This window comes from Oncorhynchus mykiss, chromosome 8 (genome assembly GCF_057628025.1).
Source record: "Oncorhynchus mykiss isolate SJ-2025 chromosome 8, ASM5762802v1, whole genome shotgun sequence".
Classification (NCBI taxonomy): domain Eukaryota; kingdom Metazoa; phylum Chordata; class Actinopteri; order Salmoniformes; family Salmonidae; genus Oncorhynchus; species Oncorhynchus mykiss.
The window spans coordinates 77,808,768-77,952,946 of NC_143029.1; the positions used below are offsets into that span (position 1 = coordinate 77,808,768).

The 144,179-nt window shown below is 42.4% G+C and overlaps 5 protein-coding genes and 1 pseudogene across 14 annotated transcripts in view; 4 read left to right on the forward strand and 2 right to left on the reverse strand.

Annotated features, from left to right (window-relative positions):
* Positions 1–12,428: 12,428 nt before the first annotated feature.
* LOC110530642 (kidney mitochondrial carrier protein 1) lies at positions 12,429–28,675 on the reverse strand. Its single transcript, XM_036986278.2, has 9 exons — positions 28,402–28,675; positions 28,142–28,289; positions 24,114–24,208; positions 20,838–20,923; positions 18,636–18,731; positions 18,435–18,559; positions 18,199–18,325; positions 15,959–16,039; positions 12,429–14,094 (listed from the first exon to the last, which is right to left on the reverse strand). The coding sequence occupies exons 1-9, from the start codon at positions 28,463–28,465 to the stop codon at positions 14,053–14,055; spliced, it is 864 nt and encodes a 287-aa protein (XP_036842173.1). The 5' UTR covers positions 28,466–28,675; the 3' UTR covers positions 12,429–14,052.
* On the forward strand, positions 13,371–51,839 carry LOC110530640 (rho GTPase-activating protein 45). 5 transcript variants are annotated; one of them, XM_090182681.1, is made up of 22 exons: positions 13,371–13,536; positions 37,631–38,033; positions 41,167–41,334; positions 41,455–41,539; positions 41,657–41,729; positions 41,847–41,925; positions 42,031–42,165; positions 42,418–42,479; positions 42,583–42,687; positions 42,956–43,036; positions 44,861–45,025; positions 45,155–45,292; positions 45,536–45,777; positions 45,975–46,162; positions 46,321–46,413; positions 46,561–46,620; positions 46,788–46,942; positions 48,616–48,801; positions 48,908–49,045; positions 49,824–50,071; positions 50,232–50,457; positions 50,865–51,839. In XM_090182681.1, the coding sequence occupies exons 2-22, from the start codon at positions 38,018–38,020 to the stop codon at positions 51,036–51,038; spliced, it is 2,817 nt and encodes a 938-aa protein (XP_090038807.1). In that variant the 5' UTR covers positions 13,371–13,536; positions 37,631–38,017; the 3' UTR covers positions 51,039–51,839. The 5 variants fall into 5 exon arrangements, 4 of the variants coding, with proteins under 4 accessions (XP_090038807.1, XP_090038804.1, XP_090038805.1 ...); XM_090182678.1 differs by lacking the exon at positions 13,371–13,536 and adding an exon at positions 35,166–36,946; XM_090182679.1 differs by lacking the exon at positions 13,371–13,536 and adding an exon at positions 35,166–36,946 and having other exon boundaries at positions 46,321–46,392.
* On the reverse strand, positions 50,614–61,679 carry LOC110530641 (DNA-directed RNA polymerases I, II, and III subunit RPABC1). Of its 2 annotated transcripts, none has more exons than XM_021613858.3 (7): positions 61,486–61,679; positions 60,157–60,331; positions 59,880–59,995; positions 58,346–58,426; positions 55,664–55,722; positions 52,232–52,310; positions 50,614–52,133 (listed from the first exon to the last, which is right to left on the reverse strand). In XM_021613858.3, exons 1-7 carry the CDS (start codon positions 61,540–61,542, stop codon positions 52,068–52,070), a joined length of 633 nt encoding a protein of 210 aa, XP_021469533.1. In that variant the 5' UTR covers positions 61,543–61,679; the 3' UTR covers positions 50,614–52,067. The 2 variants fall into 2 exon arrangements, 1 of the variants encoding a protein (XP_021469533.1); XR_016482647.1 differs by having other exon boundaries at positions 51,774–52,133; positions 55,664–56,920; positions 61,486–61,658.
* On the forward strand, positions 61,657–104,059 carry LOC110530643 (uncharacterized). 2 transcript variants are annotated; one of them, XM_021613860.3, is made up of 12 exons: positions 61,657–62,003; positions 68,271–68,473; positions 75,915–76,019; positions 76,255–76,350; positions 88,688–88,798; positions 89,375–89,498; positions 89,679–90,618; positions 90,927–91,015; positions 91,377–93,901; positions 95,318–95,460; positions 95,712–95,782; positions 96,430–104,059. In XM_021613860.3, exons 1-12 carry the CDS (start codon positions 61,979–61,981, stop codon positions 100,113–100,115), a joined length of 8,118 nt encoding a protein of 2,705 aa, XP_021469535.3. In that variant the 5' UTR covers positions 61,657–61,978; the 3' UTR covers positions 100,116–104,059. The 2 variants fall into 2 exon arrangements, with proteins under 2 accessions (XP_021469535.3, XP_090038803.1); XM_090182677.1 differs by lacking the exons at positions 88,688–88,798; positions 89,375–89,498; positions 89,679–90,618; ... (3 more) ...; positions 95,712–95,782; positions 96,430–104,059 and adding exons at positions 78,662–78,758; positions 81,734–81,869 and having other exon boundaries at positions 61,842–62,003.
* An 11,995-nt stretch (positions 104,060–116,054) lies between these two features.
* On the forward strand, positions 116,055–126,377 carry LOC110530645 (phospholipid hydroperoxide glutathione peroxidase-like; annotated as a pseudogene). The gene is made up of 7 exons (XR_002474565.3): positions 116,055–116,461; positions 121,490–121,584; positions 121,677–121,821; positions 122,001–122,152; positions 122,291–122,315; positions 122,423–122,482; positions 125,938–126,377. The product of XR_002474565.3 is annotated as a phospholipid hydroperoxide glutathione peroxidase-like (transcript).
* Positions 126,378–128,238: 1,861 nt separating this feature from the next.
* Positions 128,239–144,179, forward strand: part of LOC110530646 (phosphatidylinositol 4-phosphate 5-kinase type-1 gamma) — a 29,609-nt gene continuing 13,668 nt past the window's right edge. For 2 of the 3 annotated variants that reach the window (XM_036986280.2, XM_036986279.2), the window contains exons 1-6: positions 128,239–128,730; positions 138,271–138,305; positions 138,489–138,584; positions 138,958–139,088; positions 139,335–139,452; positions 141,135–141,287. In XM_036986280.2, the coding sequence (XP_036842175.2) occupies positions 128,613–128,730; positions 138,271–138,305; positions 138,489–138,584; positions 138,958–139,088; positions 139,335–139,452; positions 141,135–141,287 (651 nt within the window). In that variant the 5' untranslated portion in view covers positions 128,239–128,612. Of the gene's footprint in view, positions 128,731–134,110; positions 134,287–138,270; positions 138,306–138,488; positions 138,585–138,957; positions 139,089–139,334; positions 139,453–141,134; positions 141,288–144,179 lie in introns of those variants that run through there. The other variant, XM_036986281.2, reaches the window with a different exon arrangement.

Here is a 144,179-nt window from a genome sequence, read left to right on the forward strand (position 1 = left end):
TCTACTGAGTTGAGTATTTAGTTGATGTGGGTACATTACATTCACACACACTCATTCGTGCATGCACACACACACACACACACACACACTATTCACTGAACTCTTCGGTTAATACTTAATAGTCATCGTAAAGTGAATGCATTGAAGATCAATGAGAAGAAAATGACCAGTTAGTGTTTGTTGGAATAGGAACTATCTAGAACAACAAATGGATGTGGATGGATAATTCATGAAGTTGTTCACTGGCTACTGTGGGACATACACACATGCACATACACAACGTAGGCCAGGGGGGTTTAAGGCCCTGAAAGAACGTTCTAGTGAGTGTGGTTTATCTGTAAATTCAGAGAGACGTCTGCTAGTGTTCAGCTGTCATTCAGCCGTCGCCGTGGTCACCTCTTCTTTCTGTAGTTGAGGTGGACATTAGGACATGTGTTGTCATTTGTATGTGTTCTCAAAGTACACTTCACCACAACAGCATGTGCCGATCTGTTCCCTGGATATGGTTGATAACAGTGGAACAGATTCACGCGGCAAACACTCAATCATAGACTGTATTAAACCAAACCACTCCAAAAGTAATTATTACACATCATCCTTCCATGTGCAATACTTAATGCATGACAAGGTCCACATGGTAAACTACTAGTGTGTGTGTGTGTGTGTGTATCCTGCAGTAATTATTGTGTGTGTTTGAGTGTGACGGTTACAGTGCAAGGTAACTCTGCTATTCAAGGTCTATGATCATCTGAGACAGGGGCCTGTCTAGCAGACACACACACAGTGTCAGACTACATAACTGAACCAGGCCGGCTTTATACATACATACATACATACATACATACATACATACATACATACATACATGTACAGTGGAAACAGTTGAGAAAACAAATACACTTCTATGGTGGGACGGCTAACTTAAATTTTCCCATGAAAATTGACGAGGAACTGACGTGGTAAGTTGCATGTTAATTGATATTGAACTTTCACCCTCACTAGAAAACGAGTAGATCTTCAAATCAGATAACAGTAACATGACCCTGACCCCACACACTGACCCTTCTATGGCTGCATCTTAACACTCTGGACTACTATCCCTGTCCCCTCTTTCATCAGATCTTATCTGAGAAGATGGGACGAGTGAAGGCAATAGGACAGAGGCCTATCAGGGGGCTTTGCTTTTCATCTGCTCTTCCTGCTATTTTACATCTGTGCAGAAGAGGGAACAGGGAGCCATCATGGCTAACATTTGCATTGTAACACATAGATGAGCCACATTTTCTCCCCGCTAAAAAACACTGAAGTTTCACAGGAGAAGGACTGTGTTTGTCATAATATTTTGGGGTTGAACACTTTAAATTAGCATAAATTCAGTTAACACACAACATTAAGATGAACCAACCAGCTGCAACACCAAATAATTAACATTACCACACACATACAATGAGTAGACAAAACATTAGGAACACTTTCCATGACATAGACTGAGCAGGTGAATCCAGGTGAAAGATATGATCCCTTATTGATGTCATGTGTTAAATCCACTTCAATGGGTGAGGATGAAGGGGATGAGACAGGTTAAAGAATGATTTTTAAGCCTTGAGATAATTGAAACATGGATTGTGTGCATGTGCCATTCAGAGGGTGAATGGGTAAGACAAAATATAAAAGTGTCTTTGAACGGGGTATGGTAGTAGGTGCCAGGCGCACCAGTGAGCATGTCAAGAACTGCAACTATACGGGGTTTTTCATGCTCAACAGTTTCCTGTGTGTATCAAGAATGGTTCACCACCCAAAGGACATCCAGCCAACTTGACACAACTGTGGGAAGCATTGGAGTCAACATGGGCCAGCATCCCTATGGAACGCTGTCGACACCTTGAAGAGTCCATGCCCGACAACGAGGCTGTTCTGAGGGCAAAACGGGGTGCAACTAAATATTAGGAAAGTGTTCACACACTCACACAGTGCGTTTCTGGTGAGTCCAGATGTGTAAGTAATGACGTTAGGAAGCAGCAGTGCAGCGGTCTGACTCTTCTTCTCCAACTTCACACACTCTCTCTTCCACTATCTCCTCTTGGCCCCTCCCCCCCGTGCATTGAATCTTCATTCCTGCCCTAACCTACAAAATAAAACTACAGACTTATGCCTCTTCCCTCCTCTCTGCTCTCTTTTATTTTGGCAGTAGAGACACAGCTGAATGTGTTGTTTTGACAGTACTGTATACAGCCTGTGTCTGGGTGACAGGCGGCCATCTTGGGGAAGTTATGGAACCTAATATGGAGGACAGCGAAAGGCCACAGTGTCTGCTGCCCACTCAACCTCATTCTTACACATTGATACACGGATAACAGAGATAAACCGAGGGGGATAGGGGAGGGTAGGGAAATAAGAGAAAGGAGAGAAAAAGAAGGGAGCGCACGAGAGATGGATGGACACGCTGAATTTGGTTATTGAATTTGATACACTTTTTATAAAATGTTCTATAAGAAACAGAGGGCAAAGAGTTAACAGCCGGCCCACTAATAATGAATTTGCCCTCTGGCTGTCTGTCTATTCTAACTCAATAAAGCCTTGCATCCCCTTGTCTCTTTCTCCAAGAGTTTATTTTTCACTGTAGTCGTTTCACAGTATCCCTGGGGTCGTGTGTAGTGGACCTTTGTCCTGTCAAACACTGAGCCATGCTATTACTGGAAGGCTAAATACAGAAACTCACATATTGAATATTTTATTAGGGTTCACAGTGGAGCAATACAATACTAAGGACCCAAATGATCAAAGGTCATACAGATGCCTGGACATATGAACACACACACACATTACTGTACACTGAATGCCTGAGGCAGAGGTTTCTGGGTTTTAATCGAAGCAGCGTGGCGGCCTTCCAAATATGGGTGTCTTACACACATTCACACATACATGCTGTGTTTAGTATGTTGTCTGCAGAATGTCTGCATTTTGCACCATGAAAGAACACACACACACACAGCAGATCGCCTGTTCTAATTGAGGTTTAACGACTCGTTAATGGCTGTATGGTAGGGGGGTCAGCTGGGTAAACTGAGGTCACATTGTATGAGACTGGGTCCCCATAACACAGTTAACACTGCTATTTACAGAACTAGGCTATTAGTTATCTAATGTGTGGGTGGATATGTACTGAGCAGTGTGTGTGAGCGTGTGTGTGAGCGTGTGTGTGTTGAATGAATGACCACAGTGTTAAAAGCACTGTAACCAGCAGCTGCATTGAGAGCCCCAGTGACACTACAATGAGAGTCCCATCTTTTGTTTAAAGGTATTTAAAGGGTCATTATGTTATGTCTAAAAAAAGGTTGCTAATGATTTCTTCCCAGTAAATGAACTGCAGGCCAATAGTTGTTCCCACATGTGGGCCACTTGTACAAAGGGAAACACACACAAACCCACGCTGTGAGAGTATGTATGTGCGTGTAACCAGGTAGAGAGAGAGATCATGTAGGTTGTTAGAAAATGTGTCTCCTGCTCTTTCCCTCCTCTTGTACAACTCTAACAGTATTGTGTAGCTGTGGAGAAGATGAAGTGACACGGAGTCTCATGCCTTCATGTGACACTAATCTTGTGACAAAGGTGAAAGTGGATTACTAAGACTTTCTTCTTCACTTTCCATTTGTGATGGATTAGTTTAGCATTCCACATGCGGTACTGGTGGGAGACAGCGGGTCAGCTAACCCAGGTCCTCTGTGTGTGTGTGTGTGTGTGTGTGTTTATTTTTGCTGCATGGAGACCAATTATCCACTTTTTAAAAAAAAATTTGTGAGGATGTATTGAATTAAATTGAGTAAATGTAATATATGTGAGGTGAGGAGTTGAGGCTGCATCTTCCATCAGATTGAGGCACAAACAGTCCCAGTAACCACAAACACCAATATCCCTAGAGAAATGACATCTCCATTAAACTTAGTGAGTAGGTCAGTGTACCCAGACCACATTAGCTCACTGACCTAGGTGACTCTGTGTGGCGTCTGTCTGTCTGGCTGTGCATGTCTGCATGCTCAGCCCCCCCCCCCCCCCCCCCCCCCCCCCCCTCCCCTCTCTGCCCACATCACCAGTCTACTCTGATCTCCTCTGACAACACATTTACAACCATGTTTGAGAGCACTGCTGAAATGACTGTACTGTGCGACTCCCTCTCCTCTCTCGTTCTCTCCATCGCTACAGTGAGGTTTCCCAGCGGCCTGTGCTCCTGAAGCAAAGCTGATGGGATCACAGCTGGACACCAAAACCCCTGCACTTTTCTAATGTGTGTGTTTTATATGTCCCAGGGCAGGGAATTTTAAAATCAGGCATCAGAGGGAAACTGATATCGCTATATTTTCTAAATATTTATTCCTTATCTGGAGCAGCAATACAGGATGTAAGCTGTGACAGAGGTTTAGAGAGAAAGCAAGAAGGAAAGAGGTTTTAGGGACTTATTCAGTGAGGACCAACCCCACACATAGGACACAGCTACAAAGCCAGAGCTTCATCTAGTGTTCCTTCTAGGTAACTACACTCACCTCAATCATCGACCAGACAAAAGACATCAACTGTGTGATCTGAGCCATGGCACCAATGCAACCGACCCGTGTTTCGTGTTTGTTTGGCTCATGGGTGGCGGAATGTAAGGTTTAGATCCTCTCTGGTGAAACCGTCAGATAAATTATCTAGCAGGCTGTTGGCGCACTTACGGATGGAACCCTCAAACATATCATGAAAGCATTGTGTGTGTGTGTGTGTGTGTGTATCAGCTCTCTCTCAAAAACATCTAAATCAAATAACATTGAGGAATGAATCCCAAAAGCCCAGGATCTGTAAATATGCTAATTGACCGATTAGATTATAGGCTACAGGCCATGATTAAGCATTCCTAAATTAAGTTAGCCTAAATGAGTCAATCTTTTGGCAACTGTTCTAGAGAACCGTATTTTTGTTGAATGTACTCATGTTAATGTACTCATTGAATGATTCACAAAATGCAAGTATATCAGAGGTCATATGGCATAGTAAGGTATATTAAGAGATTAAGGGGAGGGGCGATTTAGAGTCACAAAACAGGGGCAGTAGTTTGGACTGACACCTGTGCTCAGCGCCAGAGGCCAATAGGGCCTGGTTCCATTTCTGGGGAGAGTTCCTCACATCTCCTCCTGTTCTTCTCCCAAAGGGCTACATTCCAAACCAAACAGTTTCTGCCTATCCTCTTCCCTCGACACCCCTGGTAGATCTGAATTCTGACAGATGCACTACAGAAGGTAACAATAGGCGATGATTCCATAATAGTGAATGGAGCTTCTACCATGTCTTTGTCCTTTCAGCATTTTTTTTTTTTTACATTTTCTTGTCATTTAAATGTATTTTATTTTTTTAAAGGGGTGGATCAGCTTAATATTGCAGAAAGAATGTTGCTTCCATCAATGTAATTGTCTGCATCATTTCCAATCCCCAATCTTTTTTGGTAAAATAAAAATAAAAAATATATATATATTGCTCAAAAAAATAAAGGGAACACTTAAACACCACATTGTAACTCCAAGTCAATCACACTTCTGTGAAATCAAACTGTCCACTTAGGAAGCAACACTGATTGACAATAAATTTCACATGCTGTTGTGCAAATGGAATAGACAACAGGTGGAAATTATATGCAATTAGCAAGACACCCCCAATAAAGGAGTGGTTCTGCAGGTGGGGACCACAGACCACTTCTCAGTTCCTATGCTTCCTGGCTGATGTTTTGGTCACTTTTGAATGCTGGCGGTGCTTTCACTCTAGTGGTAGCATGAGACGGAGTCTACAACCCACACAAGTGGCTCAGGTAGTGCAGCTCATCCAGGATGGCACATCAATGCGAGATGTGGTAAGAAGGTTTGCTGTGTCTGTCAGCATAGTGTCCAGAGCATGGAGGCGCTACCAGGAGACAGGCCAGTACACCAGGAGACGTGGAGGAGGCCGTAGGAGGGCAACAACCCAGCAGCAGGACCACTACCTCCGCCTTTGTGCAAGGAGGAGCAGGAGGAGCACTGCCAGAGCCCTGCAAAATGACCTCCAGCAGGCCACAAATGTGCGTGTGTCTGCTCAAACGGTCAGAAACAGACTCCATGAGGGTGGTATGAGGGCCCGACGTCCACAGGTGGGGGTTGTGCTTACAGCCCAACACCGTGCAGGACGTTTGGCATTTGCCAGAGAACACTAAGATTGGCAAATTCGCCACTGGCGCCCTGTGCACTTCACAGATGAAAGCAGGTTCACACTGAGCACATGTGACAGACGTGACAGAGTCTGGAGACGCCGTGGAGAATGTTCTGCTGCCTGCAACATCTTCCAGCATGACCGGTTTGGTGGTGGGTCAGTCATGGTGTGTGGTGGCATTTCTTTGGGGGGCCGCACAGCCCTCCATGTGCTCGCCAGAGGTAGCCTGACTGCCATTAGGTACCGAGATGAGATCCTCAGACCCCTTGTGAGACCATATGCTGGTGCGGTTGGCCCTGGGTTCCTCCTAATGCAAGACAATGCTAGACCTCATGTGACTGGAGTGTGTCAGCAGTTCCTGCAAGAGGAAGGCATTGATGCTATGGACTGGCCCGCCTGTTCCCCAGACCTGAATCCAATTGGGCACATCTGGGACATCATGCCTCACTCCATCCACGTTGCATCACAGACTGTCCAGGAGTTGGCGGATGCTTTAGTCCAGGTCTGGGAGGAGATCCCTCAGGAGACCATCCGCCACCTCATCAAGAGCATGCCCAGGCGTTGTAGGGAGATCATAAAGGCACGGAGGCCAAACACACTACTGAGCCTCATTTAGACTTGTTTTAAGGACATTACATCAAAGTTGGATCAGCCTGTACTGTGGGTTGACCTCCGTGGGTTGATAAATTAGATTTTTTTTTATTTTGAGCAGTTATATATATATATATATATATATATATATATATATATACACACACACTGCTAACATTCTATTGGTTGCAATAATTTTGTATTGTAATGTAAATGTAAAATTTGAAGTTTTGCGTATCAATTCATAAACCATGTGCCATGGAATGGGTACATCAAAAATCTCTTCCCAACTATTTTGTCATTTATGACACAGCTGTCAGTTTTTTGGTCCATAAATGAAATTGGTATGTTTTTATTCATCACACTTTTCTTGAACCATTTATGGTCTTTAATGCAGGGCTGACAATAAAAGTAAGTAACTTGTTTCCCCTTCTACTTGCCTCTTCCATTTTTGTGGTAATGCTGCAATTAGTTGGTTGTAATTTTGGGTAGAACAGACATTTCCATATGTCTGTATTAGCTGCATGTATGACATAACTCCACCAGTCATAGTTATGATATCATTCACTAAAATTATACCACAGTTCTTTGAAAATGTATTTTTTAAATCAATTAGTATATTTGAGTTTAACCACAATATTTGTTGTATTATTTGTTCTGTCTTTTCAGGTGGATTAAACTGAAATTGCAACCAACTTTCTAAGGCTTGTTAAAAAATAAAAATATGAGATTATTTCCTTTTCAAACAACCGAAAGTGAGCAGGTGTAATCTGAATAAAGGGGAAAAGGCCATTCTTGAACATAGGATGAGACATTCCTACCAATATACTAGAGAACCAGTTTGGATTCAAGTATAACTTTTGTATGACTGATGCCTTTAGTGAGAGGTCTAATGCTTTAATATTTAAATAATTTCTGCCCTCCGAATTCATATTCATTATATAAATAGGCCCTTATAATTTGTCTGGCTTGCCATTCCAAATAAAATTTAATATTTTTTGTTCATATCATTTAAAAAGCAGGTCACTAAGTGTAGGCAAAACCATAAGGAAATAGGTCAACTGTGATATGACTAGAGAGTTAATCAGGGTGATTTTTCTATAAATAGATAAGATCTTGCTATCATGGAAAGGAAAATATCTATTTTTGCTAACTTTCTATAAAAATGTATTTGAGTGAGAATTTCATTCTTTTGGGATTTGTATACCGAGTAAGTCCACACCTCCGTCACACCATTTAATTGGTAAACTACACAGTAATGTAAAATGAGTGATCCAATAATATAGTACACTTCTCATAATTTGGTTTTAATTGAGAGAAGATAGAAAAAGTATCTAGATTCTCATGAGGCCGTGGAGAGATAGTAGTTTTAAAAGAAAACATGACTCATCAGCGTACAATGACACCTTAGCTTCTAATCCCTTAATATTATTGTTGATCTAATTTTACCAGCTAACATTTTGATGGCAATAATAAATAGATGTGCCGATAGTGGACGACCTTGTGTTTTACTCCTCTAGATAGTTTTAAACTTTCTGAGATGTAGCCATTATTTCATATTTTACACCTAGGGTTACTATACATAACTTTAACCCATGCATTTATACAGTTGAAGTCAGAAGTTTACATAAACAAGTTTTAATGACTCCAACCTAAGTGTTTCAACCACTCCACACATTTCTTGTTAACTACAGTTTTGGCAAGTCGGTTAGGATATCTACTTTGTGCATGACACAAGTAGATTTTTCCAACAAATTTTTAGACAGATTATTTCACTATCACAATTTCAGTCGGTCAGAAGTTTACCTTCACTAAGTTGACTGTGCATTTAAACAGCTTGGAAAATTCCCGAAAATGTTATGACTTTAGAAGCTTCTGATAGGCTAATTGACATAATTTAAGTCAAATAGAGGTGTGGCTGTGGATGTATTTCAGGACCTACCTTCAAACTCAGTGCCTCGTTGCTTGACATCATGGGAAAAATCCAAAGAAATCAGCCAAGACCTCAGAAAAAAAAAGTTGTAGACCTCCACAAGTCTAGTTCATCCGTAGGAGCAATTTCCAAAATCCTGAAGGTACCACATTCATCTGTACAAACAATAGTATGCTAAGTATAAACACCATAGAACCACACAGTCGTCATACTGCCCAGGAAGGAGACGCGTTCTGTCTCCTAGAGATGAACGTACTTGTGTGAAAAGTGCAAATCAATCCCAGAACAGCAGCAAAGGACCTTGTGAAGATGCTGGAGGAAACAGATACTTTTGTATCTATTTCCACAGTAAAACGAGTCCTATATCGACATAACCTGAAAGGCCGCTCAGCAAGTAAGAAGCCACTACTCCAAAACACCATAAAAAAAGCCAGACTACAGTTTGCAACTACACATGGGGACAGAGATCATACTTCTTGGAGAAATGTCCTCTGGTCTGATGAAATAAACATAACTGTTTGGCCATAATGATCATCGTTATGTTTGGAGGAAAAAGGGGGAGGATTGCAAGCTGAAGAACATCATCCCAACCGTGAAGCACGGGGGTGGAGCAGCATCATGTTGTGGGGGTGCATTGCTGCAGGAAGGACTGGTGCACTTCACAAAATAGATGGCATCATGAGGCAGGACAATTATGTGGATATACAGTGGGGCAAACAAGTTTTTAGTCAGGAACCAATTGTGCAAGTTCTCCCAATTAAAAAAAATGAGAGGCCTGTAATTTTCATCATAGGTACACTTCAACTATGACTATGAGAAAAAAAATCCAGAAAACATTGTAGGATTTTTAATGAATTTATTTGCAAATTATGGTGGAAAATAAGTATTTGGTCACCTACAAACAAGCAAGATTTGTCTCTCACAGACCTGTAACAACTTCTTTAAGAGGCTCCTCTGTCCTCCACTCGTTACCTGTATCCACTCGTTACCTGCACCTGTAAGAACTTGTTATCAGTAAAAGACCTGTCCACAACCTCAAACAGTCACACTCCAAACTCCACTATGGCCAAGACCAAAGAGCTGTCAAAAGGACACCAGAAACAAAATTGTAGACCTGCACCAGGCTGGGAAGACGGAATCTGCAATAGCTAAGCAGCTTGGTTTGAAGAAATCAACTGTGGGAGCAATTATTAGGAAATGGAAGACATACAAGACCACTGATAATCTCCCTCGATCTGGGGCTCCACGCAAGATCTCACCCCGTGGGGTCAAAATGATCACAAGAACGGTGAGCAAAAATCCCAGAACCACACCGGGACCGAAGTAACAAAGCCTACCACCACACTACACCGCCAGGGACACAAATCCTGCAGTGCCAGACGTGTCCCCCTGCTTAAGCCAGTACATGTCCAGGCCCGTCTGAAGTTTGCTAGAGAGCATTTGGATGATCCAGAAGAAGATTGGGAGAATGTCATATGGTCAGATGAAACAAAAATATAACTTTTTGGTAAAAACTCAACTCGTCGTGTTTGGAGGACAAAGAATGCTGAGTTGCATCCAAAGAACACCATACCTACTGTGAAGCATGGGGGTGGAAACATCATGCTTTGGGGCTGTTTTTCTGCAAAGGGACCAGGACGACTGATCCTTGTATAGGAAAGAATGAATGGGGCCATGTATCGTGAGATTTTGAGTGAAAACCTCCTTCCATCAGCAAGGGCATTGAAGATGAAACGTGGCTGGGTCTTTCAGCATGACAATGATCCCAAACACACCGCCCGGGCAACGAAGGAGTGGCTTCGTAAGAAGCATTTCAAGGTCCTGGAGTGGCCTAGCCAGTCTCCAGATCTCAAACCCATAGAAAATCTTTGGAGGGAGTTGAAAGTCTGTGTTGCCCAGCAACAGCCCCAAAACATCATGGCTCTAGAGGAGATCTGCATGGAGGAATGGGCCAAAATACCAGCAACAGTGTGTGAAAATCTTGTGAAGACTTACAGAAAACGTTTGATCTCTGTTATATACCCTTTGTTGGTAATGACAAAGTATTAAGATAAACTTTTGTTATTGACCAAATACTTATTTTACACCATAATTTGCAAATAAATTCATTAAAAATCCTACAATGTGATTTTCTTGATTTTTTAAAATAATTTTGTCTGTCATAGTTGAAGTGTACCTATGATGAAAATTACAGGCCTCTCATCTTTTTAAGTGGGAGAACTTGCACAATTGTTGGCTGACTAAATACTTTTTTGCCCCACTGTATATATTAAAAATCATGTTTCTTATTTTCCATAATTAGCTATTAATATTTGTAATGTAGGCAATTTATGCCATGGATTTTTACCTCTCACCATTACCAAAATTACATGATTGCAAAAAAGTACATTATTGCAAGCAATTATATTATTGTCCTTTCATTATTGAGCAAATCAAGGAGAATTTGGAATGGAGCCCCCAACCCAATTCCTCTAACACATACAGATCCCTCCAACACAATAAGCCAACCCCTGTACCCCAGGAGCAAAAAAGGAATGAATACTACCCACAACGCACCATGGTGATTGGAATCCCCCATGGCCATTGGCTCTTGGAGAAGCCCTGTGTGTGTGTGTGTGTGTGTGTGTGTGTGTGTGTAGTTTAAGCTTTGAGTTACACATTTGGACTGTTCTTGGTTCTATTGCCTTCATATGTTAGATAGTTTGCTCCACTGTGAAAACACCAGCATTTTTCTTTTTTAAGAAGTGAAGCTTTGCAGTAAAAATACACCATCATGGCTCAGATTCAGAAGTTAGAATAACAGCCATCTATATACGTCTTAATGAGTCCATCCCATGGTGTCTCTGTCAATAAAATAACTAAAGCATTCATACACACAGTCAGGGTTCATGGCAATCTCTCCCCAGCAGTCCCATCTCTTCAAAAACTGGTGAGGAAAACTAGGATATTTATCCACTGAAATAAAGAACAATTAGATCAGAGTCTTTGAATTATTCATGAATCAGTGTCTGTGTATTTTAAAACAAGGCGGTGCTATATTTTGGGTCCTGAGTGTAAAAATGTGTCTGCAATAGAGAGCTTATGCATAGACATGGTACACAGCTGCACCCTGTGGACGAATGTGTAACTGTCTAGTGGGACTCCCATGCAGGAAATTACAGGTATGACAAATCCATAGCTGATATGAAAGAATTGGACAGCAAGCAATATTGCCTTGGTAGTCCAAGGACTCGATTCTATACTGATCATGGACGTTCAGCGTGATTGAAATGTAAAGGCCATCTTCCCCTGGTCATGGAGAGTGCATTCAGTGAATGCTTCATATGTCGGTTCAAATCGTAAATTAGTCACATTTCAATCCCGTTATAGCACTGAACTTCTGCAAAACGGATTGAATCAAGCCATAAACTGAATTTTCACCATATGATTTTGCATGTTCCTAGAGACTAGGTATCAATACAGGATTGGTCAATAGACTGGGACGGAGTCTATATGCTCATTACATTCCTGGTCAGATCACAAGTTCACGGTCGTTTTCATTAGCGCACTCTGAAGCCAACATTTTTGGAATGGAAAAACAAGCGTTTCTTAACGTCAGGTAGTCCATCCCCATTTTGCCCCGTTTGCTTTCGTTTCATCCTAGTGAATAGACTGGGCTTTACTCCCAGTTGAAAAAAAACAAGAGACCAGTCAGAAGTTTATGTATGCCTTGCTTTAAATCAGGATAACAGAAGTATTTATGGGGCTATGACAGTGACACATTGGAATTAAGGCTTTGGGGGCTATAAACAAACCATATACAATAACCATATTGTCACATGAACACACTCCGAGGTTCAACCTTAACTCAAGAAAAAAGAACTAGCAAGCTCACCTCCAAACGATCTAACTGATAATGGTGAAGAACAAAGTAGAAGAAATTAAGGGTAATAGAGGATTAACAGTTAGTTGACATGTACATTTGTCCTGTGTCTTGGGATCATAAAATGGCAAAACAACAACACCAGCACACAGAATGGCATTGGTAGTCAGGTGCAATGGCTAAATATACAACAGCCATCTCTGACATTCACTTCCCTGTTACTGCATAGGCCAGGTCAGACTACAGGCAGGTCTCTCTGGAAGGATAAAGGTTAAAGGATAAAGGTTAAATAGGTTGGATTGGACACCTCGACCTGAACAGGGATATAATATGGAGTCTCTGCTGCTGTGACAGAGTAAGAACTGGGGCTCCGCGTGTGTGTCAGAGATAGGGGTCCTGAAATGACGTAAGGGGCGGCGTGCCAATCAGGCTGTCCAGAGTGTATTAATAATATGAACCCAGAATAGTTCGTACACACCGTCCCCATTAACTGTGTGTAGGTCATTCATACACTGTGCCAGGTCACCCTGAAATGAAGAAAGTTTGTTCTAAGGGTGCCCACATGACTGAGTCAATACACTGAGCCAATTCACCCTGGCATGAATAACCTATGTGCCATGGTGTGTGTGATTAAGTGTGTGTGGGAGAGAGTTAGTGGTCACCTGACCTCTGATCTTAAGCTGGTTATACAACTAGCCCCATTAAAAGTCCTACCAACCCAGTTCTATAATTAGAAAATACTCTGACATATAAAATCCAAACCCACAGCCAACCATCATAACAAATATAAGCTCTCCAGTGGCTGCACAGACATCTAGGGTTTCAGAAAGTGGCCAGTCCTTGAGTAAATGGCAAAGTTAAGTCTTTTCCACAGCTTCTTTTGGCAGTTCCTCTTGCAACCAGAGAACGCACACCAAGGCATCTGAAATCCATACAATCTGAGGTAAGTAGTGACTGCTTTTAACATTATTTGAGATCCTGTACATCAGGGGTACTCCAGTACTATTTTAGAAGGTCCGGTCATATAAATTTCCTCGGTTGCAAAGGTCCGGATAAATAGGAATATATCATCGTAGTAACAAAACCCCAACTCACAACCCACATTTGTCCTTGTCTTGTGTGTTTATATGATACCAGCGGTTGAGGCTCGACAGATTCAAAACATAATAATAAATACATCATTTAGGGCCATAGTTTCAAAATTATGGTCTTTGCGTCACCTTGCTTTCTGATGGTGCAATTGACCGCAACTTTCACTTCCTCTTTCCCAACCAACCAGAGCGCCAATACGTAATCAGCCAATCAGAAAGGAGAAATGTGTCTGAGGGGGCGTGGTCAACTCCACCCAGACAAGAAGTGGGAGGCTAGACAGGATACGTCCACCCCTCTTTTGGTCCATTCTTTCCCCTCTGGCCGAGTTCTTTCCTCTTTTCCACAGCGCTACATTTCATTCTCTCCATCAGACCTCCATCTTCTTCAGCTGTTCGTAGGTAACAAAGAACTAAAGAGGAGTTAAGGACAAGGCACAGAAAGAGAGAAATAAAAAATAAAAACATCCTTCTCCGTGCAGGAGCTTTGCTAGGAACATAACACATCCCAAACAAACCACGTCCACTCCACCCTGTAGACTTCCATTCCCGTTCCTAGCTCACCTCGGTAACCCCTGGTTACCCGTTCCTAGCTCACCTCGGTGACCCCTGGTTACCCGTTCCTAGCTCCCTTCTGTGATCCCCTGGTTACCCGTTCCTAGCTCCCTTCTGTGATCCCCTGGTTACCCGTTCCTAGCTCCCTTCTGTGATCCCCTGGTTACCCGTTCCTAGCTCCCTTCTGTGATCCCCTGGTTACAGGTTCCTAGCTCCCCTGGTTACAGGTTCCTAGCTCCCCTGGTTACAGGTTCCTAGCTCCCTTCTGTGATCCCCTGGTTACCCGTTACTAGATCCCTTGGTTACAGGTTCCTAGCTCCCTTCTGTGATCCCCTGGTTACCCGTTCCTAGGTCCCCTGGTTACAGGTTCCTAGCTCCCCTGGTTACAGGTTCCTAGCTCCCCTGGTTACAGGTTCCTAGCTCCCCTGGTTACAGTTTCCTAGCTCCCTTCTGTGATCCCCTGGTTACCCGTTCATAGTTCCCCTGGTTACAGGTTCTTAGCTCCCTTCTGTGATCCCCTGGTTACCCGTTCCTAGCTTCCCTGGTTACAGGTTCTTAGCTCCCTTCTCTGATCCCCTGGTTACATGTTCCTAGCTCCCCTGGTTACAGGTTCCTAGCTCCCTTCTGTGATCCCCTGGTTACCCGTTCCTAGCTCCCCTGGTTACAGGTTCCTAGCCCCCTTCTGTGATCCCCTGGTTACCTCAATGTAATAATCACATGGCTGAGGTTTAGTTATAGCTGCTACCTCTGCCCAATCTATAGGCCCACTCTTCTAAAGGGCGGTTTATACTTGTTCTAATGCCATATCTGTAGATAATTAATTAGAATGTAACAAGTGTCGCTGTTCAAAACATTTAATTTATACTCCGATGGAATGTCTGTAGACCGTCGGTTTCCTTGTTGCATAGACATGAAAAAAGTTCATGTCTGTGCGACTGTCGCAACATCCGTTGTGGTTACTGGGCTGCTACAGCAACAAGACCAAATCCACCTGTGACAAGACGGTGCATGAGTTGTAAAATTCTCAGATGACAATTTACTTTTATTCCGTGACTTTTTGTAAATTGTAAATAATGTTGGTGGATAATGAATAAAATAATAAAAGTAGGCTATTTGGAGGTCATGCAGAGGCTATCATTTTGGGTTTATACTCGTAGATGATATCACTGAGACATCTGTCTACAGACCAACTGTAAACCAGCCTCATCATGCCACAGGGAACAGATTTCTCTCCCCCTATGGTTCTCCCTCAAATCTTATTTCCCTTTCCCTCTCTTAATGCACCAAAGGGACCCGGCCACTCTCCAAACTTAAACCCTTCCCGTTTAATTCTCTCCCCCACCCCCTTCTTCCTCCCCCTCTTCCTTACCCTCCATCTTCCTCACCACCATTCTGGCTCCTAGATCTCTCTGTTACCCTAGGTGAAACTGGATTGCTATTACAGCAGCTGTAATGTGTGTGCAACTGCATTACATAATTGCGTTAGCTGGCATTAGATTCCACCCTCTGGCGCCATTGGAATGTCCAAACTAAGGTTGGGATCAATTCCATCAAAATTCCAGTCAATTTAGGAATTGCATTCCTATAAAGAAACTCCATGACCAACTTTACAGATTGATATTAAACTGGAATGGACCTCGACTCTGGTGCAAACCGTCAGCAGTAGATAAACATACACAAATGAAAACATAAACACACTTCTGAGAGTAGGTGAAAGGATACGATGATGTTCCATGGTCCGAGACGGAGCCAGTTGGGGAAAAAGCCTTTGTAGAGTGCCATGAAGCCCTCAGACCGCGACGTCTAAAGAGACAAAACGTTACACACACACAGAGCCCTGTACCAATCATTGCCCCGCATCTATGGGCTGTATTCATAATGCCAATTCTGTTGCAAAACGCTTCTTAAAACAGAACGGGGAGGGACCTACCTGAATTTGTGCAATACATTCTGTTTTGCAGGTGTTTAGACTAATGATTACACCCCTGGTTCATATGGTGTGTCCTCATCAGGGTTTCCGTTAGGAAAATTGACTTTCAGCATTTTTATTTACCGGACATTTGAGAAATACCAATATTAGCGGAGTAACGAACAGCAAAATCACTAGTCTATGTCAATCTACTATCCCCCATAGTAGAAAAGTTCCCCTATTCTATTGGTCAGCATGTTGTTCTGTGTGAGAAATAAATAGCCTATTCCAAAACAGACTCTGGGACAGTTATGGGACAATAGATCCCAAACTTTACAACCAGTAAGGTTAGGTTAGGCTAGGTTACACCAAAAAATAAATCAATTCAAAAGCAATGAGACTGATGCAACAGATCTATTAGCTTAACATTTTGATATAATGTGAAGAAATAATCGTTTAAGCACAGCAATGCGCACAAGGCAGTAAGCTACGCGCAAATGCTGGTTCCATAATGCAATTAGCAGAGAAACCCAGGTGCCAAAAGCACACCACACATGCGAGTGGTTTCATGTGAAAGAGATAATAATAATAATAATCTTTAGAAATATGGGAGATCTAAAGATGCAACTAGCATGGGTTGCTAATATGACTAGGAATGAAGTTCGGCTATTTGACAATAAAATAAAAGTTGATTTGAAAACCAGTAGAACATGAGAGAAATAGGCTGGTTTTAATGGCATATGGAAGTCTCTATAAAATAATTTTGGCTAGGCAAGACAGGCCTCATAATAAATAAGATACAAACTAATGAAAATAGACATGAACCCAGAGCTCTATGTAACAAAATATGTTGCTGTTCATCCAGGAATTTTGGGAGCACGGTGCGAATAGGAAAATAAATCTCCCAGATAATAACTGTTGTAATAAGGATTCGCTTTGTTTCTGAGTGCCCTAGAGAAAAAGTGAGTGCAGAGTCAATAGCTTAAAGGCTGCACCACTACTACAGCAAAAATGGCTTGCTTCTAGCCCACCAGGTCAAATGTTCTGATCCATATTACCGGAGCAACATTTTTATCTTCCTATAGCAGATCACATTTCCCATTCATAAACCATGTTTTGGGCCTTTATAAAACTATTTGCGGGCCGTTAACATGACTTTAAAAAGTGTAAACAAATGGTTCCATCATTGGCTAGCTAGCTAACAACCGAGTAACTTTACCAGTATATCCAAACATATGGGGATACAGAAAGGAAAAGGGATAGCTTCTTCAGGAGATCAATCATAGCATTGAATGAACGCACATCGTCATCACAAACCTGACGTTTTTAAAGAGACAGAGTATAATTATCTATGTAATGCATCTCATTAGGGAAATAGGTTTTTATATTGTGTAAAAACACTAATATTCCACAAATAACTTTCTAATTTCAATGACATGGAGTCATAACAACTTAGCTTTAACAATAAATTCATGTCTTTACAGTGTTACATATTAGTTTCTAGTGCACAACATATGCCTCAAAAGTAGACAGTCAGAATGCATATATATGCCCAACACAATCAAAATATTTTCTGGTGCTCTGAACTTTAAGTTGCACTGAAAAATGTACATTTAGGGCCCTATACGCACCAATTTAATTCCACTAAAATAGGCAGATTAACGTATAGACCGCTTTTTTAAATTTAACTAGGCAAATCAGTTAATAACAAATTCTTATTTACAATGACGGCCTAACCTGGACGACACTGGGCCAATTGTGCGCCGCCCTATTGGGACTCCTGTTCACGGCCGGTTGTGAGACAGCCCGGGATTGAACCAGGGTCTGTAGTGATACCTCTAGCACTGAGATGCAGTGCCTTAGACCGCTGCGATAAGCATAACCATTCAAATGTATTTCCATCGACTGATATTTCCAGACTAAAAGCATTATTTTATAATGGGATTCCACCCCCCCCCTTCTCCTGGACAATTAGTCAATGCTAATTTATTTGATCTTTGGGCCAAAAAGCCAGCCATAACCGGCTAACAGAAACCCTGGTGTGCCTACCTACCTGAAGTAAGCAGTCCAGTGTTCCCTGGTAGGTGACAGCTCCGTATGTCTGGTTCATCATGCGTGTGCGGACCACGTCTATGGGGTTAGAGGCCAGAGCCCCCGCCAGACCACACGCAAAACTGGACCTGGGAACCAGAGGGAAAGGGTCAGAAGTTCCCTAGTCTTACGCAGCCATTTGTTGCTCTCTTGTGGAGAGTTAACGGAGTGGTGGTGAGCATTGATGATGTCACTCACAAGAAGTGTGTGTAAATGTTGTCACCCATGTGACAATCCAGAATCAGGTGTTTCTTTGCGAGGTCATAGGCAGGAAGCTCCACCCCCACTACGATGGCTGCTCTCTGCGCTGTCAGAGAGACACCCTGAGAGAGCGAGAGAGAGTGAGGGGGGTTAAAAGTGTGTGTGTGTGTGAGAAACTGTGTGTGTCCATACATCTACCTTCCACAGCCCCCTGGTTCCTTCCTGTTGGTAGATGTTGATGAAGTTTCCCATCATGCTTCCCTGGATCACATTGCCCTGAGCCTGCATACGGATCTGGGAAAACCAAGAAGGAAAAACTGTTAGGATAAAGGTCATCTCAAATTAACAGAAAACCAGTATGCAGATGACAGGAGAGACTAGTGAAAGTTATCAGCAGTGGATGACAATTTAACATGGCCTTAGGCGATCTGCCACAAAGAGCTTAGGGGGAAACACTGCTGAGGTGTGTGTAGCGCCACAATGTTAAGGTGCCAAGGGTTCACCAGCTGTCCTCATTCGCATTCTGACCCACTGTGTTCTGCATTCTGGCCTACTTAAAGCCTTGCCAATGCTCTTAAGACCAAACAAATGATAACAATAACAATGTTAATGTGTTGAATGCAGATCAGTCTCATCCAACTTAAAGGGAAATATAAACCTGCCTGCATAGCTGGTTGAGTGGCTTGTGTATGTCCAGAGGGTTATTTAAGTGTGTGAATAGAGCTAAGCACTTGACCAACGACCCCCCCCCCACACACACACACAGCGCAAAAGGGAACACACTACCTTTGAAAACACACTGTTCTAACTTTCAGCCAACCCAATTAAATCCTAAAAACACACATACGCCCACATGATATGGCTATTTCTGGTGGGCAAGAGTCTAGAAATATCTCAGTGACCCCCCCCCCCCCCCCCCCCATACACACTTCAACCCCCACCTCCCCCCCAGACACAACCCTGTACCCATAGAATTAATGTAGGAACCTTATTTAGAAACTACAAGTACTTTCACCCCCTCAAATCCATTAAAACCTCTTAAGGATCTGACCCTTTTTTCATTTTCCGCTTAAAATTACATTTAAATGATATCGTTTGAAAGAAAACACTTTGAAGTCTGAAAATGTTAAATGAATGTAGGAGAAAATAACACATTAGATCTGTTAAAAGATCAAGTAAAAAAACATGAGTTTTTTTTTGTACCATCTTTGAAATGCAAGAGAAAGTATTTGTACAAGCACTTGGGAGTATGGCTAGACGGTACACTGTCCTTCTCTTGGTACATATCAAAGCTGCAGGCTAAAGTTAAATCGTAATCACTCCTCATTCACCCCAGCTGCCAAACTAACCCTGATTCAGATGACCATCCTACCCATGCTAGAATACAAAGACATTTATAGATCGGCAGATAAGGGTGCTATCGAGCAGCTAGATGTTCTTTACCAGTCGGCCATCAGATTTGCCACCAATGCTCCTTAATGGACACATCACCACACTCTATACTCCTCTGTAAAACTGGTCATCTCTGTATACCTGTCGCAAGACTCACTGGTTGATGCTTATTTATAAAACCCTCTTAGGCCTCACTCCCCCCTATCTGAGATATCTACTGCAGCTGCTACCGTGTTGTGTCGCTAACATGCTGTGTTGTCGTCTTCGGTCTCTATGTAATGTTGTCTCTTGTCGTGGTTTTTTTTGTTCTATAATTTATATTTAAAAATATATATTTTTAATCCCAGCCCCCATCCCCTTTTGTAAATAAGAGTTTGTTCTTAACTGACTTTCCTAGTTAAATAAAAAGTTAAATAAATAAAATAAATGTATTATTCCAGCCCAGGCACAATTTAGATTTTGGCCACTAGATGTCAGTGTGTGTGCGCAAAATTTTAGACTGATCCAATGAACCAATGGATAACTGTTCAAAATGTTGTATCAAGACTGCCCAAATGTGCCTAATTGGTTAATTAATACATTTTCAAGTTCATAACTGTGCACCCTGCTCAAACAATAGAATGGCATCATTTCCCTGTAATACCTACTGTAAATTGGACATTGCCGTTAGATTAACACGAATTGAAGCTTTCTACCCATATCAGATATGTCTATGTCCCGAGATGTTTTTTTGTTACTTACAACCTCATGCTAATCACATTAGCCTATGTTAGCTCAACCATCCCACGGGAGGGGGAACACCGATCCCGTATTAATGTATAAAACCCCTAGCATTCAGGCTGAGCTGGATTAGGCAGGCCCAGAGAGGATCACTGCTTATGCTCCGAGACAAAGAAACATAGCCAAAACGCTGTATTTTGTTGAGATCAAGCCTGCCGGTCTCTGTTGGCTTCTAATACCCAGGAAACTACTGACAACGTTTACAAATGTGTGTGTGTGTCTCATTACCTTCAGTACGTCCGTTGGGTTGGCGATGGACGAGGAGATGACTCCAGACAGAACACCACACAGGACGTTGGTCAACAACGTCTCATCTGAGAAAGAGAGGAGAAATTCAATTCAGGCTAGTCTTTGTATATTGAATTATAGTTCCTCTAAGTCTCACCCGCGCACACACTACCTCTATGATGTGTGTGTCCGTGTTACAATAGCGTATAATGGAGATATTATTCTCAGCAGAAACTGGGTCACACACATTAACTTGACCTACAACCTTCACACAGCTTGGGGTAGGTACGCTCGTAGCATGTTCTGGGTCTAGCACATAAGGAGCTTTGCTGTCCTGTGGAATATATGCCCCAGAAGGCATCTCATAGCTCCTACCTAGTCTTCTTTTCTCATACCTAGTCTTAGGGCTGGGAAATACATTTTAATAAATCAAATTCATTTGATATATGCTTTTTCAAACAGAACATTGTGTTCATAACAAATCAACTGTTCAACCTTGTTAGTTAGCAAATAGATTGAAGTTTGCTAAACCTGAAATACAGTATAAAGATTAGATGGCTAATCACTAGCACGTGGCCTTGAGAGATTAATGAGACGTGTTCATTTTCTATAGCCTAATACAAGAAGTTAGTTATTATTAGTGGATATCCATTATGCCTGGGTAGGGCATTTTCATAGACTTGAAAGCCAGATCAGCGATTAGTGTGTGTGTCCCCAAAAAATGGAGGTTAAACTGTTTTCATAAAATAATTATAAGGTCTTATGGCTATGTAAGGCTTATATTTATCGTAGGTATAACTTCACATGCCCGGAATTCATTAGATTATTGCTGTTTGAAATGCAGTTTGACCTTTAAATTGTACAACTCTTATTTACATCGATATATCTACAGTGGGGCAAAAAAGTATTTAGTCAGCCACCAATTGTGCATGTTCTCCCACTTAAAAAGATGAGAGGCCTGTAATTTTCATTATAGGTACACTTCAACTATGACAGACAAAATTAGAATAAAAAAATCCAGAAAAATCACATTGTAGGATTTTTTATTAATTTATTTGCAAATTATGGTGGAAAATAAGTATTTGGTCACCTACAAACAAGCAAGATTTCTGTTTCTCACAGATCTGTAACAACTTCTTTAAGAGGCTCCTCTGTCCTCCACTCGTTACCTGTATTAATGGCACCTGTTATCAGTAAAAGACAACTGTCCACAACCTCAAATACTCACACTCCAAACTCCACTATGGCCAAGACCAAAGAGCTGTCAAAGGACACCAGAAACAAAATTGTAGACCTGCACCAGGCTGCGAAGACTGAATCTGCAATAGGTAAGCAGCTTGGTTTGAAGAAATCAACTGTGGGAGCAATTATTAGGAAATGGAAGACATACAAGACAACTGATAATCTCCCTCGATCTGGGGTTCCACGCAAGATCTCACCCCGTGGGGTCAAAATGATCACAAGAACGGTGAGCAAAAATCCCAGAACCACACGGGGGGACCTAGTGAATGACCTGCAGAGAGCTGAGACCAAAGTAACAAAGTCTACCATCAGTAACACACTACGCCGCAAGGGACTCAAATCCTGCAGTGCCAGACGTGTCCCCCTGCTTAAGCCAGTACATGTCCAGGCCCGTCTGAAGTTTGCTAGAGAGCATTTGGATGATCCAGAAGATTGGGAGAATGTCATATGGTCAGATGAAACCAAAATATAACTTTTTGGTAAAAACTCAACTCGTCATGTTTGGAGGACAAAGAATGCTGAGTTGCATCCAAAGAACACCATACCTACTGTGAAGCATGGGGGTGGAAATATCATGCTTTGGGGTTGTTTTTCTGCAAAGGGACCAGGACGACTGATCCGTGTAAAGGAAAGAATGAATGGGGCCATGTATCGTGAGATTTTGAGTGAAAACCTCCTTCCATCAGCAAGGGCATTGAAGATGAAACGTGGCTGGGTCTTTCAGCATGACAATGATCCCTAACACACCGCCCGGGCAATGAAGGAGTGGTTTCGTAAGAAGCATTTCAAGGTCCTGGAGTGGCCTAGCCAGTCTCCAGATCTCAACCCCATAGAAAATCTTTGGAGGGAGTTGAAAGTCCGTGTTGCCCAGCAACAGCCCCGAAACACCACTGCTCTAGAGGATATCTGCATGGAGGAATGGGCCAAAATACCAGCAACAGTGTGTGAAAACCTTGTGAAGACTTCTGTTTGACCTCTGTCATTGCCAACAAAGGGTATATAACAAAGTATTGAGATAAACCAAATACTTATTTTCCACCATAATTTGCAAATAAATTCATTAAAAATCATACAATGTGATTTTCTGGATTTTATTTCCTCATTTTGTCTGTCATAGTTGAAGTGTACCTATGAGGAAAATTACAGGCCTCTCATCTTTTTAAGTGGGAGAACTTGCACAATTGTTGGCTGACTAAATACTTTTTTGCCCCACTGTATACACACTTTATAGCTATAGCATGTGCACATCGCAATGAACAGTGACTGGGAGATATATACATACATACACACTGTACCAGCCAAAAGTTTGGAAACACCTACCCATTCATTTTTACTATTTTTACATTGTAGAATAATCGTGAAGACATCAAAACGATGAAATAACACATATGGAATCATGTAGTTACCAGAAAAGTTACATCAAATAGAATTTTATATTCTTCAAATATGTAACTTCTCAGCACGTGGGAACTCCTTAAAGACGGTTGGAAAAGCATTCCACGTGAAGCTGGTTGAGAGAAGGCCAAGAGTGTGCAAAGCTGTCATCAAGGCAATGGGTGGCTACATTGAAGAATCTAAAATATATTTTGATTTGTTGAACCCTTTTTTGGCTACTGCATGATTCCATGTGTTATTTCATAGTTTTGATGTTTCCACTATTATTCTACAATGTAGAAAATAGTAAAAATAAAGAAAACACATTGAATGAGCAGGTGTGTCCAACCTTTTGACTGGTACTGTATGTTAAGTTTCCCTAGATTTCTGTTGTTAGTGAGTCTGCGCAAGAATCTCACTTTGATGGACCTGGCCTGAGTGTAATGGCAGCGATGTACTGTGTTAGGTAACGTTGTTAAACTGGAACCTAGTCGTTGTGTCATTTTGAGTTAACACTGTGTGTGAGATATAGATGTAGATATATCCAAGTCAGTGTTCATTGCAATGCACACAAACCCTACAGACAGATTTAGGACACATGTAACAAGGTGAATAAATAGCTATGAGATCTAAAACCCTGATGTGTGTGCGTTCTCTTACCTTCTGGCCTGTCCACCAGTAGTCTTTTGAAGCTCTGGTATGTGCCAATCTTTATGGTCCCATAGGATGCCTGGCGCAACATTGCAGGGGCGAGACTGCAACACAGAAACACACAACGCGTGAGTATGACGTAAATAAAACAGGCTTAACAGTTACAATCAAAGGAGGACTTCCACTTATTGCTGCAGTTTTCAAACTAGGGGTCGTGACCCCATGTGGGGTCTCCTAATATGAAAATGTGTATGTACCAGTCAAAAGTTGACACACCCACTCATTCCAGGATTTTTCTTTATTTTGAATAATAGTGAAAACATCAAAACTATGAAATAACACATATGGAATCATGTAGTAACCAAACAAGTGTTAAATAAATCAAAATATATTTTATATTTGAGATTCTTCAAAGTAGCCTCCCTTTGCCTTGACAGCTTTGCACACTCTTGGCCTTCTCTCAACTAGCTTCACCTGGAATGCTTTTCCAACAGACTTGAAGAAGGAGTTCCCACATATGCTGAGCAGTTATTTTTGAAGAATATACAATTATTTTTGATTGAACTTTTCTGGTAAATACATGATTCCATACATGCTTTTCCTTTACTCTGCGGTCTGACTCATCCCAAACCATCTCAATTGGGTTTATGTCCAGTGATTGTGGAGGCCAGGTCATCTTGATGTAACGGCACAGGGGATGTTCAGTTTGCTGCGTGGCTATATTGACTTAAAACCAATTCCATTGGATCGAATGGTGGAGGCTTTTTGCACAGATGGGGCTCCATCTATGGCGGGATGGCCTCTGCACTCTAGTTATGAATGCGTCTCTCTCTGCCATATGGACACATTGTATGTTACAATTTGCCGGCAACTGCCGGCAAAGGAGCGGAGCACAGAACTCCGAGCTATACTGCAGCAGGTAACTAAGACTAAACTACATCAAACCACATTCCCTGCACACACACCTGTTCACAAAACTAAGTGGAGATATAGAATCAGAGCAGGACAATGTTCCATTTCACTCTGAGGCGATGTATTTGAAATATTTTCTCATGTTCAGAGAGGAACTGTTCACAATAAATGTAAAAAAATAAATGTTCAAAAGTTGACTTTCTGTGTAATGAAAATACATTTGTCTCCTTGCATATGTAACATACATGTTTGGGAAACTGAACGTAAGCACACAGGGGAAATACTAAAACATTCTACAGATGAGTGACCGAATCAATGGATTCAGAGGAAAGAATTCTTATTGGAGAGTCTTTCAAAAGCGAACCATGCCCCCTTCCCTCAACTGTGCATGTTTCAAACAGAAAACAGCATCAGTAAGTGTCATACAAACACACACATAATGACTGCTCACCTCCAACGCTTAGAAGAGCATATTGGGACCTACTTCCCAATCCGTTTTATTTTGATCCTGATCTGTTGATTGAGCTGTCATGTGACCAAATGCATTCACAGGTCACTAAGGAGGACTTTTGGTTCTGACTCAAAGGGAATACCAAAGATCTTTATAACTAAACCAAGATAAACCACAGCCCGTCATTTCGAATGGGAACAAATTAGTCAGTGAACAGAACAAGCAAGGAGGTGGGCAGTGCCAGCACGAGCTAGCGCAATCCTATTGGCACACCCATTTGCATATTTCCTTTTAGGGAACGCCTACTCTGAAGTGCACGTGTGCAATAACTCAATATACATTTGCACTCCTAAACACAATTTAAAAAAAACCTTTGGCAGAAAGTAAAGTCTACAAAAATTGCCACTATGTTCGTAAAATATTATAGGTTTGGAACAGAAAATTGTACTGAGACCAAATGTTTCACCAATGAGAAATATAGCAGAATGTTGGCTAAAATCCATGTCGTTCATATTTGGAAGTGAGTGGAAACACCAAGCAGCTGCTTCACATTTATACAACCAGTGAAATATCTGCCTCATATATTTCCACAGGTGAAACAGTTGCCATCTCCCTCTGAGCATTATAACTGCATTTAAGACAACTGGGAACCTGTAAAAAATTAGCTCCAACTGGGAAACATCTTTTAACCGGTCAGGCAACTTGGAATTCCAACGCAGGAACCTTTCTAGAGCTCTGACTTTCCGACCTGAAAGGTCACGGAACCCGGTAGCGGGCTGAAATTCCACAACATACGGTGATTGCTACATAATTAGTCATATTTAACAGTCATGAAAATACAAGTGTCTCACATGTATCGAAAGCCTAGAATCTTGCTAATACAACTGCGTTGTCAGATTTAAAAAGTATTTACTGGGAAAGAATATGATGCGATTATCTGAGTATAGAGCCCCATAAACAACAATTTCAACCAGCACAGGCGTAACAAAATCACGTTGCATTAAAATAAATAGTTTACCTTTGACGATCTTCCTGTTTGCAATCCCAATGCTCATTATTACACAACGAAAGGTATTTTGTTTGATCAAATCCGTTTTTATAGCCTAACACTAAACATTTTGTGAACCGCTTGTGTAGTGAATTCCGTCTCATTCCATTTTCTACGACACATTCCAGGTAAATAACCCACACAGAACGTGACTTTTACAGTCATGTTTGGTTTCATTGCAATCAACTAGTTTGTAACACAACCAAACCTGATGGGCCATTTCGCGGGACGTATTGACTGGCAGATACCGATTTGAAGACAAGTAATGAAATCACTGTGCACCAATGATATGACCACTGTTTCGTTGATTGACTGTATTTTAACCCAATGACCACTGATCGTCTTGAAATCTAGCTGGGTAGATAGCCAATGAGCTGAGGTAAATGGCAGTATGCAATGGTTGGGTGTTGGAAGACCAACCCATGTCGTAAACTCCGGCGTAAAGAGAGTCATTCGCTATTGAAGTTTTATTGCGGAAGGAGCTACGCATTTTAGGCACAGCGTTGTTTTGGTAAACGCGCAGATTCAGCTGTTTATATATATCAATCAGTGTGGCGACTAAGTCAGGGAAAGCTAAATCTAAGTCTAGATATACAGATGTACACACAATTTTAGAAGAAATTGATCGGAAAAGTGAGACAGTGTTGTAGGACGATTCATTTAGCGATTCCCAAGTGGAGGAATATTTTTTGAACGGAGAGGACACCGTTGTAGCCACTGTGTATAATCTGTAACGTGCCTGCAGAAGAGGAACAATGTCACCGTTTTGCCCTAGGACCATGCGTCAGGACTACCTGGCATGATGACTCCTTGCTGTCCCCAGTCCACCTGGCCTTGCTGCTGTTCCAGTTTCAACTGTTCTGCCTGCGGCTATGGAACCCTAAACTGTTCATATTTACTCTTGAGGTGCTGTCCTGTTGCATCCTCTACAACTACTGTGATTATTATTATTTGACCCTGCTGGTCATCTATGAACGTTTGAAAATCTCAGCCATGTTCTGTTATAATCGCCACCCGGCACAGCCAGAAGAGGACTGGCCACCCCTCATAGCCTGGTTCCTCTCTAGGTTTCTTCCTAGGTTTTGGCCTTTCTAGGGAGTTTTTCCTAGCCACTGTGCTTCTACACCTGCATTGCTTGCGGTTTGGGGTTTTAGGCTGTGTTTCTGTACAGCACTTTGAGATATTAGCTGATGTACGAAGGGCTATATAAATAAATTTGATTTGATAGAGGACTGAGGGTCTTCCAAATATTGAAAGTGTGTAAATAGTTACCCATGTTATTTTGTAAATGTATATATTTTTTTCTCCATTTTTTGGGGGGGGGGGGCACAAAATGAGGGCACAAGTACTGTTGCCCTCATTTTTCACTGAAATTGTCCCCATCATCCTATCTGAATGTTTGTTTTATCTTGTTCATTTTAAAGATACAACAATAAAAAATTGATTTTTTTCATTGTATTATCTAAACCAGATATAGTGTGTTATATTCTCCTACCTATTTCAATGGTGAATCTGAATTGAACATGCATTTTATTCTAGAACTAGGCTTAATCTGTGCTAATTGTGCAAAACGCAGAAAAGGACTAAAATAAAAATGGAATCATCATAAGACTGGTCAACACTCACCCTGAATAAAGTGCACTTATTCCCTCCTCTCTGCATATTCTGCCGATGGCGTGCAACATTCCCCGGTATCGAATCTCTCTGTACTTGCTGTCGCCCACTTGGCCTTGAACTTGCAGCCGCGTCTTGGTCAAATCTATAGGAAATGTACCTACACAACGGATAGAAAGACATCAATTGAGAAACAATGACAGTAAATTAATGTTAGTCCACCTCACACACCTATGTGTAGTAAAATGTAAAAAAAAAAAAAAAAAAATCACCGCATTCTGCAGTGACGGATGCCAGACCGCCGAAAACGAAAGGTTTCCAGTTGAAGTTGGACATTTGGATACACGCTGTAGTTATTCCGGTAGACAGAAAGTATACCGGTGTGTGGTGGTTGCAATATCTGTGGCAAGCACACTATTAGTGACAGCCGGAGAGACTAACGAATAAACCGGTAAAAAGGTTGCTGTCGCACACTTATTCAGTTCCCTCTCTCATTTCAGTAGTGTAGCACATTGCGTCGCCACTCCCACCTGCTCTTTCTATAACTCCTCCCACAGCTGTTGCCATAGCAGCAGTGGATCAGGGTTGCGCGCGCCGCCACGATCACAGTTTGCTCACTGATCCAGATACAGTTTTAGTTTTTGTTGTTGCTGCTTTAAGAATAATATCCTGCAATTATACACATTTTGCCACGAGGCAGAGAGAAAACGTGTAAGAGCTGTTTGTAATGACTGCCTGAAATGTCAGCCTGTTTGGGTATGAGTTTTAGCCTGCCTAGTGACGTCACCAGGTGGTAAATGAGTAAATAGACCAATAAGAAAGTTCAACTAGGTCCTACACTTACCAAATAAACAGTTGATAAGGCTGTGATAAACACTCATCTGAAATTAAAGTAGCTAAAAGCAACACAAGAAAAATATAATAATAAAAGGCATATAGTGTTTGTTTGATCCTCTCTTTTTTAGGACAGAGTGACTGGCTCCCCCTACTGCTAGCAACAGGATTTAAGGTGCTGCCTAAAAAAGTTGTGCAGGCACAGCCCTCACTCCATTAGAGTAGAGTTTCACTAAACTCGGTCCAGGTACCCCTCCCCTTGATTCAAATCCCCCAAGTGGTGAGGGTAGGTAACAACATCTCCACCCCGCTGATCCTCAACACTGTGGCCCAACAAGGGTGCGTTCTGAGCCCTCTCCTGTACTCCCTGTTCACCCATGACTGCGTGGCCATGCACGCCTCCAACTCAATCATCAAGTGGTAGGCTTGATTACCAACAACGACGAGACGACCTACAGGGAGGAGGTGAGGGCCCTCAGAGTGTTGTGTCAGGAAAATAACCTCACACTCAACTCCAACAAAACAAAGGAGATGATCGTGGACTTCAGGAAACAGCAGAGGGAGCACCCCCCTATCCACATCGACGGGACAGTAGTGGAGAGGGTAGTAAGTTTTAAGTTCCTCGATGTACACATCACGGACAAACTGAATTGGTCCACCCAGACAGCACCCCACAGACAGCGGGGTGAAGAAGGCGCAGCCACGCCTCTTGAACCTCAGGAGGCTGAAGAAATGTTGCTTGTCACCAAAAGCACTCAAACTTTTACAGATGCACAATTGAGAGCATCCTGTCGGGCTGTATCACCGCCTGGTACGGCAACTGCTCCGCCCACAACCGTAAGGCTCTCCAGAGGGTAGTGAGGTCTGCACAACACATCACCGGGGGCAAACTACCTGCCCTCCAGGACACCTACACCACCCGATGTCACAGGAAGGCCATAAAGATCATCAAGGACAACAACCACCCGAGCCACTGCCTGTTCACCCCGCTATCATCCAGAAGGCGAGGTCAGTACAGGTGCATCAAAGCAGGAACCAAGAGACTGAAAAACAGCTTCTATCTCAAGGCCATCAGACTGTTAAACAGCCACCACTAACATTGAGTGGCTGATGCCAACATACTGACTCAACTCCAGCCACTTTAATAATGGAAAAATGTATGTAAAAAATGTATCACTAGCCACTTTAAACAATGCCACTTAATATAATGTTTACATACCCTACATTACTCATCCCATATGTATATACTGTACTCTATACCATCTACTGCATCTTGCCATCTTTATGTAATACATGTATCACTAGCCACTTTAAACAATGCCACTTTTATATGCTTACATACCCTACTTTACTCATCTCATATGTATATACTGTACTCGATACCATCTACTGCATCTTGCCTATGCCGTTCTGTACCATCACTCATTCATATATTTTTATGTACATATTCTTCATCCCATTACACTTGTGTGTATAAGGTAGTTGTTGTGAAATTGTTGGGTTAGATTACTCGTTGGTTATTACTGCATTGTCGGAACTAGAAGCACAAGCATTTCGCTACACTCGCATTAACATCTGCTAACCATGTGTATGTGACAAATAAAATTTGATTTGACATAATCAAAGCTTGATGATGAGTTGGTTATACCTACACGTCACAAGACGCAGGCCTCCAACTGTCCCTTGAATTTCTAAGCAAATAGCTGGAGGCAGTGCCTTCTCCTATAGAGCTCAATTTTTATGGAATGGTCTGCCTACCCATGTGAGAGACGCAGACTCGGTCTCAACCTTTAAGTCTTTATTGAAGACTCATCTCTTCAGTAGGTCCTATGATTGAGTGCAGTCTGGCCCAGGAGTGTGAAGGTGAACGGAAAGGCACTGGAGCAACGAACCGCCCTTGCTGTCTCTGCCTGGCAGGTTCCCCTCTCTCAACTGGGATTCTCTGCCTCTAAATATATACAAGAGTCAATGTCTCACAATAAAACACATTCCCAATAACTACAGTCCCTTGTGAAAGTCATGCACATCCCTTGCACAGTCTTCACATTTTGCTGCCTTAAAATAAAATCTAAATGGGTTACATTTGTTTTTTCCCTACAGATCTACACAACCAACTCCACATTTTCAAGGGGAAAGAAAATTATAGACCAAAAAAAAGATGATGTCTTGATTGCGTATTTCTTCTCACCCCAGAATTAATATTTGGTGGAAGCACCTTTGTCACGCCTACCCCTGCTCCCTCCCTCTGGCGCTCAACCTCACCGGTCTACTAACCACCAGCTCTGGCAACTATGATTATGCACACCTGCTCCCCATCATTATGCACACCTGCTCATCATTATCTCTGTGCTTACTCCCCCTTTATTTAGCCCTCAGTAGACATCTGCCATAGACGTGTGTACAGGTGGCAGGGAAGTCAGGTGCAGAAGAATCGAACTTGGTAAAATGGAGTAGTTTAATAACTTAAACAAGACAAGACAAAACCAATGGAAAATGAAAAATGGATCAATGATGGCTAGAAGACCGGTCACGTCGACTGCCGAGCACCGCCCGAACAAGGAGAGGCATCGACTTCGGCAGAAGTTGTGACAGTACTCCCCCCTGACGCGCGGCCCAGCTGCGCATCGACACCGGCCTCGGGGACGACCCAGAGGACGAGGCGCAGGGAGATCCAGATGGAGACGGTGGAATTCTCGCAGCAGGGAAGGATCTAACACGTCCTCCACCGGAACCCAGCATCTCTCCTCCGGACCGTACCCCTCCCAGTCCTCGAGGTACTGAAGGCCCCCAGCCCGACGTCTCGAATCCAGGATGGATCGAACGGAGTACGCCGGGCCCCCCTCGATGTCCAGAGGGGGTGGAGGAACCTCACGCACCTCAGCCTCCTGGAGCGGGCCAGCCACCTGATGAGAGACACATGGAACGAGGGGTTAATGCAGTAATTGGGGGGAAGCTGTAACCTATAACATACCTCGTTCACTCTCCTCAGAACTTTAAACGGCCCCACAAACCGCGGACCCAGCTTCCGGCAGGGCAGGCGGAGGGGTAGGTTGATACCCTAATACACATTGAAAGGGAGAAAGGTTAGTGGAGGAGTGGCGGAGCAAGTTTTGGGCCATCTCTGCCCAGGGCATGAATGCCGCCCACTCCCCCGGCCGGTCCTGGCAATAAGACCTCAAAAACCTACCCACATCCTGGTTAACTCTCTCCACCTGCCCATTACTCTCGGGTGAAAACCTGAGGTAAGGCTGACGAGACCCCCAGACGTTCCATGAACGCCTTCCAGACCCTTGACGTGAACTGGGGACCCCGATCAGACACTATATCCTCAGGCACCCCATAGTGCCGGAAGACGTGTGTAAACAGGGCCTCCGCAGTTTGTAGGGCCGTAGGGAGACCGGGCAAATGGAGGAGACAACAGGACTTAGAAAAACGATACACAACGACCAGGATCGTGGTGTTACCCTGTGAAGGTGGAAGATCGGTTAGGAAATCCACCGACAGGTGCGACCACGGCCGTTGTGGAACGGGTAAGGGTTATAACTTACCTCTGGGCAGGTGTCTAGGAGCCTTGCACTGGGCGCACACTGAGCAGGAGGAAACATAAACCCTCACTTCCTTAGCTAAAGTGGGCTACCAGTACCTCCCATCAAGACAGCGCACCGTACGACCGATCCCAGGATGACCAGAGGAGGGTGACGTGTGTGCCCAATAGATCAGTTGGTCGCGGACAGCAGACGGAACGTACAGACGCCCAGCTAGACTTGGGTTGGGAGCGGGCTCTGCACGTGACGCTCGCTCAATGTCCGCGTCCAGCTCCCACACTACCGGCGCCACCAAATAAGAGGCTGGGAGTATGGAAGTGTGATCCACGGGCCGCTACTCTGTGTCATACAGCCGGGACAGTGCGTCTGCCTTAATGTTCTGGGAGCCTGGTCTGTAAGAGAGGGTAAACACAAAACGGGTGAAAAACATGGCCCACCTTGCCTGGCGAGGATTTAGTCTCCTCGCCTCCCGGATGTACACCAGATTGCGATGGTCAGTCCAGATGAGAAAATGGTGTTTAGCCCCATCAAGCCAATGTCTCCACGCCTTCAAAGCCTTGACGTTTCGCTCCACCGGGCTGAGCTTCTTCAAAAAGAAGGCACAGGGGCGGAGCTTCAGTGGCATACCCGAGCGCTGAGAGAGCACAGGCAAAGAGGGATCCGGATGAGCCAACACAGGAGCCGAGGTAAAGAGCCTTCAGGTGCCTAAAAGCCCTGTTCGCCTCAGCTGACCACTGCAAGCGCACCAGACCCCCTTTAGCAGTGAGGTAATGGGAGCAGCTACCTGACCAAAACCCTGGATAAGCCCTAAGAATCGCTGCACCTCCTTCACCGTGGTGGGAGTCGGCCAATTACGCATGGCTGCAATGTGGTCACTCTCCATCTCCACTTCGGACGTGGAAATACGATGCCCTAGGAAGGAGACGGACTGTTGAAAGGTATTTCTCAGCCTTGACGTACAGGCGACCAAGCACTTTGCGCACCATTGACACATTCTCAGCGCGTGTAGCGGAGTATATCAGAATGTCATCGATATACACCACTTCACCCTGCCCGTGCAGGTCTCTGAAAATCTCATCTACAAAGGATTGGAAGAATGATGGAGCATTGTTCAACCCATACGGCATGAATAGGTACTCATAATGCCCTGAGGTGGTACTAAATGCCGTCTTCCACTCATCTCCCTTCCGGATACGCACCAGGTTGTACGCACTCCTGAGATCCAATTTAGTGAAGTAGCGCTCCCCGTGCAGTGACTCAAACGACGTAGCGGGTAACTGTACCGCACCTTGATTTGATTGAGACCTCGATAATCAATGCACAGGCGCAAACCTCCATCTTTCTTCTTCACAAAAAAAAACTTGTGGAGACAGGTGAAGTGGAGGACCGAATGTACCTCTGACGCAGGGATTCGGAGACATGTCTCCATAGCCACCATCTCCGCTTGCGACAGGTGATACACGTGACTCCTGGGAAGTGCAGCGTCTACCAGGAGATTTATCGCACAATCCTGCCTGCTGCCTCAATTCCCAGAGGAACCAACCTGGCACTGACCAGCAGTGTGACCTCTGCGACCACATATGGTGCACGAGCTGGAACCCCCTCCGGTCTCCCTGCGCACCGTCCCTCCCAGCTCCATGTGTATCGGAGAAGGGGTGCGGGAGGATGGAACAACCAGACCCCGATCTGGACGTCCGCGAGTAGCCAGCAGGTTGTCCAGCCTGATGGACATGTCCACCAGCTGGTCGAAGGTGAGGGTGGTGTCTCTACAGGCCAGCTCCCGACGGACGTCCTCGCGTAGACTACAATGGTAATGGTCGATCAGGGCCCTGTCGCTCCATCCAGCGGTGGCAACCAGGGTCCTAAACTCCAGAGCAAACTCCTGGGTGCTCCTCATCTCCTGCCTCATATGGTAGAGGCGCTCACCCGCGCTCTGCCCTCGGGTGGGTGGTCGAATACTGCCCGGAAACGGCGGGTGATCTCCTCAATATGGTCCAACGCCGCATCCTCTTCTCCACACACAGCACTGGCCCACTCCAGGACTTTCCCTGTGAGGCACGAGACGAGGGCGAAACTCTTCTCACGGTCTGGTGGACCGTGGCAAGGTAAAGGCTTAGTTGGAGGAGGAAACTCTGGCAGTTGGCAGCACCTCCGTCGTACCCCTGTGGCATGGATAGACGGATCCCACTGGATTCAGGCGGGAAAGAGGCGCTCAGGATAGACCCCGATTGTGCTGGTGGAGGCGCTGGAAAAGCTCTGTTTCTCCCAGCGGTCCATATTCTGGACAACGCAGCGATCAGATGGTAAATGTTCTCCGTATGTTCCTGGACGCGCTCATCTACCTCCATGGCCGGGGTACCTTCTCCTGCTGACTTCATATATTTGGTCAGAGATTCTGTCATAGACGTGTGTACAGGTGGCAGGGAAGTTAGGCGCAGGAGAATCGAACTTGGTCAAATGGATTAGTTTAATAACTTAAAAACATAGCTCCAAAACCATGACAATAATCAAAACAAAGTGGGTACGAGGACCCGTCGTGCACCAAAACTAACAACACGATAAATGAACAACAAACAATCTCTGACAAGGACATGAGGGGAAACAGAGTGTTAAATACACAACAGGTAATGAATGGGATTGGAACCAGGTGTGTAGGAAGACAAGACAAAACCAATGAAAAATGGATCAATGATGGCAAGAAGACCAGTGACGTCGACCGCCGAGCACCGCCCGAACAAGGAGAGGCCTCGACTTCGGCAGAAGTCGTGACAACATCAGTCATTAGATAGCATTGTTTTCTCTCACGTTCTGTGCACTTCTCATGTTTGTTCATCTGCATCTAATCATTATTATACTTACCTTCTGCACCTTCTTCCTGACTCCCGGCATATTACGTTACAACCTTTGGCAGCCATTACAGCTATGAATCATGTTGAATAAGATTCTACCAATTTATCCATTGTTTTTGTTAAAATTGGTCAAGCTCTGTAAATTAAGTTGGGAATAACTGATGGACGGCAATATTCAAACCTTGTTTCTGATCAGTCAGGACTGAGACTGTACCACTCAGGAACACTCAACACCTCTTGGAAAGCCATTTTTGTGTGTCTTTGGCATCCATTCTTTTGTAAATGTCCAGATGAAAAATAAAACTTTATCACAGGGTTAGGTTTTCAGAAGAATGTGGCAGGTTTTCCTCTAACTTTTTACCTGGAAATTGGTCCTTTCATATTTCTTTTGATCCTTACAAACTCCCAGTTCCTGTTGGTGACAAGCATACCCATAACGTGATGATAATCTCGCACTCTCATTGAGGTGCGTGGACTGAGTCTGAGATTAATGTCATAAAATAGACCGATAATTTAATGAGATTAATTTACTGAAGTACAGTAGGCACACACGGAAGTTCCATTCACTGGGTTGAGTTCTATTTGGCTTCCAATGCTCAAACACTTGAGATACTGTATTATACTATCTTCTACATTTGCCAACATTTCAATGTGTTAATAGTGATTCCATGCATTCACTATGTCCCTCACTATGTCACTCCTGTATTCAAATTAAACTCAAGTTTATGAGAATCATTGTCAAAATGTAAAGGCCTATGTGTGGTATAAACCATCATTATATTAAGCAATAAGGCCCGAGGAGGTGTGGTATATGGCCAATATACACCATGGCTAAGGGATGTTCTTATGCCCAACGCAGCGCAGAGTACCTGGATACAGCCCTTAGCTGTGGTATATTGGCCATATACCACAAACCCCTGAGGTAGCTTTTGCTAAACTAGTTACAAATGTAATTAGAACAGTAAAAATACATGTTTTGTCATACCGTGGTATACGGTATCATATAAAACGGCTTTCAGCTAATCAACATTCAGGGCTTGAACCACCCAGTTTATAATAGCAAATAAACCGTTTATTACAAAAAGCTGTAATCATATCATGATGAAACATGACTTCGTACATTATCTAATATGGTTAATGTGCAGTTGTGGGTCTAGTTATGAAACCAATCAAATAGGTATTTTGATTAGTTGGCACAAGCACCAAAATTGGACGCAATAGCCATTGTTGGCACCATCTTTGTGAGAAATCATTAAATATTTACCCCTGCAGGTGTCAGTATGGCCATGCAGTTCAGTGGTCTACGGGCTAGTGTGGACTGACCCCATCTACTAGCTACATCCAGGAAGAAAGATAACCGTACAACCAGAGTTCGATACAGCCAGCCAAGCCAAGCAATCAATCCAGGCAGCACAAGGAAATTTGTGGAAGCGACGTTTGGAGCAGACTTCAATCTCAATGGAGTAACATCTATATTAAAATAGATAGGATGCTATTTGAAAATGTTCAATAGAAAGAAAAAGGAATTAAATAAAACTTCAGTTTCAAAGAAGAATCTTGTCGGAAACTTTGGGTCACATAACTCATCAGTAAGTAACGTTAACTCGCTAGCTAAACTAGCCTAGCTTTATGAAGACTATTTGCATCTCAGTCCTGGATAGTTTTCTGAGTTTGCGCGTTTGAATAATTTCGTAATTTATATCACTGCTTGTAAAGCCCCGCGAGTTTGTGTTGGTATATACATAATTTAGCTACTTGCTAAATATACTTGAAGTTGCATCAGGCATTGGTAGTGTAGGATAAGAGAACGAATGTCCCTGAGGGGGAAACTGTCTTACGTTACATGTGTATTGCTTGCTAATGCCAACTTTAAGGGATTTATGTTTTGCAATACCGCCAGGTGTGGGCGTGGCTTCCAGTCTGATACACCTGTCACCTGGCAATGATAAGTCAACTTGTCAGTGTTTGGGAATTTTCCAGTGTTGGTCATCCTCATTGAATCATCTTTCTCTTTCTGTGTTTTTTCCATATGCTTTTGCATTGTGACTCATGGCCTTTCAAATTGTTTTAGAGGCGCAGGTTTCTCAACAACAGTTGTCTTCATCATCAGCATCATCATCCTCTAGTCGTAACATCTGTGTCATCACTCATCACCACCATTCTTATTATTCCCCATCTCTTTCCTCTCCTTTCTCTCTTTCTACCTACCCGGCTCTCACTCTCCCATTCCCCACCCTACCTCTCCCTTGTCCTCTGGTGTGTCTCAACACCAGCTATCTGTCCTCCAGGAACAACCCACTAGAGATGGTGGCTTGGATGTCCCCCCCCCTTTCCCTGCATCCCTCCAGGACCCCCAGGCTCCTCCCTGCCCCACTACCACCTGTCTGCTGCACCCCAGGCTGGCCACCGCCACCAGCCCTCCCCCTGTCCTTGGAGCCTGCCTTAGACGGCCCACAGCCCTGAGTCGACATGCCAGTGCGGCTGGCTTCCCCCTACAGGCGGCTGGAGCCTGGGCCTTCAGTAAGACACAGGGGAAAGGAGCGAGCCTTGCCTCCAGCCCCACCACAGAGGCCTCGGAGGTGGGCATCGAAGTGGAGGACATCCCCTCTTTGCTCCGGGATGTGGCTTGCTTCGCTGAGGCTGTGGAGAAACTGAAAGAAATGGTGCTGGGGGAAGGTGAGAGAGGCATTATAATGGCCAGGAGTTTTTGACCAGTAAAAATTCTTATTTTTAGCCTATAACTAGAGTTCAGAGTTTTCTTAGTAACGTCATATGGAAAAGAAAAAACCCTGGCCCTTAGTTATGTTGTAACATTGTGTGTGTCCCAGCCAGGGTGTGTGTGTGTGTGTGTGTGTATGCCTTGCGAAACTGAGGAAGGAAGAGGGAGTATGTCACACAAGGTACGCAGCACTATAGTATTTGTCTGGTGTGTAAACACAGCTCACAGGCTTTCCTATAACCCAGAACCCTTACATTACGAGGACTAGGGGTCGATTTGGAATTTAGCAAGCCGGGTCGTTCCACCTATTCGGTGCCTTTTCAGATGTGTAACTTGGTGATTTTTTTTCGATTTCACCTAATTCTAAAATTCTGTCATAAAGACCACATGTTCAACTTAATAACAATAAAAATCCCATCTCAAAAAAGTATTATAGTAAGTGCCTATTAAGTTCCAAATAAAGTAATAGGGTTCACGATTTCATCTTAAATCAGCCATAAATCTCCATGTGACAGGGAAAATAGAAGCTTGTTGTGTACAACAGGGAGGGGCAATTGAATGCAAGCTTAAAACATTTCTAGCCTGTCTATCTATGGGTAACATGGTTGACCTGTTATGCTCGACCCACTCAGTTTTCCACCACAAAACACCAGAAAATTACCCAAAATAGTAAAACCAGCTCATCTGCTTTTATACTACACTTTGACTATTAGATGTTCAATGTTTATTTTTGAAAACATTATTTAAAAAGGAATAGTTTCACCAAATTAAAATGAGAGTTCAGTTCACGTAACAGGGTTGACCTTAAAATGAGGGACGTTTTCACATGAATCACATGAAATAAATAATAATGTTCAGAAATGCCTTTGTCAAAGCAACAAAATAACTAGGGCTTTACAATGATGGTAAAAACATGGAGACATTTTGTGGTTAAAAGTGGTATAAATATTCCTGGAAGTCACAGAGGGTCACAGAGGGACAAAATGCTGAATTCTGGCACTTTAGCAGGTCTTTATTCCAGTGGAGGCTGGTGAGAAGAGGACTGCTCATAGTAATGGCTGGAATAGAGTGTAATGGCCGGTATGGAGTGAATGGAATGGTATCAAACAGATGAAAACCATGTCTTTGATATCATTCCATTCACTCTATTCCGGCCATTATTATGAGCCGTCCTCCCCTCAGCAGCCACCCTCCACTGGTTTAATCATATAAAAATTGTATTTTTTATTTTCTCCATGTGGTCTATATTAAAGGGCACTTCATTGAATATAACAGGCTTTTCACATTCAATATTGGTGCACAATTTCTACTTCAAAATATCAAAGGGATGCAAAAGGCACTCATTTCTTGGAACAAACCCGCTAAGCCATGTCAGGGTGACTTCACTTCCTGTCCAGGCAGCTATTTTCATCGCAACTTCCTGTTCTCAGTCTCCAAGTAGGGCGAGGAGATAAGGGAGAAAGAGAGAGAACGAAGGGAGGAGAGAGAGAGACTTTTCTTAGTGGGTACGTGCGTTATTACAATATGATAACAGAGGTAGGAGTGTTAAAATCAACCACAGAACAAGAGCCAACTGATGGTACACTCATAAAGAGTTAGGCCCCTAAATAATTAGGGGTCTAAACAAAAGTACACAGTAAATTTTTCTTACACATTGACGTTTCAGCCCCAAACTGCATTTTGACTACATTTTAAAGTTGGTTCACGTGCTGTCCGTGTCCACCACCACTTCCTACATCAAGAGTGGTAGTGTGACAGACAACAGCCCTACAGTTCCTGGTTTTCACACTTTAGTCGTCTAAGGCCCAACTGAAAAACAACACACACAAAAGGAGAAGTATAACAGTAGCTGTGTTTCAATGACGGCTACTGGTGCTGGTTCTCTTTTTTCCCAGTAAACAGTGCTTCATTACATGGCCTCTTGCTTGACTCATTATATGTGTGTTTATACTGCCTGTTTATGTACTATTATGAACTGGGTGGTTCGAGCCCTGAATGCTGATTGGCTGACAGCCGTGGTATATCAGACCGTATACCACGGGTATGACAAATATTTATTTTTACTGCTCTAATTAAATTGGTAACCAGTTTATAATAGCAATACCGCACCTCGGGAGGATGACCACATGGAGAAATGAATAAATCAGATTTTTTATATGAATAAAGCAGTGGCCAATATACCCCTGCTAAGGGCTGTTTCCAGGCACCCCCTGTGATGCGTCGTACCTAAGAACAGCCCTTAGCCGGGGTATACTGGCCATATACCACACCCCATAGTGCCTTATTGCTTAAATAACCTACATTTTCTATAACATATTGTTCCTTTGTGTGTGTGTGTGTGTGTGTGTGTGTGTGTCAGTGTTGGGGTGAATTCAAATTTGCCTCAACCTACAGGAAGCAAAATATTAATTGAATTAAGTAGAATTTAAGTCAAACCAATTCAACTAAGAAGTGAATCATGAAAGTTTCATTCATTTGACAAATCTTTTATCGTAAGGATATGCCATTTATTAATGTAACGAATACACATATTCCCGAGTGGCGCAGCGGTCTAAGGCACTGCATCTCAGACACCCTGGTTCGAATCCAGGCTGTATCACAACCGGCTGTGATTGGAAGTCCCATAGGGTAGTGCACAATTGGCCCAGCATTGTCCGGGTTTGGCTGGTGTAGGCCGTCATTTTAAATAAGAATTTGTTCTTAATTGACTTGCCTAGTTAAATTTAAAAAATCAATTTATATATTAGTTTGATTATAATTTTCTTTGTCATGAGATGTTAGATTGTTCCCTTCCATACTGCCGTGTTTGATCTAATGCATTCTGGGAAATGTTTGTTCTGATATTTAACAAAAAATTGAATTCAGTCCAAATTCTGCGGTGTGTACGTGCGTGAGCATATAATCCAAGGTTATTATAGTACATTTTTAAAGTTGGGTTTTAAAGTTGAACCTTATCACTCGCATGGTTGCCTCACTGCGCTGCTGTTACAATTATGAATGTCACCTCAAATTAGGAATTTTTCATTCTTATTTCTTTATGTTTAGTTTCAGTTTTAGTTCTAATAACATAGCTGTCTGTCTCTGTCTCAGACAGGCAGATAGATAACCTCTCAGACAGGCAGCTGGACCGTCGTGACCTGGCCCAGGAGTGTTTGGGAGAGGTGTTGCGTGTGTTGAGGCAGGTGATCGGTGCCTACCCCCTCCTCAACACTGTAGAGACCCTCACTGCTGCTGGAACACTCATCTCCAAGGTCAAAGGTCAGAGCTCTACTGTTAGAACTGGACACCTGTTGGAATGTGTGTGGATCAAGGTGTGGGTGGTGTGTGTACTGAGAGTGTACTGAGATCAAATGTGTGTATTTGATTTGATGTGTCCAGGGTTTAGTTACAAGGACAGCAGTGACATGGGTAAGCAGGACTTTGAGAAAGCCATCGAGACCATGGCTGTGGCTTTCAGTAGCAGGTAAGTGTGTGTGTGTGTGTGTTTCGCTTTACTATCCCTAGGATCTACATTGATAAGGTTTTTCCCATTCTCCCCCTCTCTCCCTATTTTACACCCCTTTCCTTCTCTCCCCCTCAGTGTGTCGGAACTTCTGATGGGAGAAGTGGACAGCAGCACCCTCCTGTCTCTACCGCTAACAGAGAGGAGCAGGGTGAGTGTGTGTGTGTGTGTGTGTGTGTAAAAAACAAACAATGTTTTCTTTGATCGTAAAGGATGGCTCAGTCTAAGCATTTGTGTGACCTCGGAGATGGTGTGTGTGTGTGTGCAGTCTATGGAGAACCTGTATGGCTTAGACTCAGCCCAGGCCAAAGACTGTCAAGGGAGGAGTGACCAGCAGGACTGCTGCAGTAAGTACAAAATGACATGTTGTCCTCGATGTCTAAGCATTTTGTTTCCCTTTTCAATCATGTCATACATTCTCGTGTGTGTGTGTGTGTGTGTGTGTGTGTCAGTGCTGAGTGGAGAGCAGGTTGACCTCCTACTGCAGTGCAGTGAGGGAGGAGTGGACTCCGCTCTCTCCTATGCCAAGGCTGTGTCCAGATATCTGAAGGACGTTATCAGCTATGTGGAGAAAAGGACTGCTCTGGGTGGGTTGATCACTTTGACTCATCCAATTATTCTGTCTCTTTTACTCTTCTATCTGTGTCCATCAGAAGTTGTTCTCAGCCTCTTAGGGCTTCAACTACATTACATACACCTGTCCAGTATCTAGGGGCAGAAATGGAACTGGGCCAAACCTTTTGTTGTCTATTTCAATTTCTGCTTTTTTAGTTTTCTGCTAACAAGGCAGTGTGTGTGTGTGTAAGTAGTGTGTGAGTTTCTGTGTCTGTGTTTTCCAGAGATGGAGTTTGCCAAGGGTCTGCAGAGGCTGTGTCAGTCCTGTAAGCAGAGCATTGCACAGGTAATGGGAGAACACACACAAATAAGCACACACACACGGACATACGTGCACATAAACACACACAAATCTCTCCTCTCCCTCTCTCTCTCTCTCTCTCTTTCAGCCCCAGATGCCATTCTTCTCCATCTACTCTCTGGCTCTGGAGCAGGACTTGGAGCAGAGTGTGGGTGTGCAGCAAACCACTGGCTCCATACACACTGTTCTACAGGTAGATACAGTATCTCACACACACACACCAGGAGGTTGGTGGCACCTTAATTGGGGAGGACGGTTGTGTTAATGACCGGAGCAAAATCAATGGAATGGTATCCAATACATTAAAACACATTGTTTCCAGGTGTTTGATGCCTTTCCATTTGTTCTGTTCCAGACAGTATTATGTCCTCCCTCAGCAGCCCGTGACACACACACACACACACCTACAAGGATTATTACAAGTGAAATAATGTCTCTATCTCAACCCCTCTCTGGCCCAGCCTCTGATGCAGTGTAAACAGGAGCATGAGAGGAGACGCAGAGAGCTCGGAGAGCAGTGGCAGAGGGCCCAGAGGAAACTGGTAAAGTCACTGCTATGTCTTGTCCATGTTGCTTTGACATGTTAATGCTGCGTACGTGTTATCATGTCTCACTCTTATGTCATGTATGAGAAAGACATTGATATTCCATATTTCAGTGAGAGTAGATGGTTTACCAATCGCTCTGTCAAAAGTCAAAAGCCTCGGTGTCACTCTAGACTGCTCCCTCTATTTCGAACCCCACATAAAAACCATCACCAGGATGGCATCACCTCTGCAATATCTCCAGGCTCCGCCCCTCGCTATCACACTCCAGCAAGGAAACTCTCATCCATGCCCTGGTCACTTCCCGTTTGGACTATTGCAACACTCTCCTCACTGGTATCCCCACCAAACTCACCAACAGACTTCAACTGGTCCAGAACTCTGCTGCCAGAATCCTCACCAGCACCAGATCAACTGAACACCACACCAATCCTCATCAATCTACACTGGCTCCCTGTGCAATCCTTTATTAACTTAAAGACAGGCCTCACCTACAAAGCCCTCCACAACCTGGCACCCAACTACCTCTCTAACCTTCTCTCAGTCTATGCCTCTTCACGCTCCCTCCGCTCCTCCTCTACTGGTCTCCTTGTCACCCCTTCATTCCACCATTCCACCATGGGTGCCCGGGCCTTCAGCTGCTGGAATGAGACCCCCCCCACACATACAACATGCAGATACAATCATCTCATTCAAAAACCTCCTTAAAACACACCTCTTCAAGGATGCCTATAACCTATAGCCTGTGTTCTATGATTCTCTGTCCTACGCTCCATTCTGTGAATTCTCACTATACCTATGTACCCCTATGTGTCCCCCCAACACACACCCTTACCCTACACCCTTACCCTAAACTCTTACCCTAAACCCTTACCTTAAACCAGGTCCGTATCCTATTTCCAACCCTACCCCCTAAACCCTTACCTAAACCAGGTTCGTATCCTATTTCCAACCCTACCCCCTAAACCCTTACCTAAACCAGGTTTGTATCCTCTACCCAACCCTACCCCCTAAACCCTTACCTAAACCAGGTTCATATCCTCTACCCAACCCTACCCCCTAAACCAGGTTCATATCCTCTACCCAACCCAACCCCCTAAACCCTTACCTAAACCAGGTTCATATCCTCTACCCAACCCTACCCCATAAACCAGGTTCATATCCTCTACCCAACCCTACCCCCTAAACCCTTACCTAAACCAGGTTCATTTCCTCTACCCAACCCTACCCCCTAAACCCTTACCTAAACCAGGTTCATATCCTCTACCCAACCCTACCCCCTAAACCCTTACCTAAACCAGGTTCGTATCCTCTACCCAAACCCCTAAACCAGGTTCATATTCTCTACCTAACCCTAGCCCCTAAACCCTTACCTAAACAAGGTTTGTATCCTCTACCCAACCCTACCCCCTAAACCCTTACCTAAACCAGGTTCATATCCTCTACCCAACCCTACCCCCTAAACCAGGTTCATATCCTCTACCCAACCCTACCCCCTAAACCCTTACCTAAACCAGGTTCATATCCTCTACCCAACCCTACCCCCTAAACCCTTACCTAAACCAGGTTCATATCCTCTACCCAACCCTACCCCCTAAACCCTTACCTAAACCAGGTTCATATCCTCTACCCAACCCTACCCCCTAAACCCTTACCTAAACCAGGTTCATATCCTCTACCCAACCCTACCCCCTAAACCCTTATCTAAACCAGGTTCATATCCTCTACCCAACCCCTGTAGTACTGTGTGTGTGTGTGTGTGTGTGTGTGTGTGTGTGTGTGTGTGTGTGTGTGTGTGTGTGTGTGTGTGTCTGTTCCTAGACTGATGCTGAGAGTGGCATGCGTAAAACTCGAGGCTCATACATGATTCGCTGTGAGGAGTATGACAAGGCCAGGGGTCGGGCAGAGGAGGAGCTACAAGGGGGAGCAGGCGGGCTTAAAGCTCTGGACCGGAAGAAGCGATTGGAGGAGGAGGCCAGGACCAAGGTCAGCTGACTAGTCTGACCTTTTCATAGACCTTTTCATAGATCCTGAAGTGCCAACTCTGCCAACTCAGTTATGCCAGGCGAGCAAAATGAATCGCACCTAATGGCTGGTCCATGTGTGTCTCTACAGGCTGAAGAGGCAGAGGCTGTGTATCGTGCATGTATATCCGAGGCGGAGGCGCGGCACCAGGAGAGAGAGCAGACTAAGGGCAGCACTCTCAGACAGATCCATGATGTCATCAGACACACAGACCACACCCTTAGATCTGTAAGTCAACTCACGCCTCTGTCAGGGAAGTAAAACCCTCAACTTGTTTGCAGGTGGATTGCACTGACCAATCAAACGTCCTAATCATGACTACATCCACCTTTAGGTTTGATTATGTTCATGAAGTCTGTTCACGAGAGATCTTGGGAGAGACGAAATGTGTTCATGGAAATTGTAGTTTGTCTCCATCGAATTGCTTATTCCTGGGTGTTGTAGTTCTTTACAACATGTCTCCCTCCCCAGTGCACGGTGTCGTACTATCAGCTGCTGCACATGCAGACAGCAGTGCTGCCAGTCCACTACCAGACTCTGTGTGAGAGCACCAAGCTCTACGAGCCGGGACAACAGTACGCCGCTCACGCAAGACATCTACACAAGAGCCCAGAGGACGCCAGACATCTCTACACGAGCACAGAGGATGCCAGACATCTGTCAAACCCAGAGCCTGCAGCTCACTACCACTTCGAGCCCTACTCATCAAACCAGTTGGTCCCCACTTGAAATTGTTTACGTTTGACCTTTCAGTAATTCATATTGTTGTCGAGATCAGAAAATTCCAGGTGCAGAGAAACGTTTTGTAAGTGGCGTTACCCTTCAAAGGGTCAGAACAGGCCAGTTAGTTGGCTACCAACTACTAGGATTTACAGGAGGAAGCAATGTAATTTTCTCCTTCCCTCATCAGTCTGTCTGGACACACCCGCCACAACAGCTCTAATACGGATGTACCAATCAGCACGGAGACCACACCTCCCACGGATTCACCAATCAGCACGGAGACCACACCTCCCACGGATTCACCAATCAGCACGGAGACCATGCCTACCACAGACGAGGATGGTGGTGCTGAGGATGGAGTCACACAGAGATGTGGTGAGTCCTGATTGACTCGTGGTCGAATGGTCTAAGAAGAAGAGTAGCACACTTTTCTAACCACAGATGTGATTTATAGGAACCACGATCCAAGATTAGAACTTTTCATTATGGTGCTTCATTTGAAAGCTCATTGGTGGTATGTGTCCTTATTGAAGGGCAAGGTCACCAATCACACAAGTCCTGGCCGTCAACGATGAAGGACTCGGACTGTCTTGGAGGAGTCTATGGTCTGGAGTCCTCCAGCATTGGTATCTCCTGATGTAGAAACTAGAATGTCAACTTCCAGCACAGCTACCATAGAGCCTCAGCAATTTCTAGATGACAGAAAAGGGTCCAGCGATGTATCATTCAGAATATTCAACGATATATAATAGTTTATTGCATGTGTGTTTCAGGGCACGTACCTAAAGCCAGTGAAGAAGAACATGATGGAAACGTCACCTCGTTTGAACAGGGTAACAAACACTCCTCCTCAAATCTCCATTTGTCTGAACTCTGTCTAAATCCAGATCCACACAGCGGGAGAACTGCATGAATAGTTCAGGTTAGGATACGACCCTCTCTTTCTCATTCTGAACTCTCTCTTCTCTCTTGTATGTCTTTTCTCTTGCTGTGTGTTCAGGGACAGAGCCAGAGATCGCCGTTCCCACTGGTCCCTTCCGGAATGTGGGAATGTCCAAGGCAGCAAAGACCCACAGACTCCGCAAGCTCCGCACACCTGCCAAATGCAGAGAGTGTAACAGCTATGTGTACTTCCAGGGTGCAGAGTGTGAGGAGGTGAGACACACACACACACACACCCTAGGAGGTACAGTAGACTGTGTAATGTCTACTCTGTTTACTGACTGTAAAGTTACTACACTGCTCAAAAAAATAAAGGGAACACTAAAATAACACATCCTAGATCTGAATGAATGAAATATTCTTATTAAATACTTTTTTCTTTACATAGTTGAATGTGCTGACAACAAAATCACACAAAAAGTATCAATGGAAATGAAATGTATCAACCCATGGAGGTCTGGATTTGGAGTCACACTCAAAATTAAAGTGGAAAACCACACTACAGGCTGATCCAACTTTGATGTAATGTCCTTAAAACAAGTCAAAATGAGGCTCAGTAGTGTGTGTGGCCTCCACGTGCCTGTATGACCTCCCTACAACACCTGGGCATGCTCCTTATGAGGTGGTGGATGGTCTCCTGAGGGATCTCCTCCCAGACCTGGACTAAAACATCCGGCAACTCCTGGGCAGTCTGTGGATGGAGCGAGACATGATGTCCCAGATGTGCTCAATTGGATTCAGGTCTGGGGAATGGGCGGGCCAGTCCATAGCATCAATGCCTTCCTCTTGCAGGAACTGCTAACACACTCCAGCCACATGAGGTCTAGCATTGTCTTGCATTAGGAGGAACCCAGGTAAACCGCACCAGCATATGGTCTCACAAGGGGTCCGAGGATCTCATCTCGGTACCTAATGGCAGTCAGGCTACCTCTGGCGAGCACATGGAGGGCTGTGCGGCCCCCCAAAGAAATGCCACCCTACACCATGACTGACCCACCGCCAAACCGGTCATGCTGGAGGATGTTGCAGGCAGCAGAACGCTCTCCACGGCGTCTCCAGACTCTGTCACATCTGTCACATGTGCTCAGTGTGAACCTGCTTTCATCTGTGAAGAGCACAGGGCGCCAGTGGCAAATTTGCCAATCTTGGTGTTCTCTGGCAAATGCCAAACGTCCTGCACGGTGTTGGGCTGTAAGCACAACCCCCACCTGTGGACGTCGGGCCCTCATACCACCCTCATGGAGTCTGTTTCTGATCGTTTGAGCAGACACATGCACATTTGTGGCCTGCTGGAGGTCATTTTGCAGGGCTCTGGCAGTGCTCCTCCTGCTCCTCCTTGCACAAAGTCGGAGGTAGCGGTCCTGCTGCTGGGTTGTTGCCCTCCTACAGCCTCCTCTACATCTCCTGATGTACTGGCCTGTCTCCTGGTAGCTCCTCCATGCTCTGGACACTGCGCTGAGAGACACAGCAAACCTTCTTGCCACAGCTCGCATTGATGTGCCATCCTGGATGAGCTGCACTACCTGAGCCACTTGTGTGGGTTGTAGACTCCGTCTCATGCTACCACTAGAGTGAAAGCACCGCCAGCATTCAAAAGTGACCAAAACATCAGCCAGGAAGCATAGGAACTGAGAAGTGGTCTGTGGTCCCCACCTGCAGAACCACTCCTTTATTGGGGGTGTCTTGCTAATTGCCTATAATTTCCACCTGTTGTCTATTCCATTTGCACAACAGCATGTGAAATGTATTGTCAATCAGTGTTGCTTCCTAAATGGACAGTTTGATTTCACAGAAGTGTGATTGACTTGGAGTTACATTGTGTTGTTTAAGTGTTCCCTTTATTTTTTTGAGCAGTGTATATTATTTGCTTGTCTTCCCTCCTGCAGTGTTATCTGGCATGCCATAGGCGTTGCTTGGAGAACCTGGCTATCCAGTGTGGCCATAAGAAGCTACAAGGTCGCCTGTCGCTGTTTGGCAGGGACTTCACGCAGGGGCTGGGAGACCCCGATGGTGTGCCTCTGGTCATCAGGAAGTGCATCACAGAGATAGAGAGCAGGGCTCTTAGGATGAAGGTGCTTTTACACTTACACACAGAGTAGTACACACACATTGAAAAAATGACTTGACATATAAACTCTGTGTGTGTGTGTGTGTGTGTGTGTGTGTGTGTGTGTGTAGGGTATCTATCGTGTGAATGGGGTGAAGACTCGTGTGGAGAAGCTGTGCCAGGCCTTTGAGAATGGGAAAGAGCTGGTGGAACTGTCCCAAGCCTTTCCTCATGATATCAGCAACATGCTCAAACTTTACCTCAGACAGGTAACATACTGCTACATACACTCACAAAATACTCTCCCTCCACTTCTAGACTCACTATCCCTCCTTCACTCTGCATCCCACTTCCTCCCCTCACCCTCTGTCCCCTTCTTTCTCCTCTCAACTCCCTCTCTTCCTCTCCAACCCCCTCACTCTGTCTTCTCCACCCCTCTCACGCTCTGTCCTCCTCTTCCTCTCAACCCCTCTCACGCTCTGTCCCCCTCTTCCTCTCCACCCCCTCACTCTGTCCTCTTCCTCTCCACCCCTCTCACGCTCTGTCCTCTTCCTCTCAACCCCTCTCATGCTCTGTCCTCCTCTTCCTCTCCACCCCCTCTGTCCCACTCTTCCTCTCCACCCCCTCACTCTCTGTCCTCCGATTCCTCTCCACCCCCTCACTCTCTGTCCTCCGATTCCTCTCCACCCCCTCACTCTCTGTCCTCCGATTCCTCTCCACCCCCTCACTCTCTGTCCTCCGATTCCTCTCCACCCCCTCACTCTGTCCTCCTGTCCCTCTCCACCCATCACTCTGTCCTCCTCTTCCTTTCCACCCCTCACTCTGTCCTCCTCTTCCTCTCCACCCACTTACTCTCTGTCCTCCTTCCTCTTCACCCCCTCACTCTCTGTCCTCCTCTTCCTTACTCTGTCCTAATCTCCACCCTCTCACTCTGTCCTCTTCCTCTCCACCCCCTCACTATTTGTCCTCCTCTTCCTCTCCACCTCCTCACTCTCTGTCCCCTTCTCTTCATCTCCACCCCCTCACTTTCCCTTCTTCCCTCTCCAGCTGCCAGAGCCTATCTTGCCTTTCCATCTCTATCAGTCTCTGATGGGGCTGGCCAAGGAAAGCCTGCGTTCTGCGTCTCCTAGCCCAGATGGAGGTGAGGTGGCTGGGACAGCAGTCCTGGCAGACCTGGGTGCTGAGACTCCCCTGGAGGTCCTGACTCTGGTCCACAGCCTGAGGGAGCTAATGCTAACGGAGCTGCCGCAGGCTAATACAGCCACACTGCGCTATATTGCACAGCATCTGCGCAGGTGAGGTGACCATGAGTAAGGCACACACACATAAAGTGTGATTTTAACACGGAACATTAATCCTAACGTTTGATGAAGAACAAATAGCTCATCGTGCCCATTTCTCCTTTCTTACTATTTCCTTCCTCCCTCTTATTTCTTCACTTTTCCCCTGTTTCAGGGTGTGTGAGTGTGAGCAGGAGAACAAGATGAGTCCCAGTAACCTGGGCATTGTGTTTGGCCCCACCCTGATGCGTCCCCGTCCCTCCGGGGCCACCGTGGCCCTGTCCTCCCTGGTAGACTACCCCCACCAGGCCCGCATCGTAGAGACTCTCATAGTCTTCTACAGCACCCTCTTCCATGACAGCTCCTACGACACCCCAGTTTCCCCCTTAGCCCTAAGCCAGGTGAGTGAGCGACTGTGGGTGTAGGGTGTCATAGTGAAACAGTGTGCTGGTTCTGGTCTAGAAACAAGTAATGTGAGGAAAATACAATTATGGGCCTCGAGAGAGTGGAAGAGCAGTAGCAACCAAACAAATAGAAGAGAAGGACGCATATAAAAATATATATATACATTTTTTTTATTTAACAAGGCAAGTCAGTTAAGAACAAATTCTTATTTACAATGACGGCCTACACCGGCCAAACCCGGATAACGCTGGGCCAATTGTGCACCGCCCTATACAGACTGGATTCGAACCAGTGACGCCTCCAGCACTGAGATGCAGTGCCTTAGACCACTGCACCACTTGGGCATACACACTTGCACACTATTGTATCACATTCAACCATTTCTGCTGTGTGTTTCTCCTAGGACGGTGGAGGGGAGGAGGGGAGAGACTGTGGGGGTGGGGGAGGAGTCCAGGGGAGAGACTGTGGGGGTGGGGGAGGAGTCCAGGGGAGAGACGAGGGAAACAAGACAGACTTAAAACACGACGGGGGTGAGACGCCAGATAACCACACTGAGAGACCAGTGGAATCAGACTGAGGAGGAACCCTCAGCACCCACTGACCCTCTCTGGACCTGAACTCTTCAGCAAAGAACTTCTGGGAAAAATGGAAATGTTTTTCAAATGAAAAAGTACTTTAGTGAATTCTACAAATTGGAATTAATTTGGGAAATTGCAGTTGAAATGAAAGTGGTTCCAACTTACTGTTTTAATGCGTTGACTACTGATGAAAAAGTACACTGACTGGATAGCAGAATATCATATTGCTGTTGTGTGAACGTGTTCATTTCATTGCATGACTTGAGGTATGATTTTCTAAACCAGTTTTGCCAAAATGCTGCACAAAGCTATTTTTATTGTTTTAATTACCTGGCGAGATATCAGGAAGGAATGTGAGATTCAGTGTTTTTGTGCCTGCAATTTCCTCTTTTTGTATTCTCTCTGTATACCCCTTGTATGGTGTATTCATATGGTATGTCTATACTCCAGCCTACCATCTGCCTGTGTACTCACACCACTACTTCAGCACTGCTGCTGGTTGGTATGCTAGTCATTGAGAGATGACATGTTTATATTGTTACAGTTCTAACATGATTTGTTGTATATCCTTGGTGACATAAAATTCAAACGTCAAGCACTACGCAAATGTTTGACTCCCAATGATTGTTGCTGAGATTGTAATTGTAATAATGAACACAAATGTTCAGTGTGCATTCAACTTCAATCAGTTATGTGGGACATTTTTTCAAATGTGAAAAGACCTTGCCTTGCTCTTCGACATTAAAAACAGTTGGATTTATTTCTTCTGAAATAAATAATTTGCCCGTTGAAATTAAAAATGCTTATTTTTAAAAAATCCAACAAATGCAGAGGTTATCACCTCAAGCACATTCATAAAAACTAGTAGTGCCAAAAGGTAAGCAAGTCAACTTATTCACAAAAGTTATTGGGAGACAAAGTGATGAGAGCATGTTCTTTCTTCTTCATATTAAACATCTTCAGTCATTCCCTGTCCGCAATCATCAGATCTCATACTCCTTCTGGTCCATAATAGAGCTGGTGTGTGTTTACTGCACCAGTCTGTAGGTGATGTATCTACCAGCAGTCTCACTAGGTCTGATGATCTTCACTACCTGTTAGAACAGACAGGCCAGCAGGTCAACACAGGATAAAACTAAAATTGCACATAAAACACCTCAGTCATTTGTTTGTGTGTGTGTGTGTGTCACACCTGTCCTCTTTTCAGTCCAAAGTATCTGGCCACAGGGTCTCCTGCTTGAATCCTGGGTAGCTGGCTCTCCTTCAGTTTACTGACACGTCAATCAAGAAATCACAATGGCAACATCATACCATCATTCATGTTCATGAATTGTGTGTGTGTGTGTGTGTGTGTGTATATATATACAGTGGGGAGAACAAGTATTTGATAACCTGCAACATCGGCAGTGTTTCCTACTTACAAAGCATGTAGAGGTCTGTAATTTTTATCATAGGTACACTTCAACTGTGAGATACGGAATCTTTAAAAAAAATTCAGAAAATCACATTGTATGATTTTTAAGTAATTAATTAGCATTTTATTGCATGACATAAGTATTTGATACATCAGAAAAGCAGAACTTAATATTTGGTACAGAAACCTTTGTTTGTAATTACAGAGATCATACATTCCTGTAGTTCTTGACCAGGTTTGCACACACTGCAGCAGGGATTTTGACCCACTCCTCCATACAAACCTTCTCCAGATCCTTCAGGTTTCGGGGCTGTCGCTGGGCAAAACGGACTTTCAGCTCCCTCCAAAGATTTTCTATTGGGTTCAGGTCTGGAGACTGGCTAGGCCACTCCAGGACCTTGAGATGCTTCTTACGGAGCCACTCCTTAGTTGCCCTGGTTGTGTGTTTCGGGTCATTGTCATGCTGGAAGACCCAGGCACGACCCATCTTCGATGCTCTTACTGAGGGAAGGAGGTTGTTGGCCAATATCTCGCGATACATGTCCCCATCCATCCTCCCCTCAATACGGTGCAGTCATACTGTCCCCTTTGCAGAAAAGCATCCCCAAAGAATGATGTTTCCACCTCCATGCTTCAAGGTTGGGATGTTTTTTTGGGGGTTGAACTCATCCTTTGTCATCCTCCAAACACAGAGAGTTGAGTTCAGACCAAAAAACTATTTTTGTCTCATCAGACCACATGACCTTCTCCCATTCCTCCTCTGGATCATCCAGATTGTCATTGGCAAACTTCAGACGGCCTGGACATGCGCTGGCTTGAGCAGGGGGACCTTGCGTGCGCTGCAGGATTTTAATCCATGACGGCGTAGTGTGTTACTAATGGTTTTCTTTGAGACTGTGGTCCCAGCTCTCTTCAGGTCATTGACCAGGTCCTGTCGTGTAGTTCTGGGCTGATCCCTCACCTTCCTCATTATCATTGATGCCCCACGAGGTGAGATCTTGCATGGAGCCCCAGACCGAGGGTGGTTGACCGTCATCTTGAAATTCTTCAATTTTCTAATAATTGCGCCAACAGTTGTTGCCTTCTCACCAAGCTGCTTGCCTATTGTCCTGTAGCCCATCCCAGCCTTGTGCAGGTCTACAATTTTATCCCTGATGTCCTTACACCGCTCTCTGGTCTTGGCCATTGTGGAGAGGTTGGAGTCTGTTTGATTGTGTGTGGACAGGTGTCTTTTATACAGGAAACGAGTTCAAACAGGTGCAGTTAATACAGGTAATGAGTGGAGAACAGGAGGGCTTCTTAAAGAAAAACGAACAGGTCTGTGAGAGCCGGAATTCTTACTGGTTGGTAGGTGATCAAATACTTATGTCATGCAATAAAATGCAAATTAATTACTTAATCATTTTTGTTTTAGATTCCGTCTCTCACAGTTGAAGTGTACCTATGAAAACATTACAGACCTCTACATGCTTTTGAAAGTAGGAAAACCTGCAAAATCGGCAGTGTATCAAATACTTGTTATATAGTGGGGCAAAAAAGTATTTAGTCAGCCACCAATTGTGCATGTTCTCCCACTTAAAAATGTGAAAGAGGCCTGTAATTTTCATCATAGGTACACTTCAACGATGACAGACTAAATGAGAAAAAAAAAATCCAGAAAATCACATTGTAGGATTTTTAATGAATTTATTTGCAAATTATGGTGGAAAATAAGTATTTGGTCACCTACAAACAAGCAAGACTTCTGGCTCTCACAGACCTGTAACAACTTCTTTAAGAGGCTCCTCTGTCCTCCACTCGTTACCTGTATTAATGGCACCTGTTTAAACTTGTTATCAGTATAAAAGACACCTGTCCACAACCTCAAACAGTCACACTCCAAACTCCACTATGGCCAAGACCAAAGAGCTGTCAAAGGACACCAGAAACAAAATTGTAGACCTGCACCAGGCTGGGAAGACTGAATCTGCAATAGGTAAGCAGCTTGGTTTGAAGAAATCAACTGTGGGAGCAATTATTAGGAAATGGAAGACATACAAGACCACTGATAATCTCCCTTGATCTGGGGCCCCACGCAAGATCTCACCCCGTGGGGTCAAAATGATCACAAGAACGGTGAGCAAAAATCCCAGAACCACACGGGGGGACCTAGTGAATGACCTGCAGAGAGCTGGGACCAAAGTAACAAAGTCTACCATCAGTAGCACACTACGCCGCCAGGGACTCAAATCCTGCAGTGCCAGATGTGTCCCCCTGCTTAAGCCAGTACATGTCCAGGCCCGTCTGAAGTTTGCTAGAGAGCATTTGGATGATCCAGAAGAAGATTGGGAGAATGTCATATGGTCAGATGAAACCAAAATATAATTTTTGGGTAAAAACTCAACTCGTCGTGTTTGGAGGACAAAGAATGCTGAGTTGCATCCAAAGAACACCATACCTATTATGAAGCATGGGGGTGGAAACATCATGCTTTGGGGCTGTTTTTCTGCAAAGGGACCAGGACGACTGATCCTTGTATAGGAAAGAATGAATGGGGCCATGTATCGTGAGATTTTGAGTGAAAACCTCCTTCCATCAGCAAGGGCATTGAAGATGAAACGTGGCTGGGTCTTTCAGCATGACAATGATCCCAAACACACCGCCCAGGCAACGAAGAAGCATTTCAAGGTTCTGGAGTGGCCTAGCCAGTCTCCAGATCTCAACCCCATAGAAAATCTTTGGAGGGAGTTGAAAGTCCATGTTGCCCAGCAACAGCCCCAAAACATCACTGCTCTAGAGGAGATCTGCATGGAGGAATGGGCCAAAATACCAGCAACAGTGTGTGAAAACCTTGTGAAGACTTCAGAAAACGTTTGACATCTGTCATTGCCAAACAAAGGGTATATAACAAAGTATTGAGATAAACTTTTGTTATTGCCCAAATACTTATTTTCCACCATAATTTGCAAATAAATTCATAAAAAATCCTACAATGTGATTTTCTGGATTTTTTTCCCTCATTTAGTCTGTCATCGTTGAAGTGTACCTATGATGAAAATTACAGGCCTCTCTCATATTTTTAAGTGGGAGAACTTGGACAATTGGTGGCTGACTAAATACTTTTTTACCCCACTGGATATATTTATTAGTGTGGAACATGGTAACAAAAAAATATTGTATTGTGTAATGCATGGTATAGAAATAATTCTGCATTCAGTGCTAAAAAGATACTATCGAAGCAGCAACTCTGACAGTTCTTCTTTTGTCATCACTATGTGCTCAGGAACCAGCTAAAAAGATAGGAAATAAAAGACTCAAATCAAAGAGCATATAATTACAGAAAATATTTTGTTTATGTAGTATCAGTTTCATGCATTCAGAGACCACCTTTGATCAGTGCTGATCACCAACTTTCAATGTGTTGCATTTTGGGTATAAAAATTATCGGACTTGTCTACATGTCAACTGCATGAACTTTACAAAAACCACATGATCAAAGGTCATGCAGTTTTTTTTAATAGAGTCTTTAAAGTTTCTCCACACCAACTTCCAGTGGTGTAAAGTACTTAAGTAGTACTTTATAAATAATTTTTACCCCAAAAAACTACTTAAGTATCTGTACTTTACTATTTATATTTTTCACAACTTTTACTTCACTAAATTCCTGAAGAAAACAATGTACTTTTTACTCAATACATTTTTCCTGCCTCCCAAAAGTAACCATTACATTTTGAATGCTTAGCAGGGCAGGAAAATGGTCAAATTCACACACTTAACAAGAGAACATCCCTGGTCTTCCCTACTGCCTCTGATCTGGCGGACTCACTAAACACATGCTTCGCTTGTAAATTATGTCCGAGTGTTGGAGTGTGCCCCTACCTATCCGTAAATTAACAAAAACAAGAAAATTGTGCCGTCTGGTTTAATTTAACCAATTTGAAATTATTTATACTTAAGTATATTTTTACAATTATATTTACTTTTGACACTTAAGTATATTTAAAACCAGATATTTACTCAAATAGTATTTTACTGGGTGACTTTCACTTGAGTCATTACTTTTACCCAAGTATGACAATTTGGTACTTTTTCCACCACTGCCAACTGCACCCTGTCTTCAGCCGTCAACTGCACCCTGTCTTCAGCCGTCAACTGCACCCTGTCTTCAGCCGTCAACTGCACCCTGTCTTCAGCCGTCAACTGCACCCTGTCTTCAGCCGTCAACTGCACCCTGTCTTCAGCCACCAACTGCACCCTGTCTTCAGCCACCAACTGCACCCTGTCTTCAGCCACCAACTGCACCCTGTCTTCAGCCACCAACTGCACCCTGTCTTCAGCCACCAACTGCACCCTGTCTTCAGCCACCAACTGCACCCTGTCTTCAGCCATCAACTGCACCCTGTCTTCAGCCATCAACTGCACCCTGTCTTCAGCCATCAACTGCACCCTGTCTTCAGCCATCAACTGCACCCTGTCTTCAGCCATCAACTGCATTGTGGGAGGCACTATTGTCAACCAATCATTAGGGTGTTTTTCCCTGACTAATGCAAATATGACCAAAGATGTGACAAACAAGAACCAACTATGCCACAATTCATTTGCTACAACGGATTGGCTACAAATAAATGTAAATCTTTGAGACCCCTCTTTCACAAATGTATTGTATGTTTTGAGTTTGAGAGAGTGTGTGATAAGGTTATTTGGACATTCTGAAGGAAAAGTTTAAAAAGAACACCTGCTATGTTGACACTGCCATGTTGATATGAGCCTTGTTAGAAAACACTGATTTTCAGTTGTCGCAGATGTACCTCCCCCAACCGCAATCATCGACTTCCATCTGTTCTCATCCGCTTTAGTAAGCCAACTCGAACACGTTCAAAGTCCCCTTTAGGCAAGATACTGTGTGTGCAGGTTATAGTTTGCAGCCAAATAATTGGCACTCTTGTACCTTTAATTCCCAATTTCTTCTTCTAAAAAAAGTTTAAATTTGAAGAAAATGTTGGTCTCCACACCTTGTTGGATTTTTTTTCAAAATAAAGCACAAATAGCATGGACAACATTATTGGCACCCTGAAATTAGTACTTGGTTGCACAGCCCTTGACCAAGATAACTTGGACAAATGCTTCTTGTAGCCATCAATGAACCATTCCAGAGTCCAGAGTGTTTTTTCTCTGAATGCTTCGTTTGGTTGTGGGGAAGCCCCCACTACTGAAGGAGACACGAAAGCCTGATTAAACTTCACAAAAAATACACCTAAACAAGCCTAAATCCTGGGGCGAAATGTTCTGTGGACAAATTAAACAAAATTAGAGCCCTTTGGCAATACAGATCAGAGCTCTGTTTACTGTCATCCAAAATGAAGCATTTAATGAAAAGAACACAATCAACCATGGGGAGGTTGGATAATGCGGTGGGGTTTCTTTGCTGCCTCTGGTACTGGGGGCCTTGAACATGCGCAAAGCATCGTGAAATCAGCAGATTATTAGGTCAAAAAGCACAAAGGAATGGTTGAAGAAGAAACACTGGACAGTTCTGAATCACATCCAAAACCAGCAGTTGGTGGAGAGCATCCCTCAAATATAGAAGAATAAGAGCAGATTGACAAATTGCCTGTAGAAAGGTGCAGGAAGCTTATTGATGGTTACATTATCTTGGCCAAAGGCTGTGCAACCTAGTATTTGACCCCAGGGTGCCAGTAATTTTGTCAATAACATTTCATCTTAATAAAAATTGTAAACTTATGTTTACAAAAATAAAATCCTTCTGCAATGCTGAAAATCCAATAAGGTGTAGAGACAAAGTTTTTCAATTTCATCTATTTTCGGGGGGCAAGAAATAGAGAATCATTTAAGAAAAGTGGAAGTGTACCAATATATTTGGCTGCAACTGCAACTCTAAACGAGCGCACATACCTCATGCTCTGTGATGTTGATGAGGAGCTCCTGTTGTAGAAACTGCTCCAGGATGTATTTGGGTGCCATGTCCACTAGCGACTGAAAAGAAAGAAATAAGGGAGTCATAACTGGCCCCTGGATAGGGACGAGTGACCCGCATAGGACAGGGCCACATGAAAAGTAACATCTCTGTTAAAACACTATGAAAAAAATGTATATTTTATTATTCTGCTCCATGGAGTAATCTGATGTGAATTAGCAGGTGTTAACTGTAGTGTAATTAGGGCTGTGACCTACAGTCTACTCGGAAACCCTTCAGGCCCCTTCACTTTTTCCACATTTTGTTACAGCCTTATTCTAAAATGTATTAAATTGATGAGGAAAAAAACTATCTACACACAATACCCCATGACACAGCAAAAACAAGTTTAGACATTTTAGCAAATAAAAGCTAAATAAAATACACCCCGGAAATATCACATTTAAATAAGTATTCAGACCCTTTACTCAGTACTTTGTTGAAGCACCTTTGGTAGCGATTACAGACTTGAGTCTTCTTGGGTATGACACTAAAAGCTTGGCACACCTATATTTGGGAAGTTTCTCCCACTCTTCTCTGCAGATCCTCTCAAGCTCTGTCAGGTTGGATGGGGAGCATTGCTGCACAGCTATTTACATGTCTCTCCAGATACATTTGATCAGGTTCAAGTCCAGGCTCTGGCTGGGTCACTCAAAGACATTCAGAGACTTGTCCCTAAATCACTCCTGCAAAGTATTGGCTGTGTGCTTAGGGTCATTGTCCTGTTGGAAGGTGAACCTTCACCCCAGTCTGAGGTCCTGAGAGCTCTGGAACAGGTTTTCATCAAGGATCTCTGTACTTTGCTCCGTTCATCTTCCCCTCGATCCCAGTCCCTGACGCTGAAAAACTGCCACCACCATGCTGCCACCACCATGCTCCACCGTAGAGATGGTGCCAGGTTTCCTCCAAACGTGACACTTCGCATTCAGGCCAAAGAGTTCAATCTTGGATTCATCAGACCAGAGAATCTTGTTTCTCATGGTCTGAGAGTCCTTTAGGTGCCCTTTGGCAAACTCCAAGCCGGCTGTCATGTGCATCTCACTGAGGCGTGGCTTCCGTCTGTCAACTGTGGAACCTTATTTATCATGTCCAATCAATTTAATTTATCACAGGTGGAATCCAATCAAGTTGCAGAAACATCTCAAGGATGATAAATGGAAACAGGATGCACCTGAGCTCAATTTAGAGTCTTATAGCAAAGGGTCTGAATACTTATGTAAATAAGGTATGTTTATGTTTTTAATTGTTTTGAAAAACTAAAAAACAATTTGCGCTTCGCCATTATGGGGTATTGTATGTAGATTGATGAGGGAAAATGTGTATTTAATCAATTTTAGAATAAGGCTGGAACTTAACAAAATGTGGAAAAAGTCTGAATGCACTGTGTATGACTGTATTATACAAGTGATTACTCTGAGCGGGAAGGAAGGCTAAAGAGCAACAGAGAAGCTTAATGGCTCAGTCCTGCCCCACCTGTTTGGCGGAAGGCGTCATCCCCATCTGGACCACGATGCAGGCACGTGTGATATTCTCCTCCTGCATGCGCTGGCAGTACATCTTTATAGTCTTGATTCCCACCTTGGGCTCCTCTGTGGACAAAGATATTTGTTGATTGATGTGCAACAATTGTAGCAAAGTAAAGGTCCAGACAACGGATGCTCACAGACCAAAAGTTATTTTCAGAAAATAGCTTGGACACCTTGGAAATGCGTGTTGCTGTGGCAGTCAGGTGTGTTTGTCTTCTAGTTACCTGGAAAGAAGACAAACATCTGGTCAGTCGGGTCATCGTTGTGGGCGACCAGCACAGTGAGATCTGTCCGCCGTGGGCGCCCTTCACTCGGCTTGTCCCCAAACTGGCTCTTGAACTCGTCCAGAGTCTGGTCCAACTCATCCTGCGTCACAAGGTAGCCTCTGTCGTGGCACAACTATGTGAAAGGGGAAAAACAAATAAGTGGAGTTAGCTAGCTACCGGTAGCTGAAGAATCAATTACAGAAGACAGACGGAAGACAGAAGCAACCACCTGTGCAAATTGGCAATCTAGCATGCTCTGAACACCTGTAACTAAAAAAAGACGTGGGTTTCTGTTGTGCATTTCCACCACTGACCCCGTTCGTCTTTCAGTCACCCATGTGGGTATAACCAAAGAGGAGATGGCACGTGGGTACCTGCTTCTAAAAACCAATGAGGAGATGGGAGAGGCAGGACTTGCAGGGCGATCTGCGTCAGAAATAGAACTGACTTCTATTTTAGCCCTTGGCAACGCAGACACTCGTTGACGCGCACAAGCAATGTGGGTGCAATAATTGAATAATATAGATGAATACATTTATTTTGCGTCGCGAGCGGTGTAGTCAGCCTGTTAGAATTCAATTTAGCCTAAATGGCACCAAAAAAAGTTAGCCCTTTTTATTTTACCACTACAATCTGTTCTTAGGACGAAACTGAAAAATAACAACTTGTGAAGAAAGTAAACATCCACACCTCAATGGTGCCAAGTGTGCTTATGTCTGCATAACAGGAAGTAGGGAAAAAATGGCAACTTCTGACTAGTTCTGGTCTAGCGTTTGATGACGAGATACAAAAACTAAATATACACATTTCGAGATATTAGGCTAAATAGACAGACATACCTATATTTCCCTATAGTAAACAATGGGACGACCTCAGAGTTCCATGAGTAATTTGTTGTTGTTTACATTTTAACTATAAACAACGTGAGCAGGTGTTCATTGCCAACTATAGAGAAGCTGCCATTGTGACATATAGTACAACAACATGGGATTAGAACCTTCGGAAGGCGAGTTGGTGCCACAGTGCCCAATATAACTAATAGGAGCTGGCAGGGTGAAAAATGCTGTTAAATTAAGACCTGTTTTTTCGTGATTACTTCAAAACTACGGTAGGTAGCTGGGATATGGTAATATTATGAAACTGGGCTCCACCGCGGATGCAAGTAACTCATTTTTATTCGAAAAAAATCATTGTTAAAAATGTCATGTGTCCAGCCTACCTTGGGTACTCGAGAATAAGTTGTAAACCGAGTGCCTGGGATGAAGTATTCTCAATTTTACAATTTACCTGCATGATTGTTTTGCGGATTTTCCATAGTCTGTAGGTCTCCTCCTCGTCATCCATAATGTATTCTATAGGTTAGCTATTTTCCAATGTTTTCCACCCGTGAAAAACAAATCTTCACTTACGTTTTCCCGAAATCACAACTTTACTTCCGCACTTCAAAATCACGTGTTTAGGAGGTCTTCTTTTGTTTGTCTACAATTTTGCCTGCCATATTGATATTTGAACAATTCTTTTAAACGATTAGCTACATAAACAGTTTCATAATTTAATATGTAATTAAATAGCTCATATTTCAAATTAAAATATTGTATATTTCAAATTTGAATCGTTGAAGATTAGGTCATCGCAGTAAAAACAGGCATTCATTTCTTACTGTGCATGCACCGTCGGATGCATTGAGCTATGGGTCTAATGTCGTAAACAAGATTTTCACGGACAGATTTGTCAAGAGAGCCACTGTTTTTGGTCTAGCTAATGTTTGCAAAACAACAAAATGCAAACGCTCCGGGACGAAAAGGGTAAACTATCCATATATTGCAATTAATTGTATAGGTGACCTGTTGCAGTGTGTATTGCTGCCACAATTTCTAGCTAGCTAGCTAGCCAACCACCATCTTTGCCAGCAGTCTCGCGAAAAGGGCCATATATAAAAGGTGGTTTGTTTAGTGGCTACACGGACTTTTCTGACGTGCAAATCGATATTTAATGTCAGAATTTGTAAAACACTTGGTTAATGTCAGGGTTAATGGTTTGGTTAAGTTAAGGGTCATTTTTCGATTTGGCTAGTCTTGCACGTCAGAAATGTCCGTAATGTATAGCCCTTCCCCCAGTCCCTCAACCTGAGACTGAAGCTGGGCCCAGGGGCGTATTCATTACGCCAATTCTGTTGAAAAACGTTTCTTAAGCAGACGCAAACTGGATGAAACGTGATGGACCTCCCTGAATTTGTCCATTAGAAACTCTCGTTTTAGCTGCAAATTGTTTCGTTTTGCAACTGTTTGGACTAATGATTACACCCCTGGCTTGAGCCTGGGGACGAGGTTAAACCACAGCCATTTTGTAAAATATCTATAGCCAGATAGAATATCCTGCGTTCGAACTCAATAATATAAATCATTAGAAATATATTGCAACTCAGACAGTAGTATTTCTTTGTGTAAAACGTGTAAAATTTAGTGTAATGTGTGTAGCTATATAGCAGGGGTGCTCAAACTTTTGGGTTTGGTGGGCCAAAGTATAATCTGACTGGTGGGCCCAACAAATATACAAAAAATAATAGGTAAGCAATAGCTTTCTTGAAAACAATTGTAGAATTACACTTCAAACAATCAAATTGCAGCCATATATCTTGACACCTAACACATTCTGATTACCAGTATTAAATATTTTAACTGCAACCAAGTTTCTATGTTTGCAAGGCTAAAAACGTGAATATATGCAGGGTGAGATTCAAGATGGTCCTGAAATATTTTTAAAAAATCATGAATTGCATTGCTTTGCTTTTCTGGTTGTCTGGATGCAAGTTTCACCATCCAATTGTTTCAAATTTACAGGAGTGCAAATTTCACCATGGTACGGACGATACATTGGCACATGAAAATTATTAGAATATGGCAAATATGATTATATTTTTGCATTTTATCCATACTTGCTTTCATGGCCTACCTCAGACATAAAACAGATAGTGTCTTCAGAAAGTATTAATTCCCCTTAGCTCTTGACTTATTTCACATTTTGTTGTTACAACCTAAATTGAAAATGTATGAAATAGTATTTTTTCTCACCCTTCTACACACTACCCCATAATGGCAAAGTGAAAACATGTTTTTAGAAATTGTTGTAAATGTATAGAAAATAAATGTGTATGCACACCGCTTTGCTATGACTCTCCAAATTGAGCTCCAGAGCATCCAATTTCCTTGATAATCCTTGAGATGTCACTGCTAGGCTTGAATGGCTGGATCCCGGTTACCCAGATTTACCGCCAAAAACCACTCTCTTTTCCCGGGAGAAATAACTGCAAAAAAAATTGTAAATCATAATGAATTATTTATATGAACATAATAACGTGAAATGGAACAGTTAATTTATATGCATTCTCTAAATCTGGCTCTCTACGGCCTTCTGTCTGCATGATGAATCATCAACGCACAGGGTGGGGACAGACATCTCTGTATGGAGCACAGTTCACAATGCATGTAGACCTATCATCTCATCATGGGAACTTTTTTGTCGTATTACAGGCGTACATTTGCTGCCTATGATACAGTAATATAAAGACCGAATTTGTGTCTTAATTTACACATCTCCATTTGGCTTTTGGGGGTCACCTTATTATTTTAATTGTTTTTTTTTTTTTTAATTGCAGCTGCAGAGTTTTAAAACAGCCTATCACTCAACTTGTTGGTTTAAATCATTGCACGCATGACCATACTCTCTCAGTATTTCTCTCCATCAATTCCATTCAAAATAGTTAATCCAGTTCAAGATTTATATCAGTCCTATATATGAATGATGGGTGATGCATAATAATCTTCGTACAAATAGCCTCTGTCTCTTGCGCAATATGCGTGCTCTGCTTGCCTCCCTAAAAAATGCTCCTTAACTCTTGGAGTCCCATGCAGGAAAAGCTAGACTCGAACCGCTTGCGGGACATGATTTTCTTTAGAATTTCTTATGCCAATAGAATATTCGAAGAGGAACACATTCTCATGTTTGCTGAATGTTAAATACAGCAGCCAATAGAACTTTACAGATCATTTTGAAAGAGTGAACGCGCAATGGCGGTAGGTTATTCAGTTATTTATTCAGACCCATAACCATTCAATCTTCATGAAGAGAAGTGCAAGCCTTCTGCATCTCATTCTAGTCCTATATTATTCAAGCATGTCCTTAGAATGATGAATATAAGGACAACACAACTTATTGCATTTAGGAAAGAATGAAGCAACACTGGAGAGAGAAAGAAGAGGTAGGCTAATAACATTAGGGGAAATATTCAGAAAGGCATATATGTGTCAGCCTACTAAGTATACAAATAGGCCCTATTATATTTCAAAATTAAAATCAAATCGCTAGCCTATACTTGTAACTTTGTAGGCCGCATGTATTGCACCAGAAAAGCATCCTCTCTCCCTGCTTTATCATGGTTTGAACAAGGTGTGTATTAATACAGTCCATTTTTATTTTTTACTGTAAAAAATACAAATCCTATATGGTTTGAAGATGACATGGCATAATACAGACAGAAGTGTGCGTGTCTGTTCTCCAAATAAATATATTGTGTGCACTAACTATGCTGTGTGCACTCAACTGACATGCATGATTGCTGACACTCTGATAATCAGATGAAAGTAATGAAATAGTCTATAATGCGCACCACTCCGTTGCTCAACTCAGACAGTGGCGTGTAGCCGACTGTAGCTGCTGGCAAAGTAATTCAAAGCCTATACTTTATCACTCAGAATGTAACTTTCCAGTACTACTATTTTTGCCATGTAAAATTATTAAAACAATCAGACAACCCTATAGTAGAATAATTTACCAAGTTGGCTTATTGTTATGTGTTCTATGTGAGATAAATATTCCTCTCAAGGCGCACCCAAGTTGCGAGAGCCATAGGAGGGAAACATGTATTCTGACAAAAAGTCAATCCACAACATTGTTTTGGCAAATGTATTTTGAAAGCAGTTTTGGCCTTTTAAAAAGAGGGGGATTACAGTTTTCCATCGCTACCATGCTTATTTCTCTACACCTTCAATTTCTGCGTGTGACATTTTACAACTGGAGTTTTACAACTGGGGTCTCATCCGTGGTTTAGGTGCAGCTGGACAACAGGGCTCTTAAAGGGGTGATGTTTTAAAAGAGCAACAACACTGTAATAGTGGTTGAGGTGCAGCTGGACAACAGGGCTCTTAAAGGGGTGATGTTTTAAAAGAGCAACAACACTGTAATAGTGGTTGAGGTGCAGCTGTACAACAGGGCTCTTAAAGGGGTGATGTTTTAAAAGAGCAACAACACTGTAATAGTGGTTGAGGTGCAGCTGTACAACAGGGCTCTTAAAGGGGTGATGTTTTAAAAGAGCAACAACACTGTAATAGTGGTTTAGGTGCAGCTGTACAACAGGGCTCCTAAAGGGGCAATGTTTTAAAAGGGCAACAACACTAATAGAAACAAAAAAAATATATATTTTTAGAGTGAATAATAATTAATTAGTTGTAAATTCATATTTATAATAATGACAATCTGGATGTTGTGTCCAATAGGGTAAATTCAGATGGACAAACACCATGCTTCAGCCTATGTACATTTTATAGCCCCTGTGCTTCATCAGTTGGGCTACAGGGGATAATGCTTATTGCTAATAGAACATCTGCTAATGTAGACCCCTCAAACTCAACTCTGGACTTTGAAGCCAGTTCCACTGCATTTTTTCATTGTTCCCCTCTATTAGACCTGGAACACCGGGTGTGCAATTAATGGTCAGGTAGAACAGAAAACCAGCAGGCTCTGGACCTCGTAGGGTGAGAGTTGAGTATCTCTGCTGTAGATCATGCATAGGCTATATCATTTTTATATTACTTTTTACCAATATGTTGTTGGACCCATTTCTGGAGGTGATAATATTTTAGATGGTGTCAGCATAATTTTATTTTCATAAATTTTGGAGTAGAATGTATTTTGTAAAAGTCAGCAGTACTGAGCTTCTCAGTCCTTCTACATACAAATTATCCTGGGGAGGACCCCGGACCCCCTAAGCAAGGGGACTGGAATTGGTCAAACTTGTGGTTTAATACAATGACAAAATGTTCAGGCCATAACTCAACAAAATGTGGAATAAGTTAAGGGCTATGAATACTTTCTGAAGGCACTGTAGGTGGGAGGGCGTCGCCAATTTATTAATGTACAATTTGCCTAAATAGGTCATGGAAACACTTCAATCACGTTATTATTTTTTCAACACTTGTTTTTGCAATTTATTTTTATTGAAAAAAATTGGTGTGATGTCATTTCTTCCAGCTGTTATTATTGAAGTAAGATAGTTAAATCAAATTTGAAGAAAAAAATCACTGGACAAGTTAATGGAAACATAGCTAATGACTGACATAACAAGAGGAAAACTGCTGATGCATTACCAAACTTTAAAATGTGTTTTGTTTAAGGGGTGGAGGGGATTGGTCCTCGGTCGCCAGTTGCCCATCCCTGGTCTAGACGGACAGCAAATTCTTGTACTTCATAGTATATTCTGATCGGATGGCTTGTTCTGGTGTCAGGAAACTAAATACCACAATAATCAGGTAGTATACCTGGCAAGTACAACAGATCAAAGATTTTTTGACCAAGTTCATACTTGCTGCACTTTGCCTTTGAAGAGCAGTATGTACAATGACTATTTTTAACCATTTACACTGAACATTTTCCAAAAACACATTTACTGGAAGAACTGTGTAGATGCAGTCTCCCTCAGTATTTTGCGTGACTACGTTTTCCAAAACTCTTAAATATCTGCTCCGAATTCAGATGAAAGGATGTTTTGAGAAAAAGAATGGGGGGTCAGCTATGACGTGACACCTTGAGTTTGAAATCTCTTTTGCTTATTGAACTGCAGTAAATAACGTGGATTTACTCGCGGTAACTGAATTGCCATAATGAAATTTCATCATGGGTCTCTGATCTGTACTATATGAATGTCATTATCTTCATGGTGATGTGTTCTAAATAGGTACACAAAAGTATACATATGCAATATCCTCCTTTTGCATATTTGGGTAGTATTCTACATACTGGCTATTATTTTGATGAGCTCTGCCCCCAAACAAGACCAAATTTGGTTGATCCGGACCAAATCTGAACCAATCATAGAGGTCTATGTTTCACAAGTTTGGACATCAAAGTACAGCTTAATAGAGTACAGTAGAGTGAACCACATCTGATCCAATCATGGACCTCTATGTCTGGGCCAAATCAAGTCCAGACCGAACCAAAAATATGTAACTGTTGATGTTGAAATGAAGGCCAGGGTGGGCTGACCATATTTCAACTACTTTTCATCGTCCATGGACGTCCGGTGTCGGATGCTGGTTACAGTAAATTGAAAGAGACGTGTCAGTCAGAGCCAGGTGGTTTGTGACTACTAGGATTTCCCAATGTAGCCAATTTAATTTCAGTAATTCCAAAACTGATTTTTAATGGAATTTCAAGGCACAGGGCAATGTTTTCTCTAGTGGTCCAGGTGGGCCAAAACAAACATCATTAACTTGGCCCTCTGGCCTCAGTTTGGTCAGCCCTGCTATTAAGCTTCCTCCCTAGGATTAGGAATTAGAATAATTTTATAGGATCTCTATAGCTTCCTCAATGATCAAGGCTGAATTTAATTCCCATAAGGTTTTCTCTGCCTCTGTTACTCCTCATCATTGATCTGACATGGATGGCACTGTAGAAAACAAAATGGATGTCACGGTTGTTTACACCTGCCAGCTAACTTTAATAAACAACTAGAAACTGATTTTCTGCTTAATTAAGAAATCTAAACTTACATGTCTTTTTGGTTTGTTGAGTTAATTAGAACATCTCCATTTCAAGCTTATCTTTCTAAAAAATTGAATGTTATTTCAGAATATTCAGGCAAGTTAGCTGGCTAACTCATTGATTCGGCTTTGTAGTATAACCCACTGGAAAAGGGAGTGAACAAGAGCAAAAAGGGTTGGGACATATATGAAGTATGCCGCCCCAAGTTATAGTAACTAGCTTGTTTTTTCATTTAAATGTTTCATTTTCTCTTCTAGGTCCTCCTCTTCCTCTGTCGTCTATGCGTCTTTTTATTCCTCCACTGCGCCTGGTGTGTGCAGCTCTGTGGCAGGTTGTAGAGCGGAGAGACATCATGGACTATGGGCTGCTGGAGGAGTTTGCCACCAGTGTGTTGGAAATAGTCCCTGAACTGATGACTTACAGAGAGAGGGTCCAACTCCTCATGGGACTGAGAGCACGGGTGAGTGGGGGTGACGGGAGGGAAAGGAGTTGCTGCTAGGCACAGATCTAGGATCAGTGTACCCTACTGAAATGTGGACAATTTATGGAAGGAAAACAGGGCTGTGATGGTCATGGAATTTTGTATGCAGGTTATTTGTCAGCCAAAGGACCTCCATCAACATTATAACCTTTCGAATAGCAAAAAAATGCAATTCCTCTCCTCCGCTCCTGACACTGCATGTGCACCTAGGCGTTGCCTTGGACTCAAATCAGAAAAGTGATGTTCTGTCTTTTACTGTTTAGCCAAACAGTATAACACACCTTGCGAGTTATTTGAGCCTGTATGAGCCTACAGTGCATTCGGAAAGTATTCAGAGTAGTGATGCACCGGTATGACATTTTTGGCTGATACCACTATCCGATATTTTCCTTGCCAAAAAACACTATACCGATATTTACAATTTTAGCGGCCTTTTTAAGCATTCTAGTATAGTTAACACACACATGGACGCAGCGGTTTAAGGCATTGCATCTCAGTGCAAGAGGCGGCACTACAGTCCCTGGTTTGAATCCAGGCTGTATCACATCCGGCCATGATTGGGAGTCCCATAGGGCGGTGCACAATTGGCCCAGCGTCGTCCGGGTTTGGCCGGGGTAGGCCGTCATTGTAAATAAAAATGTGTTCTTAACTGACTTGTCTAGTTAAATGAAAGTTACACACACCATACTGACCAAAATGTTATTTTGTTGTCATTTACATTTGTCCCCATTACCAGTATAACATAATCAAAACCTATTTATTTAACTTACTTGCTGTGCTGTTTCGTTGTTCAGTCATTTCATTCTCAACCAGGATTTCTATGGGACGCCGTTTGGGTATTTGCGTGTCAAAAAATATGCTATTTAACACCATTTGCCATGTCAAATAAGCTTGTTGACAATCAGGACCTGAATATGACTGCACGTCACACAATAATTTAACGCGTTGATACATTTTTTATGTAGTTATTACACATTGATTACACTCACTCGTATTTCATACGTCACAACAATTCATTGATACGTATGCTATGATGCTGGTAAAGTTGTCTCGGGCACCTACAGTCCTGGTCATAAAAAAAGCTAGATAGCTCATGGATGCAAACAATGTTCTTCCCCAAAAACATAGCAAAACGACATCATCTGTTTCAGTAGCTATAGTTAGCTAGCTATAGTTAGCTTCACCGTTAATCAAATATGAACTGTCTTCTAACCCTAATTTAGAAGACAGTTCTTATTTGATTAATGGTGGTCAGACCCATCTATGTGAAGCTAGCCACAATAGTGAACTTTGCGGTTGGCCTTCAAAATAAAAGTATGGCATAATTCTACTATTTGCATCACTGTCAATGATACATTTATTTTGAAGGCAAACCGCAAATTCCTCTATTGTGCCTAATCCTTATTGTGGCTAGCTTCACAACCCATAACCCGTTCCGGTCGATCCTCACTAGCCAGATGAAGCAAGTTCAATTTCATTAGGCAAACAACAAGTGGCAACCTAGCTAATACTTACTCACTAGGATTCCTAAAAATTGCTAAGAATAATGAAAATGACTGCAGTTTCTACTGGTTATTGTTTTCAAATCAAATCAAAGTTTATTTGTCACGTGCGCCCAATACAACAGGTAGACCTTACAGTGAAATGCTTTCTTACAGGCTCTAACCAATAGTGCGTAAAAAAGGTATGTGTGTGTGTGTGTAGGTAAGTAAAGAAATTAAACAACAGTAAAAATAGATTTGAAAATAAGAGTAGCAAGGCAATATACAGACACCGGTTAGTCAGGCTTATTGAGGTAGTATGTACATGTAGGTATGGTTAAAGTGACTATGCAAATATGATGAACAGAGAGTAGGAGTAGCGTAAAAGGAGGGGTTGGCGGGAGGTGGGACGCAATGCAGATAGCCCCGGTTAGCCAATGTGTGGGAGCACTGGTTGGTCGGCCCGTTAGCCAATGTGTGGGAGCACTGGTTGGTCGGGCCAATTGCGGTAGTATGTACATGGATGTATGGTTAAAGTGACTATGCATATAAGATAAACAGAGAGTAGCAGCAGCATAAAAGGGGTTGGGGGGGCACAAAGGGGGTTGGGGGGGCACACAATGCAAATAGTCCAGGTAACCATTCAGAAGTCTTATGGCTTGGGGGTAAAAACTGTTGAGAAGCCTTTTTGTCCTAGACTTGGCACTCCAGTACCGCTTGCCATGTGGTAGTAGAGAGAACAGTCTATGACTGGGGTGGCTGGTTTCTTTGACAATGTTTAGGGCCTTCCTCTGACACCGCCTGGTGTAGAGGTCCTGGATGGCAGGCAGCTTTGCCCCAGTGATATATTGGGCCGTACGCACTAAAGTGCGTTGCGATCGGAGGCAGAGCAATTGCTGTACCAGGCAGTGATGCAACCGGTCAGGATGCTCTCGATGTTGCAGCTGTAGAACCTTTTGGGGATCTCAGGACCCATGCAAAATCTTTTTAGTTTCCTGAGGGGGAATAGGCTTTGTCATGCCCTCTCCACGACTGTATTGGTGTGTTTGGACCATTCTAGTTTGTTGTTGATGTGGACACCAAGGGATTTGAAGCTCTCAACCTGCTCCACTACAGCCCTGTCGATGAGAATGGGGACGTGCTCTGTGGTCCTTTTCCTGTAGTCCACAATCATCTCCTTAGTCTTGGTTACATTGAGGGATATGTTGTTATTCTGGCACCACCCGGCCAGGACTCTGACCTCCTCCCTATTGGCTGTCTTGTCATTGTCGGTGATCAGGTCTACCACTGTTGTGTCGTCTGCAAACTTAATGATGGTGTTGGACTTGTGCCTGGCCTTGCAGTCGTGGGTGAACAGGGAGTACAGGAGGGGACTTAAGCATGCACCCCTGGGGAGCTCCAGTTTTGAGGATCAGTGTGACAGATGTGTTGCTACCTACCCTCACCACCTGGAAGTCCAGGGTCCAGTTGCAGAGGGAGGTGTTTAGTCCCAGGTTCCTTAGCTTAGTGATGAGCTTTGAGGGTACTATGGTGTTGAACGCTGAGCTGTAGTCAATGAATAGCATTCTCACATAGGTGTTCCTTTTGTCCAGGTGGGAAAGAGCAGTGTGGAGTGCAATAGAGATTGCATCATCTGTGGATCTGTTTGGGCGGTATGCAATTGGAGTGGGTCTAGGGTTTCTGGGATGATGGTGTTGATGTGAGCCATGACCAGCCTTTCAAAGCACTTCATGGCTACGGACGTGAGTGCTACTCGTCTGTAGTCGTTTAGGCAGGTTGCCTTTGTGTTCTTAAGCACAGGGACTATGATGGTCTGCTTGAATTATGTTGGTATTCAATCAGGGACATGTTGAAAATGTCAGTGAAGACACCTGCCTGTTGGTCAGCACATGCCCGGAGCACACGTCCTGGTTTTATTGGCCCTAGCTGGGTACCAAACTAAAGCTAGCTACCCCAGACGTTGCAGTCGAACAAATTATGCTTTATTACCAATGCGCTATTGTAAACACATAGTTCATGGCTGGTGTTTGCTTGTTTGCAGACTTTTTTGTACAGCTTTGACAGTGCTACTGTATATTATTTTGATACGCAAAGACCCAAATGGTGTTCTATAGTATGCAAGTGGTGACGCTAATAGCAGTGACGATATTGCTGTGTAACTCCAGTAGGGCAACATCTGAAAAAAAGCGCACTTGGTCATGTGTGCCGGTGCTCAACCAGTCGGCGAAAGCCAATATCACCCACAACAGAGAACGGTTGATTGTAAAGGGAAATTAATTCCGTTATCTTGGCTTTAATTGATTTCGCTTTTGAGTTGTCTCGCTGAAATTTTGTTACTCTTTCAAATGACTGCTCGACTTGTTGACTGCTCGATGCACACAGCAGACATTTTGGGCTAGGTTAGGAATGCTGTGTTGCACGTATAGCACAAAATTTAACTTGGCATCATTACATCATGTTCTTACGTTATATAGGTGTGCACGTCAGCTTTGACATCGGTTAGGTATATCAGTGTTGAACTAGACATCGGCCGAGGCAGATGTTGGAATTTTTAGCTAATATTGTCTGTTTCTGATATGTTCACCGATATATCGTGCATCCCTAATTCAGACCCATTCCCTTTTCAACACTTTGGTACGTTACAGCCTTATTCCTGAAATGATTAAATAAATACAAATTCTCATCAATCTACACACAATACCCCATAATGACAAAATTAAAATGGGTGTTTAGATATTTTTTTTAGATACCTTATTTACATAAGTATTCAGATCCTTTACTCTGAGACTTGGAAGAAGTTTGGAACCACCAAGACTTCCTAGAGCTGGCCGCCCGGCCAAACTGAGCAATCAGGGGAGAAGGGCCTTAGTCAGGGAGGTGACCAAGAACACGATGGTCACTCTGACAGAGCTCCAGAGTTCCTCTGTGGAGATGGGAGAACCTTCCAGAAGGACAACCATCTCTGCAGCACTCCACCAATCAGGCCTTTATGGTAAAGTGACCAGGCGGAAGCCACTCCTCAGTAAAAGGCACATGACAGCCTGCTTGGAGTTTGCCAAAAGGCACCTAAAGGACTCTCAGATCATGATCAAGGACTCTCAAAACAAGATTCTCTGGTCTGATGAAACCAAGTTTGAGCTCTTTGATCTTAATTCCAAGCGTCATATCTGAAGGAAACCTGGCACCATCCCTATGGTGAAGCATGGTGGTGGCAGCATCATGCTGTGGGGATGTTTTTCAGCGGCAGGGACTGGAAGACTAATCAGAATTGAGGGAAAGATGAACGGAGCAAAGTACAGAGAGATCGTTGATGAAAACCTTCTCCAGAGCGCTCAGGGTCTCAAACTGGGGCAAAGGTTCACCTTCCAACAGGACAACGACCTTAAGCACACAGCCAAGACAATGCAGGAATGGCTTCGGGACAAGTCTCAGAATGTCTTGAGTGGCCCAGACTTGAAGCCGATTTAACATCTTTGGAGGGACCTGAAAATAGCTGTGCCGCAACGCTCCCCATCCATCTTGACAGACCTTGAGAGGATCTGCAGAGAAGAATGGTACAACAAATTACTGAGTAAAGGGTCGGAATACTTATGTAAATGTAATGTTTCTATTTTTATTTTTAATTAAAAAAAATGTAAAAACAGTTTTTGCTTCGTCATTATGGGGTATTGTGTGTAGATTGATGAGGAATACAAACAGTTTAATCCATTTTAGTATATGGCTGTAACGTAACAAAATGTGAAAAAAGTCAAGGGGTCTGAATATTTTCTGAATGCACTGTATGTCTGTGGTTGGTGGACAGTTCTTATTAGGTTGTTGTTTGCATCTCCCAGCAGTGCCCAGGAAATAGTTCAATTCAATTGTTAGAAGTTATCAATACCAGTTTTGCAACCGAAACCGTTTACCATTTACTCTAGTAACCAAACAGAGCAAACGGAACGAAACTGTGAGGGACCTACCTGAATTTGTCCAATAGAAACTTGTTTTCGTGGCAAACCATTTTACGTTTGGAGTAAATGTTTTCCGTTGAAAATGTTTTGCTACAGACATGAGTACGTGTATTTCATGATACTCATTTGCTACAACAAGGATCAACAAAGTTGTAAAGAGTCCATGTTACCACAGAAACAGACTCATTCTATATCTCATCTAAATGCCTGGCTATTTTCACTCAGTCAGCTGTTTTTTGTTAACATTTACAATTTATCAGTGGTGGAAAATGTACTCAATTCTCATACTTGAGTAAAAGTAAAGATGCCTTAATAGAAAATTACTCAAATAAAAGTGAAAGTCACCCAGTAAAATACTACTTGAGTAAAAGTCTAAAACTATTTGGTTTGAAATATAGTTAATTATCAAATGTAAATGTAGTTGATAAAATATACTTCAGTATCAAAAGTAAATTAAGCAAACCAGATGGCACAATTGTCTTGTATTTTTTTAAATTTACAGATAGTCAGGGTCACACTCAGACAATTTAAAAACAAATAATTTGTGTTTAGTGAGTCCGCCAGATTAGAGGCAGTAGGGATGACCAGGGATGTTCTTTTGAATTGGACCATTTTCTGTCCTGCTAAGCATTCAAAATGTAACAAGTACTTTTGGGTGTCAGGGAATGGAGTCGAAGGTACATTATTTTCTTTAGAGATGTAGTGGAGTAAAAGTTGTCAAATATAATTAGTTAAGTATAGATACCCCAAAAAACAACTTAAGTACTTTACACCACTGGATTTTAGTCATTTGGCAGACACTCTTATCCATAGCGACTTACGGGAGAAATTAGGGTTAAGTGCCTTGCTCAAGGTAGGGCTGGGCGATATGGACAATATATCATATCACGTTATTTAAACAATGTTTTATGGTATGATGGTATTTGACGATATTTTATATTTTTTTTATAATAAAAGTAGTGAGTAGTGCATAACCCTAGGGTGGCAACACAGACCCATTGAAATGTCTATTCTGATTGTTTTATACTGTTCAATTCAACCCAAAAATAATTTCAGCATTTTCATAAATTTCTGCATTTCCATTTGAGAAAACTAACTACAAACTATAAAAAGTAAACTATAAAAATGGACGTTACACATGGCGTATCACATTTAACAAGCCAAACAACATTCAAATACCGTTATAGAAGGTAAAGTAAAAACCCAAACCAGTCTGTGCATCAATATCGGTATATATGGTATACCACCCAGCCCAAGCTCCAGGGCACATCGACAGATTTTTCATCTGGTCAGCTAGGGGATTCAAACCAGCAACCTTTCTGTTACAAAAACCCTCAGATAAAAACCCACCTTATGGGACAGCGGGGACTGTGAAAAGGCATACACATGCTAACACACGCACTATACACACACATACACATGGATTGTATATATGTGGTAGTAGAGTAGTGGCCTGAGGCCACACAATTAATGTGTTGTGAAGTGTTATGTCATATTTTTTATTGTATATAACTTCCTTAATGTTGCTGGACCACAGGAAGAGCAGCTAATGGGGATCGTTAATAAATAAAAAATACTGGCCCCCCACTCTTAACCAGTAGGCTTTCTGCCCTATCTGTACCACAACACTAAATTCTAAAACGGGCTATTTTTGTGTCCTCTCGTCTTTCCTTATATCGGCTGTTAGATGTGAACCATGTTTACTTTTATTTTACTATATTTAGGTCAAGTTTGTCCACTTCAAAATGAAGTTGATAAAAAAAATGTTTTTTAATTTGAATTAAAACGCTTATGATAGTTATTTTATTTACATGACGGCCTTCATCCATAATAGTCGGTTACACGATTATACAATTACTGTGCCAGCCCTAGGAAAATGCGAGATTTACATTAGATAAGTGCAACCTCGTCCTACTTAAACATTGAACTCAACAATCACACATACACACACCTGCTGCCATTTTTGATCAATTCTCATTTGATTGACAGCTGGTTCTGGAGTTGTGTCGCTGTGATGATGAGCTGTGTCGCCCTGATACTGTCCAGCCACACCTGAACAGGATAAGGAGCTGTGTCTCCAATCAGAAGGGAGAGGTGAGGACTGCTCGGAGAAGGAACCTTGATTCTAATAGCTCTGTTGGTAGTAGTGTGGTCCTTGAAACATGATATTTGTAATGTGGGTTTTATTCCCACATTTGCCTCAAAAGATTATGTATGTAAGTCAGTATGTATATTTACTAAATGTCTATATTCAGTAGATCAACAGTGTATAGGAAGTCTTGTTAGCCTATGGTTAGTTTTACTTACTCACTGTGCATTATTGCTGCAGGTTTCAGATCCAAAGGTGGAAGCATCAGAGGCCAGCTTCATGAAGCTGATTGAAACCCTACTGGAGCAGCCAGAGGAGAGGGAACTCTTCTTTCAGGTCAGTGTCATAACATGAGAAAAGGGACATGATTGCATTTCACTGCTTCCGTGTCCAACCTGGTGCGAGAATCATAGTGAGTGAGCTGTTAATTTCAACGGAACCCGTTTTTTAGCCATAGATTGCAAACCAACAACTGTATTTCCAGGCTTATCTTATTCACTATTTCTGTATGTATGTACAGTGCCTTCGGAAAGTATTCATACCCCTTGACCTATTCCACATTTTTTTATAGCCTGAATTCAAAATGTATTAAATAGTTGTTTTTTTCCTCACCCATCTACACACAATGCCCCATAATGACAAAGTGAAAACATGTTTTTAGAAATGTTTGTACATTTATTGAAAATGTATTGAAAATTAAACTACATACATATCTCATTTACATAAGTATTCATAACCCCTGAGTCAATACTTTGTAGAAGCACCTTTGGCATTGATTATAGCTGTGAGTGTTTCTGGATAAATCTCTACCCAGTGGGCATAAAATGTAATAAAGACATCTTTTACTGGTTGAAATCTGGTCTGGACTTCATAACCAGATCACAACCAGATTAAGACGTCTTCTACATTACGTCTTTTTGACGTCATGAAAAATATTTATGACAGTCTCTATGGTCCTATAGCTATCAGAGATTGTACCTACTTTAGAGAATATCCGATACTATAAATGCTTTTGCTTTTACTATAGGCTATGTTTTTCGTAGTTGCAGTCCACCCAATTGAAAAGTGCACATTAACTTCCTTAACATGTGTTCTAGGCAACCAGCATGTAAGACAATGCACAATATGACAGGATACCCTTAAAAAATGGCACTGCTGTTAAAATGCAGTAAAACTGCGGAACAATGAAATAATGGTTGTTTAATTAATGATATCTGGTAGCTTGCTGTGTGTGTTGGCTGTCTACTGGTAATCTTTTGTCTGTGTTAACTAATTGTACTGTTTATTGTGCTGCACATGTTCTTCTGTTCCACTGAATGCTGTTTTGATGTTCTATTATGACTAACAAATAACATGTAGGCCTAGTCTTTTATTTCAGTATCCTGCTACAATCCACCAGGATTTACAAAACCCTATTTTTATCACCTTTTTTTTTTATCAATAATTTGTACAAAATGATTGCACCTGAATTTGACCCAGATAATATGACTATAATATTTTTCCTTAAAGCTTTTAAACAATTAACATAATGTGTGCTGTAATTGCATTTTAATTTCAGTAGCTAAATTAGGAGGTAGGGATATCAGTCCCAGCTAAAACTTGGATTGGAATCTGTGCTTCAAGCACAGCAATAGATCTCATCGCAGCCTACTCGAGCGCATAGGTCAACATTCCATGTTAGTTGGGACAGCTCGCCCAATAGGCTACACAACAACACAGTTGGAAAACGACAACAGTTTCTTGAAATTTAAACAAAACAACTAAAATATTTGCCTGCTGTGGTAGTCCCTGTTTTCCTGCAATCTTTTTTTACTTTTGTAATTGAAGCAGTGGTTTGTTGGGGAGAAGAACGTCAAGGAAAGATTTGCTAGCTAGCTATATTGGCTGGCTAATTTTAGCTAACTAGCTGTCTAACGTTAGCTCTCTGGCTAATCTCCATGGACATGGTAAGTTTTAATTTTACCTTTTGTAGGCGTTGGGTCTAGCTAGCTAACATTTTGATATATGTTTAGTTAATGAAAGTAAATGTGTGTGTTCTCTGCGTGTGTGCGTGAGAGATGATGATCATGTCAACATTGTCATGCTAGCTATGAGTGTGTGTTCTGGGAGAGAGAGGGGGAAGAGATGATGATTATGACCACAATACCTTAAATAAAAGATGGTCAACATTGTGAGAGACAGATGGTGCATGAATACACATATAGTAAACATGTATTATGTGTGAGACGGTAAGCTAGCCTAATTCTTGAAACGTGTACCCCCAATATGGATGTTTAGACTTTCTTGATTCATCAGAGATAGTTTTGTCTATATTTAATTTGACAATATGATACATTTTGCCTGTCCCTGCTCCTCCTCAACACTCATTCTAAGATTACACCTCTCAACTGCCTTTTTCAATTATTGGTTCTCTTTTTTTGCAGGAAACTCTAGCTTGGATGGAAGGTTGGAGGAGGAAAAAATGGGAATGAGTGTAGAAGTTATCCAGTCTGCGGACTAAGAAATGCAAATAGGCAGCAAAACATAGATGGAGAGAGAGAGCCTGTCTGCCGGAAGGCTGAGGTGCAACATTGTCAATGCACTTGCTAGGCTATGTCTAACTTCGTGAAGACCTTGGGTAATGGCTAATCATGATTTGTCTTTACAGTTCCTGAAACATGTCAATGACCTGATGCATGGCCTCTACAGCAGTGCCTGGCCACCCACTCAATTACCAGTGACCTACCTATTCTGCCACATCCCAGGTAAAGGAGAGAGCAGAACCACTCCTCCTTAAATCAATAGTAATTGACAGTAAGTTGTTTGCAAAATGTTTGTTTCTTCGGTTTGATACTCTGATCTTCAGTGTGTATTGATTCCTACCAACCAACTTTGTAAAGGTTAGGTTTGTACTAGCAATGCTGATGATCATTAACTTTTTTCATTGCATCAGGTGTCACTGAGACTGGATTTCCCAAGAGACATGCTATTCAGCTGCCCGATCTTACACTCTTAGAAAAAAGGGTGCTATCTAGAACCTTAAAGGCTTCAATCGGCTGTCCCCATATGAGAACCCTTTGAAGAACCCTTTTTGGTTCCAAGTAAACCCCTTTGGTTCCAGGTAGATGTATTTTGGGTTTCATGTAGAACCCTTTCCATAGTGTTATACATGGAACCCAAAGGGGTTCTACATGGAACCAAAAAGGGTTATCCTATGGAGACAGCCGAAGAACCCTTTTGGAACCCTTTTTTTCCTCTGAGTGTTGTGTAAGTAGATACAATTGAAGTAGCAATAATATACATTTGTAAAGCAAATCGAATCCTATTTTAACTCACCTTTTTTTCAGGTGCACAACCCATGAGTCCTAATTCAACACAAACTCACACGTGTGCAGTTGCAGAGAAGAGGAAGAGATTTGGAATTACACCCATTTCTAACAATATTTGTTGTAAGAATGATATGACACACACGACATATTGGTTTCTATTGCCTCCTACACATACTTACATTGTTGTATTTAGCTTTCTTTGTTTAAGACTAGCAAGCTGTCCTCAATTGGGGGAACCTCTGTCCGGAACAATGTCCACAGGATTTTGGAGCGCTGTGTTATATAAGAAGTTGTTTGAATATTACAACATGAATTCAGATTAAGCAAAACTTTACTATTTAGAGATTAGTTAAAAATGGTAATTATCCAACTACTGTCTAATTTTGATATCCTCTTTCTTAAAAATGTTTCAGATTGTTGACCAATGAATTAATGTCTCACTTCAATATGAAGGGACAGAAGAGAAAACATGCCTTTGCCTTACTTATAGTAGATTCTGACTGTTTTACTGTGCATTACTGTTCTGTCGTGTCCTGCATGCCCACATTATGCCAATCATTCATTTATTTTCTTCTCTTTCTATGCATACAGTAAGTGTCCGAAAACTCAAGAGGTTATTGTGTTGCAGGCCCTCTGGAAAGTCTTAAAATATGCCCGTGACCACCCTGGTGGAGGAGGAGGCAAAGTATGTACAATACCAGTCAAAAGTTTGGACACACCTACTCATTCAACGGTTTTTATTTATTTGTACTATTGTCTACATTGTAGAATAGTAGTGAAGACATCAAAACAATGAAATAACACATATGGAATCATATAGTAACCAAAAAAGTGTTAAGCAAATCAAAGTATATTTAATATTTTAGATTCTTCAAAGTAGCCACCCTTTGCCTTGATGACAGCTTTACATGCACTTGGCATTCTCTCAACTAGCTTAATCTGGAATGATTTTCCAACAGTTTGTCTACATTGTAGAATAGTAGTAAAGACATCAAAACTATGAAATATTCTGAGCAGTTGTTGGCTGCTTTTTCTTCATTCTGCGGTCCAACTCATCCCAAATGGTCTCAATTGGGTTGAGGTTGGATGATTTGTGGAGGCCAGGTCATCTGATGCAGATCTCACTTCACTTTCCTTCTTGGTCAAATCGCCCTTAGACAGCCTGGAGGTGTGTTGAGTCATTGTCTTGTTATTCTTCCACTAAGCGCAAACCAGATGGAATGGCGTATCGCTGCAGAATGCTGTGGTAGCCATGCTGGTTAAGTGTGCCTTGAATTCTAAATAAATCATTGACAGTGTCACCAGCAAAGCACCCCCACACCATCGCACTTCCTCCGTGCTTCACAGTGGGAACCACACATGCGGAGATCATCCGTTCACCTACTCTGTGTATCACAAAGACAGGTTGGAACCAAAAATCTCACATTTGGACTCTTCAGACCAAAGGACAGGTTTCACCTGTCTAATGTCCTTTGCTCATGTTTCTTGGCCCAATCAAGTCTCTTCTTCTTATTGGTGTCCTTTAGTAGTGGTTTCTTTGCAGCAATTTGACAATGAAGGCCTGATTCATGTCTCCTCTGAACAGTTCATGTTGAGATGTGTCTGTTACTTGAACTCTGAAGCATTTATTTGGGCTGCAATTCCTGAGGCTGGTAACTCTAATGAACTTATCCTCTGCAGCAGAGGTAACTCTGGGTCTTCCTTTCCTGTGGCGGTCCTCGTGAGAGCCTTTGTTCATCATAGAGCTTGATGGTTTTTGCGACCGCTTGAAGAAACTTTCAAAGTTCTTGACATTTTCCAATTTAACTGACCTTCATGTCTTAAAGTAATGATGGACTGTCATTTCTCTTTGCTTATTTGAGCTGTTCTTGCCATAATATGGACTTGGTCTTTTACCATGTCACAACACAACTGATTGGCTCAAACACGTTAAGAATGAAAGAAATTCAACAAATTAACTTTTAACAAGACACACCTGTTATTTGAAATGCATTCTGGTGACTACCTCATGAACCTGGTTGAGAGAATGCCAAGAGTGTGCAAAGCTGTCAAGGCAAAGGGTCACTACTTTGAAGAATCTCAAATATATATTTTGATTTGTTTTAACACTTTTTTGTTTACTACATGATTCCATATGTTTTATTTCGTAGTTTTGATGTCTTCACTATTATTCTACAACGTAGAAAATAGTACAAATAAGGAAAGGCCTGGAATGAGTCCCAAAATGACAGGTACTGTATATGAGCAAGTTGCTATAACTGTCACAACATTTTTCAACTAGTACCAAGGAAATACTCCACAAAGTTTCCACAAAGAGTCCACAAAGTTTCTTCAGTGATATCCTTTTCTAGTTTTGCTTTTAAAATCTCATTATTGAATAGTATGTAATGTGCTGATTGTCTTTACTGCAGATCTGACCCATCACATGACTCTTCAAGAGGGCCATTAGGCTCCAGATCGCCTTCTGTGTCCAGAGCTCCTTGATGAGGATCTACCCCATCACACCGCTCTGATTAATCATTAATCAAATAAAACAATGGGCCTTTATATACTCTGTCCCAGTCTTTCAATGCATCTAATGTCTGAGTGAATTATGAAACAATTACTGTAAATTATGATGTAGATTTGTTTTGCCATTGCTTGATCTATTTTAAATGTAAGAATATGTTGCAGATTAAATGTAATTGGTGACTATGGAACAAATATAAATGTAATCAGCAATGTTTTCAATATCAAACTTTATCCTCTGCAATACATTTTACAGTACACTCTTAGCACCTTTTTTTTCTATCTAGAACCTAAAAAGGTTATTCACCAGTTCCCATAGGAGAACCCTTTGAAGAACCCTTTTTGGTTTCAGGTGAACCCTTTTTTGGTTCTATGTAGGACCCTTTCCACAGGGGGTTCTACATGAAAACAAAAAGGGTTCTACGTGGAACCAAAAAGGCTTCTCCCTAGAACCAAAAAGGGTTCTCCTATGGGGACAGCTGAATAACTATTCTTTTTCTAAGAGTGTATGTAATAAACTGTAATCATAACCTGGTAATGACCACCTGACGAGGTCTTAACTATGACCACCAGTAGGCTACATCATATAGCAGCACATAATAGTGGTCAGAATTATGACCAACTGGTCGTATGGTGGTCAGAAAAATACATAATATTCTGGTCAGTAAAAAGACATAAAACAAAACGTCCTATTTCAACCGTTTTGCGACCAGAATAATACGTCATAAGACATCTTTTCAACCAGGTTTTGCCCACTGGTTAAGAGCTTTCCACACCTGGATTGTGCAACATTTTTTCATAAAAAAACATTCTTCGAGCTCTGTCAAATTGGTCGTTGATCATTGATTGACAACCATTTTCAGGTCTTGCCATAGATTTTCAAGTAGATTTAAGTCCAAATTATCACACAACATTCACTGTATTCTTGTTAAGCAACTCCAGTGTAGATTTATGTTTTAGGTTATTATCCTGCTGAAAGGTGAATTAATCTCTTAGTGTCTGGTGGAAAGCAGACTGAACCAGGTTTTCCTCTAGGATTTTGCATGTGCTTATCTCCATTCCGTTTCTTTTTTATTCTGAAAAACTCCACAGTCCTTAACGTTTACAAGCATACCCATAACACCACCTATGCTTGAAAATTAATGGTACCATTAATGCTAGTTAGTGCTAGTTTGACTACCATCTTTGAGAAGCATTTGATAGCCTTCAATAATGGCTGTAATAAAGAATGCGGGCACACGGGAGACCGGGGTTCAATTCCCCGATGAAGAGGAAGGAGTAGGCTGTCCTTGTAAATAAGAATTTGTTTTTAACTGATTCAATATGTGCTATTTCGTAGTTGTGATGTCTTCACTATTATTCTACAATGTAGAAAATAGTAAAAATAAAGAAAAACCCTGGAATGAGTAGGTGTGTCCAAACTTTTGACTGGTACTTGCTTAATTAATTTGCTCTATATTATGGTGTTTCTATTCCAAGAAAAATGAAAACCCTCTGGGTTTCCGTTATGGCGCTGTACAACGTGACGGTCGGTAGTACAGTACTGGGCCATTTAGCTAAAGAATCTCTGTGTCGTGTGGGCAGGGCACACGGGAGACTGGGGTTCAATTCCCCGACGTGGAGGAAGGAGTAGGCTGTCCTTTGTAAATAAGAATTTGTTCTTAACTGACTTGCCTAGTTAAATAAAGGTTACACTAAGAGCATAACATTTCCACACCCTAATTTTCTAATTCTAGTCTAACCAATACCCAAACTGAGATTAAGTGAAAATAAAAATCTCATTTTATTTATCAAGACCATGCTTGTTTCAGAGTAGCGTGAAACGGTGCTAAATCCTATTGCTTCTAACTTCAACATGCTCTTTAATTAAATAAGACCTACACCACGTTTAACGGCACATTACTCAACACTAGTGAGAATCATGTCGCCTACAGTACAGTGCCTTGCGAAAGTATTCGGCCCCCTTGAACTTTGCGACCTTTTGCCACATTTCAGGCTTCAAACATAAAGATATAAAACTGTATTTTTTTGTGAAGAATCAACAAGTGGGACACAATCATGAAGTGGAACAACATTTATTGGGTATTTCAAACTTTTTTAACAAATCAAAAACTGAAAAATTGGGCGTGCAAAATTATTCAGCCCCCTTAAGTTAATACTTTGTAGCGCCACCTTTTGCTGCGATTACAGCTGTAAGTCGCTTGGGGTATGTCTCTATCAGTTTTTCACATCGAGAGACTGACATTTTTTCCCATTCCTCCTTGCAAAACAGCTCGAGCTCAGTGAGGTTGGATGGAGAGCATTTGTGAACAGCAGTTTTCAGTTCTTTCCACAGATTCGCGATTGGATTCAGGTCTGGACTTTGACTTGGCCATTCTAACACCTGGATATGTTTATTTTTGAACCATTCCATTGTAGATTTTGCTTTATGTTTTGGATCATTGTCTTGTTGGAAGACAAATCTCCGTCCCAGTCTCAGGTCTTTTGCAGACTCCATCAGGTTTTCTTCCAGAATGGTCCTGTATTTGGCTCCATCCATCTTCCCATCAATTTTAACCATCTTCCCTGTCCCTGCTGAAGAAAAGCAGGCCCAAACCATGATGCTGCCACCACCATGTTTGACAGTGGGGATGGTGTGTTCAGCTGTGTTGCTTTTACGCCAAACATAACGTTTTGCATTGTTGCCAAAAAGTTCAATTTTGGTTTCATCTGACCAGAGCACCTTCTTCCACATGTTTGGTGTGTCTCCCAGGTGGCTTGTGGCAAACTTTAAACTACACTTTTTATGGATATCTTTAAGAAATGGCTTTCTTCTTGCCACTCTTCCATAAAGGCCAGATTTGTGCAATATACGACTGATTGTTGTCCTATGTACAGAGTCTCCCACCTCAGCTGTAGATCTCTGCAGTTCAACCAGAGTGATCATGGGCCTCTTGGCTGCATCTCTGATCAGTCTTCTCCTTGTATGAGCTGAAAGTTTAGAGGGACGGCCAGGTCTTGGTAGATTTGCAGTGGTCTGATACTCCTTCCATTTCAATATTATCGCTTGCACAGTGCTCCTTGGGATGTTTAAAGCTTGAGAAATCGTTTTGTATCCAAATCCGGCTTTAAACTTCTTCACAACAGTATCTCGGACCTGCCTGGTGTGTTCCTTGTTCTTCATGATGCTCTCTGCGCTTTTGACGGGCCTCTGAGACTATCACAGTGCAGGTGCATTTATACAGAGACTTGATTACACACAGGTGTGCTACATATACGGCTACTCAGTGGATATTCTGAAAGTAGTTTGAGGGTCGTAGGTCATAAGACTAAGGAGCGGTTGAAATTTGAATCTATCATAAATTCTCTTAAAATCTCATGAGATGCAAATGTACAAACAAAAAACGTCCAATGTGTAGGCCCACTGAGTGTACATTATGAACCTTGTTTGAGGTGTGTGGGTCACATGACCAAGACACTATTGAATTTCACAAATTTAAAATAAATAATTAAAAATCGTGTGAGATGTATAGTAACAAAAAGCTAGAACCAGTTTTGATCATTTTAGGAGTAATGGTTAAAGAGCTATTGAAATTTGAAAAATGTGATGTGTCACTATGTTGAAGGATTCTAAATTAAAACCAAAAGCCACCTCGTGGGTCTCCCAGTGGCGGCTGGCACAGGTATCGAACCTACATCTGTAGCAACGCATTTTGCACTGCAAGAGCCCCCATCCAAAAAGTATCAAAATACAGAAAGGTGTTGGTAAAGATATATTGTCCTGCTAATAGCCCGTAATGTGCTATTATAATACTGTACATGGTGTCCAGGTCAGGATAACCAAAACATTTCTTTATTAAAGACTATCAGAAAGAATGTTGGTACTTATTTATTTTGATCCAAAGCCTTGAATGAGTGAGTCACTCAGCTTTATGTAGGTGCCGGCTAAATTACTTGATAATATATAACGATATTTTGGACGTTATTTTTTTTCTCAAAAAAACAAAACAGAGCAATTGTAATCTGAATAAATCCCAAAATAATATTTGTAAAGGCCAAAACATTTATTTCTGTTTTTAGAGGGAGAGAAACACTGGGCCAATTGTGCGTGCCCATAAAGGCCAAAATATAGCCACAACGTGACTGTGTGTTTGAAAGAGTATTTTCCAGTAAGCAACCATTTGTTTACCTTCAATAGACAGCTTTGTTCCAGTATTTCTGTAATTCACTGATATTTATTCCCATAGTAATTCATTATGGATCCAAAGCTAAATAAACATCAGCATTTTGAAAGAGTATTTTTATCATTATTTTATTAACGAAAGCATAAAGATGTTGATGAAGAAATACTGTACAGCTGTTTTGAGTTAGAAATGTAACACTTCAGAGTACTTAAGCATCAAATACATTGCAGGTAGGGGGATGTTCACAACTACAGTAGCCGGGCTATAAAGAGTCTATTTTCCTGATAATCGGACTACAAGTGTTTGAAAACCTGTTTTCAAAATGTCACCAGCTGTTCATCACTACTGAAAGTAAAAACACAGCATCTTGTTTACATCTTGTTTACATTCTTTATTGTAACCACAATGTCACAAATAATTTGTATCTACCTTTCCAATTACTTTTAGAGTTTGGGATTATTTTGATTAATATTATGGTGTTTCTATTCCAAGAAAAATTAAAAACCCTCTGGGTTTCCGTAAGGATGGACTGGAAAATATGGAGCTGTACAACGTGACGGTCGGGAGGACAGTACTGGGCTATTTAGCTAAAGAATCCAGTGTCCTGCGGAGACCGCCGTTCAATTCCCCGACAGGGAGGAAGGAGTAGGCTGTCATTTGTAATTCAGAATTTGTTCTTAACTGACTTGCCCAGTAAAATAAAGGTTACACTAAGAGCATAACATTTCTACACCCTAATTTTCCAATTATTGTCTAACCAATACCGAAACGGAGATTCAGTGAAAATAAAAATCCCATTGATTTATCAAGACCAGTCCCCATGCTTGTCTCAGAGCCGCACAAAACTGTGCTAAAATAGTTGTAGGCTATTGCTTTTAACTTCAATATGCTCTTTAAATCAATAAGACCTACACCACTTTTAACAGCACATTACTCAACACTAGTGAGACTCATGTCGGCTACTGTAGGCCTACAGTATATTGAAAAACATAACATGACTCTCCGCCAATAAGTACATAAGGAGGATATTTCTGTAATTCAGTGATATTTATTCCCATACTAATTCGTTATGGATCCATAACTAAATAAACATCAGCATTTGGAAAAGGTATTTTTATACAATTTTTTTTAATGAAAGCATAAAGATGCCATTGTTAGTTACATTGTTTTAGTTTGAACGTGCAGACTGGCACTAAGAACAGAACAATGGGAACGTTTCCCTAGTCAGCACCATTATTAGTGCAATGCCCCTTAAATATTTTGGATATGATTTTGTTTTCAAATAACGTAAAAGAGCGAGAAAAAGGCAATTTTTTAAAATGGGATGAGACATTGTTACTAATTTACATTTTTTATTGTAACCATAAAGCCAGTTTGTTATTAAGAGTGATTTATTTCTGTTTGTAGAGGGAGAAAAACCCTAAACGTACAGTCATCTCATGGGTCTCCCAGTCGAGGCCGGCATAGGTATTGAACCAGCATCTGTAGCAACACGGCTTGCACTTCTATGCAGTGTCTTAGACCGTTGCACTACTCAGGCGCTGTACAACATGACTGGTCAGGAGTGGCCTACAGTACTACAGTAAGAGCAAAATAATCCTAAAAAATAAAATATTAAAAACCTTAGTGTAACAACAGTTTTAATAAGTAATACTGAAGTCATGCACAATTATCCGTTTCTATTTAGGTTCATGTCAGAGACACAGTAGGACCCAAAAGCATAATCAGTGCTCTAACTCCCCCTTGTGCTGGTCTGGAGCAATGAAGTAGTGGCGCTGGGTACCGTACTAAACCACAAATTACCTCTAAATCCCACGGCATAAGCTCACAACTTTTAAAGGTGGAACCACTGTACTTTAGTGCCTTGTTACAACAGGATGCATGTTTTGAATATTTTGTATTCTATACAGGCTTCCTTCTTTTCACTCTGTCAATTAGGTTAGTATTGTGGAGTAACTACAATGTTGTTGATCCACCCTCAAGTAATCTCGTATCACAGCCATTAAAGTCTGTAACTGTTTTAACGTCACTATTGGCCTCATGGTGAAATCCCTGGGTGTTTCCTTCCTCTCCAGCAACTTAGTTAGGAAGGACACCTGTATCTTTGTAGTGACTGGGTGAATTGATACACCATCCAAAGTGTAATTAATAACTTCACCATTCTCAAAGGGATATTCAGTGATTGCTTTTTATTTTTACCCATCTACCAATAGGTGCCATCTTTGTGAGGCATTGGAAAACCTCCCTGGTCTTTGAATCTATATTTGAAATTCACTGGTCGACTGAGGGGCTTTACAGATAATTGTATGTGTGTGGTACAGAGATGAGGTAGTCATAATAAAATAATGTTAAACACTATTACTGCACACAGAGTGAGTCCAGGCAACTTATTATGTGACTTGTTAAGCACATTTTTACTCATTTAGGCTTGCCCTAACAATGGGGTTGACTACTTATTGATGCAAGACATTTAAGCTTTTAATTTTTAAGTCATATCTACAAATAAATAAAAAGTTCCACTTTGGCATTATGAGGTATTATTATGTGTAGGCCAGTGACAATTTTTTTCTCAATTTAATCCATTTAAAGTTCATCCTGTAACACAACAAAATGTGGGGATAGTAATGGGGTGTGAGTACTTTCTGAAGGCACTGTATGTACTTTTTACTGTCATCTGCTTGTCCTGTCTATCAGAATGTTTTTCCAGAGGAGTATGGCCCCAAGTATGACTCAACACTGCAGATTCTTGTGTGGGAGTTCCTGTCCAGGCTGGAGAAACTGATTCCTGCTCCAAACCTTAAGCAGGTATTATTGTACTGTACATCATCTGAGGTATGAATTAGGGATGGCCATTTGAAAGAATGTCCATGTTCGAGTACTCTCATATTATAATTATTTTAGTTCTCTAGTACTCTCATGTCAATGTGAAACGGGGCTGAATGCAAAATAAAGTTTACGTTATGCTGTCGGTTGCTGTAATTTCTGCTTGTTCTGATAAGGAAATGTAACACATTTTCACTGCACTTGACACACTCCACAAACAATTGAAACTTCTTAGAGTTTGTAATTTTGTCCGCGCTTATACATTTAACCTGTTTAATAGTATAATTTGTAAATGTTTTGTATTTGTATTTTATTATTAGCAATCAAATACACTCCTTGGATTAGTACTCGTGCCCATCCCTAGTATGAATTCGGCTCTCAAGTAAGAATGTGTCCCAAAGTGCCTCTCATTCTAAACAAAACCTTGAAACACCATTTTGTTATGGAATAGGTTAGGTAGGTTAGGTCTTAGATGCATGATTAGACACTACCACTTCAGCAATATTAGCAGGCTAGTTAATTGGTTTTGTAACAATTGTTAATTTCTCCATCTCTTAGACTGCGTCTTGGCTCAGCCTTGCCCCTGCTCTCTTAGAGGAGTGTGTGCAGTCTGTGGCTCACCCTGAGCCATTACAGGCACTCCTCCATCACCATAAAAATGGACATCACTTAGACACCAATGGTAGGTGGGGTGCAGGATTTGGAAACCATTTACTTGCCTGTTTGCCTGAATTTATTTTCTTTGTTAAAAAAAAACACTTCTGTCCTAATATTTCAATATTTTCCGGTAGAACTTAGGAAATGCTGGAAATGTAGTTAAGATATTCCTGATGTTAACCTGTGACGGTCTCTCCTTTTCTAGCTCTAAGGTCCACTGGTGGTGACTACATCCTCTCTTCACTGTCTTTCCCTTCCTCTGTGAAGGAAGAAATTGCCTCTTGCCAAGCAGGCCCAGAGAGACAGTCCTATCCCACCATAAAGGGATATCAAACCCCTTTCCCATCTGATGAACCAGAGATGAGCTGGGACTGCAGAATGGCAGATCGTAAGGTCTGGACTGTAAAGCCACCAGCCCGCTCTGCTTCTGTGGAGGTCGAGGTCAAGACTATAGAGGACGCCACTGAGATAACCGTTAAACGCAAGACAATCAACAAAGAGTTGATAAAAGAAACCAGGAGAGATAAAGCTGTTCTCTGCCCTCAGACTCGCAGTGGGCTGAAAACCAGCCGCTTGACTGCTTCCTGTCTGCGCCGTCATCCCGTACTGCGGTTGAACAGGCTTGACATTCGCAATATGCCGTTACCCAAGTCCTTGCTAACACTGATTCTAAGGAGAGGGAGACTGCAGGCTGAGACAAGACGCCCAGGACCGAAAGGAATTGACAGAAAAAAAAAACGGAGAAGAGGTCGTGGTATTACAAATGAGAAGATTAAATCACACACACTTGATATAAGCGATATGCCGCTACCCAAGTCCCCGCTAACACTGACCCTAAAGAGAGGGGTACTGCTGGATGATCCGACGAGTTCCCAAGTACAGAAAAAAAGAGGTAGAAAAAAAGGAGAGAAAATAGGACCTGGTATCACAAGATTAAAGATTGAGAAGATTGGAGCACACACACTTGACATAAGCGATGTGCCATTAGCCAAGCCCTCTCTAAAACTGGTTATAAGGAGAGGGAAACTGCAGGCTGAAGCAACAGGTTCTCAAGGGAAAAAAACAAGGGGCAGAAAGAAAAAATGGAGAAGACGATGTGGTGTCAAAAAGGAGGGTGTGAAAAGAGAGCGGTCACCTGAAACTGAGTGAGTGTCCACTGTGGAACAGAGGTATTCAAATCCAGGCCTCAAGGTCTGCAGTGCTGCTGGTTTTCTTTTCTCCCAGGTTGTAAATGTATTTATTAATATCATTGATTGTTCAGAGAATACGCTCCCCTAGTGTACAGAGGACTGAATCAGTCCCTGATTCGAGGGGTATTGGGGAAAAGGTTATAACCAACAGTGGTGCAGACCTCAGTCCAGATTTGAAGTAGTAGCGGTTACTAGTAGTGGCTAGGACCTTGGCAGTGAACTTACCCATTTGAAAACTGACTTTCATTTTGGTCTCTTCTCAGGGAAGAAGCTGAACCATCAGATTATGAACTTTGGACCAGCGTTAATAAAGGGGTCACACTCAATGAAAGGGCCCCTGTCGATGAATCTGGTAAGAAAAGTTCCTTAGTGAGTGTAGAGCAGTGAACGTCAAGCTCCTTAGATATGCAAAACTCCTGAATAAAGAATAAGAAACTAGAAATGACAGCCTTAACGATGCAGAAGAACGTGGTTACTAGACCAAAATGGTCAAGATATTCTGCAGTAAACACTTCCCCTGCATCTATTAGGCTGCAGTACCTCGTTCTTTATTTGAAGAAAGTTCCATATCTCTTCACTGCACTGTATTGAGATTTGTTCAAATGTGGTCTAGTCTGTTTTTATCAAGCACCGGATCTGTCTTACTTGTTCTCTTTGACTTTGAGTTAATGTCTATGTGGATGTCTTGCTCACTTCTCTCTTTTCAACACTAGGTGGAGTCCATGCTTCTCATTTCCCATCATCTCATAAGAGGGAGGAGGAACAGCCCATACAGACCTGTCACACAGAGGAGCACAGTGGTCATATGGCCGAAGGGCAGAACAGAGTAGAAGTCTCAGAGATTGTACCTCAGGACTCACTAACTCCTGAGCCATCCAACACCGCTCACAGAATTCATTCAGAGGAGCACAGTGGTCAGATGACCGAAGGGCAGAACAAAGTAGAAGTCTCAGAGATTGTACCTCAGGACTCACTAACTCCTGAGCCATCCAACACCGCTCACAGAATTCATTCAGAGGAGCACAGTGGTCAGATGACCGAAGGGCAGAACAAAGTAGAAGTCTCAGAGATTGTACCTCAGGACTCACTAACTCCTGAGCCATCCAACACCTCTCACAGAATTCATTCAGAGGAGCACAGTGATCAGATGGCCAAAGTGCAGAACAGGGAAGAACCCTCAGAGGTGGTACCTCAGGACTCACTAACTCCTGAGCCATCCAACACCTCTCACAAAATGCATTCAGAGGAGCACAGTGGTCAGATGGCCAAAGGGCAGAACAGGGAAGAACCCTCAGAGGTGGTACCTCAGGACTCACTAACTCCTGAGCCATCCAACACCTCTCACAAAATGCATTCAGAGGAGCACAGTGGTCAGATGGCCAAAGGGCAGAACAGGGAAGAACCCTCAGAGGTGGTACCTCAGGACTCACCAAGTCCTGAGCCATCCAACACCTCTCACAAAATTCATTCAGAGGAGCACAGTGGTCATATGTTCGAAGAGCAGAACAGAGACGAACTGCCAGAGATGGTTCCTCAGGACTTAAGACCTCCTGAGCCATTCAACACCTCTCACAAAGTTCACTCCGAGGAGCACAGTGGTCGTATGTTCGAAGAGCAGAACAGAGACGAACTTCCAGAGATGGTACCTCAGGACTCACTAACTCCTGAGCCATCCAACACCGCTCACACAATTCATTCTGAGGAGCACAGTGGTCAGATGGCTGAAGGGCAGAAGAGAGAACTCCCAGAGGTGGTACCTCAGGACTCACTAACTCCTGAGCCATCCAACACCTCTCACAAAATTCATTCCGATGAGCACAGTGGTCAGATGGCCGAAGGGCAGAACGTAGAAAAACCTTTAGAGAGTGTACCTAAGGACTTACTAACTGAGATTGTACTTCAGCACTCGTTAACTTCTGAGCCATCCAACAGCTCGCACAAAAGAAGCCAGCGCGTCAAGGCATGCTCTTTCTGTGGCAAGACTTTCACTGACACACTGGGCTTGACAAGACACATGCGATCTCACATTGAGCAGAGGTCACACCAATGCACCCAATGTGGGCAAGATTATGATTCCAGTGAGGACTTAGAGGAACACCAGAAGAGAAGCTGTGAGGAGAAGATAAAAAAAGAAATTGGTGAGGACAATGGTGGGGAAACTGTCCAGCAAAAAACGCATCTGAAAAGAGACAAAAAACCTGATCTGAAAGCAGACAAAAAACCTGATCTGAAAGCAGACAAAAAACCTGATCTGAAAGGACACAAGAAAGATCGCTCCATAATGTGCCATGTGTGCGGGAAAGTAACTACTCGTATGTTGGGTTTGCGAAGACACCTTCTACTTCACTTCAACAATGGCGCATACAAATGCCCTGTATGTCCAACGACTTTTATAACAAATGCTGATTTGAGATCGCACCTGAGATTGAAAAGATCTTGTAGGGAAAAATGTTCTGATGAAGTAATTAATACCAAGGTCCATCTCCAATCCAACCCTGGTGAGTACAAGTGTCCTTACTGTGGGGACACTTTCCAGCTACCACATGATCTGAAAGGACACACAAAAGACTGTTCCAGAAAGTGCCATGTGTGTGGGAAAACAACTTTGAAGCCGTGCGGCATGCGAAGGCACATGTTAAAACACAACAACAATGGCCCCTACAAGTGCCCGGTGTGTCCAAGGACTTTTATATCCCGTACTGATTTGAAGATGCACCTGAAAAAAAATAAGCAATGTAGGGAGAAATGTTCTGATGTCATGGTGAAGGAATTACTGTCATCAGTAGATGGTAGATGTGGGAAAAATGAAACAGGAGTCATGACAAGCTGCCAACAACCAAGCTCCAGCAACACTTCTGGGCCTTCAAAGAATATTGAACAGTTCTTTGAACAGTTCTCTTATGACTTTCAGCAATCCAATAACAGCGCGAGTAGTGATGTGAAGCTGAATAACCTCAATGAAAACTACAGTAAATACCAACCCATGAAGGATGTTGACTTGAATAGCCTCCATGAAGCCTCCATGGTGACCACTGAAGACTACAGTGATGAGATCAGTCAATACCAACCCATGAAGGACAAAAAGTCTGTGGATGATTCATTGGAAAATGAGATGCCCAATGACAAAGAACCAAACTCAACCATTGGCTTAACAGGGAAGCAGGTGTCCCAGACTGACCCAAAGCCTCTCCAGGATTCTCAACCAGAGATAAGCGGAGAAGTGAAGAACGAGATACAGGTGATACCGGTTTTGACAATAGATATGACAATACTAAATGCCCTTCAATTTGAGATTCGAAGGAAATACAGGGCTCTAGACTCATTTTCCCCTGATGGCACTGGTGCCACTAACTTCTTCAGTTGGTGGCACCAGCTGTTATTTGGTGGCACCCCCAAAAAGGGGCGTCACATAGACCTGGGCGATAGGAACAAAATTGCCTGAATTGGTGCGATAACAATAAATAGAACGATAAGTTTAAAACCATTTATTTTTTCTTTAAAGTACTTCTACTAGTTTGATGGTTTTAGCATAAATTATTCCATATTAGCAAACTTATTTGAATAATAAATAAATGTAATTTATGAAGTCAGTCATTCATAATGCTTTATCAAGAAGTGTAATAGACTACTGAGATGGTATTCAATAAATAAGTTGTTACATCTAACAGTGAAACAGGCAGGGCAGACACTTTTATTACAGGAATCATGAGGATAATGTACTTTACTATTTAACAAATTCACGGTTTTATCCAGCCAACAAAATAGGACGTTTTGATTGAGTTGACCGGGTAGAATGTTCAGCTTGCACCAGTGAGACCATTGATTTGTTTTTACTTGCACAGCCAAGTCAGAGGGACTAAATGGTCACAGTCTGGAGCCCTGAAATGAAGGACAACAATGGCTTTCAACCCCTTTCTCCATATTGCATTCGTTTTTGCAGATGTGTAGAAACTCGAAAATGTAAGGAATATGCCGGTAGCTCTCAGATCATAATAAATAATCTTTGAGAAGCTTTTGTATCTAGGGCCCTGATTGGAAGGCAAATTGAGCACCAACATGTTGCTGTAACGGAGTGCGTTTCATCCCACCAACATGTACACAACACTTGGCACTGAAGTCAACTGTACTGACAGACAGAGCTTGTGACACAGTGGGAAACGGTTCACTTAAGATCTTGGTGAGGATGACTTCACCACATGGTGACTACTAGTTCTAGCCTGTAAGTTTCTCATCCACTACACTCACCCCCTAGTAGTCTGCTACAGTAGTCTGTGATCCGGGTTACAGCAGCATTGTAACAGAGTCGGTTCTGTCCCCACCTGGGACACAAACTCTGGGGGTTGCCTCTGGACCGGGCTAAAAGACATTCCTTTTATTTATTTATTATATATATAGGTCAAAATTGAACTACTATATATTTTATCCCCATTTTCTTCCTATATATCATAAATTATCCACTTTTATGACACTTCAATATCATTTTGTCACTGGATAAAAGCATCTATACCATCTGGTGTTGTCTACATGTTGATCCACCTTGATTTCAAGTTTGCTTAAGTGTGATACATTTAAGTTAATTCAAGAAAATAAATGAAAAGGCAAGGCTTTAAGTCAGAGTGTGCATTTTAATGACCATAATATATATTTTATACAGAGCGGGAAACTGCAGGCTGAGGCCACGGGTTCCCACGGACAGAAAAGAAGAGGCAGAAAGAGAAAACAGAAAAGAGGACGTGGTGTCAAAAATGAGAAGAGCGAAGCAAAGGGTGTGAAAAGAGAGCGGTCACCTGAAACTGAGTGAGTGTCAGCTGTGGAACAGAGGTATTCAAATCCAGGTAGAAAATTAATTGACCAAGGAATACACTCACCTAGTGTACAGAGGATTGAATCTGTCCCTGATTTGAGAGGTTATTGGGGGAAGGGTGAAAAACAGCAGTGGTGCAGACCTCGAGGCCCAGATTTGAATGCCCCTATTGTAGTGGCTAGGACCTTGGAAGTGAACTAACCCATTGAAAATCATAACTGACTTCATATTTGTCTGTCCTCAGGGAAGATGCCGAACCATCAGATAATAAACGTTGGACCACTGTCATTAAAAGGACCACTGTCTGTGATTCTGGTAAGGAGTGTTCCTTAGTGTGTAGAACAGTGAACATGAGCTCTTTATTCAAAACTACTGAATAAACAAACTACAAATGACAGCCTTAAAGATGCAGAGAAATTGGTTACTAGTGTTATGTTCTAATTTTCAGAGTAAATAACTCATGGACACAAAGAGAAGCTTAACCAAGTTTAATTCTACCCAAAAGGTCGCTACAGCTGTAATTCAGACACAAACATGGCTTCCCGCGTGGTAGTATTCATACTTCACTTTGGGTGGAGTCTCCTTATCGCTAAACTGCATCATTATTGCTGAGCAGGGAGCTGAGATATATGAGCCTTCAACGGTTTCTCCCATTATTAGTACTGCCACATGTGACCGTGTTCCCTGCACTCAGCCCTTCCCAAGCTTCATTATGGCACCCCTCATGTCTCTTTAGTACCTAATGTTCCTATACTTCTGAGTATAACAATGTTCACAGTTTCACCCAGAATCCGACACTAGACCTAAGCGTCCTTGCTATTCTGCTGTCAGAATAACCAAGTGCTTATGTGTATCATTCTTTGAGTTCAGTAAACACTTTCACTGTATCTTTTAGGCTGCAGTACCTTGACTTTGTCAATAATATGTGGATGTCTTGCTCACTTTTCTCTTTTCAACACTAGGTGGTGTCTCAGAGAGTGTACCTCAGGACTCACTAACTCCTGAGCCATCTCACAAAAGAAGTCAACGAGTCAAAGCATGCTCTTTCTGTCGCAAGACTTTCACTGAAACACTGGGCTTGACAAGACACATGCGATCTCACATTGAACAGAGGTCACACCAATGCACCCTGTGTGGGCAAGACTTTGAATTCAGTGAGGACTTAGAGGAACACCAGAAGAGTAGCTGTGAGAAGAAGAAGAGTGGTGATGACTACTGTGGGGGAACTGTCCAGAAAAAAAAATATCTGAAAAAAAACCCTGATCTGAAAAGAGACAAAAAGCCTGATCTGAAAGGAGACAAGAAAACTCATCTGAATAGAGCCAAAAAAAATAATCGGAAAAGAGACAAAAAAACTGATCTGAAAGGACACACAAAAGACTGTTCCATAATGTGCCATGTGTGCGGGAAAGTAACTACTCGTATTGTAAGTTTGCAAAGGCACCTTCTACTTCACTTCAACAATGGCGCATACAAGTGCCCTGTGTGTCCAAAGACTTTTATATTAAATTGTGATTTGAGATCACACCTGAGATTGAAAAGATGTTCTGATAAAGTAATTACAACCAGGCTCCACCTCAAATCCAACCCTGGGGATTACAAGTGTCCTTACTGTGGGGACACTTTCCAGCTACCACGTGATCTGAAAGGACACACAAAAGACTGTTCCAGAAAGTGCCATGTGTGTGGGAAAATAAGTTCTCGAAAACTGGAAATGCGAAGGCACATGTTAAAACACAACAACAATGGCCCCATCAAGTGCCCGGTGTGTCCAATGACTTTTGTATACCATACTGATTTGAAGAAGCACCTGAAAACAAAAAAACTATGTAGAGAGAAATGTACTGATGTCAAGGTGAAGAACAATGCTGATTTGAAATTGCCCCAAAGATTGAAAAGGTCTTATAGGAAGACATTTTCTGATGATGTAATTACAACCAAGATCCACTTCAAATCCAACTCTGGAGATTACAAGTGTCCCTACTGTGGGGACACTTTCCAGCTACCACGTGATCTGAAAGGACACACAAAAGACTGTTCCAGAAAGTGCAATGTGTGTGGGAAAACAACTTCAACGGCACGCGGCATGCGAAGGCACATGTTAAGACACAACAACAATGGCCCCTACAAGTGCCCGGTGTGTCCAATGACTTTTATATACCATCCTGATTTGAAGAAGCACCTGAAACTGAAAAAACATTGTAGAGCGAAATGTTCTGATGTGATGATGAAAGAAATACTGTCTTCAGGAGGTGGTAGATGTTGGAAAATGTTCAATGAAACAGCAGTCATGACAAACAGCCAACAACCAAGCTCCAGCAACACAGGTGGGCCTTCGAAGAGAATTGAAGAGCTCTCTCATGACTCGCAGCAATCCGATAACGGCATGAGTAGTGATATGAACCTTAATAGCCTTGAAGAAGATCACAGTGACAAGATCAGTCAATACCAACCCATTAAGGACGTTGACTTAAGTAGCCTCCATGAAGACTTCAGTGATGAGATCAGTCAATACCAACCCATTAAGGACATTGACCAATCCAACCCTGGTGAGTACAATTGTCCTTACTGTTGGGACACTTTCCAGCTCCCAGATGATCTGAAAAGCCACACAAAAGACTGTTCCAGAAAGTGCCATGTGTGTGGGAAAATATCCTCAAAGGCATGTGACATGCGAAGGCACATGTTAAAACATGACAACAATGGCCCCATCAAGTGCCCGGTGTGTCCAAAGACATTTATATTCCATACCGATTTGAAAACACACCTGAAAACAAAAAAACTTTGTAGGGAGAAATGTTCTGATGTGATGGCAAAGGAATTACTGTCTTCAGTAGATGGTAGATGTAGGAAAAATGTTAATGAAACAGGAGTCATGACAAGTTGCCATCAACCAAGCTCCAGCAACACAGGTGGGCCTTCGAAGGGCGGGCCTGTGTTGGGTTTGAAGAGCTTTGAAGAGTTCTTTGAAGAGCTCTCTAATGACTCCGATATCAGTATGAATAGTGACGTGAACCTGAATAGCCTCGATGAAGACTACAGTCAGGAGATCAGTCAATACCAACCCATTAAGGATGTTGACCTGAATAGCCTCGGTGAAGACTACAGTCAGGAGATCAGTCAATACCAACCCATTAAGGATGTTGACCTGAATAGCCTCGGTGAAGACTACAGTCAAGAGATCAGTCAATACCAACCCATTAAGGATGTTGACCTGAATAGCCTCTATGAAGACTACAGACAGGAGATCAGTCAATACCAACCTATTAAGGACGTTGACCAATCCAACCCTGCTGAGTACAATTGTCCTTACTGTAGGAAGACTTTCCAGCTCCGACATGATCTGAAAGAACACAAAAAAGACTGTTCAAGGAAGTGCCATGTGTGTGGGAAATCAACTTCGACGGCATGCGGCATGCGAAGGCACATGTTAAAACACTACAATGGCCACATCAAGTGCCCGGTGTGTCCAGCGACTTTTGTATACCATACTGATTTGAAGAAGCACCTGAAAACAAAAAAACTATGTAGGGAGAAATGTTCTGGGGTGATGGCGAAGGAATTACTGTCTTCAGTAGATGATAGATGTAAGAAAAATGTTAATGAAACAGAAGTCATGGCAAGTTGCGAACAACCAAGCTCCAGTGACACAGGCGGGCCTTCAAATAGCATTGAAGAGTTTTCACATGATTTGCAGCAATCTGATAACAGCATGAGTAGTGATGTGAACCTGAATAGCCTCCATGAAGACAACAGTCAGGAGATCAGTCAATGCCAAGCCATTAAGGACATTGACCAATCCAACCCTGGTGAGTACAAGTGTCTTTACTGTGGGGACATTTTCCAGCTCCCAGATGATCTGAAAGGACACACAAAATACTGTTCCAAAAAGTGCCATGTGTGTGGGAAAATATCCTCAAAGGCATGTGACATGCGAAGGCACATGTTAAAACACTTCAACAATGGCCCCATCAAGTGCCTGGTGTGTCCAAAGACATTTATATTTCACACTGATTTGAAAACACACCTGAAAACGAAAAAACTTTGTAGAGAAAAATGTTCTGATGTGATGGCAAAGGAATTACTGTCTTCAGTAGATGGTAGATGTAGGAAAAATGTGAATGAAACAGGAATCATGACAAGGCTCCAACAACCAAGCTCCAGCAACACAGGTGGGCCTTCGAAGAGCGGGCCTGTGTTGGGTTTGAAGAGCTTTGAAGAGTTCTTTGAAGAGCTCTCTAATGACTCTGATATCAGCATGAGTAGTGATGTGAATCTGAATAGCCTCCATGAAAACTACAGTCAGGAGATCAGTCAATACCAACCCATGAAGGATGTTGACTTGAGTATCCTCCATGAAGACTACAGTCAGGAGATCAGTCAATACCACCCTATGAAGGATACTGACCCGAATAGCCTACATGAAGACTTCAGTCAGGAGATCGGTCACTACCAACCCATGAAGGATGTTGACCTGAATAGCCTCCATGAAGTCTATAGTGATGATATCAGTCATTACCAACCTGTTAAGGACATTGACCCACAGGGGGACAGAAGGTCTGTAAATGATTCAGGGGTAAATGAGATGCCCAATGACAAAGAACCAAACTCAACCAACGGCCCAGGGCCTCTCCAGGACTCAATCTGAGCCAAACAGAGAAGCTAAGAACGAGATACAGGTGATACCGGTGTCAACAATACATACAACAAAACTAAAAGCCCTGCAATTTAAGGTTATAAGAAAATGATGAACAGCAACAACTTCCTTATATGTATTTGTTTTTTTGTTGTAGCTATTGTTATGGATTAGGTTAGGTATTTAGAGATGATAGAGAGATTCCCACTAGTAATTACCAGTTGGAGGGGCATTCAAGTGGATCTTTCCCAGTCGTATGTAGGGATTTGCGAATTTGCGAGATGTTTGAACGCAGCATAACCCGAGTGAAAAGTCAGTTGTCTCTTAGGTGGCGGAGTCTCTCAATAGTTTTGAGGTATCCCCGGTTTGTGAAGCTACTCATGTTCATAAGAGTGCTGATGGCAAACCAGATGGGGAGAAGGATGATTTATGTGGGGACATAGAGGAAACATTCTTTGCCAAACTAGACGGTGGTTTCCAGGTAATGGTTCATCATAGTGAGAAAGTTTATTCTTGTGTGTATCTCGGTTAGAACTTCTGGGCAGAGATATACAGTGCCGTGAAAAAGTGTTCGTCCCCTTTCTAATTTTCACTGCTTTTGCATTATTGTTATACTGAATTATCAGATCTTCACCCAAAATATAATATTAGTTAAAGGGAACCTGAGTGAATAAATAACACAATTACATACTTATTTCATTTATTTCATTAACAAAGTTATGCAACACCCATTGCCCCTATGTGAAAAAGTAATTTCCCCCTTACACTCAATAACAGTCTATGCCACCTTTAGCTGCGATGACTCCAACCAAACGCTTCCTGTAGTTGTTGATCAGTCTCATGTGGCTGTGGAGGAGTTTTTGCCCACTCTTATATGCAGAACTGCTGTAACTCAGCGACATTTTGGGGTTTTCAAGCATGAATTGCTCGTTTCAGGTCCTGCCACAACATTTCAATTGGGATTAGGTTGGGACTTTGACTAGGCTATTCCAAAACTTTAAATGTGTTGCTTTTTAGCCATTTTCATGTAGATTGTGTGTTTTGGATCATTGTCTTGTTAAAACACCCAGCTGCGCTTCAGCTTCAGCTCATAGACGAATGGCCTGACATTCTCCTGAAGAATTCTATGATATAGAGCAGAATTCTTGGTTCCTTCTATTAAGGGAAGTTGTCCAGGTCCTGAGGCAGCAAAGCATCCCCAAACCATCACAGTACCACCACCATGCTTGTCTGTTTGTGTGAGGTTCTTACTGTGGGAATGCAGTGTTTTTGTTTATGCCAGGCATAATGGGACCCATGCCATCCAAAAAGTTATCATTTTTAATTATCTGTCCATAGAACATTCTTCCAAGAGTTGATGATCATCAAGGTGCTTTTTGACAAACTTGAGTGAACTTTTTGGATGACATGGATCCCATAATGCCTGGTGATAACCAAACACTGCATTCCAAAGTAAGAACCTCAAACCAACGGTCAAGCATGGTGCAGCTAGACAATGATCCAAAACACACAATCAAGTCTACATGAAAATGTCTAAAAAGCAACCTATTTGAAGTTTTGGAATGGTCTAGTCAAAATCCAAACCTAATCCCAAATTAGATGTTGTGGCAGGACTTGAAACGAGCAGTTCATTCTTGAAAACCCACAAATGTTGCAAAGTTAAAGCATTTCTGCACGCAAGAGTGGGCCATAATTCCTCCACAGCGATGTGAAAGACTGATCAACAACTACAGGAAACATTTGGTTGCAGTCATTGCAGCTAAAGTTGGCACAACCTGTTATTGAGTGTAAGGGGGCAATTACTTTTTCACACAGGGGAATTGGGTGTTCCATAACTGTTAATACATTATTATATTTAAATAAAAATGTTTAACTTAGGTTTCCTTTAATATTAGGTTTTGGTTGAAGATCTAACATTCAGTATAAAAAATATGCAAAAATAGAGAAAATCAGAAAGGTGGCAAATACTTTTTCACGGCACTGTATGTGAGGAAGTGTGCCATCTGCACAGGATGAGGTTGATTAATGTTTCAATTTATGGGAGACGTTCTTTGTTATGTTGAGTGACACTGAGCAACTTGGTTCTCTTGGTGGTCTGAGAAAGCATTTGGTTCCCCGAGTGATCTGTTGGATTCAGAGTTTGTCAGTGATTATTTTGTTCCTTTAGCTGACATATTCTGTGAGGTTAGTGAGGATCCGCTGGATGACCCGGTCTGGGTATTGCGGGATGACACGGCTGTGTCTTGTTACAAGAATAGGGTGCTTGAAGAATTGGGTTTGGAAAAGCCAGATCCACTACAGAGTGAGTTTTGTGAAGTTAAGTGTGAGGAGATGAAGATGTTGGTCAATGTTCACTTGTCCCTGTTGGTGGTTGCTCCAGGTCTCTAATCACTGGACACCTCACAGATGGAGCTTGGTGCGTGTGACCATGGGCGCTGTGAATGGAGTTGGTCTCTCAGGGGGCGGAGTCTCTCAAAGAGAGTTTTGAGGTATCCCCAGTTTGTTAAGATGCTCATGTTCAGAAGATGGCAAACCAGATGGGGAGAAGGATGATTTGTGTGAGGACTCTGTGTCTCTGTTCCTCTCCCTCAAGTTCGAGTTTTGCAGGTTCAGGCAAAAATTAAACAGTTTAGCGCAGACAACGTTTTCTAAACTATGTTTAATTTTTGCCTTTTGAAAACGACAACTTCCTATGTCCCACAGTTTGTGCTTCTCAGATTTCTTTCTAAAAATCAGTGCTTTGAGCTCACACAAAAAACTAACTAAATTGAATTAAAATAATTGAAAGCTAAATTAAACCGAAATGTAGGCTAATCGCTCAGCACTAGTGTACATATTGGTCTCTTTAGTTAAGGAAGTTTTATGGGGGGGGGGGGATATATTACAAGTTTTGAAAAATTCAGGAAAATAGATTGTGGTGACTGTGAGGTTTTTTCTTGTTGGGGGAGAAGTTATAGAATAGGTTTGGTAGTTAAGTATGTAGGCTTAGGACCCCTAGACATAACGAGTCAGTAGGCGAGTCAATCGGTTTCATAACAATGTGTAGGAATAGGAACTCAAAAGTGTAGAAGTATGGCGGTAGTTCTCCTGAACCTGGGCCCCAATTCTCAGTGTTTTTGCCTCTCAGATAATAATAAATAAGAGAAGGAGTAGCTGATCCTAGATCAGCATTCATACTCTGAAAATCTTTAGAACCTTTATAATCTAGGACCCAGACTGAAAGGCAAATGGAGCACCAACATGTACACAACACTTGGCACTGAAGTCAACTGTACTGACAGACAGAGCTTGTGACACAGTGGGAAACGGTTCACTTAAGATCTTGGTGAGGATGACTTCACCACATGGTGACTACTAGTTCTAGCCTGTAAGTTTCTCATCCACTACACTCACCCCCTAGTAGTCTACTACAGTAGTCTGTGATCCGGGTTACAGCACCATTGTAACAGAGTCGGTTCTGTCCCCACCTGGGACACAAACTCTGGGGGTTGCCTCTGGACCGGGCTAAGAGACATTCCTTTTTATTATTCTTTACAAAAATGTGACAAACTATATATCTTCTTTCCCCTTTCTCTCCCTCTCTTTATCCACTTTTTTAACACTTCTATAACACTTAAGTATCATGTAATGTCACTGTATACTGTAAGTCACTTTAGATAAAAGCTATGGGTTGCCTATCAGCCGAGCTGAAGTGACTTTTTTGTGTGCATGTTTTTCTTTTTACTTAATGTTGAAATGTGGTAACTGTATATTCTTTCTCCCTCTCTCTATATATCATTCATTACCCACTTTTATAACATTTTTATAATGCTTAAATGTCATGTCACTGTATACTGTAAGTCACTTTGGATAAAAACATCTACGACACTTTGTATTACATGTTTATCCATCCGTTTTTTAAAGTTGACATTGGTGTGATACATTTCAATATATTAAAGAAGACAAATGAAAAGGCATGGCAGAGTCTGAGAGTGCATTTTTTTATGACTATAATATACTGAACATAAATAAACCCAACATGTAAAGTCTTGGTCCCGTGTTTCATGAGCTGAAATAAAAGATCCCCAAAATATTCCATATGCACAAAAATCTTATTTCTCTCAAATGTTGTGCACAATTGTTTTTACATCCCAGTTAGTGAGCAATTCTTCGTTGCCAAGATAATCCATCCACCTGACAGGTGTGGCCTATCAAGAAGCTGGTTAAACAGCATTGTCATTACACAGGTGCACCTTGTGCTGGGGATAACAAAAGGCCATTTTAAAATGTGCAGTTTTGTCACACACATAATGCCACAGAAGTTTTGAGGGATCATGCAATTGGCGTGATGACTACAGGAATGTCCACCAGAGCTGTTTCCAGAGAATTTCATGTTAATTGCACACTCCATCAATACTTAGTGGGAGGCTGAGGAGTAATTCTGATTGGCTGGGCCTGGCTCCCAACTGCACCTCTGCCCAGTTGTGAAATCTATAGATTAGCGCATCATTTTTGTTATTTCAATTGACTGATTTCCTTCTATGAACTGTAAAATCTTTGAAATCGTTGCATGTTATATATATTTTTTTGTTCAGTATATACAGTGCCTTCGGAAAGTATTCCGACCCATTGAGATTATATTTTTTCCGTAATCTACAGACAATACCCCATAATGAAATTAGCTGAATAAATGTTTGCAAATTTATTTCAAATAAGAAACAGAAATACCTTATTTACATAAGTATTCAGACCCTTTGCTATGAGAGTCAAAATTGAGCTCATGTACATCCTGTTTCATTGATCATCCTTGAGATGTGTTTTACAACTTGATTGGAGTCCGTCCGCCTGTGGTAAATTCAATTGATTGGGCATGATTTGGAAAGGCACACACCTGTCTATATAAGGTCCCACAGTTGGCAGTGCATGTGAGGGAATAAACCAAGCCATGAGGTTGAATGAATTGTCCGTAGAGCTCCGAGACAGGATGGTGTCGAGGCACAGATCTGGAAAAGGGTACCAAAAAATGTCTGCAGCATTGAAGGTCCCCATGAAAACAGTGGCCTCCATCATTCTTAAATGCAAGAAGTTTGTAACCACCAAGATTCTTAGAGCTGGCCACCCGACCAAACTGAGCAACCGGGGGACAAGGGCCTATGCCATGGAGGTGACTAACAACCCAATGGTCACTCCGACATAACTCCAGAGTTCCTCTGTGAAAATGGGAGAACCTTCCAGAAGGACAACCATCTCTGCAACATTCCACCAATCAGGCCTTCATGGTAGTGGCCAGACGGAAGCAACACCTCAGTAAAAGGCACATGACAGCCCGCTTGGAGTTTGCCAAAAGGCACCTAAAGGACTCTCAGACCATGAAAACAAGTGCTCTGGTCTGATGAAACCAAGATTGAACTCTTTGGCCTTAATGCCAAGTGTCACGTCTGGAGGAAACCTGGCACCATCCCTATGGTGAAGCACGGTGGTGGCAGCATCATGCTTTGGTGATGTTTTTCAGCAGCAGGGACTGGGACACTAGTCAGGATGAAAACCTCCTCCAAAGTACTCAGGACCTCAGACTGGGGCGATGGTTCACCTTCCAACAGGACAACAACCCTAAGCACACAGCCAAGACAACACAGGAGTGGCTTCGGGACAAGTCTCAATGTCCTTGAGTGGCCCAGCCAGAACCCAGACTTGAACCCGATCTAACATCTCTGGAGAGACCTGAAAATAGTTGTGCAATGACGCTCCCCATCCAACCTGACAGAGCTTGAGAGGATCTGCAGAGAAGAATGGTAGAAACGACCCAGATACAGGTGTGCCATGTGGAAAAAAGTAAAGGGGGCTGAATAGTTTCCAAATACACTGAGTGTACAAAATATTAGGGACACCATCTCTTTCCTGACATAGACTGACAAAGTGAATCCAGGTGAACACTATGATCCCTTATTGATGTCACCTGTTAAATCAACTTCAATCAGTGTAGATGAACGGGAGGAGACTAGTTAAAGAAGCTCGACCCAGCGACCTTTCAGTTAATGGTCCAACCGTCTCTAATGTTAAAGTTGCCGGGATTTCACACGCATCACATGTATATCAGTATACTCGCAACAACCTCAGCAGTACGCAACTTCTATTAGATCAAATAAGCAAAATCAAAAAAAAAAAACAAAAAAAAAATCAAAATCAAAATAGCAATACATTTTATATTGACTAAATTTGACCATCTAGTAGAAAGGCTATGTCATATACTCTCAATGTTCCAGAATGGGATGAAAAGGACAACCATAAGGGGCCAGGGTTCCGGCCTAGGAGCACGATTGATTTGATGATGGCGCCGACAGAGATGGTTGCCTCGCTTCTGCTCCTTAGGATACTATGCAGTATTTTGTTTTATTTTTATGTATTATTTTTTACATTGTTAGCCCAGAAAATCTGATGTGTTATTACATAAAGCCGTGAAGAACTGTTAAATATAAATGCGATGTCAACTTACCAACATTACAACCAGGAATATGACTTTCCTGAAGCGGATCCTTTGTTTGGACCTCCACCCTGGACGTGGGATCTTATCCCAGACACCGATCCAAAACAACGCTGTCGCCGCAGGAGGCAGAAGGAGCTGGTCAGACTTAGAAGGCGAGCACACTATACACCGCTTCCGAGCATATTACTCGCCAATGTCCAATCTCTAGACAACAAGGTAGACGAAATTAAAGCACGAGTTGCCTTCCAGAGAGACATCAGAGATTGTAGCATTCTCTGTTTCACTGAAAAATGGCTGATTCAGGATATGTTGTCGGAGTTGGTACAGTCACCCGGTTTCTTCACGCATTGCGCCGACAGAAGCAACTCTGGTAAGAAGAAGGGCGGGGGTGTATGCCTTATGATTAACGACTCATGGTGTGATCATAACAACATACAGGAATTTAAGTCATTTTGTTCACCTGACCTAGAATTCCTTACAATCAAATGCCGACCTTATTATGTACCAAGAGTTTTCTCTTCGATTATAGTCACAGCTGTGTATGCCTCCCCCCCCCCCCCCAAGCGGATACCTTGACGGCCCTGAAAGAAATTCCCTGGACTCTGTGAACTGAAAACCATACGTCCTGAGGCTGCATTTATTGTAGCTGGGTATTTTAACAAGGCTAATCTGAGAACAAGGCTTCCTAAATTCTATCAGCATTTGAACGGGCTGGTAGCATTCTCGACCATTGCTACTCTAACTTCCACGATGCATACAAAGCCCTCGCCTGCCCTCCCTTCGTCAAATCTGACCATGACTCCATTTTGTTGCTCCCAGCCTATAGACAGAAACTGAAACAGGAAATGCCCATGCTCAGGTCTATCCAACGCTGGTCTGACCAATCAGATTCCAAGCTTCAAGTTGCTTCGATCACGTGGACTGGGATATGTTCCGGGTAGCCTCAGACAACAACATTGATGTATACGCTGACATGGTAAGTGAGTTTATTAACAAGTGCATCGGTGATGTTGTACCCACTGTGTCTATTAAAACCTTCCCTAACCAGAGACCATGTATTGATTTCGTCAGTATAGAGAGAAAGTAGAGTTGCAATTCAACGGCTCAAACACGTATGTAGCAGGGTCTACAGTCAATCATGGATTACAAAAAGAAAACCAGCCCCGTTGCGGACATCGACGTCTTGCTCCCAGTGTGTCCAAAGAAGGGCCAGAAGTATACAGAATGGTGTCGTCTGCGTAGAGGTGGATCAGAGAATTACCAGCAGCAAGAGTGACATCATTGATGTGTACAGAGAAGAGAGTCTGCCCGAGAATTGAACCCTGTGGCACCCCCATAGAGACTGCCAGAGGTCCGGACAACAGGCCCTCTGATTTGACACACTGAACTCTATCAGAGAAGTAGTTGGTGAACCAGGCGAGGCATACATTTCAGAAATCAAGGCTGTTGACTCTGCCGATAAGAATGTGGTGATTGACCGTGTCGAAAGCCTTGGCCAGGTCGATGAATACGGCTGCACAGTAATGTCTCTTATCGATGGCAGTTATGATATTGTTTAGGACCTTGAGCGTGGCTGAGGTGCACCCATGGCCAGCTCGGAAACCAGATTGCATAGCGGAGAAGTTACGGTGGGATTCGAAATGTTCGGTGATCTGTTTGTTAACTTGGTTTTCGAAGACCTTAGAAAGGCAGGGTAGGATAGATATAGGTCTGTAGCAGTTTGAGTCTAGAGTGTATCCCCCTTTGAAGAGGGGGATGACCGAGTCAGCTTTCCGATTTTGGGGATCTCAGACGATATGAAAGAGAGGTTGAACAGGCTAGTAAAGGGGTTGCAACAATTTCGGCAGATCATTTTAGAAAGAGAGGGTCCAGATTGTCTATCCCGGCTGATTTGTAGGGGTACAGATTTTGCAGCTCTTTCAGAACATCAGCTATCTGGATTTGGGTGAAGGAGAAATGGGGAGGCTTGGGAGAGTTGCTGTGGGGGGTGCAGGGCAGTTGACGGGGGTAGGGGTAGCCAGGTGGAAAGCATGGCCAGCCGTAGAAAAATGCTTATTGAAATTCTCAAATATCGTGGATTTATCGGTGGTGACAGTGTTTCCTAGCCTCAGTGCAGTGGGCAGCTGGGAGGAGGTGCTCTTATTCTCCATGGACTTTACAGTGTCCCAGAACTTTTGGGAGTTTGTGCTACAGGATGCAAATTTCTGTTTGAAAAAGCTAGCCTTAGCTTTCCTAACTGCCTGTGTATTTTGGTTCCTAACTTCCCTGAAAAGTTGCATATCACGGGGGCTATTTGATGTTAATGCAGAACGCCACAGGATGTTTTTGTGCTGGTCAAGGGTAGTCAGGTTTGGAGTGAACCAAGGGCTATATCTGTTCCTTTTTGAATGGGGCATGCATATTTAAGATGGCGAGGAAGGCACTTTTAAAGAATAACCAGGCATCCTCTACTGACGGGATGAGGTAAATATATCCTTCCAGGATACCCGGGCCAGATCGATTAGAAAGGCCTGCTCGCTGAAGTGTTTTAGGGAGCGTTTGACAGTGATGAGGAGTGGTTGTTTGACCGTATACCCATTACGGATGCAGGCAATGAGGCAGTGATCACTGAGATCTTGGTTGAAGACAGCAGAGGTGTATTTGGAGGGCAAGTTGGTTAGGGTGATATCTATGAGGGTGCCCGTGTTTACTGATTTGGGGTTGTACCTGGTAGGTTCGTTGATATTTTATGTGAGATTGAGGGCATCAAGCTTAGATTGTAGGATGGCCGGGGTGTTAAAACCTCTTAGAGCTACCCCCCTACTTTTTAAAATTTCCGCCTGAAGACATACCCAAATCTAACTGCCTGTAGCTCAGGCACAGAACCAAGGAAATGCATATTCTTGGTACCGTTTGAAAGAAAACACTGAAGTTTGTGTACATATGAATTTAATGTAGGAGAATATAACACAATAGATCTGGTTTAGATAATACAATGAAAAAAAATGTTTTTTTTTATTGTTGTATCATCATCTTTAAAATGAACAAGATAAAACAAATGTTCAGATAGGATGATGGGGACAATTTCAGTGAAAAACATAAGAGGGCAACAGTACTTGTGCAAAGTTTCAGATAACTTCCAAAATGAGTGTGCTACATGACATTTATCATGAAGTCACCCAGGTGTTCCATGAAAGTAGCCCAAATGTACCCAAGTGGCCAAATTGGTGAAGTTATACATTTTGAATGGAATAACTATACTATAACTATAAAATTGTATTCTAACACCCCCCCCCCCCCCCCCCCCCAACAAAAATGGAGAAAAAACATGAAAAAAATATATATACATTTACAAAATAACACTTTCAATATTTGGAAGACCCTCAGTCCTCTACACAATATTGTGCTGCTGATGCCAGGTGCCATAGCAGTCTCTTTCTGCTGTAAAGCAGAGGGTCACCAAGCGTGTGGTGCAGGTGATGGGGGACTTAATTTTGCAAAGAACACAGCGAAGCCTCCATGCTGTCCCCTTTTGGCCCTGAGGCACATCCATGCCTGCAGAAATACATTTGGGGAGATGAACACCACTTGTGGCAGGAGCTGGATGAACCAGCTTCAGTGGGGGATGGACACCTTGACACTGGGGGCTCCCATTCGGAGTCAGTGTCACTGTGAAAGAAAATGTTCAGTTAGAATAGTTTCACATATGAGCCCTGTATCAACAGGTATAATAAACAGATATATATAGAGTACAGGGAACATAAGGTTGAATATATTATTATAGACCTGCTAGATCTACTGTCTCATTTATATTATGACATTTCAGCTAGATCTACTGTCTCTATTATATTATGACAGACCAGCTAGATCTACTGTCTTTATTATTTTACAACAGACCAGCTGTATCTACTGTCTCCTTTTCACTTTGGCCATTGTTGTGGGCCTGCCCTCCCCTCAACAGCCTCAAATAGGCTATTTCACATTTCACAAATAATATTTGATATTATTAATTTCAAACAACGGCATTAGCATGAGAAGAACTTACCAGTCCAAAACGATGACCTCAAAAAATATTCCTCCATTTGGGAATCGCTAAATGAATTGTCCTCGATCAATTTCTTCTAAAATTGTGTGTACATCTGTATATCTAGACTTAGATTTATCTTTCCCTGACTTTGTCGCATACTGATTGATATATAAACAGCTGAATATGCACTTTACCAAAACAATGCTGTGCGCAACATGTGTGACTCCTTTCAGTATGAATCGTCAATGGCGGATGAACCTCTTTACGCCGGAGTTTACCACATGGGTTGGTCTTCCAACACATAAACATTACATATTGCCGTTTACCTCAGCTCATTGGCTATCTACCCAGCTAGATTTCAAGACATTCAGTGGTCATTGGGTTAAAATACAGTCAATCAACGAAACAGCGGTCTTATCATTGGTGCACAATGATGTCATTACTTGTTGTCTTCAAATCGGTTTCTTTCAGTCAATACGTCCTGCGAAATGACCCATCAGGTTTGGTTGTGTTACAAACAAACCAGTTGATTGCAATGAAACCAAACATGACTGGAAAAGTCACGTTTTGTGTGTGTATTTACCTCGAATGTGTCGTCGAAAATGGAATGAGACGGAATTCACGACACAAGTGGTTCACAAAATGTTTCGTGTTAGGCTATAAAAATTTATTTTATCAAACAAAAGACCATTCATTGTGTTATAATGAGCATTGGGATTGCAAACAGAGGAAGATCGTCAAAGATCGTCAAAATTTATTTTATTACAGTTTGTGATTTTGTTACGCCTGTGCTGGTTGAAATAGTTGATTTTATGGGGCTCTATCCTCAGATAATCACATCATATTATTTTGCAGTAAATCCCTTTTTAAATCTGACAACGCAGTCGGATTAGCAAGATTCTAGGCTTTCGAAACATGTGAGACACTTGTATTTTCATGAATGTTTAATATGACTATTTATGTAGCGATCACCGTATGTTGTCGAATTTCATCCCGCTACCGAGTTCGGTGCGCAGAGAGGTTAACATGCATGAAACCAAGGCTTTTACGGTTACAGAAGTCTACAAATGAGAGCGTCTGGGGAATGGAGGTGGAGATTGGCACTGCAGGGCCTGGATTAACCTTTACATCACCAGAGGAACAGAGGAGGAGTAGGGTAAGGGACAGTCGTGATGGATTAGCAGGGCTTTGTGTAGTAAAAAGCGGTCCAGGCCAATTGGCAAAATAGGTATTGTAGCCCAAGGAGTGGCTGATGGACCTCTTCAGCTTGCCGGGAGATGGGCCTAGGATGGGCTAGCTCCAGGCTAATTGGTGCTTGCTTCGGGACAGAGACATTAGCCAGGCGTAGCCACTCGGATTGCAGCTAGCTAGCTGCGATGATCCTGGTGAAAAGGTTCAGAGCTTGCGGTAGGAATCCGGGGATATGGAGAGAAAATAAGTCCGGTATGCTCTGGTTTGAATCGCGTTGTGCAAACTGGCAAGAGATTTCCGAGCTAGAGGTTAGCTGAAGACCGCTAGCAGTGGTTAGCTGACTAGTAGCTAGTTAGCTGGCTAGCTTCTGTTTTGCGATTCCAGTTCAAAAGTAAAGAAAAATACTTTAGAAAATAGCAGATCCACACCACAATGGGTGAGGCAGGTTGCAGGATTTTTTTTTACTGTTGAGGTTTAGAAAAATATTAAAAAGATATGCAAAGGAAAAATATATAAAAAGATATATACGACAAGACGAGGACAAAGACGTCTGACTACTACGCCATCTTGGAAGATTATGAGGCCAGAATGCTCGGATCAACCCTTCTCCTCTGCCAGAGCGTTCAGTGTGCGCTCTAAACGCTCAGAGAGCGGAACGCTCTGAATTTACAAACGGACAATCTGACAATGCTCTGAATTTACTAATGCCCAGAGGGCACTCTGGCACTCCAGGTTGAATTTACGAACACACCTTTAGCTTGCTATAATGAAAATCCAATTCAACAATGCCAATAATGTTTCAATTCGACTTTTGCTTTCAAAAGCAGCTCAAACATAGAACATGTAAGAATGAACTATAGCCATTGAATTCTACCACTAAAATATACCATGCGTTATTTAACGAACAAGGCACAAGAGGGTGTGTTCTTGTGCATGACGCAGCGCAGAGTGCCTGGATAGAGCCCTTAGCCGTGGTATACCACAACCCCCCTAATTGCCTTATTGCTATTATTAACTAGTTACCTATGTAATTAGAGCAGTAAAAATACATGTTTTGCCATACCCATGGTATACGGTCTGATATACCCAGTTTATAAAGGGAAATACATGAATGCTCTAGAATGCCCTTCAAGCGATTCAGGAACAAGTATTCAACAATGCCATGGTATAATGTCAGTTAATTTGAAAGAATTATGGAGTCCTTCCAATAAAAATGAGTGGTGCACAACTTCAGGATGTTTGGAGTCAAAAAGAGTTGACTCTTGCTCAACTCCCAAAACACGCAGAAACTGTTGCGCACACACACACACTGCCTCATTGTTGCAGTCCTATTAGGAAGATTACATTTGCATTCTAGAGGACTGACATGAACATAATGCTGCACATTTGCCTATAATATTTTAATATAGAAGGGGATGTGTAGGAAGGTAGCAACTAGAATATTTCATTGATATTTCAGTTTTGTGCAGCCTTGACCGATCCCATGGGATGATATGCACTCTAAAAAATGAGGGGTTCAACAAGGGTTCTTCTAAGATCTTCAAAGTCCTTAGAAGAACCTTAGGGTTCTTGACACTGAAAAAAAGGTTACCAAAAGGTTCTTCCAAGAACCCCATTGGAGGTGGGGTTCGTCGAGGAACTTCCTTAGTTGTTAGGTTTCTGCAAGAACCCCCAACTGCCCAATTGAAACATTTGAATTTGAAAGGACAGCAGGTGCAGGCACTTAACTGAAAAATGGAAAGATCTCCTTAATTTAAGGTATGATCTCCTTAATTTGTATGATCTAAATTCATATTGTTTTACGATGGTATCATCTATCTTTTCAAATTTGTGCAAATCTTTCTAAAGCAAAAATGGACACAATTCAATGGATGTCAAACAACAAAGAGCTAAGAATATGTAGGCTATAAAAATATGTTGAAGGCTAGCTGTATTGGGTGCAGATGACTGAACTGCTCACTTTTGTGTTTGTGTCTGCAGGTATATAAATGAGGAGGCATACAAAGGTATGTCTATTGGTATGGTATGTTATGTTATGCAGATCACATTTACCACCACCTCTTCAATGAATAGGTCTCTACATTATGGATAAGATATGTGTCTGAAAACCATTATCAAAACAGTTTTTTAAATTCACATTTACCACAAAAACCAAGGCATGAATACTGCTGTGTGCATTTTTTGTTAATCATCTGTATAATTAAAAAAAATTGGATTCACAGACTTCACCCTCCCTACACCTCTGATGAATAAACCAGGAAACCTGTTAGATCACCATGCACTGCAAAATCGTTCTGGCTATGGATACAGATAACATCAACACATTAACATCAACACGCCAGAGGATATACCCATTGGACTTGGGGCTCTGCTGGGAGTTTGCTTCATATTTAGATGTTTTTATTCTGCTTTGGCACTAAAATCATAATAAACACTGACAACTAAAACATTGTGTTATTGTTATGCATATTATTATTATAACTATTAATAATAATAGGGAAGGGGGGGTAGTGAAAAAATGAATCCCAAAAGGTTCTTCAAAAGATTATTTAAGGATCTGTTAAAAGAGGTTCTTTGAGGAACCATTTTAATGGTTTTTTCAAAGAACTTATAGTGGTTCCTCCACAGTTTCAATTTGAAGAACCCATAAAGGATACTCCGAGAACCTTTTCTTTTTAGTGTATGTTTTTTAAAAAGGCAGTAAATGAGGCTGATTGAACTGTTTTGGTGCCAGACAAGGCTCAACTGATAGCCATGTGTAGCGGTGGTAAGGATTCACTCCATGGTGCTGAAAAGAAAGCTCTGCTGTTGGGACAGCTTTATGTAGGCCCTAACAGTTTGTGAGCACCGTTAGTTGCCGTTATAGTGCAATTAATGTATTGTTTAGTGTTGTGTAGTGGCTTTGCTGGCATGAATAAAAAAAAATTAAAGTATGTTTGCCCCACAAAGATAGATCCAGATTACCAAGATATAGCCCATGCAAACAGTTCTGGCTGTCTCTCTGCCTGTCCCGATCCTTTCTCTCCCTCGCTTGCTCTTTCTCTTTGCTATAAAAACGCTAGCATGTGTTTGGTATTCGGTCTGTTGCGTGTAGAATAGCTCAGCCTACTGATTGATAGCCCTTACTATAGTGTAGAACTTGCCCGAGACATTGCAAGCCAAGAAATTACGAAATACAGCATTGCGATAGCCTATAGCCTACATCTTTTGATCAGTCTGTTGCGTGTAGAATAGCTCAGCCTACTGATTGATAGCCCTTACTATAGTGTAGAACTTGCCCGAGACATTGCAAGCCAAGAAATTACGAAATACAGCATTGCGATAGCCAATAGCCTACATCTTTTGATTACAGATGCATGGTTCTGACTGTCTGCCTGATTGCCGACATACCTACCTAAACCTGGCTGTGGCTCTCCCATCTCTTTCAATGCAATTCAATTTAAGGGGGTTTATTGGCATGGGAAACATATGTTTATTGGCTTGTTTATTGTTTACTCCATGTGTAACTCTGTGTTGTTGTCTGTGTCACACTGCTGTGCTTTATCTTGGCCAGGTCGCAGTTGCAAATGAAAACTGGTTAAATAAAGGTAAAATACTTTTTTTTTTTTTTACATTGCAAAGCAAGTGAAGTAGATAATAAACAAAAGGGAAACAAACAACAAAAATGTACAGTAAACATTACACTCACAGAAGTTCCAAAATAATAAAGACATTTCAAGTGTCAGTGTTGTAACGATGTGCAAATGGTTAAAGTACGAAAGGGAAAATAAATAAACATAAATATGGGTTGTATTTTGTTTGTGCTTTTATTGTGGCTACAGGTCACAAATATTGCTGCTGTGATGGCACACTGTGGTATTTCACTCAGTAGATATGGGAGTTTATCCAAATGGTTTTTTTGTGGATCTGTGTAATCTGAGGGAAATATGTACCTCTAATATGGTCATACATTTGGCAGGAGGTTAGGAAGTGCAGCTCAATTTCCTGAGAGCCAGGTGTGCCTACGTCGGCCTTTCTCAATAGCAAGGCAATGCTGAGTCTGTACATAGTCAAAGGTTTCTTTGCGTTTAGGTCAGTCACAATACCTGCCACTGTGTACTCTTTGTTTAAGGCCAAATAGCATTATAGTGTGCTCTGTTTTTTTGTTAATTCTTTCTAAAGTGTCAAGTAATTATCTATTTGTTTTCTCATGATTTGGTTGGGTCTAATTGTTATTTCTCTCCCTCGCAAACTAGCTTTTTCTTTGCTGTGAAAGATGCGAGAGTTTGTGTTCTCGAACTGAATAGACGACGGAAGTTGCAAAAATACAGAATGAGTCGAGGAGTCGATTCCTAGCGGAAATGGGTATCGACACCGGGAGTTGACGTTATGGAGTCGACTCCTCACCACTACTAAAATTGGCTGGCTAACTAACTAACACACATTCATTGTTTTACACAATATATTTTCACAGTACTGGCAAACCATGTTTGACTAACTTCCTCGCCAACATTAAGGACTTTTTATACCATCAGGTTAATGTCCATTCAAACGGTTTTATATTAGCTTCACTATACAGCGCAGGGATTGGCTACTTTCATGGTTTTCCCCTCACTGGGCGGGACTACACTACTTAAACAGCTTGGTCACAGGATGTGGATCGTAACGCGTGGGTTAGTTTTTGGTTTGCTGGGCAGCAGTGGAGTCGGTAGAGCAATGGTAAGCGTGTTTTGTGTGCTAAACGTTTATGCTAGGTAGTTATTGGTTTGTGACATTACACGTGTAATGAGTGTTTGAGATGTTAACTAAAGGTAGGTCAAATACTGGACTGCTATGTTTACACAATGTCGGGAGGTACAACGGTTAACTCTGTCCGATGTGGAACATTTGCCAGCCAGTTTGGAGAAATTACCTAGCTTGCCCGTCAGCTGCTTGCTAATGCTCATTCCAGCAAACGACTGCTGTTTGTCTGTTTTCGAGTTAGATTTTTTTTTTTAAACGTTAGTTTTAACAAGTGTTGGTCTAAATGCTGTGATTTATCTAGTTAAGGTACTGTAGCTGACGAATCAACTACTAGTTGTCTGGCTTGCTAAGCCCCATTTTTATACATTTTAGCGGTATAATAATCACGAGCCTAAAATGAACGTGCAGACCAAGTAATGAGTAGTCTATATGGTTGTGATCATGCAAACGTACAACTTTAACATAGGAAGTGACTGCGCGTAATGGCGCCGTCAAGTTTGAGTCCAGAAAATAACAAATTCATTGCTATCAGGATTTGAGGATGTGGGGGAGAAGTCTCGCGCTCCCTGAATGTCATACCAAATAAACGTTGCGGTTATTGGTAGTGTTATTTTAGTTTACTTGTGGTACCTAATCCATGTGACTATTTATCAGCCCACCATTGGAGAAACGATCACTTTTTATACCGCGTTCACGTTCTAGTCGAAATATGAACTTTTCCGGCTTGCTTACTAGTTATACACGTGCCGCGTTCAACCAGTTATCAAGTCAGAAATTTTCGGTCTTGTTCCGACTAACACCTGAGTGTAGCATTATTAAGACATGACAGCCAGTCTTGGCAAACTGCTCGATCACGTGAGGCAGCCTGGTCTCATAGACTGACTGTAACATGGTCAATTTAAATTGGGGACACCCCAATTAGTATGTGGTTAATGTAACCATACCTATTAAGCCCATGTCCATCTATAGATTAAAACAAATAATAACCTGCTTTGTAATATTTAAACCAATTCTTCTGAGTTTATTCTAAGCCAATCAGATTTAAAGTTATGGACAGTTATGTCCAAGTTCCCACTAGTGGGAAATTTCAAAGCTGAAAACACTGAGGCAACCTTCAGAAACTAATTTTCCCTAGTTGAGTAACTTTTCTGGCACGTTATCATACTTTATCTAAATTCAGAGTAATGTGCTGATATATTTCATAGACATTAATTACTATGTCTTGCTTTTTGAGTTTTTTTCATGTTAGTTTAAAGTTTTAAAGGAATGTGCAATTGGCATGGACTGCAGGAATGGCCACTAGAGCTGTTGCCAGATAATTGAATGTTCATTTCTCCAGCATATGTCATTTTAGAGAATTTGGCAGTGCGACCAACTGGCCTCAACCTTAGACCACGTGTATGGTGTCTAGGTGAGTGGTTTGCCGACGGGGCACTCTGTTCACAAAGTTGACGTGGTGCTGAGGCAATGTTATGAGCAGGCATAAGCTACAGACAACAAACACGATGACAATTTGATTGCATAGAGATACTGTGACTAGATATGAGGCCCATTGTCCTGCCACTCCTCTTCCATCGCATCATGTTTCAGCATGATAATGCACAACCCTTATGTCAGAAGGATCTTTACATAAATCCTGGAAGCTGAAAATGTCCCAGTAATTCCATGGTCTGCATTCTGACTAGACATGTCGCCTATTGAGCATGTTTGAGGTGGTCTGGTTTGGCATGTACGACAGTGTTCCAGTTCCTGGCAATATCCAGAGACTTCGCACATCCATGAAAGTGGGACAACATTCCACAGGCCACAATCAACAGCTTGATCAACTCGATGCAAAGTAGAGGTGTAGTGCTGATTTAGTATTTGGTGTGACTGCCATTGCCTATGTGGCATTATATGCATCTGTATTTCCAGTGATGTGAAATCCATAGATTTAGGGCCTATGCTTATCAAATGCATATCAGTTGACTGATTTCCTTATGAACTGTAACTCCCTAATCTCTTGACTGCTCAGTATACATTTGTGGGCTTAACCTGTCTGGTACAAGTGGGATGCTAGCGTCCCACCTCAACAGCCAGTGAAATTGCAGGGCGTCAAATTCAAAACATAAATCCATAATTAAAATTCCTTAAACATACAAGTATTTCACCATTTCTAAAGAAACTTATTGTAAATAGAGCCACAGTGTCTTATTTCAAATGGCTTTTACGGCAAAAGCGCACCAAACGATTTAGGTCAGCACCTATTCACAGAACCATACAGCCATTTTCCAGCCAAGGAGAGGGCTCACAAGTCAGAAATAGCGATTTAAATGAATCACTGACCTTTGATCTTCATCAGATGGCACTCACAGGACTTCATGTTACACAATAAATGCCTGTTTTGTTCAATAAAGTTAATCTTTATGTCCAACCTCAATTGAAATTGGTATGTTCAGAAATGCATGGTCTCAAACAAATATCTGGTGAAAGTGCGGAGAGCCACATCAAATAACAGATACTCATCAACATTGATGAAAGATGCAAGTGTTAAATATACGAATACAGAAACTTCTCCTTAATGCAACCTGTCAGATTTCAAAAAGGCTTTATGGCAAAAGCACACTTTGCGATTGTGTTAGGTCAGTGCCTAGACACAGAAACCCATACAGCCATTTTCCGACCAAGGATAGTGTTACAAGTCAGAAATATAATCACTTACCTTTGCTCTTCATCTGGTGGCACTCACAGGTGTCCATGTTGGACAAATGTTTTTGTTTGATAAAGTTCATCTAATGTCCAAATACTTTTTTGTTGGTGTGTTTTTGTTCAGAAATCCAAAGGCACAATGCTTGCTCTCAACACCAAGACAACGTACAATAAAAGATAGTAGAAACATGTCAAACGATGTTTAAAATCAATCCTCAGGTTTGTCATGAATATTCAATAGTATTTCAACCGGACAAAAGCTTCGTCAATGGAAACGGTAAATAACAAATGCTCGCTCCCGATCATGTGATTGGTTCATGTCTGGAAATTTCCACTGTCCCCCCATTGAAAGCGGTGTATCTCCCTAATTTTTCAGAGTAAAAGCCTGAAACGATGCCTAAAGACTGGTCACATATTGAGGAAGCCATTGAGATCGTGAACTGGGTCCTAAGTCTTTGTATGTTGGATAGGTTTTCAATGGAAAAACAGCCTCAAAATAATACTACTTCCTGGTTGGATTTCTGTTTTTGCCTGCCACAAGTTCTGTTATACTCAGACATTATTTTAACAGTTTTGTAAACTTTAGTTTTCTATCCAAATCTACTAATTATATGCATATCCTAGCTTATGGGCCCGAGTAGCAGGCAGTTTAATTTGGGCATGCTTTTCATCAAATTCAGAATGCTGCCCCCTATCCTAGTATGCTGCCCCCTATCCTAGTAAAGTTAATAGGTACACTTACCCTACCGGTTACTTTAGGTTAAAAGGTAACGCAAACGTCCAGCAACCCAACGGTTTTGTGGCCGTGATGAGATTCTTACACAGCTTTATTTTAGCTAATCGGCAACTACTTTGCATGTTACCTAACCTTAATGCTTTAACCTACTTTACTTTAGCCAGCTAGCTAATGTGTTGGCAAAACAATTTTGAATTTGTAACATATCATACATTTTTTTCCAAATTCAGAAACCAATTATACAAATTGCAATTCAACACATCACAATTTGTTAGATTTGCAGTCAGAATAATACACTGAGATCAGGTTGCGTGAAGATTGCAGTAGCATGACACGTGCTAGATTAGTGTTTCCAGGGATAGGCATCTCATCAAAGATTGTGCTGAAGTTGCCCTTTCCCTTACTGATCACCTCAAAACTGACCTTAGATCAGTGTCATTCTTCACACAGGCTATTCTTATAGGCCTAGCTGCCATGTTAAAGTCATGAGGAACCTTGCCCTCTTACTATTTCTTTTTGTTTTACAATCTGCATATTATCCCTCCTGTGGCTAATGATAGAACAGTGGCGTCTGTTCGCCTCTGAATAGCTCCGATCTTAGCCAGTTAATTTACTAGGGAGTTATTCTGTACAACTCTTCTCTAGCTACACACAGATTTTTGTTAAGGTAAAAGTGACACTGGTGGTATTATATTTGGGGTCAAATACCTTCAGCGTAACATCCAGTGTGTGTGCATGACCATATTACTATTTTTCACAACTCTATTTAATGTTTTAAATATCTTTCTGAAGCTGTAAGGTTTCTCATGAAGGCTGTTGCAGTGACTTATTTGCTTATGCCTTAAGGTCAAGTGGTCCAAACACATTGGGTGGATTTCAAGCCCATTGCAGTCACGCCTGTTTTTTTGTTTCATATTGTACAACAGCTGATGTTGTAGTTTATTTTTTTTATCAGTGCTATGTCCTAATAGTTGCTGGTTGACAATCCAGTTTACACAGGATCTTCTAATCAGCCAGTTGTGTGGGTGGTGTTTTGAAAGTGAGTACGCTTTATGTAGGCCCTTATCATTGAGTCTTTTTCAGGGCCATCAGGATTTATGAAGATGGAACAAGTCTGTCACTCCCTGAAGTCATACTAAACATTGCAGAAGAGTTGCTGTTGCGGTTATGGAAGTGTTAGTTTGGCTTACTTGTGGTACCTGATCCTTATGCATACTAATCAGCCCAATCATTAAGGCCACGTGCCTCAAATTCCATTTTATACCACATGGTGACAATTCCAGTCGGTAACTGAGTTAATAGACCAACAGTTCTAAACCTCTCTTCTAATGGCTTGTTTTGCCCTCCCTACTCAGACAGTCCTAGCTAAATACTTGCTTTTTAGCAAATACCATTAAAATTGACATTGAACTATTGCAGTTAGGTACTTAATCCAGAAATTATTTTGTATTGATAGAATGGCTGCTTTGGACTTATTTTTAACTGGTCATTCCATTGTCCTGGTCATGTTCCCTGTGGTTGCACAACATAACCCCTTAGTCTACAGTACAGCAACTGACCCAAACATCCATCTTTCTCAGTGTGCGCAAGTGGGTGACTGGAAGACAGCCAAATATATCTATGAGTTTGGTGCCAAGGACATAGATGGTGAAGATGTGGCCCTAGAGAAATACAGGTGAGCGAGCAGGCCCAGAAAGGTAGGAACTCACCCCATGTATGGCTACTACCTGTCTAACGTTACACCCCCCCTCTCTCTCCTCTGCCCAGGGGGTTTGTCTGCATCATCACCAACGTTGCCTCTAAATGAGGTAAGACCAGGGTAAACTACACTCAGCTAGCGGGAATGCACGCCTCCTACGCTGACAAAGGTTTACGCATCCTGGGCTTCCCCTGCAACCAGTTTGGAGGTCAGGTACGGTGCCGGTTCAAACCACTACTGTAGCATAGCCTTTTCATTCATCCACAGTGGTGTCACGTCATGGGGGCAGTTTTACAACCAATTTGGCCACCGGACTCTGGCTTTGAATTGGAATTTCCATTCTGCCAATCCTAATTATATGATTTGATTGCTTCTCCTTTTCCATTCTCTAGGAGCCAGGTACAGAGGTGGAAATCAAGGAGTTTGTCAAACAATTTGACGTTCAGTTTGACATGTTCAGCAAGATTGATGTGAACGGAGACGGCGCTCACCCTCTCTTTAAGTGGATGAAGGAACAGCCCAAGGGAAAGGGTACTCTGGGAAAGTGAGTTTTGTCCCCCCTGATGGGTCTATGCTCCATATCCTACCTATTTGGATTTGACCTGAGATTATTGACTTCAGTTGCCCAGAACATTGTAATGCTTGAACTCTATGGTTGTAACAGCAGTTTCTCTTTCTGCAGTAACATCAAATGGAATTTCACAAAGGTGACTTTTTCTCACTGACATGATTAACACAATTGAATTAAGTTGCTTGCTAAACATTTAGCTATGATCTATTGTACTGTATGTCATGCTATGCATTTCCCCCTCAGTTCCTGATCAACAGAGAAGGGCAGGTGGTGAAGAGATACGGGCCAATGGATGACCCCATTGTAAGTGGCCAGCAGTCGTGCATCAGTCTAATCTCATGTTTGACTATTTGTAGGGAAAGGATACCCTATAGTGGCCAGTTAGATGGTTTATGAAGCACATTTGGCTACCAAAGTTGTGCCGACTGGCATGAAGGTTAATCAAAGATACACTGCTCAAAAAAAATAAAGGGAACACTAAAATAACACATCCTATAAATATTATTAAATACTTTTCTTTACATAGTTGAATGTGCTGACAACAAAATCACAAAAATTCTCAATGGTAATTAAATTTATCAACCCATGGAGGTCTGGATTTGGAGTCGCACTCAAAATTAAAGTGGAGAACCACACTACAGGCTGATCCAACTTTGATGTAATTGTTACAGGAATTAAATTCTGTTTTAATACCCAATTAAACACTCTGTCAATTCATAAGAGTTTGTAAGACCCTTATTTGTATAAAATGGACAGAGACCAGTCTTTGAAATCAACCAGCTGCGTTTATTCTCATGAGTACTGCCCATGATACATTTTATCACAGGTTATAAACTGAAAATGAAGTCAGCGTTTTCTAAACTGTTCCGTCTCTTCTTGACACTGGTACAAAGGCTGTATAGTTCTCAAGCCTTCCCACATCGTCTAGAGCCAAGGTCAGCCTGTGTAGATAAGCATTCTAGCCAGTCTGGCGATAGTTAATTCATTTCTACCAAGGAACAGACCGTCATTGTTCTAATTCTTGATTATATTTACACTATATTCAGTACTAGAATTAAAAAGAATTCATACATATACTGTAACATAATAGTATGCTGATTAGTCAGTCCTGATTGAAATGTATACATAACGTATAATGTATACATTTAATTAGTCATCCCTTAACCTGTTATGGATGTGAATTTTCGCAGCTTTTTGTTAAAAATCGCGCAACATTTCAAAGTCCTGCTACTCATGCCAGGAATATAGTATATGCATATGATAAGTATGTGTGTATAGAAAACACTCTAAAGTCTCTAAAACTGGTTAAATCGGGTCTGTGGCTATAACAAAACGTGTTTAGGAGTAAAAATCCCTGGTAAAACTGTTTACCAAAAACACAAAAAATAATTGGCCGCCATTCAATGTATTGTTTAAGGCGACCTAAAATGAATGAGGATCCCCTGTAAACGCCTACAGCTTCCACACGATGTTGCCATTGCTGTCAATTTCTGACTCATTTATCCTTGGTTACAACACGAATAGGCCCCTCCTTTCTTGAGGCGCACCACAGTATGTTGTGAAACTGAAAAAATGGACGATTTCCAGACTTGCTGCTATCGAATACAGATCGCCCCGTGATCAATTTGATACATCATTAACGTTTAATACCTCAAGTTGGTTTAGAAAAGTCATTTGAAGTGATTTGTAAAAGTTTATAGGCAACGTTTGTAATTTTAAAAAGCGTCTTGTAAATGGGCTTTTTGCAGCATCAGACTGGCCTTCAGCAAATGACATTTTGGTTATACAATGACGGATTTAATCGGGAAAGACCCAATTGTGATGTTTATGGGACATATAGGAGTGCCAACAAAGAAGCTCATCCAAGGTAATGGATGTTTATATTTTATTTCTGCGTTTTGGGTAGCGCCGGCTACCGCAAAATCTGTTTACGTGTCGTGCTGGTATTTTGGGGGGGTGCATGCTATCAGATAATAGCTTCTCATGCTTTCGCCGAAAAGCATTTTACAAATCTGACTTGGTGGCTAGATTCACAACGAGTGTAGCTTTAATTCAGTACCTTGCATGTGTATTTTTATGAAAGTTTGAGATTTATCGAGTACTTTAGGTGGCGCTCTGAAATTTCCGCTGAGCTGTTCCTGTGCAGGGACCACCTCCGTAATAATGTCCTTAAAACAAGTCAAAATGAGGCTCAGTAGTGTGTGGCCTCCACGTGCCTGTATGACCTCCCTACAACGCCTGGGCATGCTCCTGATGAGGTGGCGGATAGTCTCCTGAGGGATCTCCTCCCACACCTGGACTAAAGCATCCGCCAACTCCTGGACAGTCTGTTGGTGGATGGAGTGAGGCATGATGTTTGGGGCGGCAGGGTAGCCTAGTGGTTAGAGCGTTGGACTAGTAACCGGAAGGTTGTGAGTTCAAACCCCCGAGCTGACAAGGTACAAATCTGTCGTTCTGCCCCTGAACAGGCAGTTAACCCACTGTTCCCAGGCCGTCATTGAAAATAAGAATTTGTTCTTAACTGACTTGCCTGGTTAAATAAAGGTAAAATAAAAAAAATAAATAAAAAAATGTCCCAGATGTGCTCAATTGGATTCAGGTCTGGGGAACGGGCGGGCCAGTCCATAGCATCAATGCCTTCTTCTTACAGGAACTGCTGACACACTCCTGCCACTTGAGGTCTAGCATTGTCTTGCATTAGGAGGAACCCAGGGCCAACCGCACCAGCATATGGTCTCACAAGGGGTCTGATCTCATCTTGGTACCTAATGGCAGTCTGGCGAGCACATGGAGGGCTGTGCGGCCCCCCAAAGAAATGCCACCCCACACCATGACTGACCCACCGCCAAACCGGTCATGCTGGAGGATGTTGCAGGCAGCAGAACGTTATCCACGGCGTCTCCAGACTCTGTCACATGTGCTCAGTGTGAACCTGCTTTCATCTGTGAAGAGCACAGGGCGCCAGTGGCGAATTTGCCAATCTTGGTGTTCTCTGGCAAATGCCAAACATCCTGCACGGTGTTGGGCTGTAAGCACAACCCCACCTGTGGACGTCGGGCCCTCATACCACCCTCATGGAGTCTGTTTCTGACTGTTTGAGCAGACACATGCACATTTGTGGCCTGCTGGAGGTCATTTTGCAGGGCTCTGGCAGTGCTCCTCCTTGCACAAAGGCGGGTTGCTGCTGGGTTGTTGCCCTCCTGCGGCCTCCTCCACGTCTCCTGATGTACTGGCCTGTCTCCTGGTAGCGCCTCCATGCTCTGGACACTATGCTGACAGACACAGCAAACCTTCTTGCCACAGCTCGCATTGATGTGCCATCCTGGATGAGCTGCACTACCTGAGCCACTTGTGTGGGTTGTAGACTCTGTCTCATGCTACCACTAGAGTGAAGGCACCGCCAGCATTCAAAAGTGACCAAAACATCAGCCAGGAAGCATAGGAACTGAGAAGTGGTCTGTGGTCCCCACCTGCAGAACCACTCCTTTATTGGGGGTGTCTTGCTAATTGCCTATAATTTCCACCTGTTGTCTATTCCATTTGCACAACAGCATGTGACATTTATTGTCAATCAGTGTTGCTTCCTAAGTGGACAGTTTGATTTCACATAAGTGTGATTGACTTGGCGTTACATTGTAAGTGTTCCCTTTATTTTTTGAGCAGTGTATTATTGAAAGGCTAAAGGGCTGTCCCTGATTTTGCTTAACCTCAGTATAACGCTGTAATAGGAACCTTGCACTGACTCATCTCTCTCACAGGTGATCGAGAAGGACCTTCCTAAATACCTGTGACGTCTCTGATTTCTGAGCCCTTGTCCATCCTGCCGGTGGATCTCTCCTTTGGGATTGTGGGTATAAGTGGCTGTGTCCTGGACCAGTGACGGCCTGTCTGTAAACCCGGCCTGCGGAGAGGACAGGCCTGATGAAACCTAGCGTGCAAAACCCCCAGGAACCACCCACCCATACCCAGTTAGAACAGAGGAGAGGACTCGATAGCTACAGCAGTTTGTGTATATTTAGAACACTGCACTCCCACGCACAACACCCCATAAATGAGACCTATTGCATCCCCATAGTACTGATATGAATGTCCAACTGTCCCTGCTTCCTATAAATTGTGAACTTTGTCTGTACCAGTGTTACTCAATAAATATTTGAAGCTATTTATATGGTGAAATAAACTGGCAAAGCTACTGAAACTGTTTATGGTCTAATTTATAAACTAATTTCAACAGACTTTGTACAACAAGTTAGATGACTTGCATGAAATAGCTATTTTATGACTTTTTACTGGAAGATATTTTACTCTAGGTTATAGCCTCGTCCTGAATTTTTGGGATGGGAATGATTTGTGCTGCCAGTCTACCCAACTGGACATAATTTAGTGGGTCAGCATGCCCAATGAAATTATGATTTGATTTTGCACACTGGGTTTTTGTCGCTCATTAGCTGAAATAATAGTTCCCTGAAATGTTCCATACTCAAAGCTTATTTTGTGAATTTTGTACACCTCCCTGTTAATGAGCATTTCTCCTTTGCCAAGATAAGCCATCCACTTGACAGGCGTGGCATCTCAAGAAGCCTAAACAGCATCACACAGGTGCACCTTGTGCTGAAGACAAAGGCCACTAAAATGTGAAGTTTTGTCATGTTTGAGTGTAAATGGCTTGCTATCGGCAAGAATGTCCTCCAGAGCTGTTGCTAGAGAGTCAAATGTTAATTTCCCTACCAATAGCTGCCTCTGTCATTTTAGAGAATTTGTCAGTATGTCCAACTGGCATCACAACCTCAGACCACGCGTTACCACACCAGCCCAGGACCTCCACGTCTTCACCTGCTGGATCGTGTGAGACCAGCCACCTGGACATCTGGTGAAATTGTGGGTTTGCACAAATCAATCTCCAGAAACTCAAACTGCCTCGGAAGATCGTATGCATGCTCGTCCTCAGCAGGGGTCTTGACCTGATTGCAGTTAGTAACTGACTTCAGTGGGCAAATGCTCATTTCACTGGCATGCTGGAGAAGTATGCTCTTCACAGATGTTTCAGCTGTACCGGGCAGTAGGGTTTTGGTATGGGCAGGCAAAAGCAACGAACACAATTGCATTTATTAATGGAAATTTGAATGCATAGAGACAGGTGACGAGATCCTGAGGCCCAATATTGCATTCATTTGCTCCCATCACCTCATGTTTCAGCATGATAATGCACAGCCCCATGTCGCCAGGATCTGTACACAATTCCTGGAAGCTGAAAAGATCCCAGTTCTTCCATGGCCTGCATACTCACCTGACATGTCACCCATTGAGCATGTTCAAGATGCTCTGGATCGATGTGTATGACAGTGTTCCAGTTCCCGCTAATATACAGAAACTTCGCACAGCCATGAAAGATTGGGACAACACTCCACAGGCCACAACAGCCTGTTCAAATCAATGTTGAATTGTCATGTGCGCCCAATACAACAGTTGTAGACCTTACAGTGAAATGCTTACTTACAGGCTCTAACTAACAGTGCAAAAAATGTATTAGGTGGACAATAGGTAAGTAAAGAGATAAAAACAACAGTAAAAAGACTGAAAAAGAACGCACCGGTTAGTGTGGCTGGTTGAGGTAGAATGTATAGTTCAAGTGACACTTCATATGATATACAGAGTAGCAGCAGTGTAACAGAGGGGGGAGGGGGCACGCAATGTAAATAGTCCAGGTAGCCATTGGATCATCTGTTCAGGAGTCTTAAGGAGTAAAAACTGTTGAGAAACCTTTTTGTCCTAGACTTTGCACTCTGGTACTGCTTGTCATGCGTTAGTAGAGAGAACAGTCTATGGCTGGGGTCTTAAGACGATTTTTAGAGCCTTCCTCTGACACCGCCTGGTGAAGAGGTCCTGGATGGCAGGCAGGTTTAGGTGCTCTATGCGAAGTAGATGTTGCGCTGCAGGAGGCATATGGTCACACCAGATACTGACTGGTTTTGTCATCCATGTCCTTACCTCTTTAAGGTACAGGATCGGTGACCAACACATTCATATCTGTATTCCCAGTCATGTGATATTTATAGATTAGAGCCTGCATGTTGCGTTTATTGTTCAGTGTGTATGAGCATGTCAACCGCAAGAGGATGCTCCGATGACATGTATGATAGACCATCTTCCTTGAATGACGCAGACACAGCTGTGAGAATGCAACTGAGTGGGTTTATAATGCTCGAGAGGAACAGTATGATATAGCCACAGCTGCGTATTATGCGACAAGACATCCCCCGTAGTGTGTGCATCATGCTCGTACAATTGCCGCGATGAAGATACGACTAGTGTTGAAAAGGCGATGAGGCCAACTATGTAGCCTATTCAACGTGATGTCAGAGTCCTATACATTCGGCATTCGCCATAGCATCAACGACGGGCATATAAAGCGCCGTTTATCTGGGAATTGTAAATGGATGAGATTGCGACATCGGGGGAGGCCGGGGGAAGCATGCCCACATCTGGGGCGGAGAGATCGGACCAGATAGATACGGTCGGCTTCTTGCTCAAGCTTTCTTCTGCAGACATGGGTTCGTATGCCTGTGGTTAATTATGAGACGAATTGACTCACAACATTTGCATTATTTAGAGCTCGTTCAGATGAGCTCGAGCGTCAGTAGAGCGCTGGCACTGTTCGATGTTGCGTAAAAGCGTTCATGCGGGTTTTGGTCCAGCTGTCAAATATGGTTTGTCTCAGTAGCCTAAATTATCTGTCAGTTTCCACACCTGATAAATGATTAACATTAATAGGCCTATAGCTAACCAAGATACTCACTCTGCTATTTAAGACTAGGACAAGACGCCAGCCACCACCAAAATTCTAAGTAATTAATGCAGACATTGAGCATGCAGAACAGAAGCTGATCTACCTCAAAATGTTCAGAATGTACAGGTTGTCAGGTAATGTCCAGGGCCTGACTATGTGTACGTGGTCTGAAAACACTCCTGCCTAGTTCAGGTCAGGACCCTCTCTACAGACTAGTCTGTCTTGGCAGTCTGTGGCATCAGATCATGGTCAATTCATAGTCTATCAGCAGGAAACAGAATCAGTCCTACAACCTTAAGCCCATTATTGTAAAAGTTTGTGATTTGTAGAGCAAGAGAGAGAGTGTGTGTGAAAGTCAATCCTCTATCTATACAATTCTTTGACCATCTTCAATGCTTATTTATAGATCAAACTAGGCCTATGTCTTTGTCACATAAAAGTGTAACAGTGTAAAATACAAAACATAAGGAAGCAGAGAGAAACCTGGAGGTGAATTATTAATGAACAGTAAAGAGCCTCTCTGCCTCTGCTTTATCTGAGCATCACCAAACGACCAAGTGAGCTGGCTCTCACCTGGTGGCAGAGTATATACTGTAGGCAACAGCACAATACTTTACCCTATTATAATATTCCTGGGTAGCCCTGAATATTGGAAGAGCACCTTGTACCAGATATGTATGTAAGCGGAAGCACAATTGCAATGGAAGAACAGAAAATTGGTTAGTTGCATTCTAGTCTATTAAGGGATAATATCTATTACATCAATCTCAGAACCCAGAACCAAATCTCTCACGTGCGCAGGCCAGATACTCAATTTGGTTTCTGTAACGAGAGACTATTTCATACATGTATATATAACAGCAATGTAATGTAACCAATCTTTATTTAAAGATGATGAGTCAGAGAGGAACTGGATGCAGCATATGTGAATAGACGTCATGTTAACTGAACCATCAAGCTGTACTCCATCTTCTGTGCTTCCTCTCATTAAAGCCGTACAAGCAGTGTTACACACACACACACACACACACACACACACACATAGAAATACAGTGTACAAAACATTAGTAACACCTGCTCTTTCCATGACATGGTAGACTGTCCAGGTGAAAGCCATGATCACTTATTGATGTCACTTGTTAAATCCACTTCAATCATCAGAGGAGGATGAAGGGAAGGAGACAGGCTCCAGTGCTTGAATACATTAACAATGACAAGTTGAATGCCATGGCAGATTCCATATTGCACATGGAGTAAATGGACATTCAATGGTCAACAGCAGTCAACAGCAAATAAAGGAAGCACCAACATAAAGTGTCTTAATAGGGCGTTGGGCCACCATGAACAAGAACAGCTTGAATGCACCGTGGCATAGATTCTACAAGTGTCTGGAACTCTACTGGAGGGATGCGACACCATTCTCCCATAATAAATTCCTTAGTTTGGTGTTTTGTTGATGGTGGTGGAAAATCCCTTCTCAGGCGCCGCTCCAGAATCTCCCATAAGTGTTCAGTTGGGTTGAGATCTGATGACTGAGACGGCCACGACATATGGTTTACATTGTTTTCATGCTCATCAAACCGTTCAGTGACCACCCATGCCCTGTGAATGGGGGCATTGTCATCCTATGGAGGCATAGCCATGGGAACCAAAATAATGGCCTGCCCAGCATTTTTATACATGACCCTAAGCATGATGGGATGGTAATTGCTTAATGAACTACTTTCAATATACTTTCAACTCAAGTGTTTCCAATATTTTGGCAGTTACCTCTACTCTTGACATTGCAGTCAATTCACCATTGCATTTTCACAGTTTTCCATCTGTACAGAAGCAGCATTTCCCCCCCCCACACACACAAACACACACACAAAGAAACAGCCCTGGTAATCCGTTTACTGTCACGCTGGTATAAGGGATCGGGAGACAGGCACAGGAATGCGTAACAGGTTTTTTAAATTTACCCAAATTACAGCGTGCCGTGTAAAGGCATGGGACGAAGACCAAACACTATACAAAACACAGTGTTGACACCCAAACAAACACTATACAAAACACAGTGTTGACACCCAAACAAACACTATTACAAAACAGAGTGTTGACACCCAAACAAACACTATACAAAACACAGTGTTGACACCCAAACAAACACTATTACAAAACATAGTGTTGACACCCAAACAAACACTATACAAAGCACAGTGTTGACACCCAAACAAACACTATACAAAACACAGTGTTGACACCCAAACAAACACAATTACAAAACATAGTGTTGACACCCAAACAAACACTATACAAAGCACAGTGTTGACACCCAAACAAAAGAGAGAGGAGTAACTTGAATAAATAACACAATCGCACAATCATTATCACACGGGACGAGACCCGTAATCGTCTGCACAATATACGTGGCATGAAAGCCAAAACAACATAGCACAGGTACTTTCACGAACCAACGGACATTCTAACAATAATCGACAGGACAATGGTAAACCAAGTACACAATTACTAATCACTGGGTATTGTTTTATTTATTTGTTATCTTTATTTAACTAGGCAAGTCAGTTAAGAACAAATTCTTATTTTCAATGACAGCCTAGGAACAGTGGGTTAACTGCCTTGTTCAGTGGCAGAACGACAGATGTTTATCTTGTCAGCTCAGTGATTCGATCTTCCAACCTTTCGGTCACTGGTCCAACGCTCTAACCACTAGGTTACCTGTCACCCCCTGGAATAGGGGCCAGGTGTGTGTAATGAAAGTTCTGGAATTGTGCCGTGACATTTACCAGCAGCACTTCGACTAGTGACAGTGCTAGAGACTGGCATCTGGTCCACTCCGCATCCAGCAGACCTTTAGCCACTCTCTCTTTTTACTCACTCTCTCTCACTCTCTCTCCTCTCTTTCCCCCCTCTCTCTCCTCTTTTCCCCTCTCTCACGTTCTCTCATACATTCTTTACACTTTCTTCTCATCTCTTTCTCTCTTCCCTTTTCTCTTCTCTTTTCTCCATTCTCTATTAACCCTAAAGAGTGGATTGGATTATAAAACATCATGTATAATTATTACATAAGACAAGAGCAGGACAGACACACAGTAACAGTGACCACTGAGCCATGGGGACTGAGATGATACGATACGATACATTGATATGTCTGTTCATGTGAATATAACCCCACAGTTACTCACTCAGGGCATATTTGTGAGGCATTATGTTTCAGAATGCAGATCCAGTGTAAGGCTATTTGAAATAGCGCATTATACCTTTTATACATACTGTAGCTGAGCATTCTGACTTCCACCAGCACAAAACTACTCAAGGCTGAAGGTGTCTGATTTAGACTTGAATGAGCTTGAACGGTGGAGAATGTGGATGTGTTCAGTGTGTGTGTTTACATGCTTGTGTGGGGGTGTGTGTATAACTGCTCTATCCCCTAGACGACAGTGTTGTGCTATTAGACAATCTTACACAACTCTTGTTTATGTCTCAATAACACTCAGCATCAGGCGGCCATATTGTGAGCCGGCCAGTGAGAGGCTTAATCCTCTTTATACCATCTCTCACACGCACGCACACACACACACACACACACACACACACACATACACTCACACATACACTCACTCCTAACAGTCTAATTTAATACATTCCAATACAATCTCTGAAAATTATGCTGCCTCTGGAAACTTAATCAGTCATTTTATGATCTGAAACATTCTGCTTTTTCAAACTATATTACAAAAATAACCTTTGAGCATAAAAGGATGCCAGTGTCTAAGGCATTGATCCAAATCTCGATTTACAACTTTCTCACGTCGCTTCTGAATAACCGAGTGATGAACGAGACTTGGAAGTCTGATACCGCGAGACTACGTTGACCCTGAAACAGTAGTATTGTATACTGTAGTATGGTGATAGGTTGCCTTTGAGTATAGCTCCTCAGCAAATTATGTCCTGACCTTAATCCTACAGCAGAGAGGTACTATCTGGGTACGGGCTACCTGAGGGTTCTGTCTGAAGGTTTTGTTTGGGTGTTCCATTCTGTTTCTGTTCCATCTGAGTGTTCCACCATCTACTTGAGTGTTCTGTCTTTCTGAATGTTCTGTATGTCTGAATGTTCTGTCTGTTGAATGTTCTGTCTTTCTGAATGTTCTGTCTGTTGAATGTTCTGTCTTTCTGAATGTTCTGTCTGTTGAATGTTCTGTCTTTCTGAATGATCTGTCTGTTGAATGTTCTGTCTTTCTGAATGTTCTATCTGTTGAATGTTCTGTCTTTCTGAATGTTCTGTCTGTTGAATGTTCTGTCTTTCTGAATCAAATCAAATCAAATCAAATCAAATTTATTTATATAGCCCTTCGTACATCAGCTGATATCTCAAAGTGCTGTACAGAAACCCAGCCTAAAACCCCAAACAGCAAACAATGCAGGTGTAGAAGCACGTGGCTAGGAAAAACTCCCTAGAAAGGCCAAAACCTAGGAATAAACCTAGAGAGGAACCAGGCTATGTGGGGTGGCCAGTCCTCTTCTGTGTGTCTGTTGAATGTTCTGTCTGTTGAATGTTCTGTCTGTTGAGTGTTCTGTCTGTTGAGTGTTCTGTATGTCTGAATGTTCTGTCTGAATCATCTGCCTTTCTGAGTGTTCTGCACATATGCAGTAATTAGGAATTAGAACTCTGCATGACTGGCAAAGTCCAACAAAAGACCCTGCTAGGAAGACAACATTCCAGAAACGAATCTGTAGTGTGAAGGCCGTTAGCCCAGTGTCATTGCTAGACCTTAAGATCAATAACTTAAAAGATTGGGTCGGTCTGTTGTGTGTCCCATTGTTTTGGCCCTGGTGTGTCTATCTGTCCTTTCTCTCTCTCTCTCTCTCTCTCTCTCTCTCTCTCTCTCTCTCTCTCGTTTTCTATCTTTCTTTCTATCTTTCTTTCGTTCTTTCTTTCTTTCTTTCTTTCTTTCTTTCTTTCTTTCTTTCTTTCTTTCTTTCTTTCTTTCTTTCTTTCTCTCTCTTGCTAACCTCCATCACGGGCCATCTTCCTGCAGCTTGTTGTTCCAGTAGCTGGCAACTCTCTTAATCCTGCACTCTGATTGGATGCTCACTGCTCAGGGCATCCAGTCTACTGGGAGACGGTGGTGGTGTAAACCAATGACAGGGAGTTCAGATTAAAGAGTCAGGACTGATCTACTCTAGAAATAGATTTTATCTACGTCAGCTGCAGACAACAACTAGCGACAGGTCTGAATTTTGGGGAATTTTTGAATGTGTTTTTGGTAGCAGCAACTGCAGTGCCATTTTACCTTCAGACTTGAGTGACAGAGAGGTGAGTGAGACATTCAAAACTCTTAAAGGGTAAATGTGTTTACGCAAACTCAAGGTTTGCACTCTGATAAGTGTTAAAGGTATTACTGTAAGTACAACCAGAAGTGTTTCTTGGGTTGAGTCTGGCTGTGCTTGTACATATCCAGGAAGATTAGCCCTGATGGTACTACCAGTGCGTATTCTGATTTCATTTGTGGATTTGTTATTTGAATTCTGGGCATCAGCATTAGTCAACTACCCTGTTCTAGCTTAGAAACAGTAATGGCGCCGGAGAGGATGGCTGCCGTTTTATTGGCTTTTATCCAACCGTGCTATTTGTTTGTTTTTTCGCATTGTTTGTAACTTATTTTATACATGATTTTGCTGCTACCGTCTCTTATGACTGAAAAGAGCTTCTGGACATCAGAACATCAATTACTCACATTTGGACTAATAATTTTTCTTTAAGAGTTGGACGGGAGGGATTTAGTCAGACACCCGAACAGGCCCTCATCCCCGTCTTTCGCAGGAGAAAGAGACAGCGATTTCGCAGAAGGAGATCGGGGTGCCTTGTGAAGATCAGTCGACGAGTGGCAAATGTACCGCTGCCATCCGTACTGTTAGCCAACGTGAAATCGCTGGATAAATGGGAAGAACTCAAAGCAAACATATCCTACCAATGGGACATTCAAAACTGTAATATCTTATGTTTCACCGAGTTGTGGCTGAACGACGACATTAATATAACATACAGCTGGTGGGTTATACACACTATCGGCAGGATAGAACAGCAGACTCCGGTAAGACAAGGGGTGGCAGTCTATGTATATTTGTAAACAACTCCCGGTGCACGATATCTAAGGAAGTCTTGAGGTTTTGCTAGCCTGAGGTAGAGTGTCTCATGATAAGCTATCTACCTAGAGAGGTTTCATCTATATTTTATGTAGCTGTCTACCTACCACCACAGACCGATGCTGGCACTAAGACCACACTCAATGAGCTGTATACCGCCATAAGCAAACAGGAAAACGCTCATCCAGAGGCGGCGCTCCTAGTGGCCAGGAACTTTAATGCAGGGAAACTTAAATCAGTTTTACCTAATTTCTATCAGCATGTTGAATGTGCAACCAGAGGGAAAAAACTCTAGACCAACTTTACTCCACACACAGAGACGCGTACAAAGCTCTAACTCGCCTTCCATTTGGAAAATCTGACCATAATTATATCCTCCTGATTCCTGCTTACAAGCAAATATTCAAGCAGGAAGCACCAGTGACTCGGTCAATAAAAAAAGTGGTCAGATGAAGCAGATGCTAAACTGCAGGACTGTTTTGATGTCACAGACTGAATATGTTCCGGGATTCTTCCGATGGCATTGAGGAGTACACCACATCAGTCACTGGCTTCATCAATATGTGCATCGATGACTTTGTCCCCACATTGACTGTATGTACATACCCCAACCAGAAGCCATGGATTACAGGCAATATCTGCACTGAGCTAAAGGGTAGAGCTGCCGCTTTCAAGGAGCTGGACTCTAACCCGGAAGCTTATAAGAAATCCCGCTATGCCCTCCGACGAACCATCAGACAGGCAAAGCGTCAATACAGGACTAAGATCGAATCGTACTACACTGGCTCCGGTGTTCCTTGGAAGTGGCAGGGCTTGCAAACTATTACAGACTACAAAGGAAAGCACAACCAAGAGCTGCCCTGTGACACAAGCCTACCAGACGAGCTAAATAACTTGTGTGCTCGCTTCGAGGCAAGTAACATTTAAAACATGCATGAGAGCGTCAGCTGTTCCGGACAACTGTGTGATCACGCTCTCCACAGCCGATGTAAGATGCAAGACCTTTAAACAGGTCAACATTCACAAGGCTGCAGGGACAGAATGATTACCCAGACTTGTACTCTGAGCATACGCTGACCAACTGTCAAGCATCTTCACTGACATTTTCAACCTCTCCCTGTCTGAGTCTGTAATACCAACATGTTTCAAGCAGACCACCATAGTCCCTGTGCCCAAGAACACTAAGGTATCCTGCCTAAATGACTACCAACCCGTAGACCTGACGTCTGTAGCCATGAAGTGCTTTGGAGGCTGATCATGGCTCACATCAACACCATAATCCCAGAAACCCTAGACCCACTTCAATTTGCGTACTGACCCAACAGATCCACAGATGATGCAACCTCTATTGTACTCCACACTGCCCTTTCACACCTGGACAAAAGGAACACCTATGTGAGAATGCTATTCATTGACTACAGCTCAGCGTTCAACAGCATAGTGCCCTCAAAGCTCATCACTAAGCTAAGGACCCTGGGACTAAACACCGCCCTCTGCAACTGGATCCTGGACTTCCTGACGGGCCATCCCCAGGTGGTAAGGGTAGGTAACAACACATCCGCCACACTGATCCTCAACATGGGGGCCCCTCATGTTGCGTGCTCATTCCCCTCCTGTGCTCCCTGTCACTCATGACTGCACGGTCAGGCACGACTCCAACACCATCATTAAGTTTGCCGATGATACAACGGTTGTAGGTCTGATCACCGACAACGACGAGACAGCCTATAGGGAGGAGGTCAGAGACCTGACAGTGTGGTTCAAGGACAACAACCTCTCCCTCAACGTGATCAAGACAAAGGAGATTATTCTGGACTACAGGAAAAGAAGGATCGAGCACGCCCCCATTCTCACCGATGAGGCTGTATTGGAGCAGGTTGAGGGCTTCAAATATCTTGGCGTCCACTTCACCAACAAACCAACATGGTCCAAGAACACCAAGACAGTCGTGAAGAGGGCATGACAAAACCTATTCCCCCTCAGGAGACTGAAAAGATTTGGCATGGGTCTTCAGATCCTCAAAAGGTTCTACAGCTGCACCATCGAGAGTAACTTTGGCAGATTGTATCACTGCCTGGTATGGCAACTTCTCGGCCTTTGACCACAAAGCACTACAGAGGGTAGTGCGTACGGCGCAGTACATCCCCCGGGCCAAGCTTCCTGCCATCCAGAATCTCTATACCAGGCGGTGTAACAGGAAGGCCCTAAAAATTGGCAAAGACTCCAGCCACCCTATTCACAGACTGTTCTCTCTGCTACCGTATGGCAAGCGGTACCGGAATGCCAAGTCTAGGTCCAATAGGCTTCTAAACCGCTTCTACCCCCAAGCCATAAGACTCTTGAACATCTAATCAAATGGCTATGCAGACCATTTGCCTTGCCCACCCCCCCCCCCCCTCTTCTACGCTGCTGCTACCCTCTGTTATTATCTATTCATAGTCACTTTAATACCTCTACCTCGACTAAACGGTGCACCCTGTATATAGCCTCACTATTGCTATTTTACTGCTGCTCTTTATTCGTTACTTTAATGTCTTACTTTTTTTTGTATTTTCTTAAAACTGCATTGTTGGTTAAGGACTTATAAGTAAGCATTTCAATGTAAGTTGTACTGCACCTGTTGTATGCGGTGTGACAAATAAAATTTGATTTGATCTGAAACAGGTGTGAATAATACAAACGTAATATAATGCATTTGATGGATGGTCCGTGTGTGTGTGTGACACCTTGTTGGGTTGGTAAGTGATGACCACCTGCACTTGACTGCCAACGAGGGCAAGAGTCCAGCATTGTATGGTTAGGGCAGCATGGGTCAAGTCTCAGGTTGATGTGTGTGTGAGTGTGTGTCGGTAATGTCAGTGTGTGTTGGGTATGGTGTCCAACACTGGTGATAGTAGACTTGGGTTGGCCCATCATTATTCTTCACTACACCCCTCTAGCTGATGTTTCCCAGAGGAAATACACCTTTAATAGTAGTAGAGATATAGTATAGAAACATAGATGTACGTAACTTGATTTTGGTGTTTTATACCCTCCTGGCAATAACAGGTGCATACTGGGGCCTTTTATCCTGGTTCATGTATGTATCTCACAATTAGGCCTAAATTATGCATTGATGTTCTCTTTTTCTCTCTTCTCTGTTTATCAACAAAAGACACTGGTCGTAGGGAGTCTACAATAACTAGTGAGGTGAGGGCTAGTTACACACACACACACACACACACACACACACACACACACACACACACACACACACACACACACACACACACACACACACACACACCACCAAAATTACATATGTTTTTATGCAGTGCGGCATGCTATGTAAGTAACCCACAAGTAAAGCCAGTCTCCCCTCTTCTCTGTCAGATGCCGTCCCCCACAGCTCAGGGTCTAGGCCCAGGTCAGGAGAAGAAGATCGGCCACAGGAGAGTAGATGCCTCTGGAGAGACCACCTATAAGAAGGTACACTACTCCTTTCCTCTTCTGCATCCCTCTCTCACCTTTCCTCTTCTGCATCCCTCTCTCACCTTTCCTCTCCTGAATCTCTCTCCTTCCCCTCTCATCTTCATGTTCTTCTATTCTCTCTCCACTATCTCTCCTCCCTCCATCCCATACCTTACTTGTCTCTCCTTCTTCCCTCTCTTCCATGTCCATGTCTTCCATGTCCTCTCCTACCTCTCTGTTTTCTTCCTTCTTCTCTCCCCAGACCTTTCTGTACTTCTTTGACTTCTCCTATCTCACTGTCCTCCTCTCATCCTTTTCCTCCCTCATTTTAATTTTCATGGATCTATTTTGGTGACTTGTGGTTTGTAACCTGCCTGCCTGTGCCCTCCAGACCACGTCCTCTGCCCTGAAAGGTGCCATCCAGCTGGGCATCGGCTACACGGTGGGCAACCTGAGCTCCAAGCCAGAGAGAGATGTCCTCATGCAGGACTTCTACGTGGTGGAGAGCATCTTCTTCCCCAGGTGTGTGTCTGACTTTGTGTGTGTGTGTGTGTGTGAATGGCAGATGTGTGTCTGACTTTGTGTGTGTGTGTGTGGATGGCAGATGTGTGTGTTTACAAATGGGGAGGGGTGTTTTTTGTTTTTGGTGTGTGGATAAAACCACCTACAAAGTGAAATGCTCTCTAGTACAATAACTCGTTCTCTCCCTTTCTCTCTCCTGTCGTTCTCTCTTTCTGCCTCTCATCCTCACTCCCATCTTCTCTCCAGTGAGGGCAGTAACCTGACTCCTGCCCATCACTACCCAGACTTCAGGTTTAAGACCTACGCCCCTGTGGCCTTCCGCTACTTCCGAGAACTGTTTGGGATCCGGCCAGATGACTACCTGGTGAGAGACAGTAACCATAGTAACCTCAATAAATATAGCACTACAGATAGTCTTGTTAATACCTAGGTTAAAGCTGCAATATGTAACTTTCTGGGCAACCTGACCAAATTCACATAGAAATGTGAGTTATAGCTCTGCCATTCTCATTGAAAGCAAGTCTAAGAAGCTATTTCTATGCGCTATTTCTATGCTTCCCGTTCTTAAGTTTCATTTTAGCGTCTTTTACTTGCTGTTTTGTACACCAGCTTCAAACAGCTGAAAATACTTCGGGTTATGGAAAATATATTTCACAGCGGTTTAGATGTTACAATGATTCTCTACACAATGACAACTTGTTTTGTCACAAACTGAAATTAGGCAAACTATTTGAATTTTTGCAACCAGGAAATGGCAGAGCGATTTCTGCATATTGCACTTTTAAATAAAGTGTCCTACATCAGGTGATTAAATGCATAACTAACATGACATCCTGTGGATTTATCAAGGAAACATAACCCCCGGTTACATCCAGTCTGACTTCCCCGTCCTCTGGCCGCAAAAACACACACACACACACGCACACATGCACAGAAATACATTAGGAACACCTAATGTATTAGGAACACCTGCTCTTTCCATGACAGACTATCCAGGTGAAAGCTTGGATTTCTTAGTGATGTCATTTGTTAAATCAACTTCAATCAGTGTAGATGAAAGGGAAGAGACAGGTTAAATAAGGATTTTCTAAGCCTTGAGACAATTGAGACATACAGGAATCTGTATGTGTGCCATTCAGAGGGTGAATGGGCAAGACAAAATATTTAAGTGCCTTTGAACAGGGTATGGTAGAAGATGCTAGGCGCACCGGATTGAGTGTGTCAACAACTGCAAGTCTGCTGAGTTTTTCACAAGCAACAGCCAATTTGACACTACTGTGGGAAGAATTGGAGTCAACATGGGCCAGCATCCCTGTGGAACGCTTTCAACACCATGTAGAGTCCATGCCCCGACGAATTCAGGCTGTTCTGAGGGCAAAAGGGGTGCAACTCAATATTAGGAAGGTGTTAGGAATGTGCTGGATTAATGCAGCAATCTATGCATATGTACACTGAGTATACATATGCATAGATTGACTCACACACACACCACACTTACACTCTTACACACATACTGTAAATGCATGCACATACACACGTGCACACACAGTCACTCCTTCAAAATCACACTCTACTTGCACCAGATGGAGATTAGCAGATTAAGACGTTCTTTTTAAAGCTCCAAGCTGATAACAGTAGACAGTCAGGTACAGTATAGGCCTAATCAGAAACAACCTTTTTGTGTATCTGTTTCTATTTGTATCTATGGGTTTTCTATGCATGGTTTTACACTTACAGGTAATAGTAATGTTTTAGTCTCATTGCATTAATCCAGCATTTTTCTGAATACGGGGTATCATATACTTGTGTAGAGACTGAGAGGATCTTCACACTCTCCCCTTAAGCTTGTTAAGCCCCTGTGTTTATCTGGCCTTCCAGACTCCACTTCAGGTGTCTGTAGAAAGTAGAAACCCTGCAAAGTGCCTAATGAAGGTCTGAAGCATGTAAAGTGCCCTATTTGAACCACTTCAGTGTTGGTGCCATTTTCTATGCTATCTCTATGACTCACTGACCTAACCTGTGTGTATATCTATGCTCTCTCTCCAGTACTCTCTATGTAACGAGCCCCTGATCGAGCTGTCCAACCCGGGGGCCAGCGGCTCCATATTCTATGTAACCAGGGACGATGAGTTCATCATCAAAACAGTCAATGCCAAGGAGGCGGAGTTTCTGCAGAAACTACTTCCTGGATACTACATGGTTAGTCTGTCACAAGCTCCCCCTTCATTCTAAGAAATAAAAAGTGTGTGTGTTTGTGTTGGTCACTTTGACCCTTGGCCCCTGGGGTTAACCTATGGTCAGCTGTGACGCTAATGAGGCTAAGCACACTACTAAGACACACGCCTAAAGCACACACACGACCAGAGGCTTTGAGTCCAGCCGACTCACATCTGTCAAGTGTATGGGCCAGGAGCCAGGGTCGCTCTAGGCAGAATCTGCAGGGGCATTTTCTTGTTAATATTGTTATCATAATTAAGTTTATATAACGTATAGCAAGCTTATCAATAAAACGACAGTACAGTATTCTTGTTTTTATACAGTGCCTTGCGAAAGTATTCGGCCCCCTTGAACTTTGCGACCTTTTGCCACATTTCAGGCTTCAAACATAAAGATATAACACTGTATTTTTTTGTGACGAATCAACAACAAGTGGGACACAATCATGAAGTGGAACGACATTTATTGGATATTTCAAACTTTTTTAACAAATCAAAAACTGAAAAATTGGGCGTGCAAAATTATTCAGCCCCTTTACTTTCAGTGCAGCAAACTCTCTCCAGAAGTTCAGTGAGGATCTCTGAATGATCCAATGTTGACCTAAATGACTAATGATGATAAATACAATCCACCTGTGTGTAATCAAGTCTCCGTATAAATGCACCTGCACTGTGATAGTCTCAGAGGTCCGTTAAAAGCGCAGAGAGCATCATGAAGAACAAGGAACACACCAGGCAGGTCCGAGATACTGTTGTAAAGAAGTTTAAAGCCGGATTTGGATACGAAAAGATTTCCCAAGCTTTAAACATCCCAAGGAGCACTGTGCAAGCGATAATATTGAAATGGAAGGAGTATCAGACCACTGCAAATCTACCAAGACCTGGCCGTCCCTCTAAACGTTCAGCTCATACAAGGAGAAGACTGATCAGAGATGCAGCCAAGAGGCCCATGATCACTCTGGATGAACTGCAGAGATCTACAGCTGAGGTGGGAGACTCTGTCCATAGGACAACAATCAGTCGTATATTGCACAAATCTGGCCTTTATGGAAGAGTGGCAAGAAGAAAGCCATTTCTTAAAGATATCCATAAAAAGTGTCGTTTAAAGTTTGCCACAAGCCACCTGGGAGACACACCAAACATGTGGAAGAAGGTGCTCTGGTCAGATGAAACCAAAATTGAACTTTTTGGTAACAATGCAAAACGTTATGTTTGGCGTAAAAGCAACACATCTGAACACACCATCCCCACTGTCAAACATGGTGGTGGCAGCATCATGGTTTGGGCCTGCTTTTCTTCAGCAGGGACAGGGAAGATGGTTAAAATTGATGGGAAGATGGATGGAGCCAAATACAGGACCATTCTGGAAGAAAACCTGATGGAGTCTGCAAAAGACCTGAGACTGGGACGGAGATTTGTCTTCCAACAAGACAATGATCCAAAACATAAAGCAAAATCTACAATGGAATGGTTCAAAAATAAACATGTCCAGGTGTTAGAATGGCCAAGTCAAAGTCCAGACCTGAATCCAATCGAGAATCTGTGGAAAGAACTGAAAACTGCTGTTCACAAATGCTCTCCATCCAACCTCACTGAGCTCGAGCTGTTTTGCAAGGAGGAATGGGAAAAAATGTCAGTCTCTTGATGTGCAAAACTGATAGAGACATACCCCAAGCGACTTACAGCTGTAATCGCAGCAAAAGGTGGCGCTACAAAGTATTAACTTAAGGGGGCTGAATAATTTTGCACGCCCAATTTTTCAGTTTTTGATTTGTTAAAAAAGTTTGAAATATCCAATAAATGTCGTTCCACTTCATGATTGTGTCCCACTTGTTGTTGATTCTTCACAAAAAAAAGTTTTATATCTTTATGTTTGAAGCCTGAAATGTGTCAAAAGGTCGCAAAGTTCAAGGGGGCCGAATACTTTCGCAAGGCACTGTATAAATGTATGGTTTAATGAACATTCATTTCCCAGACATTTCTTATTTCTAATCATTTTGAAGGGGAAATGTTGGTCCTACTTTATCTGGATAGTCTCAAGTATATGATCTACAGATGGTCATACTATCAACAAACTACAGTGCCTTCAGAAAGTATTCCACATTTTGTTGTGGTACAGCCTGGATTCAAAATTTATTCAATTTATTTTGTTTTTCACACATCTACACACAATACCCCATGATGATAAAGTGAAAACATGTTTTTAGGCACCTTTTCAAATATATTGAAAATATATATCTCATTTACATACAGTGCCGTGAAAAAGTATTTGCTCCGTTTCTCTGGTTGACTCAAGTGTTCTAAAAAGCACCTGGATGATCATCAAGACTCTTGGAAGAATGTTCTATGAAAAGATGTGTCAAATGTAGAACTTTTTGGATGAGATGGGTCCCATTATATCTGGCGAAAACCAAACACTGCATTCCACAGTAAGACCCTCCTACCAAAGAAAACCAAACACTGCATTCCACAGTAAGACCCTCCTACCAAAGAAAACCAAACACTGCATTCCACAGTAAGACCCTCCTACCAAAGAAAACCAAACACTGCATTCCACAGTAAGAACCTCCTACCAAAGAAAACCAAACACTGCATTCCACAGTAAGACCCTCCTACCAAAGAAAACCAAACACTGCATTCCACAGTAAGACCCTCCTACCAAAGAAAACCAAACACTGCATTCCACAGTAAGAACCTCCTACCAAAGAAAACCAAACACTGCATTCCACAGTAAGAACCTCCTACCAAAGAAAACCAAACACTGCATTCCACAGTAAGAACCTCCTACCAAAGAAAACCAAACACTGCATTCCACAGTAAGAACCTCCTACCAAAGAAAACCAAACACTGCATTCCACAGTAAGAACCTCCTACC

Coding starts and splice junctions, on each gene's coding strand:
- LOC110530640 (XM_090182678.1), top strand. CDS start 36,860: ATGTTCAATAGAAAGAAAAAGGAATTAAATAAAACTTCAGTTTCAAAG. Junction 41,730..41,846: donor CGCTAACAGAGAGGAGCAGG/GTGAGTGTGTGT, acceptor GTGTGTGTGCAG/TCTATGGAGAACCTGTATGG. Junction 50,458..50,864: donor CCCCCTTAGCCCTAAGCCAG/GTGAGTGAGCGA, acceptor TGTTTCTCCTAG/GACGGTGGAGGGGAGGAGGG.
- LOC110530642 (XM_036986278.2), bottom strand. CDS start 28,465: ATGTCCAACTTCAACTGGAAACCTTTCGTTTTCGGCGGTCTGGCATCC. Junction 28,290..28,401: donor ATCCGTCACTGCAGAATGCG/GTGATTTTTTTT, acceptor TCCGTTGTGTAG/GTACATTTCCTATAGATTTG. Junction 16,040..18,198: donor CACTGGACTGCTTACTTCAG/GTAGGTAGGCAC, acceptor TTGTCTCTTTAG/ACGTCGCGGTCTGAGGGCTT.
- LOC110530641 (XM_021613858.3), bottom strand. CDS start 61,542: ATGGATGACGAGGAGGAGACCTACAGACTATGGAAAATCCGCAAAACA. Junction 58,427..59,879: donor TGACGCCTTCCGCCAAACAG/GTGGGGCAGGAC, acceptor CTTTCTTTTCAG/TCGCTAGTGGACATGGCACC. Junction 55,723..58,345: donor TCAACATCACAGAGCATGAG/GTATGTGCGCTC, acceptor CTATCTTTTTAG/CTGGTTCCTGAGCACATAGT.
- LOC110530643 (XM_021613860.3), top strand. CDS start 61,979: ATGCAAACGCTCCGGGACGAAAAGG. Junction 90,619..90,926: donor GAGCGGTCACCTGAAACTGA/GTGAGTGTCCAC, acceptor GTCTCTTCTCAG/GGAAGAAGCTGAACCATCAG. Junction 93,902..95,317: donor AAGTGAAGAACGAGATACAG/GTGATACCGGTT, acceptor TATTTTATACAG/AGCGGGAAACTGCAGGCTGA.